This window comes from Lynx rufus, unplaced genomic scaffold (genome assembly GCF_022079265.1).
Source record: "Lynx rufus isolate CCGP_SWC_20201006 ecotype Redwood Valley unplaced genomic scaffold, mLynRuf1.p SCAF_11, whole genome shotgun sequence".
NCBI classification, from domain to species: Eukaryota; Metazoa; Chordata; class Mammalia; order Carnivora; family Felidae; genus Lynx; species Lynx rufus.
This window is the reverse complement of record NW_025814825.1, coordinates 2,202,506-2,324,401: the sequence shown is the minus strand read 5'-3', so window position 1 is coordinate 2,324,401 and position 121,896 is coordinate 2,202,506. Positions and strand designations below refer to the sequence as shown.

At 35.9% G+C, this 121,896-nt stretch overlaps 1 protein-coding gene across 1 annotated transcript; it reads right to left on the bottom strand.

Annotated features, from left to right (window-relative positions):
• Positions 1-384: 384 nt before the first annotated feature.
• PHYHIPL (phytanoyl-CoA 2-hydroxylase interacting protein like) lies at positions 385-88,113 on the bottom strand. The gene is made up of 5 exons (XM_047071729.1): positions 88,008-88,113; positions 22,265-22,461; positions 20,196-20,370; positions 16,491-16,608; positions 385-919 (listed from the first exon to the last, which is right to left on the bottom strand). The coding sequence occupies exons 1-5, from the start codon at positions 88,111-88,113 to the stop codon at positions 385-387; spliced, it is 1,131 nt and encodes a 376-aa protein (XP_046927685.1).
• Positions 88,114-121,896: the final 33,783 nt, after the last annotated feature.

The following is a 121,896-nucleotide window of genomic DNA, read 5'->3' as shown; positions in this document are numbered from 1 at the left end:
CGGTTTGGAGTTATCCCAATATTTGTTCAGTAGATTAAAATGAATGCATATTTAAACACCATTTATAAGCTGTTATTTTGTATTTTGCTAAAGCATTTATATAATTGTCTTGTTATGTTTGGCATAAAGGAAAAATAAAAACATTGCAGCATCTAGGCAATAAAGTGTCAGAGGAGAACTTTCATCACTGAAAGTAATGGGAAGGGCAGGGAATAGGAAACACTAGAACGGCTCTGAATGAAATTTGAAAAATGGCACTTTGCTTTTGGTGATAGCGGCATGTGCATGCTTCAGTGGAAAACATCTGGTGATGAGAATGGACAACAGAGGATCAATGCTCCTAAGGGAAGAAAAGGGACTGAGTAAGAATAAGAAAAGTGGGCATTAACGTCCAACACTGATATTACAGGTTTTGCAGCTGGGATCTTTCTTTGCATTTGCAGTAGACAAACTCATGAGCTGATGACCAGTGATTTCTGCTACAGTGCCCAGAGAAAGATCCACAGGATCAGTGTAAATGACTTCTAAAATGACATCCTGGGCATGGTGGTAAACCAGCACCCCATCTTCTTCTGTGCAGGTCAAAAATTTATTATCCTTGGAATTTAGCTGAGGAAGGCGCTGCTTACAAAATTCATCTCCTGGTGATCCCACAGGGGCAATAACAAGAATCACATAATGATAAGCAGTGTACATACAGTAGAAGTCCCCAAAGTATAAGTTAGTATTGGGGTTAAAAAGTTTTTCTGCTGCAATCTCAAACCTGTATCTTCCGTAAGGTGAATCCTGGGGTGGTTTCCCAGTATTGAATTCAGTGCTGCAGCTGAAGAAGATGCCTTCTAATTTTCCACTGATAGGAGAGCCATGGCTACCACTGTTATCCTTGACAGATGGCTGCATAGCATTCCCATGATGTTCTCTGCAAGAGAAAAGAAATGATCATTTCTTGGTATAATAGTAGTAAAGCTATTGATTTATATGCAGATCTTATTGGTGGTTGGCCTAAAAGTCTGATCATCCTACTATCAGAGCAAGGAGAATCCATCTTTTGACCTACTTAACTTTCATGTACTTTAATGCTAGGATGTTCTTCTACAATCCTTGGAGGTCTTTATGTAATAAATTTCCTGGCCAGAAAAACTGAACTGGAATTAGAAATCTTACAACTGAAATCACATCCATTATACACCTACTGGGTTTTAGAAGTGGCTTTTTGAAGAGAAAACGAGACTAACAGTATTGGTTAGTTAAATATACTGAATGTTTCTTTAAAGTATGCCAGAAATTTAGTCCTGAGTACTGTCCATGTATATTGGTACAAAAGCGTTTTATTTTGTTTTTCAGGTTTTTTTTTCCCCCAGGGTACTGTTTGCTAATTAGTCCTCTCTCTTGTGTTTTTCTTACAACAGAGCTGGTTATTCCTCCTTTACCATTCCCCCAGTTCTATTCTCCATCCTTCTTGCCTTCCACTGTGAGCTGGGACTCTATCATCCAGTTCATCCTTGTTCCTTGGTCCCTTCCATTTCAGTTCTGCCAGTGGGGGCACCAGCATATCTGGGAGAGGAGGGAGTAAAACCTTGAGTGTGTCATCTTCTACTTTCTCCATTCTTCAGAACCTTGTGGTTCTGGCGTGGCTGGATTCACCTGTACCACATGTCTCTATTTCTCCTATCAGATGTACTCTATCCCCCTTCTCAAGAATAGTAAAACTTTTCAATTCTTGATAGTTCTTGTTTGCTTTAGCATTCCTTATTGTTGCCTTCACCCTGCCTATACCTTTGTGAATGGTGCTTTTGTCAAATTTTCTCCAGAACTCCTACTAAATGTCCCTTCTCTTTCTTGTTGGGCCCTTAACCAGCAAGACTTGGGATGAAAATTACAACCTACTATGCAGGCATGAGAAGGTTCCCAGTCAGCATTCTTCTTCCTTTTTTTTTTGTTCTTTTTGCTTTCTATTTTTTTTTAAATGTAATTTGTTGTCCAGTTGGCTAACATACAGTGTATACAGTGTGCTCTTGGTTTTGGGGGCAGATTCCTATGATTCATCGCTTACATACAACACCCAGTGCTCATCCCAACAAGTGCCCTCCTCAATGCCCATCGCCCATTTTCCCCTCTCCTCCATCCCCCTCCCCATGAACCCTTAGTTTGTTCTCTGTATTTAAGAGCCTCTTATGGTTTGCCTCCCTCCCTCTCTGTAACTATTTTTCCCCTTCCCTTCCCCCATGGTCTTTTGTTAAGTTTCTCAAGTTCCACATATGAGTGAAAACATGATATCTGTCTTTCTCTGACTGACTTATTTCACTTTGAATAATAGCGTCCAATTCCATCCATGTTGCTGCAAATGGCAAGATTTCATTCTTTCTCATTGCCAAGTAGTATTCCATTGTATATATAAACCACATCTTCTTTATCCATTCATCAGTTGATGGACATTTAGGTTCTGTCCATAATTTGGCTATTGTTGAAAGCACTGCTATAAACATTGGGGTTACATGTGTCCCTATGAATCATCACTCCTGTATCCTTTGGATAAATTCCTAGTAGTGCTATTGCTGAGTTGTAGGGTAGCCTTTGGGTCAGTGAGGTGTGCTCAAGATCTCCCCTGACTATAGTACAGCAATGAGCCTCAAAGGCTGCTACCAAGGAAGCTTATTAAAATGCGATTCAAAGTAAGACCAAAAAACTGTCTGTCACATATTAGAATACACTAGAAAAATAAATGATGTATGATATTCCAATTGGACCCCATATTTTTATTCTTACTGTTCTTCCTTGCCTCCTGATGTTCCAAAAATTCCTTCTATTATCGTTTTCTTCCTTTTTCAAAAACTTAAAAAAACTACAATGGTCCAAAATCTTTGGAGGGCAACAAGAAGTTCTAAGGAAAGTTTATAGCAATACAGGCCTATCTCAAGAATCAAGAAAAAAATCTGACACAATCTTACTTTACAACCAAAATGAGCTAGAAAAAGGAGTACAAACAAAACTCAAACCCAACAAATAGGATTAGAGTAGAAATAAATGATATAGAAACTAAAAAAACAGGAGGACCTGGGGAAGATGGTGGCGTAGGAGGACTCTGGGCTCACCGAGTCCTGCTGATCACTTAGATCCCACCTATACCTGCCTAAATAACCCAGAAAACCGCCAGAAGACTAGCAGAACAGAGTCTCTGGAGCCAAGCGCAGACGAGAGGCCCACGGAAGAGGGTAGGAAGGGCAGAGAGGCGGTGCGCGCTACATGGACTGGCGAATGGAGCCGGGGCGGAGGGGCAGCCCGCAGGCCAAGCAGAGACCCCGTGTCTGGCTTGCAAAAGCAGAGGGGCCAGAGGGAGTGTGTTCAGACAGCAAGCAGGACTTAACATCTGGAAGGTTATTAAGTTAACAGCTGTGCTCGGAGAGCAGGAAGGCTGGAGGACAACAGGAGGGAGAGTTGCTAAGCCCCGGGATGACAGAGCTCAGTTTGGCGGGGAACAAAGGCGCTGGCCAGCTCCATGCCCCTTGCCCATCCCCAGCCAAAATCCCAAAGGGAACCAGTTCCTGCCAGGGAACTTGCTTGCACCACGAAAACACCCAACACTGTGCTTCTGCAGAGCCACACCTCCTGCAGCAGGTCTGACTCCCTCCCACTGCCTCAGGGCCCCTCCTGAAGCGGATCACCTAAGAAGTGAGCTGAGCCTGCCCCTCCTGCCCCCGGGCACCTTGCCTATCCACCTCACCTAATATGCCACAAGCCTGGCAGTGTGCAGGTAGCCCAGACAGGCCACGCCACCACATAGTGAATGGAGAGGGGAAGAGAAGGTACACACCAGTCTGACTGTGGCCCCAGAAGTGGGCTGGGGGCAGACATCAGGCCTGACTGTGGCCCCACCCACCAAGGCCAGTTATTCAAGACAGAACAGGGGAAGTGCCCTGCAGTTCCACACCACTCCAGGGACTATCCAAAATGACCAAACAGAAGAATTCCCCTCAAAAGAATTTCCAGGAAATAACAACAGCTAATGAACTGATCAAAAAGGATTTAAACAATATAAACAGAAAGTGAGTTTAGAATAATAGTCATAAAATTAATTGCTGGGCTTGAAAATAGTATAGAGGACAGCAGAGAATCTATTCCTACAGAGATCAAGGGACTAAGGAATAGTCAGGAGGAGCTAAAAAATGCTATAAACAAGCTGCAAAATAAAATGGAAACGACCATGGCTCGGATTGAAGAGGCAGAGGAGAGAATAGGTGAACTAGAAGATAAAATTATGGAAAAACAGGAAGCTGAGAAAAAGAGATAAAAAAAATCCAGGAGTATGAAGAGAAAATTAGAGAACTAAGTGATGCACTAAAGAGAAATAACATACGCATAATTGGTATTCCAGAGGAGGAAGAGAGAGGGAAAGGTGCTGAAGGTGTATTTGAAGAAATCATAGCTGAGAACTTCCCTGATCTGGGGAAGGAAAAAGGCATTGAAATCCAAGAGGCACAGAGAACTCCCTTCAGACATAACTTGAATCCATCCTATGCATGACATATCATAGTGAAACTGGCAAAATACAAGGATAAAGAGAAAATTCTGAAAGCAGCAAGGGATAAACGTGCTCTAACATATAAAGGGAGACCTATAAGACTCATGATCCATCTCTCTACTGAAACTTGGCAGGCCAGAAAGGAATGGCAGGAGATCTTCAATGTGATGAACAGGAAAAATATGCAGCTGAGAATCCTTTATTCAGCAAGTCTGTCATTTAGACTAGAAGGAGAGATAAAGGTCTTCCCAAACAAACAAAAACTGAAGGAATTCGTCACCACTAAACCAGCCCTACAAGAGATCCTAAGGGGAATCCTGTGAGACAAAGTACCAGAGACATCGCTACAAACATAAAACAGACATCACAATGACTCTAAACTCGTATCTTTCTATAATAACACTGAATGTAAATGGACTAAATGCACCAACCAGAAGACATAGGGTATCAGAATGGATAAAAAAACAAGACCCATCTATTTGCTGTCTACAAGAGACTCATTTTAGACCTGAGGACACCTTCAGATTGAGAGTGAGGGGATGGAGAACTATTTATCATGCCACTGGAAGTCAAAAGAAAGCTGGAGTAGCCATACTTATATCAGACAAACTAGACTTTAAATTAAAGGCTGTAACAAGAGATGAAGAAGGGCATTATATAATAATTACAGGGTCTATCCATCTAACAATTATAAATGTCTATGTGCTGAATATGGGAGCCCCCAAATATATAAAACAATTACTCATAAACATAAGCAACCTTATTGATAAGAATGTGGTAATTGCAGGGGACTTTAACACTCCACTTACAGAAATGGATAGATCATCTAGACACACGGTCAATAAAGAAACAAGGGCCCTGAAGGATACATTGGATCACATGGATATGACAGATATATTTAGAACTCTGCATCCCAAAGCAACACAATATACTTTCTTCTGGAGTGCACATGGAACATTCTCCAAGATAGATCACATACTGGGTCACAAAACAGCCCTTCATAAGTATACAAGAATTGAAATCATACCATGCACACTTTCAGACCACAATGCTATGAAGCTTGAAATCAACTACAGGAAAGAGTCTGGAAACCCTCCAAAAGCATGGAGGTTAAAGAACACCCTACTAAAGAATGAGTGGGTCAACCAGGCAATTAGAGAAAAAATTAACAAATATATGGAAACAAACGAAAATGAAAATACAACAATCCAAACGCTTTGGGATGTAGCAAAGGCAGTCCTGAGAGGAAAATACATTGCAATCCAGGCCTATCTCAAGAAACAAGAAAAATCCCAAATACAAAATCTAACAGCACACCTAAAGGAAATAGAAGCAGAACAGCAAAGACAGCTTAAACCCAGCAAAAGAAGAGAAATAATAAAGATCAGAGCAGAAATAAACAATATAGAATCTAAAAATCTGTAGAGCAGATCAACGAAACCAAGAGTTGGTTTTTTGAAAAAATAAACAAAATTGATAAACCTCTAAGCCAGGCTTCTCAAAAAGATAAGGGAGATGACCCAAATAGATAAAATCATGAATGAAAATGGAATTATTACAACCAATCCCTCAGAGATACAAGCAATTATCAGGGAATACTATGAAAAATTATATGCCAACAAACTGGACAACCTGGAAGAAATGGACAAATTCCTAAGCACCCACACACTTCCAAAATCAGGAGGAAGTAGAAAGCTTGAACAGACCCATAACCAATGAAGAAATTGAACCAGTTATCAAAAATCTCCCAACAAATAAGAGTCCAGGACCAGATGGCTTCCCAGGGGAGTTCTACCAGACGTTTAAAGCAGAAATAATACCTATCCTTCTCAAGCTATTCCAAGAAATAGAAAGGGAAGGAAAACTTCCAGACTCATTCTATGAAGCCAGTATGACTTTGATTCCTTAACCAGACAGAGACCCAGTAAAAAAAGAGAACTACAGGCCAATATCCCCGATGAATATGGATGTAAAAATTCTCAATAAGATACTAGCAAATCGAATTCAACAGCATATAAAAAGAATTATTCACCATGATCAAATGGGTTTCCTTCCTGGGATGCAGGGCTGGTTCAACATTCGCAAATCAATCAACGTGATACATCACATTAATAAAAGAAAAGATAAGAACCATATGATCCTGTCAATCGATGCAGAGAAAGGATTTGACAAAATTCAGCACCTTTCTGAATAAAAACCCTCGAGAAAGTCCGGATAGAAGGAACATACTTAAACATCATAAAAGCCGTTTATGAAAAGCCCATAGCTAATAAATATCATCCTCAATGGGGAAAAACTGAGAGCTTTCCCCCTGAGATCAGGAACATGACAGGGATGCCCACTCTCACTGCTGTTGTTTAACATAGTGTTGGAAGTGTTAGCATCAGCAATCAGAAAACAAAAGGAAATCAAAGGCATCAAAATTGGCAAAGATAAAGTCAAGCTTTCACTTTTTGCAGATGACATGATATTATACATGGAAAATCCAATAGACTCCACCAAAAGTCTGCTAGAACTGATACATGAATTCAGCAAAGTTGCAGGATACAAAACCAATGTACAGAAATCAGTTGCATTCTTATACACTAACAATGAAGCAACAGAAAGACAAATAAAGAAACTGATCCCATTCACAATTGCACCAAGAAGCATAAAATACCTAGGAATAAATCTAACCAAAGATGTAAAAGATCTGTATGCTGAAAACTATAGAAAGCTCATGAAGGGAATTGAAGAAGATATAAAGAAATGGAAAAACATTCTGGGCTCATGGATTGGAAGAATAAATATTGTCAAAATGTCAATACTACCCAAAGCTATCTACACATCCAATGCAATCCCAATCAAAATTGCACCAGCATTCTTCTCAAAACTAGAGCAAGCAATCCTAAAATTCATTTGGAACCACAAAAGGCCCCAAATAGCCAAGGTAATTTTGAAGAAGACCAAAGCAGGAGGCATCACAATCCCAGACTTTAGCCTCTACTACAAAGCTGTCATCATCAAGACAGCATGGTATTGGCACAAAAACAGACACATAGACCAATGGAATAGAATAGAAACCCCAGAACTAGACCCACAAACATATGGCCAACTCATCTTTGACAAAGCAGGAAAGAACATCCAATAGAAAAAAGACAGTCTCTTTAACAAATGGTGCTGGGAGAACTGGACAGCAACATGCAGAAGGTTGAAACTAGATCACTTTCTCACACCATTCACAAAAATAAACTCAAAATGGATAAAGGACCTGAATGTGAGACAGGAAACCATCAAAACACTAGAGGAGAAAGCAGGAAAAGACCTCTCTGACCTCAGTCGTAGCAATTTCTTACTTGACACATCCCCAAAGGCAAGGAATTAAAAGCAAAAATGAACTACTGAGACCTTATGAAGATAAAAAGCTTCTGCACAGCAAAGGAAACAACCAACAAAACTAAAAGGCAACAACGGAATGGGAAAAGATATTTGTAAATGACATATCGGACAAAGGGCTAGTATCCAAAATCTATAAAGAGCTCACCAAACTCCACACCTGAAAAACAAATAACCCAGTGAAGAAATGGGCAGAAAACATGAATAGACACTTGTCTAAAGAAGACATCCGGATGGCCAACAGGCACATGAAAAGATGTTCAACGTCGCTCCTCATCAGGGAATTACAAATCAAAACCACACTCAGATATCACCTCACGCCAGTCAGAGTGGCCAAAACGAACAAATCAGGAGACTATAGATGCTGGCGAGGATGTGGAGAAACGGGAATCCTCTTGCACTGTTGGTGGGAATGCAAGCTGGTGCAGCCACTCTGGAAAACAGTGTGGAGGTTCCTCAAAAAATTAAAAATAGACCTACCCTATGACCCAGCAACAGCACTGCTAGGAGTTTACCCAAGGCACACAGGAGTGCTGATGCATAGGAGCACTTGTACCCTAATGTTTATAGCAGCACTCTCAACAATAGCCAAATTATGGAAAGAGCCTAAATGTCCATCAACTGATGAATGGATAAAGAAACTGTGGTGTATATACACAATGGAGTACTATGTGGCAATGAGAAAGAATGAAATATGGCCCTTTGTAGCAACGTGGATGGAACTGGAGAGTGAAATAAGTGAAATAAGCCATACAGAGAAAGACAGATACCACATGTTTTCACTGTTATGTGGATCCTGAGACACTTAACAGAAACCCATGGGTGATGGGAAGGGGAAAAAAAAAAGAGGTTAGAGTGGGAGAGAGCCAAAGCATAAAAAACTCTTAAAAAGTGAGAACAAACTGAGGGCTGATGGGGGGTTGGAGGGTGCGGAGGGTGTGTGATGGGTATTGAGGAGGACACCTTTTGAGATGAACACTGGGTGTTGTATGGAAACCAATTTGACAATAAATTTCATATATTGAAAAAAAAGAAACTAAAAAAACACGATAGAACATATCAATGAAACCAGAAGGTGGTTCTTTGAGAAGATTAACAAAATTGATAAACCTCTAGCAATACTCATTAAAAAAAGAGAGGATCCAAATACACAAAATTATTTATGAAAGAGGAGAAATAACAACCAACACCACAGAAATACAAACAACTGTAAAAGATCTTATATGCCAACAAACTGGACAACTTACAAGAAATGGATAAATTCCTAGAAACATATAACCTACAAAAGCTAATGCAAGAAGAAATAGAAAATTTGAACAGACCTATTACCAACAATGAAGTCAAAATGATAATCAAAAAAACTTTCAAAAAACAAAAGTCCAGGACTAGACAACTTCAGAGACAAGTTCTACCAAACATTTAAAGAAGAGTTAATACCCATTCTTCTCAAACTACTCCAAAAAATACAAGAGGAAGGAAAACTTACAAATTCATTCTACAAGGCTAGTATCACCCTGATAGCAAAATCAGATAAAGACATCACAAAAAAAGAAAACTACAGGGAAACATCTCTATGGAATATAGAAACAAAAATCCTCAACAAAATATCAGCAAATCAAATCCAACAATAGATTTAAAAAATTCATGCCACAGTCAGGTTGGATTTATTCCCAGGATACAAGGGTTTAATATTCATATAAAAATCAACATGATGTGTCACATCAATAAGAGAAAAGATAAGAACCATCTGATCATTTCAATAGATGCAGAAAAAGCATTTGACAATAACAACATCCTTTCATGATAAAAACCCTCAACAAAGTGGGTTTAGAGAGAACACACTGCCACATAATAAATGAAAAGCCCACATTTATATAAAAAAACCCACAGAGAATATCAAACCCATGTTTTCCCCCTAAGGTCCGGAATAAGACAAGGATGTCCACTCTCACCACTTTTATTCAACATAGAACTGGAAGTCAGTCTTAGTTACAGCAATCAAACAACATAATATCCAAATTGGTAAGGAAGAAGTAAAACTCTCACTATATGCAGATTACATGATACTATATATGGAAACCCTAAATGAGGCACCTGGATGGATCAGTCGGTTAAGTGTCCAACTCCTGGTTTTCGGCTCAGGTCATGATCTCACGGTTCATGGGTTTGAGCCCCACATCAGGCTCTGCATTGTCAGTGTCTGCACTGGCAGTGCACTGACAGTGTAGAGCCTACTTGGGATTTTCTCTCTCTCGCCCTCTCTCTCTGCTCTTCCTGTGTGCTCTCTCTCTCTCTCAAAAAATAAATAAACAAAAAAAATCCTATTAACTCCACCAAAAACCTACTAGAACTGATACATGAATTCAGTAAAGTCACAGGATACAAAATCAATGTACAGAAATCCATTGCATTTCTACACACTAATAATGAAACAGAAGAAGGAGAAATTAAGCAAAACAATCCCATATACAATTTCACCAAAAGCAATAAAATATCTAGGAATAAACTTAGCCAAAGATGTGAAAGACTTGTACTTTAAAAACTATAAAACAATGATGAAAAAAAATTCAAGATGACACAAAGAAATGGAAAGACATTCCATGCTTATGGGTTAGAAGAACAATTGTTAAAATGTCTATACTACCTAAAGCAATCTACAAATTTAATGCAATCCCTATCAAAATACCAACAGCACTTTTTGTAAAACTAGAACAAACAATTCTAAAATTTGTATAGAACTACAAAAGACCTCAAATAGCCAAAGGAGTCTTGGAAAACAAAGCTGGAGCTATCATAATTCCAGATTTAAAGTTGTATTAGAAAGTAGTAATAATGAAAACATTTTGGGACTGGAACAAAAACAGATGCATAGACCAATGGAACAGAATAGAAACCCCAGAAGTAAACCCACAAGTACATAGATTAATCTTATCTTTGACAAAAGAGGGAACACTATCCAATGGGAAAAAGTCTCTACAACAAATGGTGCTGGGAAACCACATGCAAAACAATAAAACTGGACCACTTTATTACACTATACACAAACATAAACTCAAAATAAAGACCTAGCTGTGAGACCACAAATCATGAAAATTCTAAAAGAGAGCACAGGCAGTAATTTCTCTGACATTGGCCATAGAAACATTTTTCTAGATATGTCTCCTGAGGCAGAGGAAATAAAAGCAAAAATAAACTATTGGGACTACATAAAAATAAAAAGCTTCTGAACAGTGAAGGAAACAATCAACAAAATGAAAAGACAACCTATGGAATGGGAGAAGATATTTGCAAGTGACATATGCAATAAAGGGTTAGTATCCAAATATATAAAGAACTTATACAACTCAACACCAAAAAACCCAAACAATCCAGTTAAAAATAGGCAAAAGAACAGACATTTCTCTAAAGAAGGCATCCAGTTGGCCAACAGACACATGAAAACACGTTCAACATCACTCATCATCAGGAAAATGCAAATCAAAACTACAATAAGATATTACTTCACACCTGTCAGAATGGCTAAAATCAATAACATAAGAAACAAATGTTGGCAAGGATATGGAGAAAAAGGAACCCTCTTACACTATTGGTGGGAATGCAAATTAGTATAGCCAATGTAGAAAACAGTATGGAGATTCCTCAAAAAGTTAAAAATAGAACTACCTTATGATTCCAGAATTTCACTACTGGGTATTTACCCAAATACAAAATCCTAATTCAAAGGGATACAAGCACCCCTATGTTTACTGCAGCATTATTTATAATCGCCAAGTATGGAAGCAGCTTCAAGTGTCTGTTGACTGATGAATGGATCAAAAAGATGTGGTATATATGGTGTATGCAATGAAATATTACTTAGCAAAAAAAGGATGAAATCTTTCTATGTGCAACATGAGTAAAACTAGAAAGTATAAATATAAAGTTAAATGATATAAGTCAATCAGAGAAAGACAAATAACATATGATTTCATACAGGTGATAGTTAAGAAACAAAACAAACGAGCAAAGTACAAAAGAGAGAGACAAACCAAGAAACAGACTTATAACTATAGAGAACAACTGATGGTTACCAGAGGCCAGGTCAGTGGGAGGATGGGAGATATAGGGGATGGGATTAAAGAGTATACTTATCATGATGAATAAAAAAATAAAATAAAAATAAAATAAAATAAAATAAATATATAAATTAATAAAATAAAACAAAAAACAAAATAAAATACTAAACTTCTTTTAGTCATTCTTTTAAGGGTAGATATGCTGGTGAAAAATTCCCCTTAATTTTCCTTCATCTGAGAATGTCTTGATTCCCCTTTATTCTTGAATGGTATTTTCACTAAATATAGGGTTCTGGGTTGACAGTCCTCTTTCAGAACTTAGAAATATTGTGTCACTTCTTTCTGGTCTACATGGTTTCCAATGATGATGTTATTCAAATTGTTTTCCCTCTATAGATGAGGTATCTTTTTTGTCTCTATCAACTTAGAGGATTTGTTTTATCTTCAATTTTCAAGAGTTTATAAAGTGTCTTGGAACAGATTTATTTTGGTTTATCCTATTTGGGATTTACTTAGCTTTTTTAATCTTTAGGTTTCTGTCCTTTGCCAAATTTGGAAACATATCAACTATTTTTTTCTCTGCATATTTTCTTGGCTCCACCCTCTTCCTTCTTTCTTTTCGACACTAATGACATCAGTATTAGATATTAGATACTATAGTCCTACATGTCTGTGAAGCTATGCTCTTTTTTTTTTTCAATTAATTTTCTCTTAATTCAGTTTGGATAATTTCTATTGTTCTATTTTCAAGCTTATAGATTCTTTCCTTTGTCCTCTTCATTTTGTTATGAAGTCTATCCACTAAGTTTTTACTTACAGGTTTTTTTTTCAGTTCTACAATATCCATTTAGTTCTTTATATCTTCTAGTTCTTTGTTGTTTCTATTTGTTTTAAGTACATTTGTCATTCCTTATTGAAAATTTTTTATGTTGGCTTTTTGAAAATCCTTGTCAGATAATGCTAAAATCTGTGTTATCTTGTCATTGATGTCTGTTGATCAGCTTTTCTCATTCAAGTTAAGATTTTCCTGATTCTTGGGACCATCAGTGGATTTCAATTTTATCTTGGACTTTTGGAGGATTAGGTTATAACGCTGGGTCTTATTTAAATCTAGTTATTTCAGCAGGCCTCTTTTGGCTATGTATCAGAAGAAGAAGTGGACGAGTGTCACTTCATTGCTGTTAGGAGAGAAACGTCTAGGATTCCCAGTCAACCTCAATGATACACGGAAGGAGATGACTACTGGGCAGACTAAGAGTAGAGGCTTTCACGAGGCTTCTGCTAATACAATCTACCTGGGAGAGGGAGAAGTTGTCTCAGTACTGCTCTGTACATGGCCTTCACTGATATGCAGAGGCAAACCTTATTCCTGGGCTGCAGTGAAAAGTCCTGGTTTCTGGTAGGACTGGGGTGATACCACCCCAGTAGGGAAGGTGAGAGGTACCACATTGCCACTGGTGGGGGGGGGTATAAGTCCCAGTTTCCCATTCAACTTTCTCTGACATCACTCCAGTAGGGGATGGAAGAGGAGGGAGGGTGCTTCCTTACAGGTGGGAGAAGGTGGAAGTATCCCTACTTGGCTTTGGCTGGTGAGAATGGAAAAAAAGTTATCCCCCATGGTGTTTGACTGAAGTAGGGCAATTACTGTCTAAAAGCTTTGTGTATTCAAGTCTATTTCTTTCCTAGTCATTTGGGTTAATAAAGGAGACTTTCTGAATTTTGTTTGATAGTTTTTGTTTTTATTTTTTTTTGTTTTGTTTTTTGGTTTATGCCCATCAGCATTTTGGGGTTTCTGGCTTCTTTAGCACTCGGTCTGGAATATAAGAGCTAAAAAGAAAACCAAGGGAACTCATCACTGTGTTGTCCCTTGAATCCCTCGGTCCCTAACTGGTTTATTTTCTCTCTACTTTTCAGTCTTCTTCCACCTTTCAGATTCTTATGTTTCTTTTACATACAAAGTCCAGAGTTTTTAGTCATACTTAGCAGGAAAAATAGGGAGAAGGGTGTCCACTCCATCTTGTCCTGGCTCAAAATTCTTACCCTTGTTACATTCTCACTAACAGAAACTGAATATCAATATGATATGTGTCCAACATGAATCTATAAACTCAATTAATGAAAAAATAGCATCAGAAATATAGAATTAAGAACTTGGACTAGGAGAAATGTATTAGTGACAGGCATCAACTTTGGGCATATACAACCTAGCACCTAAAAGCACCAGGAATCCCGACATCTATCTACATATGAGGCTACCTAATGAACTTGAAAGAGTAAGAGAGAAAGTGATATTTTGATCTGGGGTAAGGGAAAGCAAGATTCACTTAGGAATTTACTTCTAGAGAAAGAGATCAAAATGAGCTCAATCCATATGAGTCAGAATTTACTTAATGCTTTTTCATCATTTATAATGACTTGGAAATCATTTAGTCAGATAAGTAAATGGTTCATTTCTATTCAAGCACTGTGATTAACAAGATGACATTTTAAATGGTTTGTGATAAAAGAAGTGGGTCCTGATTAGAGTTCATTACCTAAAAAGAAAATCAAGGTTCATTGAAGCTAATGTCTACTATTTTTTCAATAAAGTGTTTTAAGAAAGCAATGTTGAACAACTGTACCCAATGCCTTGGGAAGTATATTTATTTATATATACTGCATCAGGATATAATTTACATGGATTTTAAAACTGTCATGGAAACTCCAAAAAGGGAAAATTCCTTGTTAGTAAATAAATCTTTTGTACCAGTAGGTTGGAATCAATTATACAATATATACAATGACTTTTTCCAGGTTGTCTTTATCATTTTTTTTTCCTTTTTGGAAGAATTTTTGCAAACAGGTGGTGTAAATTTTAGTATCTAAGGACCTGAAAACAGGCTAGTTTTCACCCAAAGGGCAGAGAAAATCAAGGAAATACTGACCTCCAGTGGCCACCTACAATAGACATTGGCAATATTCTAAGAATTTAAACAGTACCAAAGATATTATATTGATGTATTTCTTATTAGGGAAAATAGCAATAGTAGATCATTTTTGTTTTCTGATTTTATGCTTAAAGAAAACCTTTCTTGTTGAATACATATGGTCATTCCCATTCACAATTGACAGGTACAATAATTTGTGTTAGATTTGTGTTTGTACTCTCTAAATTAGGTAAATGGCATCCACCATGAATTATATACACTCAAGGGTAAATAATTTACCAGCTAAAAGAATTATGAACTAAACTCTGTGTTTATAAGGTATTCAAGTATTAGGCAGGAATGGTTTTCAGCATCAAAAAAACCATGATACTCCAAAGTATTTCATTTGATGAAATCAGATGCCTAAATTTACCTCTCTCTCTGATTCCCTTTGAATTTTTCCACAGCTTGGAGCAGATATAAATCTAAAATCATGATTTTGATTTAAGAAAACTATAAAAGTATGAAGCTAATAAATAACAACAAAACTTCCTAACTTTTTTCATATATAATCCCTAACAACTTAAAGTTTAAAGTGAGACCAAGGCTTTTAAAATGATACATTATAGGGGCGCCTGGGTGGCGCAGTCGGTTAAGCGTCCGACTTCAGCCAGGTCACGATCTCGCGGTCTGTGAGTTCGAGCCCCGCGTTAGGCTCTGGGCTGATGGCTCAGAGCCTGGAGCCTGTTTCCGATTCTGTGTCTCCTTCTCTCTCTGCCCCTCCCCCGTTCATGCTCTGTCTCTCTCTGTCCCAAAAATAAATAAACGTTAAAAAAAAAAATTTAAAATGATACATTATAGAGATTATTATGTAAAAGGTTTAGAACCTACATAGCATTTATCATTTTAAAAGTCTTAGTCTTATTTTAAAACCTACATCTCTCTATTTAGTGTCCTGAAAATTTCTTCTACAAATACAAAAGGATTGTTAAGTATTAAAACTCCCTCTAGTATGGATTTCTTTTGAATTTCCAGAAACCGCTTCCCAAGGTAAATATAGGCTATCTTCAAAATACTACTTGAACACCAGACTTCAAAAGTAAACACAGCAAACTGTCCTCATGAATAATTAATTCAAGATAATGGCTGAGAGATCTCCACTTAGAAGCCTGAAAATCCCACGAGATTCACCATATTTAATGAATGTTACCTTTCAGCCCTTCATTTCCAATATCCTAAAGCTATCTACAAGAAGAGAATATTTAGGTGAGTTGATATATATTTAGAGGAGTTTGTACATGAAAGGTCAACAGTCTAAGCCCTTGAGCTTTAAGACCTTCTACTTAAATTGACAAGAATTGATATTACAAATGATTACAGAAATGAATGTAAGTACAGTGAAAAAAAATCCCACAATCTGAATTTTTCTACTCAATTATTCTGGAAAATAAAAGAGTATAATTAATCATTTTGAAAGGAAACTAAAATTAGCATTTCACAGAACTAGACTCAAGGGAAACCTGAGCCTAGAACTTGGAATGGCACTTAGTCAAGAAAATCACTATATATGTATATATGTGTGTGTGTATATATATATATATATATATATATATATATATATATTTCTATTCTTACCGAATATAGTCAAAATATTCTTTGTGTTGGTTACGATAAAAAACAGAAAATTTAAGCATCCGTCCTGCAATCACTTCAGCCTTCTCCAACAGCTGTGTTAGATGAACTTTTGAATAGTCTGAAAATAACAACAAAAAATTCTCTTACTAAAAATATATTACCAAAGGTGTCAACTACATGTTTAATAAATTGGAGATTATTAAAATCAACTTTAGGAAATTTATCTTAAATAGGAAATTGCACTGAAAAAAAACATTCATTGTCTTTTTGTGGGACATTTTTCTTTCTACAAAAATTTATTTGCTTTATTTTGTTTTCTGGATACCCATGCATTTGTTTCACTCTCTGAAATTAAAGATCCTGAAGCAAAAATATTAAGTAAGGAATGCAGACTCTGCACAACCCAAGTAATGTCAATTGGCACCATACTAGGTACTAAATTTTCTTTAATCAACTGAAAAGTCAAATATAAGAAGTTTCTCACCTGCAATAAGTAGCAAATAAATTTAAAGGAGTAGCAATAATAATGCTCATTTAATTTACTCTTTAAATCTATGAGGTTAGCAAGGTAGATTATATATGACCATTTATTGACTGCAGAAATTGAGGCTTATCACAGTTTGATTCACCAAATGTTCATATATCTAGTAATTTAGACTAGTCTTCTGGCTTCTAGTTGGTGGTTTGCAGGTACACAGGACTCTTGAAAATCTAAAGCTTCTCTCCAAGTAATTTGATCTTTTCATCAACTTTTTGTTTTGAAAACTGGGGACTGTTATCAAACTCCTCTACCAGAATCTAAGCAAAAATTTTGTCTATAACGATTATAAGACTTTCCAAATAAAAGCAACCTAGTTGAACTGTTCATGGCAGCACAGTTTGTTTACTGACTGTTTTACTGGCTGACAAACATTTTAGATTAGAACATATGATGTAGAAGGCACCATGCAAATTAAATGATCAGGTTACAAGATCAAAAGGAATATTCTTCCTCTCAAAGAACTCCGTCTGAATTTACACATAAATATATAAACAAGTGTGACTTATTATGAGGTAAGCACAAGGTTTTATCTCTGACATAGACTAGACTAGAAGTAGATTAGTTGGTAGCATTCTATTTTGTTTTACTTCAATATTTTGCACTGTGCTTAGCACACAGTATGCACTCAATAAATGCTGAATAGATTAGCTATCCAGATTAAAAGACAATTTATACAAAAAGCTTCCTCAAAATTTACAGAGTCAAGGTTATTGATAAAGCTTAGGTAAAAGTCTCTGAATTATTTTGATAAAACTGAAACAATGAGCTTTAAACAGCTTAAGTTCCCTTTAAATTTTACTCATAGAAATTAAAAATACAAAATAATTTGTAGAAAACTATTGTGGCACATTTAAAAGCTGGCATTTTATTATTCACCCATAACCTCCTTAGAAGAGTTATGAGATGTAGTTAAGTAAAAGAGCAACAGGGAGACCACTCTAAATGAAAGCAAGAAGACATAGGTTTTCCTTAATACACATAGAAATAAAACATGTACTCATAATGTTAAGTAGATTATAAAAGGGTGAATTATGATAGAGTGAATGTGTATGCATCTATAGACAGATAGGTATTTCTGAACTGGAAATGCCAAAAGTCTTCCTTAAGCTAAAGAAGAAACATTTCACACTTTTCCCTAATATCAAATGGGGATTTTACCAGGTAAATTATAGCTCTTTTTATTGGACAAATACTATAATTTTGTTTAATGCAGTCCTATGGAAAATAACATGTATTAAAACAATGTCAAAAAAGACTGTGTCTCTTACTTATGGGTCTCACTTAGATTAAATTTCCCTGGTAGGAGACAATGAAAGTAAGGGGAAAGAAATGCAGTAAAAAGAGTAAACATGAGGTAGACTCCAAAGAGAAATTTTAATTCAGGAATAAAACTGAGAGGATATATTAATTCCAATATAACACATCAAATATATATAAAAGTTATGTCAATGAGAATTCTTTACTATTAATGTTACTCACTATTAATACAATATAAAAATCAACTGTTCCATTACTGATAACTTAACTATAATTAATAGCATATTTCATCTATTCCAGAATGTATTTCTTAAGTTTTTGAGAGCCATTTGTATTAAGTTTTATTTGTTTATTTATTTTTATATTTTGAGAACGAGTGCACATGCATGCATGCAGGCAGGGAAGGGCAGTGGGAAAGAGGGAGAGAATCTTAAGCAGGCTGAATATCATGGCCATAAGATCACGACCTAAGCTGAAATCAAGAGTTGGATGCTTAACCAATTGAACCAGCCAGGTGCCTCTGAAAATGTATTTTCTTCACATTTAGCTTCTTTGACATGAGTCTTACAATAGCTGTGATATGAAAACACTGTCTCATAGTTTAATTGATAGTATTTTTCCTTAGTGATATATAAAATGGTGGATCTTATAATTAGTATCTTTGATAAGAAATACGGTACCAGAGAGATATTATTTTCCTTGCTCTCAAAGACTGAAATCCTTAGCAATCAAGGATGTTATAATCCTTAGCAACTTCCTAATAAAAAGGTTGAAGATAAAATCAAAATCACACAGAATTAAAATTTTATCCATTTAACATACCCATAGGAAACATTTTACACTGAGTTTAAGAAAAACACAAGATAGAGTATGTACTGAGTATGTATGCATGTACTGTAGCTAAGTATGTACTGAGTGAGGCTACAGGGGGAAAATAATGCATGTGTGAGGCTACGGTGGGGGGAAGCTGATTTATCTGAAGGATGCCTCAGCTGTGGAAAATTTCTAAGCAACCTACAATAGTTGAGGCAAATTTTTAAGACTTCTTTCTTCAAGCTCCTTTATGTTGATAAAACATTTAGCCTCTCTCTACAAATTTTCAGAGGAAACAATCACCTGTACAAAGAGGAAACAAAGCCCCATTCTAAGAAACAAGGAGAGGATGACAGATGTATTCAGGTAGAGATATTTTTGTACCACTTCAACACCTATTTAAGTGTGCACTAAATATTTGTTTCTTAAATGAATGAATAAACAGGTAAATGAATGAGATGAATGGTAACATTTCCATCTAATGGAATATTAAATTATAGTTCAAGATCAAAGGGGATGGGCTCTCCACATCAGATATCTGAAGGCCAAATGGCTATGAGGTACTTTCTAATGAAGCAGACACACACACACACACACACACACACACACAGGACACTAGTTTAGATACAAATTTTCAGCATTCAAGTGAAAAATCGAGTAACATTTCTGCTAGGTACAGTCATTAAGATCTGCATCCATTTCCCTAAGTTACAGAAAGATGTTCCTGGCTTCCTTGTTTCAGTATCTGTGAAAATAAAATTAAAAAAAAAATAACTCTCTCTCAAAACAAAGCTTAAAATATGCTGAGTATATTTTCAAACTACACCAGTTTTATTTGCAAAGTTTTTATTTTGAAAAATCAAACTATGCAGAAAAGAACTGATTTAATGCCATCTCAGATCATTCCAACCAATACAGCATAGTTTGTTCTGTTACACAGTGCTACTGGCAATGCAAACATAATCAATGCAGTTCATATCACCTTATAATTAAAAATATTTTAAATATGTAATTAGCTTTTTAGGAACTATTAAATATTTTTCTGTATATTTATTAAATATTAAATACTTTTCTGTATTTTTCTGTTCTCTTACCTGCTGTGCAGAATTCTATAATTTCACTCCATTCAGACACAACATAATCACCATCAACCTGTTTTGAGGCAGTCTGCACTGCGACTGTATACTCAGTTCTTGGGCTCAAAAACCAGTGTCCACGGACAGTCATTGGCAAGGGAACAGCTTTTGCCACCAATTTTGTTGGAACATCCTAAGACAAAAAGACAGAAAAATAGGAAAGGGGAATGAAGGAAGGTAGGAAAGAAGGGAGGGAAGAAATCAGTTAATTTAGCAGTATAACTTGAATCAATTATAAACAATTTGGAGGAATTTATTAAATTCCTGGCTGATGACAGAATTTTCATTTTTAAAGATATTTAACAATTATATTCAAATCTCTTATTCTCCAGATGTAAAAAATAAGGCCCAACTTGATCAAGAGACATACCCAAGGTCATACAGCTAATTAATGACATAAATGTACTTAGGTTCCTGTTTTCTTGAGTCTTGTTCTTCTCTGTATACTCCTTATATGTGCACCTTAAAACACAATATTCTAATACTAAATGATAAAACAAAACAAAAACCTCTAAAATTCCAAACATGACAGAAATAAAATTCAATGATTTTGTATTTTAAAATATATTTGTTTAATTTATACTACCAATCAGTTTTACCAGAGTAGCCCATTACTAAATATTTTATATGTGAAGGGAGAGCACATTTTAAAAACAGCTATTTTAAGATAAATTAATCCATTTTATATACAAAAGAGGTGATATCTGTTTCAGCTATATTCAAGTATGGAGCTTATGTGTCATAGAAATGTTTAGATATTTCCAAACAATGATTAATAAGGTAATTAAACTTGCTAGTTGAATATTCACTACATTTCCAAAGACATGTTTTTCTAAGTATGGAATAAAGAAAAGTGGGTCAAATCTTGACCTAATCATCATTTCACATTAAGTATTTCAAAGATACTTCAAGGAAATATTTCAAAACTACTTCAAGAAGGCAAATGTCAGCAAAGAGAGTATCCATAACCATAAAGCATAATCAAACTCGGAACATGGTTAGAACAATGACTTATCGATCTTGTTCTCTCACACTTATCTGTACATATAATTCTCATTTATCATCAGTGTATATAACTGCATTTGGTAAAAGGCATAATTTCCAGACAAGATAAGACAGCTCTTCCAAAAGATTTGCTGAGTTAAAACTTAGTATCAATATTTTAAAAAAAAGACCAGTTTTCATCAGTAAAAATACTGAAACATAAGAATACTTAAACCAGATAAATAGTTTTCTCCCTATACTACCTCTGATGTCTATGTAGGGAGACATGTATCAGAATAGATATGTGGTAAGTAGACTGTTATAAGAATAAATATCAGAAAGGTGTTACATGTCTAAGACATTTAATGGTTGATTTGTATTTTCAAACCATAAAATAGAATAAATAAAGCAATTTTCAGCCCTAAAGTATTTTACAAATACCCTAAAGTTTATAAGCTACATAAAATTCCTCTTTTGGAAGTTATTATAGGGAAAAATGTGTGCTTCAATGAAGACTATGCATTGCTTATAGTGTACTCTTCTGGCTATCTTCTTCTGATTCTGTGGAAGCTATTTTATAACACTGTAATTTGTAGATATTCTTGTCTAAATACATGCAAACGAATTTTGTCCAATTCTCTCTTCTGGCCCTTACTCCGTCATGACCCCAAACTAGTTTTGCCTCTACTTATACATTTATTTCAGTATTCTGATCCATAACTGTGTACATTCTTTGGATTATCCTTTGAAACACCTCAGCAGTTAATTAGTAAGTTAAATCTTTAACACGTTCATTTTTATGTCTATATGAGAGTCATGATTTTACCTTTTCTGGGAAAAACTGTATTTTAATAGTATACTTGACATTTCATTTTCCTAAAAAAATCTCTTAGAATAGAATTTTAAACTGACATGTAATTTTTATTCTTCCAATGTCAAACACATCATATAAGTAATTAATAGAACTTATTCCTTTTAAAATGTCCTCATATTTATAAAGTTTTTAAGATGCAAATGAATATAAGTGTGTGTTAAGATTTTACCTTGTGTTTAAATTTATTGGAGTTCTTGTTCTCTTTCTTATTGAGGTCAATGAAATAGTGTGTAATACGGTCCTTTGACTTTGAATCCATTTCCCATGAAATCTTGAATGAGTCACATGTAATGTTGCTTATTTTGATGTTATGTGGTACTGGAAGTTCTTCCATTTCTGCTATGCCACTGTCTTGTGATTTGTTCCCTGCAAGAAAACAAGGCACAGGTAGTTTCCAACTAATGTATTTTTCCAGAAAAAGCCATCAGTTGTGTATACAGTTCTGAACTCAATTATCTAACTACCAAATCCGAGATTTCATTTTCTTCATGAAATAATTTGAGTGCTAATGATAGCTAATGTCATTTACAAAATCATTTTACCAATGAAAAAAGCAGAACTGAATTAGAACTGGATGTGGAACCTCTACATTTTCAATTTACTTTTCCAATTTCTGTTTTCATAGAATGTAAACAAAACATTGATAATCCATCTGTCTAATCTATGAAAGATGAGTCTTACATTGTAGATTCCATCTGAAAAGCCCCAAGAGATCATTTTTCCTACATGACCAATTAATTCTGCTCTAAAGTAATGTCAGGTGTTTTAAACTAGATGATGCCAAAAATGTTGCTAATGAAAGAATCCAGTCAAATAAAAAAATATTCTTTAAAAAATATATGAGGTGTCAGTGATAGTCTATAAACATTTTTCTTCCTTTTTCCTTTAGTTTTGGAAATTTATGTATAGAAACAGGATGTGATGTCATGGTTATACTACATATACAGATAATATTGAAGACCATTCTCTTACAAGTTATTATGTCAAGGATATTCTAGGAATCTTTTTACCAGTTGTGCCTTGATAAATTTAATTTTGAGTATTAAGACAATAAATAAGGCTAAAAGAGAAAAAAACAACTGCCAAGTTGATTGATATCATTAAAATCTTGAAGAACTTGATCTAACATGTGGTTACTTTAAAGACAGCTTCCTGCATTTCCAGTAAGAGGAACTGACAAACTAAAAAAGAAACTTTAGCTAACAGTATAAAGTAAAATATGACGGAGGATAGGTCAAAAAGAGAAAAACTATGAATTTGCCAAGTTTGTTTCATAGTGAAAGACATACTGGATCAAATTTTACTCCACTTCTTCCTATGTTCCTTTCCCCCAAGCCAACATAAAATTCAATGCCCCAGAGGAGAAAAAATAAGTGTAATTGTTATCCACATGATAAAAAGTGGTAGATCACAAATCAGCTACATAATTTGTTCTTTAATGGAATAAAATAGCATCTCTTGATGAACAAAAATTAAAAAGAACAAAAATGAATGTGGAAAAAAAGTGGAAGGCAGTAACTTCCACTTGCAGATTAGATTGTATTCTCCTGCCCTCATATTCCCATCTCAATTGTGAATATACAACTGTTGACACTTCCCAGTTTTATTAAATCTTTCACCCATGTTGTCTCATATCAAGCTGTGTTGTGATCAGGGGAACCTGATGGCAACTGAAAACTAATCCCAAAATAACTTAAATTCTTGGGGCACCTCGTGGCTCAGCTGGTTGAGCATCCAACTCTTGATTTCGGTTTAGGTCATGATCCCAGGATTGTGGGATCAAACCTTGTGTTGGGCTCCACACTGAGCATGGAGTCAGCTTAAGATTCTCTCTCTCCTTCTCTCTCTGTCCCTCTCCTCTGCTTGCACGTTCTCTCTCTAATAAAAAAAATAATAACTTACATTCTTTATTGTCATTTCTTGAACAATACTTTTAAAAATCCTTCTTTCTGGGGCACCTGAGTAGCTTATTTGGTTAAGCATCTAACTCTTGGGTTCTGCTCAGAATATAATCTCGCGGTTCATGGGATCAAGCCCTGCATTGGGCTCCAGAGTGACAGCATGGAGCCTGCCTGGGATTCTCTCTCTCCCTCTCTCTCTGCCCCTCCCCCACTTATGTGTATGCACTCTCTCTCAAAATAAAGAAATAAGCTTTATACACACACACACACACACACACACACACACACACACATATCCCTCTTTCTTCTATGTACCTTCCCCTCACACCCCAGTTTCCCCAGATTCCCTCTCTATAAAACTGCCACAGAAATTACTCTCTCACCCTTTTCTTTCCTTCCCATCTGGACTAACAGAATCCCCAAATTGCTTGGGACTTAAATGAAGCCTTTTAGAAGTCAAGGGAAGGAAAGAAACTAAGTAGAATCCTTTTAATGGACTTGGGAAAAGGAAGGCAATAAATACTCAAACATTAGTAATTTTTGTTCTATTTAGAAAAGCTCAAAGTTTTTACCTATTATTCTGATTGCAAATTATCTTTAAAATATAAGTAACACTACTGAAAAACTTTCTGGACGCTAATGGTAGAAGTTTCTGTAGAACTCATTTACATTATGATTCTGTATAATTTCATAACAACTGAGTGGAAAAAGTGTTATTTAAGATCATACAGAGGAAAAGAAAGCTATTTTACATTTGATCCAATTTAATGAAAATGCAATTTCAACATATAAACACTAAGATACAAAATTTTTCCATTTAAAATTCCACTATTGTTGCAGAATTTCAACAAGTGAAGACAGTAGTGAAAAGTTGAGGACATAGCATTCTAAATGGAGGTAGTGGAAAAAGCATTAAGAAACAATTCGTCTTCATTTTAGTTAAGTCAGCACATGGTATATGAAAAAAATAGTGAGAATGCTAAAAAAGGAGACTAGAGATGTGTCAAGAAAGTTGAGAAATTATCTAAGAGAAAAAAAAACTTATGATTCATTTAGATGGAGTTCAATATGTTTAATACTGAAGACATTTAGTATAATTTATTGCCAGACTCTCATAATTAGTTCAAATGTGCCCTTCAAACATACCAAGAAGGCAATTTTTAAATATCCATGAGTGTCCAGCATAATTCTACATTTTTAAGAAGATGGCTGAGAAGTACACACAGGCTCTGTATTAAATGGACCTTGAAAAGATCTAGACTCACTAAAACATTTTAAGTGTACAAAAGAATAATAAGCCTACTTCACATCTACCTGTAATAGCACATACTTCAATCTATGAATAAACTGCGCTGTTACAGCATTATGAACTTCTATATATCAATAAAATACTGTCAATATATTCTATATATTATCCAATCTATAAGAAATGGAAATCCTTGAAATTTGCTTTTTTCCTCCTTTCCTCTCAAGAATTAGAAAAGCTGTTCTAAACAAACATTATTCATTACAATTCTTATTCCTTAATTTTAGGGCCATGTTACAAAACAAAAATCATGAAACATAATCTATTTGTCTCATTTATAACATATGTGTATGCATTCATCTGTGTGAAAATACAATACACACATACAGTGATATATTTTTTCTTTTAATAGCCTTATACAGAGATTTAAATTACTTTAGCTATCAAAATCCTTCATTAACCATGTTAGAATCTGAGATGTTTTCTTTGTATTTATCTTTTTGAAAGATACAGTAGAGAAAAAAGTTATTTGGTAATCAGGATTGCCTTATGAAGTGTATGACTCAATTTGATAAAGTAGCTTTATCTTGAATAAAGATGAAAAGTATACCTGCTTAATAACCTAGATGTACTCTTGTAACAACTGGAATAGACCATCTTTCTCTTTATTGAGGGCCTCTATATTTTTAGCATATTTCTTGTACCATTGCCCCTTTGCCCCACCAGTTTTGCTATGAAAATAACGAGTGACTTTTCTTCTTCATAATAGAGTGGTACAATAGAAGCTAATCTAAAATCTTAGTTACAGTAGTTAAAAGGGAATCAATGACTCAGCTTGAATAAAGTAAGAAAATGTTTTTGTTTTTTTTTTTTTAAGTAATAAAGTAGTTGGTTGCCTGGGTGGCTCAGTTGGTTGAGCTGAGGTCTCAGGTTATGATCTTGCAGTCCATGAGTTCAAGCCCTGTGTCAGGCTCTGTGCTGACAGCTCTAAGCCTGGAGCCTATTTCAGATTCTGTGTGTCTCCCTCTCTCTCTGCCTCTCTCCCTGCTTGTGCTCTGTCTCTGTCTCTGTCTCAAAAATAAACAAATGTTAAAATTTTTTTTAAGTAATAAAGTAGTTAGTTTTAATAATAAGCCCTGAGCTATCTTTCTAAGAAAGAAATTGCAGGTATTAGCTTACTTCCCTTAAAAATAGCAACCATGAGGCAATTTTCTCGTATCTTTTTTCTTTCCTAAAATTTAGTGATAAAAAAATCTTTTACTACAGTACATATCAGCATATTTATTTTATACTTAAAGTTTTATGTTTATATATTTAAATTAATATATATTTTAATAACTTTCATTACAAACTCAGAGATATAGTCTGTTATATACTTTTCCTCTTCATAAAAACAACTTTAAAATTCTGCAATACTTTTAAAGTCATGAAAGAAAAACTAATTAAGACAGTAATAAATAGTAACCACAACAAAACATTAAACTGTTATATGCTTTACTTAATATTTAGGAAAAAACACAAAGAAGAAAATAAAAATCACTTGCAATCTCTGTACTATTAACATATTGTGCTTAATGTTTTGTAACCTGTTTTTCATCTAATAGATTGTGAACATTTTCACATGACTACACATAATTCTAAACTTGGTGTATTTTATTCTACTAATCAGTCATTTTGATACTAGACATGTAGATTGTTTCCAGTGTTTTCCTGCAATAACACTTCAGTCAACTCTATTCTATATGTATTTTTGTATATATCTATGATTATTTATCTCTGGATAAATCCCTAGATACGCAAATATTGAATCACATTTGTTTTCATCAATGTATATTCCCAACTACTCTATGTGTCCTTTTTTACACCCTTATCAATTCCATTTATTGCTATTTAAAACATCCATGTGTTTCTATGGGCAAAAGTTAAACTTTATTTTAACTTAAAAAAGTAAAAAAATGGGGCGCCTGGGTGGCTCAGTTGGTTAAGCGGCTGACTTCGGCTCAGGTCATGATCTCACAGTCCGTGAGTTCGAGACCCGCGTCGGGCTCTGTGCTGACAGCTCAGAGCCTGGAGCCTGTTTCAGATTCTGTGTCTCCCTCTCTCTGACCCTCCCCCGTTCATGCTCTGTCTCTCTCTGTCTCAAAAATAAATAAATGTTAAAAAACAAATTAAAAAAAAAAGTAAAAAAAAAAAGAGCCTTGACCTAAATCTCACACCATATACAAAAATTAGCTCAAAATTGATTTAAAAAATAATGTAAAGCATAAAAACCATAAAACTCTTAGGAAAAAAAAGAAAGTCTTTGGGATCTAGCTTAAGTGAAGAGATCTTGGACTTCAGCCAAAGCACAATCCATAAAAGGAAAAATATTCAGATCGTCTCATTCTTACTTTTTGGTCTACTTGAAGTATCTTTCTACCATTGTGTTTCAGCTTATTTCCCTTTCAGTGTCTAAAACATTTTGCTTTCTATATCTTGATGCTACAGCATATATGTGTATTACATTGTATAAAAATATAAATATACTTATTTTAAATATCAAAACTTACACATACACTTGCAGACTGTATATGGCACTATTTGCAGTCAAGAGAAATGTAAACAAACAAAGATGCAGTATTAAATCATAACTCCATAAAATTAACTGTAGTACATACTGAACTACTGTAATTTCATAGCCACCTCCTATTGCTATTGTGGTGAGCTCAAGTGTTGCAAGTATATGCTTAAAACACGGTATGATGCTAATCATCTCCACATGAGCAGTTTGTCCCTCCACTAAACTGCATATTGCAATAAAAAGTGATCTCTTGCAGTTCTCATGTAGTTTTTGTGTTTACTGCAGTACTGTAAACCTTGAATAACACTATGAGACCCATATGAAGTGCCATTAGTGATGTTGGCAGTGCTCCCAAGAAGCAGACACATTTCATGACATACAAGAAAAAGTTGAATTGCTTGATATGTACTGAAGATTGTGATCTTCAGCTGTGGTTGCCCACCATTCTAAGATAAACTAATCCCATGTAAGAAAGAACCACTGTAAAAAAAAAAAAGAAAAAGAAAAAAAGAAAAACAAAATGAAAATCGTGAGGGTTTCACTGCAGCTGTGCTAGCAGGCATGAAAACCTTATACTTTTTGTGAAATATATTTTTATCTCATTGAAAATGAAGCTTTTATGTGGGTGCAGGATGGCTATAAGAAAGGCATATCTATAGAATCTAATATGGTTCCATAAAAAGCTATATGACAACTTAAAGCAAAAGGAAGATGACAGATCTAAAGCTAGAGCACTTAATGCCAGCCAAGGATGGTTTGATAATTTTAGAAAGAAGTTTAGCTTAAAAAATGTCAAGGTTAACAGGAGAGGCAGCTTCTGCTAACCATGTGGCAGTAGATGAGTTCCCAGATACCATTACAAAAATCATTGAGGTAAAAAGATATATGCCTGAACAAGTATTTAATGCAGATGAAAGTGCCCTATTCTGCAGGGGTGGGGGGAGAAATGCCACATAGGACATTATTAGCAAGTGAGAGAAGTGAGCAGGAGGAAATTGGTTAACAAATGCAGTTGGGCTTACGATCAGGACTGCCTGATCTATAAAGCTGCTAACTGCCAAGCCTTGAAAGGAAAAGATAAATACCAGCTGTCAGTCTTTTGGTTGCACAAGATGGCCTAAACAATGAGAGCCCTTTCTTTGGATTGGTTCTATTGATGCCTTGTCCCTAAATTCAGGAAGTACCATGCCAGTAAGGGACTACTTTTCAAAGTTCTTTTGATATTGGACAATGCTGCTGGCCACCCTGAACCCTATGAATTCAATACCAAAGGCATCAAAGTAGTCTACTCACATCCAAACACAATGCCTCTAATTTAGCCTCTAGATAAGGGTGTCATGAGGACATTTAAAAGGCTAATTACACACAGTACTGTATGGAAAAGATTATCAACACTATGGAAGAGAGCACTGATAGAAAGAAAATCATGCAAGTCTGGAAGGATTACACATTTGAAATTACTATCATTGTTAGTAGAAAAAGCTGTGAAAGCCATCAAACCCCAAACAATAAATATCTGCTGCAGAAAACTGTGTTTCACCAATCATGAAATCATGAAAGAGATTTTGGATATGGCAAAAAAGTTGGGGGATGAAGACACAGATCTTGGAGAAATTCAAGAGCTAATAAACACCATACCAGAGGAAATTACAGAAGACAACTTGATAGAGATGAGAACTTACGGACCAGTGCCAGCAATGAGAAAAAGATGTAGAAAAATCAGTACCAGAAAACAAACTGAAATCAGACAATCTGACAGAAGGGCTCTGAGTATTCAGGACTTCTTTTCCTTCTTTTATGACAATGGACCTTTCTATGATATGGGCACTGAAACGAAAGCAATTGGTGAAAGAAGGATTGGCAACATATAGAAACATTTTTAGAAACATGGAAAAGCAAAAAGTCAGATAGAAATTACAATGTATCTCCATGAAATTACACCAGATGTGCCTCCCTCTCCTGCTTCCCTTTCTACCTCCTAAACCTCTGCCACTCCTAAGACAGCAAGACCAATCCCTTCTCTTCCTCCTCTTCCTCAGCCTACTCAGCATGAAGACAAAAACGAAGACCTTTATGGTGATTCCCTTCTACTTAATGAATAGTGAATAATCATCCCACTGGACAGTTGATAAATTCATCTGTTGTGTTTGTTTATAAGCGTTCTTATGCTAAAATCTAATAACTTTATTGCAAGAATTGTATGAGATGTTCTGTATCATCTTCATCACTGCCTAAGTATTCATCATGTAGAGGATTGTGTGCAAGACTTGTCTGGAAGTGGATAGCCTATCCTTACATGGGCATAAGGTGAGTGATATTTAATATGAAATTAGTAATGTGTTGTCTTTCTTACTGTTTTATATCTTTGCTTTTAAAGAATTACATTACCATACAACATGCCCCTGTCTCTTATGATAGGAGATAATGAGCATTAGCCTATAGTCATAGATAAGTTTTTTTAATGTAACAGTGTTCCCAATAATGTATTATGAATATAACTATAATACTGTATGTTTATAACAATTCATTTATCATTGTATAGGCTAAGCTGCCATGAGGCAATTGTATTGATCATACTAGGCAAACATAAAAGTAATCATATTACTGCTTGTTCATTACCAATGCATGAATTGTTATACCTGTAAATAAATATGAATTTCTTTTTCACATTGTCCTTTCATGTTTGATGTCTAGTGTTAGTAATACGTATAACATCTACAGTGTTTTGTATCATATAAGACAATATTGATGTAGGTACTGACAGACAATTCATCTTATAAACAGACAACATAAACATACAGTACAATAATTTAAATGTATTTTCCCTAACTTATGAATTTCTTAACATTTTCTGCTAGCATATTTTATTGTAAGAATATATTATTTAATACATATAAAATAGAAAATATGTGTTAATCAACTGTTTATGTTATTGGTAACGCTTCCGGTCGATAGTAGGTATTTATTTGTTAATTTTTGGGGGACTCAGAAGTTACAATGTGGATTTTTGACTGCACAGGAGGCCTATGCCCCTAACCCCTGCATTGGTCAAGAGTCAACTGTATATAATAGTTATATCTTCATTGGTGATTATATCCTTTTTCAATTAAAAATGGCTACCTTGAGAGAGTATTGAAGATGGCGGCGTAGGAGGACGCTGGGCTCACCGCGTCCTGCTGATCACTTAGATTCCACCTACACCTGCCTAACTAACCCAGAAAACCACCAGAAGACTAGCAGAACAGAGTCTTCAGAGACAAGTGCAGACGAGAGGCCCACAGAAGAGGGTAGGAAGGGCAGCAAGGCGGTGCACCCTACACAGACTGGTGGGAGGGAGCCCGGGGCGGAGGGGCGGCCTGCCGACCAAGAAGAGACCCTGAGTCTGGCTTGCAAAAGCAGAGGGACCAGACGGACTGTGTTCGGACAGCCAGCAAGCGGGACTTAACATCTGGAAGTATGTTAACAGCTCTGCTCAGAGAGCGGGAAAGCTGGAGGACAACGGGAGGGAGAGTTGCTGAGCCCTGGGATGACAGAGCTCAGTTTGGCGGGGAACAAAGGCGCTCGCCAGCACCATCTCCCTCGCCCATTCCCCAGCCAAAATCCCAAAGGGAACCAGTTCCTGCCAGGGAACTTGCTTGCACCACGCAAACACCCAACACTGTGCTTCTGCAGAGCCACACCTCCGGTGGCGGGTATGACTCCCTCCCACTGCCTCAGGGCCCCTCCCGAAGTGGATCACCTGAGGAGAAGCGAGCTGAGCCTGCCCCTCAGGCCTCCGTGCACCTTGCCCATCCACCCCAGCTAATACGCCAGATCCCCAGCACCACAAGCCTGGCAGTGTGCAAGTACCCCAGACGGGCCAGGCCACCCCACAATGAATCCCACCCCTAGGAGAGGGAAAGAGAAGGCACACACCAGTCTGACTGTGGCCCCAGCGAGGGCTGGGATCAGACATCAGGTCTGACTGTGGCCCCACCCACCAACGGGAGTTATTCAAGACAGAACAGGGGAAGTGCCCTGCAGTTCCACACCACTCCAGGGACTATCCAAAATGACCAAAGGGAAGAATACCCCTCAAAAGAATCACCAGGAAATAACAACAGCTAACGAACTGATCAAAAAGGATTTAAACAATATAAACAGAAAGTGAGTTTAGAATAATAGTCATAGGGGCGCCTGGGTGGTGCAGTCGGTTGAGCGTCCGACTTCAGCCAGGTCACGATCTCACGGTCTGTGAGTTCCAGCCCCGCGTCGGGCTCTGGGCTGATGGCTCGGAGCCTGGAGCCTGTTTCCGATTCTGTGTCTCCCTCTCTCTCTGCCCCTCCCCCGTTCATGCTCTGTCTCTCTCTGTCCCAAAAATAAATAAATGTTGAAAAAAAAATTTAGAATAATAGTCATAAAATTAATCGCTGGGCTTGAAAACAGTATAGAGGACAGCAGAGAATCTCTTGCTACAGAGATCAAGGGACTAAGGAATAGTCAGGAGGAGCTAAAAAATGCGATAAACGAGTTGCAAAATAAAATGGAAACGACCACGGCTCGGATTGAACAGGCAGAGGAGAGAATAGGTGAACTAGAAGATAAAATTATGGAAAAAGAGGAAGCTGAGAAAAAGAGATAAAACATCCAGGAGTATGAGGGGAAAATTAGAGAACTAAGTGATGCACTAAAGAGAAATAATCTACGCATAATTGGTATTCCAGAGGAGGAAGTAGAGAGAGAGAAAGGTGCTGAAGGTGTACTTGAAGAAATCATAGCTGAGAACTTCCCTGATCTGGGGAAGGAAAAAGGCATTGAAATCCAAGAGGCACAGAGAACTCCCTTCAGACGTAACTTGAATCGATCTTCTGCACGACATATCATAGTGAAACTGGCAAAATACAAGGATAAAGAGAAAATTCTGAAAGCAGCAAGGGGTAAACGTGCTCTAACATATAAAGGGAGACCTATAAGACTCGTGACTGATCTCTCTTCTGAAACTTGGCAGGCCAGAAGGAATGGCAGGAGATCTTCAATGTGATAAACAGGAAAAATATGCAGCCGAGAATCCTTTATCCAGCAAGTCTGTCATTTAGACTAGAAGGAGAGATAAAGGTCTTCCCAAACAAACAAAAACTGAAGGAATTCATCACCACTAAACCAGCCCTACAAGAGATCCTAAGGGGAATCCTGTGAGACAAAGTACCAGAGACATCGCTACAAACATAAAACATACAGACATCACAATGACTCTAAACCCATATCTTTCTATAATAACACTGAATGTAAATGGACTAAATGCACCACCAAAAGACATAGGGTATCAGAATGGTTAAAAAAACAAGACCCATCTATTTGCTGTCTACAAGAGACTCATTTTAGACCTGAGGACACCTTCAGATTGAGAGTGAGGGGATGGAGAACTATTTATCATGCCACTGGAAGTCAAAAGAAAGCTGGAGTAGCCATACTTATATCAGACAAACTAGACTTTAAATTAAAGGCTGTAACAAGAGATGAAGAAGGGCATTATATAATAATTACAGGGTCTATCCATCAGGAAGAGCTAACAATTATAAATGTCTATGTGCCGAATATGGGAGCCCCCAAATATATAAAACAATTACACACAAACATAAGCAACCTTATTGATAAGAATGTGGTAATTGCAGGGGACTTTAACACCCCACTTACAGAAATGGATAGATCATCTAGACACACGGTCAATAAAGAAACAAGGGCCCTGAATGATACATTGGATCACATGGATATGACAGATATATTTAGAACTCTGCATCCCAAAGCAACACAATATACTTTCTTCTGGAGTGCACATAGAACATTCTCCAAGATAGATCACATACTGGGTCACAAAACAGCCCTTCATAAGTATACAAGAATTGAAATCATACCATGCACACTTTCAGACCACAATGCTATGAAGCTTGAAATCAACAACAGGAAAAAGTCTGGAAAACCTCCAAAGCATGGAGGTTAAAGAACTCCTTACTAAAGAATGAGTGGGTCAACCAGGCAATTAGAGAAGAAATTAACAAATATATGGAAACAAACGAAAATGAAAATATAACAATCCAAATGCTCTGGGATGCAGGAAAGGCAGTCCTGAGAGGAAAATACATTGCAATCCAGGCCTATCTCAAGAAACAAGAAAAATCCCAAATACAAAATCTAACAGCACACCTAAAGGAAATAAGCAAAGACAGCTTAAACCCAGCAGAAGAAGAGAAATAATAAAGATCAGAGCAGAAATAAACAATATAGAATCTAAAAAAATCTGTAGAGCAGATCAACGAAACCCAGAGTTGGTTTTTTGAAAAAATAAACAAAATTGATAAGCCTCTAGCCAGGCTTCTCAAAAAGAAAAGGGAGATGACCCAAATAGATAAAATCATGAATGAATATGAAATTATTACAACCAATCCCTCAGAGATACAAGCAATTAACAGGGAATACTATGAAAAATTGTATGCCAACAAACTGGACAACCTGGAAGAAATGGACAAATTCCTAAGCACCCACACACTTCCAAACCTCAAACAGGAAGAAACAGAGAGCTTGAACAGACCCATAACCAGCGAAGAAATTGAATCAGTTATCAAAAATCTCGCAACAAATAAGAGTCTAGGACCAGATCACTTCCCAGGGGAGTTCTACCAGACGTTTAAAGCAGAAATAATACCTATCCTTCTCAAGCTATTCCAAGAAATAGAAAGGGAAGGAAAACTTCCCGACTCATTCTATGAAGCCAGTATTACTTTGATTCCTAAACCAGACAGAGACCCAGTAAAAAAAGAGAACTACAGGCAAATATCCCTGATGAATATGGATGCAAAAATTCTCAATAAGATACTAGTAAATCGAATTCAACAGCATATAAAAAGAATTATTCACCATGATCAAATGGGCTTCCCTCCTGGGATGCAGGGCTGGTTCAACATTTGCAAATCAATCAACATGATACATAACATTAATAAAAGAAAAGATAAGAACCATATGATCCTGTCAATTGATGCAGAAAAGGCATTTGACAAAATTCAGCAACCTTTCTTAATAAAAACCCTCGAGAAAGTCAGGATAGAAGGAACATACTTAAACATCATAAAAGCCATTTATGAAAAGCCCACAGCTAACATCGTCCTCAATTGGGAAAAACTGAGAACTTTCCCCCTGAGATCAGGAACACGACAGGGATGCCCACTCTCACTGCTGTTGTTTAACATAGTGTTGGAAGTGCTAGCATCAGCAATCAGACAACAAAAGGAAATCAAAGGCATCAAAATTGGCAAAGATGAAGTCAAGCTTTCACTTTTTGCAGATGACATGATATTATACATGGAAAATCCAATAGACTCCACCAAAAGTCTGCTAGAACTGATTCATGAATTCAGCAAAGTTGCAGGATACAAAACCAATGTACAGAAATCAGTTGCATTCTTATGCACTAACAATGAAGCAACAGAAAGACAAATAAAGAAACTGATCCCATTCACAATTGCACCAAGAAGCATAAAATACATAGGAATAAATCTAACCAAAGATGTAAAAGATCTGTATGCTGAAAACTATAGAAAGCTCATGAAGGGAATTGAAGAAGATATAAAGAAATGGAAAAACATTCTGGGCTCATGGATTGGAAGAATAAATATTGTCAAAATGTCCATACTACCCAAAGCTATCTACACATCCAATGCAATCCCAATCAAAATTGCACCAGCATTCTTCTCAAAACTAGGGCAAGCAATCCTAAAATTCATTTGGAACCACAAAAGGCCCCAAATAGCCAAGGTAATTTTGAAGAAGAAGACCAAAGCAGGAGGCATTACAATCCCAGACTTTAGCCTCTACTACAAAGCTGTAATCATCAAGACAGCATGGTATTGGCACAAAAACAGACACATAGACCAATGGAATAGAATAGAAACCCCAGAACTAGACCCACAAACGTATGGCCAACTCATCTTTGACAAAGCAGGAAAGAACACCCAATAGAAAAAAGACAGTCTCTTTAACAAATGGTGCTGGGAGAACTGGACAGCAACATGCAGAAGGTTGAAACTAGACCACTTTCTCACACCATTCACAAAAGTAAACTCAAAATGGATAAAGGACCTGAATGTGAGACAGGAAACCATCAAAACCCTAGAGGAGAAAGCAGGAAAAGCCCTCTCTGACCTCAGTCGTAGCAATTTCTTATTTGACACATCCCCAAAGGCAAGGAATTAAAAGCAAAAATGAACTACTGAGACCTTGTGAAGATAAAAAGCTTCTGCACAGCAAAGGAAACAACCAACAAAACTAAAAGGCAACGAACGGAATGGAAAAAGATATTTGCAAATGACATATCGGACAAAGGGCTAGTATCCAAAATCTATAAAGAGCTCACCAAACTCCACACCCGAAAAACAAATAACCCAGTGAAGAAATGGGCAGAAAACATGAATAGACACTTGTCTAAAGAAGACATCCGGATGGCCAACAGGCACATGAAAAGATGCTCAACGTCGCTCCTCATCAGGGAATTACAAATCAAAACCACACTCAGATATCACCTCATGCCAGTCAGAGTGTCCAAAATGAACAAATCAGGAGACTATAGATGCTGGAGAGGATGTGGAGAAACGGAACCCTCTTGCACTGTTGGTGGGAATGCAAGCTGGTGCAGCCACTCTGGAAAAGTGTGGAGGTTCCTCAAAAAATTAAAAATAGATCTAGCCTATGACCCAGCAATGGCACTGCTAGGAATTTACCCAAGGGATACAGGAGTACTGATGCATAGGAGCACTTGTACCCCAATGTTTATAGCAGCACTCTCAACAATAGACAAATGATGGAAAGAGCCTAAATGTCCATCAACTGATGAATGGATAAAGAAACTGTGGTTTATACACACAATGGAGTACTACGTGGCAATGAGAAAGAATGAAATATGGCCCTTTGTAGCAACGTGGATGGAACTGGAGAGTGTGATGCTAAGTGAAATAAGCCATACAGAGAAAGACAGATACCATATGCTTTCACTGTTATGTGGATCCTGAGACACTTAACAGAAACCATGGGGGAGGGGAAGGAAAAAAAAAAAGAAAAAAAAGAGGTTAGAGTGGGAGCGAGAGCCAAAGCATAAGAGACTCTTAGAAACTGAGAACAAACTGAAGGTTGATGGGGGGTGGGAGGGAGGGGAGGGTGGGTGATGGGTATTGAGGAGGGCACCTTTTGGGATGAGCCCTGGGTGTTGTATGGAAACCAATTTGACAATAAATTTCATATATTGAAAAAAAATAAAAAATCAAAAAAAATAAAAATGACTACCTTAATAAATGTAATATATACTTTGAAATAATTTGTAACCTGCTTTATTTCAATTTCCCTGTATGTGGAATATCTTTTTTTTCCTGCACTTTAAAATTATTTGTATATTTATGTATACAATTTATATATTTTAAATATATATGTATTACAAATTTATATATTTTATATATATTACATATTATATATATATTCATATATTGATTTTATTTTTTTTAAGGTTTATTTTTGAGAGGAAGAATGCAAGCGGGGGACAGGCAGAGAGAGAGAGGAGACACAGAATCTGAGGCAGGCTGCAGGCTCTGAGCTGTCAGCACAGAGCCTGACGCAGGGCTCAAAGTCTGGACTGCGAGATCATAACCTGAGCCCAAGTCAGACGCTTAACCAGCTGAGCCACCCAGCTGCCCCATTAATTGATTTATTTAAAGTAGGCTCTATGCCCCCCCCCCAAAAAAAATTAAGTAGGCTCTATGCCCAACATGGGGCTTGAACTCACAACCCCAGTATCAAGAGTCACATGTTCTACTGACTGAGCCAGCCAGGCGCCCCTTATTTTTTGCTTTAAATCATTTTCAATAATTTTGTTTCAGGTATTCTTCAGTATTTTCACTCAATTTGAGAAATTTTGCCTTTTATTAGAAATATTTAACTTATACTTATGTTTCTCCTTGCCTATGAGATCTTATTTTATGTTTTATATATTTTATTCTTCCTTGATTCTATCTTTCACTATATGGACTCTATTTTCCTTGGAATCTCTTTTCTCTAGTAATTTGGAAGTTCCAAAGCCCATTTTTTATTCTACTAGAAGTTTTGTTTCTTCACTATCAAGGGTGAAACAAGTATCTGTTAAAACCTTCCATATGTTAAATGAAGAAACAGAGGTATTTTTACTTTTGAATTTTTGATGGTGTACTCTAGATTTCAGAGCCAACATGTTTAAAATTTTTGCAGGAATGAAATATTTCCTTCAAAATAATGATATGTGCATTCTATGTCATAATCTATTTACAATAATTCTTTGGGTTTTATTATTTCAAATGGTTTCTCTATTCAGTGTCAATCCTTTAAACATGACCTCTCTAATCTTGAGTTATTTAGCTTGACTTTTTTTAGTTGGTTGAAACAGATTTTCTGTGATCCATTTCCAAATCAGGAAAGGATTTTATGAATATTTGTTTTTCTGAAAATGTTTTTGGTATTATCTTTTCATATGAATAACTGAATTAAATATAGAATTTTTGCCTAAAAACTTTGCAGCTGTTGCTCTACTATCCTGTTCTCTGGCATTAAAAGTTGCTGAGAAGTTTGGGGTTGGTCTGATTTTTCTTCACTTTATCTAACTTGTTTTATTCCTGTGTTTTATGGGATTATTAAAATTATAATTCAATGTGGAGTTGGATCCAGACCAAAATCCTATCTTTCAGATCCAATAATAGGCAATTACAAGGCTTTGCTTGGCAGACCTCATGGGGGATGCTGCTCTCCATATATTACACTTGGTGCATATAGTCAGTGCATTAGTTTTTGGGAAGGAGCTACCGTCAAGGACTCAGGTTTCCTCCCCCCCTCCCCCGACAGTTATGATCATATATACATCTGCATTCCTAGTTCAGGTGCCTCCTCCTTTATTAAATACTTCCCCAAGACCTCCTTAATGGGGGGCAATGGGTGAGGCACTTTTCTCCACTCTAACTTGGTTCTTTTCCAGTCCTAGCCCTTTGCCCTGTCCTCACCCCCCTTTATGCAATAGCAGGAATCTTTCACTTGGAGCTCCTCAGCAGTGTGACATTTCCACCATCACCCCACTCACCCCCAATCTGCGTTGCATCTACCTGACTCTTGTATGGTGCTATTCAGTAGGGAATAATAGAACACTGCAGATTCACCTTCTTTTTGCTTCTCGCTTGTACCGTCTCAGTAAATAAAGGCTTGGTTATTACTTTCGGTTTGGTGCTTTGTCCTAATCACCTAGGCATCTGACTGCATGACAATTCTTCTGTTCCATTTCTTCTGAATCTTCCTTGGAAATTGTTAGTACTGGAATATCAGATCTGTTTTTTTCCTCCATATATATTATCTTCTATTTTCATCTGTCGTTCCCTATACATTCTGAACAAAAGATTCAAAGTGTTTCCTCCATATCTTTTTTTTTTTCCAGTATGGCTTCCATTCTTTGAATTTGAAAACTGATACAGCATTTTAAATTTCCTTATATTTTTTCCTATTCAGAATTAGGTCTCTTTATATATTAGTTTATTATCTTATCTAATCTTCATTTTTGTTTCATTAAATCCAATCTTGAATTTTATTGAAAACATAACTCAAAATCTATAAAATTTACAATCTTTTACCACAGAAAATCTGTCTCAGAAATGTTATTCTGCCTCTTATTGCTAAGTTTTTCTCTATTTGTAGAATCTTTGTATAGATAGGTCTCATTTTAGTTTTTCTGTGTATTCATCCTTGAACAAGAAGACATCTGTAGGTCTGGTAAAGGATAGATCTCCTTAATTCCTATAAGAGGGTGCTATCAGAATATTCCTCTTGGATCTTAATCTGAAGGGGCAGTTATATAAGTTAATTTTATGATTAAGGGATTCTGAAGTCTGTGAAGAGAAAACAAAAATATAACAACAACAAAATAGAGACATGGATGATTCCAGCACAGAAACTTCATCTCAGTTTATATTCCTGGTTTGGTTAATCTACTGATCTGGGGCAAGCTTGCCACCTCCAGCATTCTGTCTGGTCTGACTTCCTCCTCCAGTTACAACATATAGCCAAGTTTGGACATTTTTATTAAACAGCTGATCCTCACATTAGAAAAGTCTTGCTACTTTAGATGGTACTAGTGGGTAACTTTATTTTCGGTGGCCCCAAGTGCATGGACTATTTCATTACATTATGTTCTCTCGTCCCAGTTTAATTTCCTACTGGGTGTCTATTAAGTGTGGGAAAATATATCAGTGGTTAAGAGTAACTAAATTAACAATCTGGGTATTTTCAAAGCTGTTTTATATAAAGCCTAACAGATGCTCACAGCCCTTAATATCCTAAAACTTAACTGAATAGGTTAATGGTAATTCATATTGAAATTGTATATTTTCACATGGTATTGTTTCTCTGACTCTAATTCATTAATTCCCAAAGTCTGGAATTAAATTGAATGAATTTCTAATAAAAATGAATGTTAATCTATACTTGTACTGATTTTGACCCCTCAGGGCCTACCCAGGGGATATTTGGCAATGTCTGGAGATATTTTATTTTTGATCAAAACAATTTGAGAAGGGTTCTACCAACATCTAGTGAGTCTACATTATGAAGTTTTATTTGTGGATAAAATATCTAATCAGTTCAATCTGTTAAGCACTACATTGCTTAATGTCAGTGCATCTATACTTTGGAAAATACACTAAACAGTTACTTGAACTGATGTTTTTAATATTACTGAACTCAGTTACTACTTATTATTTTTTCTATACATTATTTAGTGGTATCCCATCCACCTGAATATGTATTTTACAGACTTAAGATCATTACAATTTTGGATGCCCAACTTTCAAAATTAAAGGTAGGAAGAAAGGGAGGATAAATATTCCTTAGGTACTGAAATAGACAGGAAGTACTATGTGGGACTGGAGCATGTTGAAAGGTAAGAATTACAGTACCCTAAACAAGAAGTAGAAATAGGCCTGCATATTGAGGCAGCATTCAAAAGAGGACAAAGAGGAAGAGCCAAGAGTAAATTGGAGGACTGATCCAGAAGGGAAATATGAAACAGAATAAAGTTAACACAGAAAAGTAATGTTGGAAACCATGAGCAGATCTCAGAGGTAAGTCAAAGTCAATCCAAAATTTAAAGTTTCATTATCAAAAAGGTAAACTGTGTTTGTATATCTCTGAATATTCATCACAAATGACAATCCTCTATTATGTTAATACTCAAATTGATTTCCTGTCTTGATAGTTATATCATAGCTACACATAATCTGTTAATTACAAATTGGATAACATTGTATATACTAGTAAGATGGACAAGTGTTTGAATTCTATCTATGCCACAAGGAATTGTTTGATCTTGAGTAAATCTTATAACCTAAACATCCATTTCCTCATACAGTCAGTGACTATTTAATAAATAAGGACATATAAAACATTTAATATAATATCTATCATGTTGTAGACAATAAATGTTAGCTATTTAACATTATATTCATAGAAAAAATAATACTAATTCAGTCTACACTTGGTCTAATTAATGTATGACTTTTCTAATTCAATCCTGAATGCCTGGGTCTCCAAATATCTTGGAATAATTTTTTTTCTTTTAAAATCCTTCAAGTATGCTAACAATCATTAGTGTCCAGATATGTGCAAGAATTTTTAAGTTTTTATTTTAATTCCAGTTGGTAAACAGTGTTATACCAGTTACAGGTATAAAATGCACTCATTCAAAATTTCATATATCACCCAGTACTGATCACAAGTGCGCTCCTTAATCTCCATCACCTATTTCAACCATCTCCCCTTGTACCTCCCATCTGGTAAATATCAGTTTGTTCTCAGAGTCTGTTTCTTGGTTTGCTGCTCTTTTTTTCCCTTTACTCATTTTGTTTCTTAAATTCCACATATGAGTGAAGTCATTTGGTATTTGTCTTTCTCTCACTGACTTACTCCACTTATAATTATACTCTCCAACTTCATCCATGTCTTTACAAATGGCAAGATTTCACTTTTTTATGGCTTAATAATATTCCTCTGTGTGTGTGTGTGTGTGTGTGTGTGTGTGTGTGTGTGTGTATCACATCTTCCTTATCCATTTATTAATCAATGGACACTGGGGCTGCCTCCAAGTCTTGGCTATTGCAAATAAGGATGCTATACACATAGGGGTGCATATATATTTTGAATTAGTGTTTCTGCATTCTCCCAGTAAGTACCTAGTAGTGCAATTGCTGAATCATAGAGATATATTTTTAACTTTTTGAGGAAACTCCCTACTGTTTCCTACAGTGGCTGCACTAGTTTGCATTGCCACCAACAGTGCAAAAAGTGCCCCTTTTTCTCTGCGTCCTTGCCAACACTTATTTCCTGTGTTGTTTATTTTAGTAATTCTGACAGATGTGAGGTGATATCCCATTGTAGTTTTGATTTGCATTTGCCTGATGATGAGTGATGTTGAGCATGTTTTCATGTGTCTGTTGGCCAAATTGATGGAGGTCTTCTTTGGAGAAATGTCTGTTCATGTCTTCTACCCATTTTTAATTGGATTATTTATTTTTTACATATTGAGTTGTGTAAGTTCTTTATATATTTTGATACTAACCCTTCATCAGATAATGTCATTTGCAAATATCTTCTCCCATTCTGAAGGTTGCTGTTTAGTATTTCTGATTGTTTCCTTCACTGTGCAGAAACTTTTAATTTTGATATAATCCCAATACTTTATTTTGCTTTTGTTTGCCTGGCCTTAGAAAACATATCTAGCAAGATATGGCTAATGTCAAAGAGGTTACTGCCTGTGTTCTCTTCTAGGATTCTTACGGTTTTAGGAAATCTTACTTTAATACACTTTGAATTTATTTTTATGTATGGTTTAATAAAGTCCAGGATGTTGCTGTCCATATTTCCCAAAACCATTTCTTGAAGAGATTGTCCTTTTCCCATTGAATATTCTTTCCTGCTTTGCTGAAGAATAATTGATCATATAGTTGTGGGTTTATTTCTGGGTTTTCTATTCTGTTCTATAGATCCATGTGTCTATTTTTGTGTATCATACTGTTTTGATTACTACAGCTTGGTAATATAACTTGAAGTCTGGAATTGTGATGCCTCCAGCTTTCCTTTTTCAACATTGTTTTGGCTATCTGAGGTCTTATAGTTCCATACAAATCTTAAGATTGTTTGTTCTAGTTCTGTTAAAAATGTTGATATTTTTATAGGGATTGCATTAAATATGTAGATTGTTTTGGGTAGTATAGACATTTTAACAATATTTGTTTTTCCAATCCATGAGTATAGAATGTCCAATTATTTGTGTCATCTTGATTTTCTTTCATCAGTGTTTCCCAGTTTTCAGAGTACAGGTCTTTCATTTCTTTGGTTAGGTTCATTCCTAGGTATCTAATTATTTTTAGTGCAATTATAAATGGGATTGTTTTCTTAATTTCTCTTTCTGCTACTTCATTATTGGTACATAGAAATGCAACAAATTTCTGTACACTAATTTTGTACTGTGACTTTACTAAATTCTTTTATCAGACCTAACAGGTTTTTGGTGGAGTCTTTCAGGTTTTCTAGATATAGTATCATGTCATCTCCAAATAGTGAAAGTTTGACTTCTTTCTTTCTGATTTGGATGCCTTTTCTTTTTGTTGTCTCATTGCTGTGGCTAGGACTTCCAACTATGTTGAATAAAAGTGGTGAGAGTGGACATCCTTGTCACGTTCCTGACCTTAGGGGGAAGCTCTCAGATTTTCCCCATTAAGAATAATGTTAACTGTGGGTTTTTCATATATGGCCTTTAGTATATTGAGGTATGTTCCCTCTGAACCTAAACTTTCTTGGGGGCTTTTATCATGAATGGATGTTGTATTTTGTCAAATGCTTTTTCTCCATCTATTGAAATGATCTCTTATTTCTCTGATTGATGTGATGTGATATCACCTTGATTGATTTGTGAATATTGACCCACCCTTGCAATCCAGGAATAAATTCTACTTGATTGTGGTGAATGATATTTGTAATGTATTATTGGATTTGGTTTGCTAGTATTTTCTGAGGATTTTTGCATCTATGTATGTCAATGATATTAGCCTATAGTATTCTTTTTTAGTGGTGTCTTTACCTGGTTTTGGTATCAGGGTAATGCTGGCCTCATAGAATGAATTGGGAAGTTTTCCTTCCCTTTATATTTTTTGGAACAGAGAATAGGCATTAATTCTTCTTTTAATGTTTAGTAGAATTTGCCTGTGAAGCTATCTGGTCCTGGACTTTTCTTGGTTTGGAGTTTTTTAGATTACAGATTCCATTTGTTTGCTGGTTATTGTTCTGTTAAAATTTTCTATTTCTTCTGTTTTAGTTTTGTTAGTTGATATGTTTCCGGGTATTTATCCATGTTTTCTAGGTTGTCTAATTTGTTATCCCATAGTTTTTCATAATATTCTATTATAATTATTTGCCTTTCTATGGCATTGGTTGTTATTTCTCCTCTCTCATTTGTGATTTTATTTGAGTTATTTCTTTTTTAAAAAAATTTTTTAACGTTTATTTATTTTTGAGCCAGAGAGAGACAGAGCATGAATGGGGGAGGCTCAGAGAGAGGGAGACACAGAATCTGAAACAGGCTCCAGGCTCTGAGCTGTCAGCACAGAGCCCGACGCGGGCTCAAACTCACGGACTGTGAGATCATGACCCGAGCCGAAGTCGGCCGCTTAACCGACTGAGCCACCCAGGCGCCCCGATTCCTTCTCTTTTTTTTATTGATAGGTCTGCCTAGAGGTTTATTAATTTTATTGATTTTCTAAAGAACTAGTTCTTGGTTTCACTGATCTGTTTCATTGTTGTTTTGCTTTGTTTTTCCCTTTTTTTTAGTTTCTATATCATTTATTTCTGCTCTAATATTTATTATTTCCTTCCATCTGCTGGCTTTAGATTTTGTTTGTTTTCTTTTTCTAACTCCATTAGGTGTAAGGTTAGGTTGTTTATTTAAGATTCTCCTTGCTTCTTGAGGTGAGCCTGTAATGCTATAAGCTTTCTTCTTAGAACCACTCTTTCTGTATCCCAAAGGTTTTGGACCATTGTGTTTTCATTTTCATTTGTTTCCACATACTTTTTAATTTCTTCTTTAATTTCCACATTGACCCATTCATTGTTCAGTAGAATGTTATTTAACCTCCATATAATTGTGGTTTTTCCAAATTTTTCTTGAGGTTGACTTCTAGTTTCATAGTGTTGTGGTCAAAAAAGATGGATGGTATGACTTTGATCTTCAATTTGTTGAGGCTTGTTTTGTGGCCTAAGATGTGATCTATTCTAAAGACTGTTCCATGTGCACTTGAAAAGAAGGTGTATTCTGCTGTTTTAGGATGGAGTGTTCTGAATATATATGTTAAATTCATCTGATCCAAGTGTCATTCAAACCTATTATTACCTTGTTTATATTCTGTTCAGATAATCTCTCCATTGATGTAAGTGGAGTAGTAAAGTTCCCTACTATAATTATATTATTGATTAGTTCCTTTAAGTTTGTTATTAACTGTTTTATGTATTTAAGTGTCCCAATGTTGACTGCATAAATATTATAACTGCTATATCTTCTTGTTGGATTGTCTCTTTTATGATTATGTAGTATCCTTCTTTGTCTCATTATAATCTTTACTATCTACTTTGTTCAATGTAAACATTCCTGCTCTGGCTTTCTTTTGACTTCCATCTGCATGATAGATGTTTCTGCATCTCCACATTTTCAATCTGCTGGTGTCATTAGGTCTGAAATGAGTCTTTTGTAGGCAGCATATAGAAGCATCTCTTTTTTATCCATTCTGTTAGCCTTTGTCTTTTGATTGGAGCATTTCATCCATTTACATTCAAAGTAAATACTGATAGATAAGTATTATCACTTTGTTTTGTAGTTGTTTCTGAAGATTTTCTCTGATCCTTGCTTGTATTTCTCTCTTTCATGTTTTGTTCATTTTCTTTATTTATATCTTTGGATGTCTTTCTCTTCATACTTCGTATACTTATTAGTGGGTTTTGATATATGGTTACCATTAGGTTTACATACAACCTCTTCTGCATATAGCAGTGTTTATTAAGTTGATGGTGGTTTAAGTTTGAACCCATTCTTTTCTCCTCTTCTTCCCATGTTTTAGGGATATGTTATTTATTTTATATCGTTTAATTTTGTGAGTCCCTTGACTGATATTTTACCAGAATATTCATTGTTACTTCTTTTTTGTTTCCTACCTTTATACTCTCACTTTTGGTCTTTTCTCTCCACTCAGAGTCCACTTTAATATTTCTTGCAGGGCTGATTTAGTGCTCATGAACTCCTTTAGTGTTTGTTTGCCTGGGAAACTCCTTATCTCTCCTTCTGTTCTGAATGACAGTCTGGCTGGATAGAGTATTTTTGGATACAGATTTTTCCCATTCAGCACTTTGAATATATCATGCCAGTCCCTTACAGTTTGGAAAGTTTCTGTTGAAAACTCTCCTGCTAGCCTTATGTGTTTTCCCTTTTAAGTTATGGTCTTCTTTGGTCTTGCTGCCTTATTTTTTTTTTTCTTTATCACTGTATTTTGCCAATTTAATTACAATGTCTTGGTTGTACATCTGCTTTTGTTGATTTTGATTGTTGTTCTCTGTGCCTCCTGGATCTGGATATGTTACCTTCCCCAGATTAGATTAGTTTTTAGCTATTATCTCTTCAAATAAATTATCTGCCCTCTTTTCTTTCTCTTCTTCTGGACTCCCATAATACAAATGTTATAATGTTTGATGGAGTCACTGAGTCGTAAGTCTGTTCTTGTTTTGCATAATTCTTTTTGCTCTCTTTTTGTTCAGCTTGATTGGTTTCCAGTACTCTATATTCTAGGTCACTAATTAGTTCCCCTGATGCTTCCATTCTGCTGTTCATTCCATCAGGCATGTTTCTCATTTCATTTATTGAGTCCTTTATCTCTGCTCTTATCCCTTATCTTTGTGTTAGGGTCTCACTCTTGTCTACCATTCTTAAGTCCAGTGAATATCTTTATGATCATTACTTTAAGTGCTCTATCAGGCATGTTACTCATATCTGTTTTGCTTAGATCTCTGGCAATGGCTTTGTCCTGTTCTTCCATTTGGGATAAATTTCTGTCTTCTCATTTTTCTAAGTCTCTGTGCCTCTTTCTGTGTGTTAGGAAAGTTAGCTACATCTCCCGTTCTTCAGGGTAATGGCTTATGAAGAAGAGGTCCTGGAGCACCCTCTGGTGTGGTGTCTCCTGTTCCCCAGGGCCTGGCACTTACAAGAGTGTCTCCAATGTGTGTTGTTTGTGCTCTGCTGTTTTGTCCTGGCTGCTTTATCCTTTAGGCAAGTTGTCCGCAGAGGCTCTCTTTGTCTGTTGTGGGCACTGTTTGGTCCCTGGTTTGAATGAGGTGCATTTTAACTAGGTGTGCCCTGTTCTGTTTGTGAAATGAGACCTGCCATCACTGCCACCAGAGCTGAGGCACCACATACTCTCTTGTCAGCAGATGCAGTGTGAGCGGGGGTTTGGGCTGGTCTTCTGGAGGAGAGGGCCTGCCATGCTGTGACTGAGGTAAGTCTGACTGAGAACGGTGGTTCCTCTGGATTGTGGAGGGTCAAAGTTTGGTGTAAGCAAGTTAGATAGTGAGTGTGGGCACTGCACTGTTTACTGAAGGTGGCCCTGTGCTTATGCTGAGGGATAAGAGAGGGATAAAGCACTGGTCAGTTCCTTTATACCCAGTGGGGTGTCTCCATGAATGTTGCCTCTCTGGGATATACTCCAAGTTAAGCAAATATCCTCCCCAATGTGTGCTCCCGATGCTCTTTATATCACTGTTTCCGTGCTGTGTGTCTGCAGGTTGTTTGCCTGAACTCTCTCCTAGAGCAGCCCCAGTGTCCTCTGGGCTGTATCTCAACCAAGCACACTGAGTTTTAAAACTCCAGGCTTTAACCCTGCTGGTTGCAATAACTGACAAAATTCAGTCCCTCTTGCTTCCCAAGCCTATTCCAACTGTGTTCCTTTTCCATATGTGTTCCCCTGTATGCTCCCCTGTCTCTTACCCTTCTCCATGACTATAGCTCCCTCCCCACTGCAGTGGCCACCATCCATTTCTCTCCCAAACTTCATCTCCACACTTTCTAATTTCTTTGATGTAGTCTCTTCTCTGCCTGTAGTTTTAGAGTTTGTTCTGCCTGTCTTCAGGTCAATATCTGGGGTATTTAGGATGATCTGATATTATCTAGTTGTATTCATGAGACAAGGTGAGCCTAGGGTTCTCCTACTTCGCCACCATCTTCCAATGTCTATGCATATAGTAAATCCATATATTCTGAAAGAGGATATAATTTCCAATTTTGATGTGACATTTCAGTATACATAATCTGCATTACCTCATGCTTCTGTCTTGAATATACTCTCACCTTTTTCTCTCAAGCCAAATCACTTTGCAGACCCTATCTTATTTATTGTCTTTAAGGTGTTATCTAACCTTTTAGGTTGCCAGTCTGCTTGGTGTATTATTTCTCTCCACAGGCCTGCAGTTGTATTCTTGCATAATATATCACTTTTTTTTTTTTTTACTTCTTGTCTGTGCACCTAATCCTTAAGCTTCTCTGAGTTGTTTCTCTTACATTTATGCAGAAAGCACATCATGACTATCTGCACATTTTCATAGTTATTTCACATCCAAATCATTAATAAAAATGTTTAAAAGAATACTGTCCCAATAACCACAGTACCCAAATGGCATTTCAACCCAATTTTGAATCTTAAAGTTTCTATTCTGTGATTACTATTCCTGGGTTTGCTTTAAATCCATGTAACAGTACTTCCTCATTAAAGGAATTCCAATTAATTTTTCAAGAAAGTTTTATGAGGTACTATTTTATTCTTCAGCAACAATGAAACTACATTTATTTAATCAACAGCAGGGCTACTGAAACCTCCTGATACCAATGATTTTTCACAACGTCTCACTACTCTAGAGGTTAGGAGTTACAAATAGAGGACATAAAAGTTCAACTGTCACAATATTAAAACAGTTTCACAGAGAACACTGGTACTTGATTACTAATGAAAACTTTTCCTCTCTGTAAAGGCAAAATCCATGTGGTTAAAAGCAGAGACATAATCATTCTGGAACCTCAGACTCTGAAGTCCAAGACACGAATACTCAAAAGAATCTAAATGCATTTAGTTTACAATGCTCATGGATTTTAGGATTTTGAGTTTTTGTGTGAAACCAAAACTCTCCCATTTATCTCTGTGGTGCTGACCCTTCACAAATAACCCTGGATTCTCCAGCTAACAGACAAAACACAAAATTCTGGCTTCTCTGACATAAAAAAAAAAAAAAGAAAACAAGACTAATGCTTACATTTTTTATAATCTTATCTCTCTCAACCATATCCACTGTTAAATTCCAAGTTAAATTGTCTAATCAATTTTAAAGTGGATGTAATTTATTCAGTATCTACTGTGTAATTACTCGAAATATACATACATGGGGAGCACCTAGGTGGTTCAGTCAGTTGAGCATCTGACTCTTGATTTCAGCTCAGGTCACAATCTCATGGTTCACGGGATCAAGCCCTGTCAGGGTCTATGTTGACATCAAGGTGCCTGCTTAGGATTCTCTCTCTCTGCCCCTCCCCAACTTGTGTTCTCTCTCTCTCTCTCAAAATAAACGAATAAATTTAAAAATCACACACACACACACACACACACACACACACACGTGCGCGCACGCGCACGTGCACACACACACAGGTTAAAAAGAGTAAATAGCAATTTTTTTTCTTTTCGTCATTTCTCTTTATAAAAGCAAATGGCAATGCCAGTTATAAAATTAGTTCATTTTGTTAAACATACTTTAAAGATGAAGTAAATTTGTTTTTCACTTGCCTTGATACTCAAATATTAAAACTATTCGGAGAATAAAACTGAAAAAGCCTTTGGCAAATGATAATAATAAATCTGAAGGAAAAAAAGGAACAATTTGGTATGACTGAAAAAAACACAGGTGACAACTGTAGACAGACATCAAGAGTCTAACAGAGGTTTTCTCACTAACTGAGCAAGTCAAGGTTAAAAAAAGAGTTTTTGTTAACTACAACATAGGCTATTTAAATACAGCATTAGATCAAAGTCTTTTAGTAATAAAACATTTACTGAACACTTACACCTGCCAGGCCGTGTTCTGTTTTACATATATTATTAATCCTCATAAAATTTATGAATTATGGGACGCCTGGGTGGCTCAGTTGGTTAAGCATCTGACTTTGGCTCAGGTTGTGATCTCGTGGTTGGTGAGTTCGAGCCCCGTGTCAGGCTCTGCGCTGACAGCTCAGAGTCTGGAACCTGCTTCAGATTCTGTGTCTCCCTCTCTCTCTGCCCCGCTCATGCACACTGTCTTTCTCTCTCTTTCAAAAATAAATATTTAAAAATTTATGAAATAAATATTACTATCATTCCATTTTAACAGATGAGGAAACTCAAGTACAAATAAGTTATATAAATTTCCCAAGGTCAAATAATTGGTGTGAAAGCTAAAATTTCAACCCAGAAAGCCTGGCATTAAAATTTAGATTCTTAACCACTGTACTACAGTTGCCTTATCATAGCTGCTCTAAAACTGTTTGTAATGTTTTGGGAAAATCAGTTGATCTTCACTGTTTCCTCATTTGTAAAATAAAAGAACTGATCTGTATCAGATTATCTTTAAAGTCATCCCAACTCCACACCTAGTCATCACACTTTTTCTCCAGAGCAATTTTCTTATGCTTCTTACATTTATTAGTTAACAGCATTTCCCATCATCTCATAATCAAATTAAATATATTCTTATGCCCAGGAACTCAATTATTTTCTGAAAATATTTCCTTGCAATAGAACAATTCATTGGAACACCATTGTAGTGGAGTAGGAATAGAAAAGCTAAATATCTGGTTGAAGTTCTCTTATTGACATGTTGTACAACATTAGCTATGTCTTCTACTGAACCCAAGTTCCTCTTCTTTAAATGGAGAGCACTTGATAAAGTGTTCCATTATTTTTAGTGATATTCTGTTACTGTGCTTGACTTAAAAATCTTAAATGATAAAAAGCACACAATGATCAAATTTAATTTACTTAAGAATTATTTATTTGTATCTTTTTGCCATTTTATATTAGTAAATCCTCAACAAGGACACTTAATGGCAGAAAATAGTGGAAGTGAGCACAAGGCAGATCTGCTTGTTGGTTATTGGCAACTCAGCACAAAATGGTATGAAAAGAGTCTGGAGGTACGTGGGTGGCTCAGTAAGTTAAGTGACCAACTCTTGATTTTGGCTCAGGTCATGATCTCACAGTTCAAGAGATTGAGCCCCATGTTGGGCTCTGTGCTGACAGTGCACAGAGCCTGCTTGGAATTCTCAGTCTCCCTCTCTCTCTGCCCCTCCCCCACTTGAAGCCTCAGTCTCTCTCTCTCAAAATAAACTTTATAATACATACATACATAGAAAGAGAACCTATATTAAACTTAGGGTCTGAACTGCTTTTGCTGCTCCTTTTATCTACTACTACAGAACAAATACAAGTTGTTTGCATAATCCTATTCTCTACTGTTTCAATTTACCTGGCATTACCTGGCCCTTTGTTATTTTTATATGGCTTCAGTAAGACCTGTGTTTTGTGTTTAACACCTTGTAGTCAACTAGAAACTCTGAGGAAGAAAGTCCACATTTTAAGTGGACTTGCTATATGAGTCTAAACTTTTTTAGGGAAAAAGATATCTGTCCATTATGGATGTCAGCTCAGTTCCTCCTTCTTCCCTTTTCTTTAATAATGCCCTTGTTTACCCAGTGTATTTGATAATCTTGAAATATGATCAATCTATAAATGAATTAATTTAATTAACAGATAAGGTATTTTCGTGTAGTTAAATAATGAGTATCAATTACCAAGTCTAAAGTTTCCTTCAAAATAGTGGTCACTACCTATATAAAAATGAAAATAAATTAATAACTTTACATATAAATGGATCTAATTAGCATAATGTTGTGACTTACAAAAGCAATTATGGATAGAACAGTATGGAATATAAAATAAATTAGCTTCATAGAACTCTATATATAGAAACTAGCTAGTGAGCCACATTTTAATTTATTCCCAGTTGGTTAACTAAAGGCACTTTTATTGTAGGAAACTTATTGATAAATACTTCTTGTTTCACATATCACCTTTCAGAACATAAATATCAAACTATATAAAAAATACCTACATATACATTAAACTTTGACACTGTAACAATCTATTCCTGATGACTGTAGTGTCTACAGGTAGCTTCTCTCAGAACTGTTACAGCACTTTCTGTCAGTACTGCATAGCCCACAGATTCTTCACTTTTTGTCATTTTTTAAAATAGCATTTTCTTATTTCTTTATGAATACACACAGGGAACAGACAGAACATGACTAAGGGACAGAACATGACTAAGAGAAAGCCCTTTTTCTTCTCACTATAAGTGATATTTTTATCTTTCATCATCTTTTTGCTGATAATTTCCTATTTATTCATTTAACATAATATCTTGTCAAATTGGTTTCCATACAACACCCAGTGCTCATCCCCACAAGTGCCTTCCTCCATGCCCATCACCTACTTTCCCCTCTCCTCAACCCCCCTTCAGCCCTCAGTCTCTTCTCAGTCCTTAAGAGTCTCTTATGGCTTGTTTCCCTACCTCTCTGTAACTTTTTTTTCCCACTTCCCCTCACCCATGGTCTTCTGATAATGTTCTCAAGACCAACATATGAGTGAAAATATATGGTATCTGTCTTTCTCTGCTTGACTTATTTCACTTAGCATAATACCCTCCACTTCCGTCCACATTGCTGCAAATGGTCAGATTTCATTCTTTCTCATTGCCAAGTAGTATTCCATTGTATATATAAACCACATCTTCTTTATCCATTCGTCAGTTGATGGACATTTAGGTTCTTTCCATAATTTGGCTATTGTTGAAAGTGCTGCTATAAACATTGAAGTACAAGTGACCCTATGCATCAGTGACCCTGTACAAGTGACCCTGTATGCCTTGGGTAGATTCCTAGCAGTGCTATTGCTGGGTCATAAAGTACTTCTATTTTTAATTTTTTGAGGAATATCCACACTGTTTTCCAGAGCTGCTGCACCAGTTTGCATTCCCACCAGCAGTGCAAAAGGGTTGCCATTTCTCCGACATCCTTGCCAGCATCTATAGTTTCCTGATTTGTTCATTTTAGCCACTCTGACCGGCATAAGGTGCCATCTCAGTGTGGTTTTGATTTGTATTTCCCTGATGATGAGTGACATTGAGCATCTTTTCATGTGCCTGTTGGCCATCTGGATGTCTTCTTTGGAAAAGTGTCTATTCATGTCTTCTGCCATTTCTTCACTGAATTATTTGTTTTTCGGTTGTGGAGTGTGGTGAGTTCTTTACAAATTTTGGATACTAGCCCTTTATCTGATGTGTCATTTGCAAATACCTTTTTTCATTCTGTCAGTTGCCTTTTAGTTTTGTTGACTGTTTCCTTTGCAGTGCAGGGGCTTTTTATCATGATGAGGTCCCAGTAGTTCATTTTTGCTTTTAATTCCATTGCCTTTGGAGATGTGTCAAGTAAGAAATTGCTGCAGCTGAGGTCAAAAAGGTTTTTTCCTGCTTTCTCCTCTAGGGTTTTGATGCAGTTTCCTGTCTCATATTCAGGTCATTTATCCATTTTGAGTTTATTTTTGTGAATGGTGTAGAAAGTGGTTTAGTTTCATTCTTCTGCATGTTGCTGTCCAGTTCTCCAGGCACCATTTGTTAAAGAGACTGTCTTTTTTCCGTTGGACACTGTTTCCTGCTTTGTCAAAGATTAGTTGGCCATACATCTATGGATCCAATTCTGGAATCTCTATTCTATCCATTAGTCTATGTGTCTGTTTTTGTGCCAATACCATACTGTCTTGATGATTACAGCTTTGTAGTAGAGGCTAATGTCTGGGATTGTGATGCCTCCCGCTTTGCTTTTCTTCTTCAATATTACATAGGCTATTCAGAGTCTTTTGTGCTTCCATACAAATTTTAGGATTGCTTGTTCTAGCTTTGAGAAGAAAGCTGGTGTAATTTTGATTGGAATTGCATTGAATGTGTAGATTGCTTTGGGTACTATTGACATTTTAACAGTATTTATTCTTCCAATCCATGAGCATGGAATGATTTTCCATTTATTTGTATCTTCAATTTCCTTCATAAGCTTTCTATAGTTTTCAGCATACAGATCTTTTACATCTTTAGTTAGGTTTATTCCTAGGTATTTTATGGTTCTAGGTGCAATTGTGAATGTGATCAGTTTCTTTTTTTCTCTTTCTGTTGCTTCATTATTGGTTTATAAAAATGCAACCGATTTCTGTACATTAATTTTGTACCCTGCGACTTTGCTGAATTCATGCATCATTTCTAGCAGACATTTGGTGGAGTCTGTCGGGTTTTCCATGTAGAGTATCATGTCATCTGCAAAAAGTGAAAGTTTGACCTCATCTTTGCCAATTTTGATGCCTTTGATTTCCTTTTGTTGTCTGAGTGCTGAGCTTAGGACTTCCAACACTATGTTAAACAACAGTGGTGAGAGTGGACATCCCTGTCATGTTCCTGATCTCAGGGGGAAAGCTCTCAGTTTTTCTCCATTGAGGATGATATTAGCTGTGGGCTTCTCATAAATGGCTGCTACGATGTTTAAGTATGTTCCTTCCATCCCGACTTTCTTGAGGGTTTTCACCAAGAAAGGATGTTGTATTTTGTCAAATGCTTTCTCTACATCTATTGACTGGACCATATGGTTCATTCTTCCAGAATGAGTCTGGAAGTTTTCCTTCCTTTTCTATTTTTTGGAACAGTTTGAGAAGAATAGGTATTAACTCTTCTTTAAGTGTCTGGAAGAATTACCCAGGGAAGCCATTTGGTCCAGGACTCTTATTTGTTGGGAAATTTTTGATAACTGATTCAATTTCTTCACTAGTTACGGGGCTGTTCAAAGTTTCTATTTCTTCCTGTTTGAGTTTTGGTAGTGTGTGTTTAGGAATTTGTCTGTCTTCCAGGTTGTCCAGTTTGTTGGCAAACAGTTTTTCATAGTATTCCCTGATAATTGCTTGTATTTCTGAGGGATTGGTTTCAATAAATCCCTTTTCATTCATGATTTTATCTATTTGGATCCTCTCTCTTTTCTTTTTGAGAAGCTGGGCTAAAGGTTTAACAATTTTGTTTATTTTTTCAAAACACCAACTCTTGGGCTTCATTGATCTGTTCTACTTTTTGTTTTGGATTCTATATTGTTTATTTTTGCTCTGATCTTTATTATTTCTATTCTGCTGCTGGGTTTGGGATGTCTTTGCTTCTAGTTCCTTTAGGTGTGCTGTTAGATTTTGTATTTGGGATTTTTCTTGTTTCTTGAAATAGGCCTCGATTGCAATGCATTTTCCTCTTATGACTGCCTTTGCTGCATACCAAAAGTTTTGGATTGTTGTGGTTTCCTTTTCATTTGTTTCCATATATCTTTTAATTTCTCCTCTAACTGCCTGGTTGACCCATTCATACTTTAGTAGGATGTTCTTTAACCTCCATGCTTTTGGAGGCTTTCCAGACTTTTTGCTGTGGTTAATTTCAAGTTTCATAGCATTGTGACCTGAAAGTGTGCATGGTATGATCTCAATTAATTTATATTTATTGAGGGCTGTTTTGTGACCCAGTATGTGATCTATCTTGGAGAATGTTCCATGTGCATTTGAGAAGACAGTATATTCTGCTGCTTTGGGATGAAAAACTCTGAATATATCTGTCAAGTCCATCTGGTCCAATGTATCATTCAGGGCCACTGTTTCCTTATTGATTTGATGTGTGGATGATCTCTCCATTTCTGTAAGTGGAGTATTAAAGCCCCCTGGAGTTACCACATTCTTACTGATAAGATTGCTTATGTTTGTGATTGCTTTATATATTTGGGTGCTACCGAATTTGGTGCATAGATATTTATAATTGTTACTTCTTCCTGATGGATACACCCTGTAATTATTATATAATGCCCTTCTTCATCTCTTGTTACAACCTTTAATTTAAAGTCTAGTTTGTCTGATATAAGTATGGTGGCTACTCCAGCTTTCTTTTGACTTCCAGTAGCATGATATGATAGTTCTCCATCCCCTCACTTTCAATCTGAACGTGTCCTCAGGTCTGAAATGAGTCTCTTGTAGACAGCAAATAGATGGGTCTTGTTTTTTATCCGTTCTGATACCCTATGTCTTTTGATTGGAGCATTTAGTCCATTTACATTGTGTTATTATTGAAAGTTATGGGTTTAGAGTCATTGTGATATCTGTAGGTTTCATGCTTGTAGTGATGTCTCTTGTACTTTGTGGTCCTTGCAACATTTTAGTCACACGGTCCCCTTTAGGATCTCTTGTAGGGCTGGTTTATTGGTGATGAATTCCTTCAGTATTTGTTTGTTTGGGGAAACCTGCTATCTCTCCTTCTATTCTGAATAACAAGCCTGCTGGATAAAGGATTCTTGGCTGCATATTTTCCTGTTCATCACATTGAAGAGTACCTGTCATTTCTTTCTGGCCTGCCAAGTTTCAGTAGATAGGTCTGCTACTACCCTTATGCTTCTACCTTTTTATGTTAAGGCCTGTTTATCCCTAGCTGCTTTCAGAATTATCTCTTAATGCTTGTATTTTGCTAGTTTCACTGTGATATGTTATGCAGAAGATTGATTCAAGTTATGTCTGAAGGGAGTTCTCTGTGCCTCTTGGATTTCAATGTCTGTTTCCTTCCCTAGATTGGGAAAGTTCTCAGCTATGATTTGCTCAAGTACACCTTCAGCCCCTCTCTTCTTCTTCTTCTGGAATTCCTATGATATGGATATTGTTCCATTTGATTGCATCACTTAGTTCTCTAATTCTCCCCTCTCAATCCTGGATTTTTTTAATCTTTTTCTCAGCTTCCTCTTTTTCCATAATTTTATCTTCTAAATCACCTATCCTCCCCTCTGCCTCTTTAATCTGTGCTGTGGCCATCTCCATTTTCTACCTCATTTATAGCATTTTTTAATTCATCATGACTATTTTTTAGTTCCTTGATCTCTGCAGTAATAGATTCTCTGCTGTCTTCTATGCCTTTTTCAAGCCCAGTGATTAATCTTACGACTATTATTCCAAACTCTTGTTCAGTTATACTGCTTATATCTGTTTTGATCAATTCTTTAGCTGTCATTTCTTCCTGGAATTTCTTTTGAGGGGAATTCTTCCGTTTCATCATTTTGGGTAGTTTTCTGTCCCTTATAAGTTTTGAAATCTTGTTATGTGCTCTGCACCTGCGAGCACTGCTATATTAAAGGTGGACAGGGGTCATACACTGTCCAGGGCCTGGCCCTTCAGGAGGTGTTTTTTGGAGTGTTACTTCCTCTCTGTTGTGACTTTGGTTATTTTATTTCTCTGCTCGTAGTGATGTTTTGGACCCTCCATGAGGTGTGCTTTGATTTGTTCCTTGAAGTGGTCCTATAGCACATCAAGAATGTCCCGGTGTCTCCCTCTTAGATTCAGTCTCTTTTCCTCCCAGACTCTTGGCATTCAGTCCTTTAGCTTCAGCACTTCTTTGAGAGATGTGGGAAGTACAGATCCCCCTACTTCTCCGCCATGTTGGCCTGCCTCCCAGAGCAACACTCAAAGTATCTCAGTTTACACGCGAAACCCTGGGCAGCAAGGCACGCACTGGGATGGCCTCCCCAACTGCCTCACTGGTTGCACAGTGTTGATGGGGGAGGGGAGAAGAGGAAAAAATGGTTGTTTCCCACCAAAGGCCCAGATCCCAAAGCAGTGCTCCACATAGAGGCTCTGTCAGCTTTGGTGAAGAAGACCTTATCTGATCACTCCCTCCAGCTTGTACAAGATGAAGCAGTGCAAGGTAGGAGTTCTTCACTGACCGTTGCCACCAACTCTCACCCTAATGGCAGTGGCCTAATTTCCAAATTTCTGTCTCAAGGTCTGAAGTATATGTAACACCACACTTTGATGTCTCACAGGCATCTCAAATTTAAAATATGTGAAATGAAATTCTTGATTGTCTTTCCCATACTTATGCATTTAGTAAATGGTATCAATATCCACCCAGATGATCTATCTAGAAGTTTTAAACATTAACAACCAATACAAGTTAACAGATCTTTTTTCAATTCTTCAAAAATCCAATCTCCTTTCTCTGTGAAGGCTTCTTCCCCTGTTTCATAATGCTTTACCTCCAGTTATTTGAAAGATACTTCTCCTCATCCTACAGGTCTCAGGTTAAATATTATCCCTAAAGAAGGCTTCTGTGACTATTCTACCTACAGTAAGTTTGTCTCACTACTACTGGTATTTTCCATAAGGTCTTTATTTATTTTCTGTGCAGCATTTCCATAATTTCTATTTGTGTGATTATATCTTTAATCTGTTTTTCCCACTAGACCAAAAGATCTATGAATACAGGGGTCATGTCCATTTTGTCACCATTAGTTCCACAATGTCCAAAAAAACTAAATATTTATTCAATACATATGAATGGTTAAGTCAAGAAACAAGTCTATTCCTCAAATTCACAAATAGGACATTATTTTTATGTTTCTGAAATACCACTTGATGAATTAGCAAAGCAAAATTTAATTATTAATCATCTGATTTCTAAAGCTTCATGATAAATTATATTTTTTTTTGTACTACTCAGATAGTAAGCTATTAGAAGGCAATGTAGAGTCAATAAAGTTTACAACTACACTTTAAAATGAACATAGGACCGTACCATGTTTTGCTATGATGCACCTCTCAAGTAATGTGTTCTTTTCAGGACAGACAATAACAATGAGCAAGAATTTATCTCTTCAAATAATTTTTAATGATTTTATCATTCTGAAAACACAGAATATCCAATTTTCAAAAAAGGAAAAAAGTTATGTATACTGTAAAAAGTTATGTATACTGTAAAAAGTATACTACCTGTTACCCAAACACTTAATTTCCCTCCCCCAAAATAGTCATTATTATCAGTCTTTTTGTGTATCCTTCCAGGATATCCCATGCACACGGCCTTGTTATCTGCCCTTTCCAGATTTGAAATCAAATATTTTTTCAAGGATCCCTGGTTATTTTTCATGGAAAATAGTTTTTCAAGAACACAATTTGGGCACCAAGGATGATCATTCCTATTGGATTGATCTTTGTTTCTAGGCCTTTTCATCTGACAGAGCTAGGAAATATTTGTTTTATTTTAAAAGACAGAAATCATCACATGTTCTTGTGATACTTTTAATTCACATTCAGTACTATAGGGTTTTAATTTAACCTCTTTTATCTTATATTCATATTTCCTTTCTCCTATGCCTGGTTCTCAAAGGGATCCAAAGATGATAAAATTAGAATACTACATATTTACTCATGTTTTTTTTTAATCCCACAGTCCACACGTAACAGTCTCAGAATAACAATACTAATATTATTGCCAACAATATAATTTCTATAAATGGTTTTAAGGTTTCTTTTTTTTTCAGTTCTTTTTTTCTATACATCACTGGAGGAGTAAGGCCTAATTGCTGTGCTTTCAAGTCACTTAGAATACTTCCTCTCTGAGCCAAAGCATAAGAGACTGTTAAAAACTGAGAACAAACTGAGGGTTGATGGGGGGTGGGAGGGAGGGGCGGGTGGGCGATGGGTATTGAGGAGGGCACCTTTTGGGATGAGCACTGGGTGTTGTATGGAAACCAATTTGTCAATAAACTTCATATAAAAAAAAAAAAGAATACTTCCTCTCTGATTGTGCCACCAATTAAATACACTTTGAGGTTCAATTTGATTCTAATTCTCTTTTTTTTTTTTTACAGTAGTAAAATTTATCAGTCTTTCTTGTCATGATTTCTTGGTTTTGTGTCATCCCCTGAGGACCTTCTTCATTCCAAGAGTATTTTATATTTTTAAATATTCATTCATGTTTTCTTCTTGTACTTTTGTGGTTTCATATAAACATTGAAACTTTGATCTTTATGGAATTTATAGTAGAGAGCAGGAATCCATTTTAATTCCAGTGGCTACCTGGTTTTCTCAACACCATTTATTGAATGATCTTTTTTTTGTCTGTTTGTTTTTCCTCAGAGAGTATAAATACCACCATTTATTAAGAGTCTGGACTCATAACAGTGGTTTTCACTGGCAGAAGAGTCCATGACAATGGCTGAGAGCATCTGCTGGCACTGGCACTAGTGCTAGTACCTAAAGTAGGACTATTCCTATGGCAGAATCTTAGCCATGTGGATCCTTGTTTTCTGCCCAACCTAGATCCTCTAGCTTTAACACTGATTTAATCACTTCAATTTTTTTCAATTTTGTTTTATTTTGTTTTTAATCAAAGTACCATTGACTATTTGCAGTCAAGAATCATAACTTATACAACATGATTTTTCTCCAGTGAGCATTCCCCAAATTGCAGCCTTTGTCTCTCTGCTCTACATTTTGTAGCTAATTTTTTTAATGTTTACTTATTTGAGAGTGGGGGAGGGTCAGAGAGAGAGAGAGAGAGAGAGAGAGAGAGAGAGGAAGAGAGAGAATCCCAAGCAGGCTCCGCACTCTTAGCACAGAGTTCAGTGTGGGGCTTGATATCACAAATCCTGGGATCATGACCTGAGCTGAAATCAAGAGTCAAATGCTTAACTGATTGAACCACCCAGGTGCCCCACCTGTCAATGACTGTAATTATCAGAATTTCACTACCGTCTCTAGTAACTGAATCCTAATATACCATGAGCTCATATCACCTCATTATTTTTACATTTTTCATTTCAGAGAGTAAACATACCTACAGTTGGTTATCTTAACATTTTAAAACTATATTTCTCATTATTTTTCTAGAAATATCCCAAAGCTTTAAAGGATAGCATGGGGTGCTAACAGAAAAGCAAGCAGAATGGTTAGAAAAAGACAGGAGAAATGGCAGGAAATAAGGATGGATTAGGAGACAAAGGTCAAATCGCAGTTTGATTTTTTTATATTAGAGAGTTAATATTTAACAGTGTAGAAACTAAACAACCACTGAATAATTTCAAGCTTGAATGACACGATCAGATTTTTGTGTTAGAAGAATCACTTTGGCAGCACTGAAAAAAGTATGCGGGATGACATGAGATTATTTTTTTTGTTTTTAAACAAAGTTTTTCATTCAAATAGATTTAGGGCCTTACTATATATTCTGAATAGTTTTATACAAATTATTAACCCAATGCTATACTTTGGAGCCATATACAAAGGTATAGCTGACAATGAATTTGTAAAATTTATGAGTGTGATTTTACAGAACTCATAATATGAATATAAGATTGTTTACCAACTGTTACCTTAAAGATGACATAGACAATATGGTTTCTAATACAATACAATCATTAACTGAATTATAACTTATCATTTATTTACTATCTATCATGTACAATTTGACAAGCAGATAAAATATGCATTTAGAAAATCACTGCACCATTTGGAATATATACAGGTTACCTATCATATAATCTAAAGTTAAACTGAGCATATAAGAGCTCATAAACTACAGGGCTCATAGCTACTTAGGGGCTACACTTCAATCAGTTTGGTTTTACTTGTATGAAAACAATAATATAAACCCCTTTTTTGAAAAAAGGAAATATAAAAATCAGAAATACGAGTTTCACCTTATAAAAGGAATAAGATTTTATTAGAGACAAACTGTAAACAAAATCAGTTGACCTAAAAAGTATTTTGGTTTATTTGAATGCTAAAAGATCTATTTGTGATATTCATAAAGAAAGGTATGTTTAGCCATGCCCTAATCTTTTTAATGTTTATTTATTTATTTTTGAAAGAGAGACTGAGAGAGAGAGCAGAGGGGCAGAGAGAGAGGGAGAGAGAGAATCCCAACCAGGCTCTATGCTCTCAATGCAGAGCCCATCACAGGGCTTGATCTCATGAACTGTGACATCATGACCTGAGCCAAAATCAAGAGTCAAGAGTCAGAAACTTGACCAACTGAGTCACGCAGGTGTCCCTGCCCTATTCTTTAAGTAAGAGATCTCTGTTGTGTTAGCCTATGGTTCACTGAGAAAAAAGCCTCTCTTGCTGTGCTGTTTCACTAAAGAAGTCCATCTTTACCACTGTGAAATGTTAATATGTTAATAAATCATGCCATCCTCTGCATGATTTTGAGGAGTCATAAAATATGGCTAGTATAGGAGATAAATTGCACTTATGGTTAATCACTTAAAATGTAATAAATTGTCACAAACAGGTGCTTTTATCCTTTTCTGTCTCTTTAGATTTAGTTCTTCAAAAACTACTGAAAAACTAAATACAACAAAAAACAAACCCAGAGCAGGTTTTAGTTACTTAGTAGGTCTTGTAATTTTTTTGTCCCCTTTATGTAGAATACAAATTTATATAAGTATAAATGTACTTTTGAATGTTTTTAAACCTAAACACAACATGGAGTTGTATTTCACCAGGACTGGCTGGTCCCCTGCATTCCCAGAACTAGCCAATCTTTACACAGAATTTTCAAATAACTGCTGTGAAAACAGAAACTCCATTAGGTTAAGGACAGGCTATACTACTGATACTCAGTATGCAGAGACACAGAGATTAAACAGGCCATAGAAGTAGAAATGCCAATTAGGGACATTCTAAATACCAGGGAGAGATAATCCAGACAAACTATCAAAGAAATTTGTCAGTCTATAAACAGCTGAAATCCCATTCCATGAAAGGCAAAGTATGACACAGAGTAAAGAGGAAGTTAATTTAATAGTAGGCAACAGGAAGACGTACAGGTGATCAGGCTGGGCAGAGGCCTACGAGGCCTAATAGAAAGTTGTAGAATTCCACCTTTAAGAAATCATGAAAAGCAAAATCCTAGTATTCAAAATAGCAACTTAGGCTAGAAGGAACTAGGATACTATGCAAGAAAACAAGTCATCTATTAATTAATTTATAGATGAAAACACAGGGATTCAACTATTAGAAACAGATATAAGGGGCCTGATTAAAGAGATCAAAGCAAAAACTTAGTTACTAAAATCAATGTACTAAGACAAAGTAATGCCAAGAATATGTTGATGCTAAGGTCATAAAATCCTGACCCTGAGTTCCTTATAGTAGCTGTTCTTAAATACAGAACTGTTACCAGTGACTGGAGAAGGGCTAAACATAAATGTGGTATTAAGGAACTTAAGTAATGAAATATAAAAGAATCATCAGTCTAAGGCTTACACTTAATACTAATTCAAGCCCTATTCTTGTTGTCACTCCAGAATTCAAGCTTTAAGTATGACTGCTCCCTCTGCCTGAAAAAAATTAGTTGACGTAAAATTATGGACACAGGTTATCATAAAACTCTGCAAATCTCTACCATATGGGAAACTGAGATGTTGTACCATTTTTTTTTTTGCAGGCGATATGGCAATAAATGCATGACAAGAACATTCAGAAATATGCTCTCTGTGGTGAGCTGACAAAGTAGGCGACTATAAGGACTTTACAAAATAAAATGAAAAATACTAATAATGTGAACAATTGAGAAATTTCATGGTTGGTGAGAGGAGAGTAATATTATAATTAGAAAAAAATCAGGGAAAATTCTTCTGTAGAAAATAGATGGATCAACTACTTCCCTTTTGGTCCCATGGCCAATACTCCATAATCTCATATTCATGAAGATATCAACCTAGAATGTCACAAGTCCACAACAGAGCTGCTCTATCAGGATGATGTGAACCAAATGTCCACAAAGAACTGGGACTTTTTCTTGTATTCTAACTTTAAGTATATTGACTTTAATGTTCTTTTTATAACCTTATAAGATTCCTTTCTACTGACCCTGAGTTTCTGGCCCTAAAAAATATCTGTTGAATAAATAATAAATGTATTAATGAAGAATATAAAAGCATGAAAACATAAATATGTAACTAAAGCATACTGGAGATGGTACTCCCTACCAAGGTTGGTGGCATTTAATCATGTTAAGAAAAAAAGTCTTGGATTAAAAGACAATTAAAAAGTTATGCAGAAAATACACACTCAAAGAGAAAAAAAAATCTACCTAAAGTGAGAATCTGAGGGGCGCCTGGGTGGCGCAGTCGGTTAAGCGTCCGACTTCAGCCAGGTCACGATCTCACGGTCTGTGAGCTCGAGCCCCGCGTCAGGCTCTGGGCTGATGGCTTGGAGCCTGGAGCCTGTTTCCGATTCTGTGTCTCCCTCTCTCTCTGCCCCTCCCCCGTTCATGCTCTGTCTCTCTCTGTCCCAAAAATAAATAAACGTTAAAAAAAAAAAAAAAAAAGTGAGAATCTGAGTCCTCCTAGCTGACACAGGAATGGAACCAAATTAAATTTGCACTAATGCAAGGAGTTTGAAATTAATAACGCTCCTCCTTCTTCTCTCTCTTTTTTAAATAAATGAATTCTCATTTGACTGACAGAAAAATTCAAAGCATCCATAAAAAAAGGGATCTGGTAAAAACCATCACACCTAAATACACAATATAATAAAATATGACTTTTAACATTGTAACCACTTAGATTTAGAATGGTTATGAATTTCCCATGTATCCTAAAAGTAACATGCAATTTAAATGGCAGCATAGTCATCAATTTTCATAATATTTTAATGTTAATTTAAGGTCCAGTCTCCTAGCAAGCTAGAATATTTTAAATTTTGTATTTCTATATCCTGAGAGCATATTTTATGACTTGTTTTACTTCCTGATAGCTCTTATTATAGTTTTTCAGAAACTGGGTTTATGGCATAAACCCTTTATACATTCTATAAACCCTGTATGTTCCATAGCCAAATGAAGACTTTTCATGGGATTTGACCTTGATATAGATTTCTATAACAACAATGAAACCATTAGGCCTCTTTTGTTCTCTTTCTAGTCAATAGAAAGGAATTGGTACATGTAGCTAACTAAGTAATTGACCATCATCTATGATCTATATAGTAATCTCTACATTCTATAAAAGTTGAAATATATGTATTGCAGTTTATGTTAACGTGATCTTGACTTTGTAAATTACCTGTACTTATTATACATATCTGAATTATACATATTACTGATTTTATGTTGTCGGATGATATATCCGTTAAGAACACTGGCATTACACAAAGCTGGTACAATTCCTGACTCTGATTTATTAGCTATATAGCATTAGAGAGGTTATTCAACTTCTGTGATCCTTGATCTTCTCATCTGAAAAATGGAAAGTTTGAAATAGAGAACTATTAAGGCATTCTGCCTCCTTAATTCTGCTTCCTAACTCTAAAATTCTGCTTCCTTAATTCTGGTGATAAAATGTAACACTACTTAAGCAGGAACAACAACAAAATGGTATATAAGTAAGGTAGTTTTGGGAACAAGGAAACACACACACACCTCTAAATTACCTAAGGCATTAATCAAAAATACCAAAGTGGTATAAAAGTAAGGTAGTATTCAGAACAAGGAAACACACAACACACACGTGTGCGCACGCATGGATGGACACACACACACACACAAACTGAACTACCCAAGTCATTAAGCAAAAGTTATTTTAATTTAATTATGTGAACAACAGTTGCTTAAATTCTCATTAACCACTCATGTGAAGATGATATTATTTGCATTCCTTAAATCCTTCTGTGGCTAACCATGTGATAAGGTTAACATGGGATTACTTTTTAAATCGGCCCTTCAAGATCTGGCATATTTTTCTCTCTGACCTAATCTCTACTAACTCCCATTCTTACTCTCAGTGGCCACTACTAACCCTACCAAGCCTACTAAGCCTCTGTTGATTCCTCATACTTGGACTATTACTGCCTATCTCATCTCTTTTTCCCTCCCTACCACTATCTCCAGAGATTTTTGCCTTTTTGTTTTGCTTTCCTGATTTCTACTCATCCTTCAAATTATTGCACTTTATTCCCCTGACTCTCCTCATCGCCCCTCAAGTCAGGAGATATTCGTACATATTTCTGTTAGATGAATAAAAAATAAATGACAAACCTTTAATATTCAAATAAGGTTTCAAATATATTTATAACTTTAAAAATATCAAGGCCCAGATTTCTTTTCAATATTTTCAATTTATAACTTTGATAAATCATTAATACATTTTTCAATTTAGTTTCACATTTCATTATTGAAAGGCTGAAACTAGAATGAGGAAAGGTTTGTGACATTCTGATTCCTTAAAATCATCATATTATAGCCAAATAGGGCCAGGCACCTTTCAAAATGAGAAAGCAGATATATAGATCCTATTCTTCAAATGCAACTCTATTTGACTTTGGATAAAAGTAATATATATAAAATATATATAAAATATAAAAAATATAAATAAAAATATAAATAAAAAATATAAAAATGTGCCAGAGGAGCACAAAAGAATTCTGGAAATAGGATAAAAAATTAAAGGAAGGGGTAACTGTGCTTTAAGCACAATGTAATTTTTTTAATGTTTATTTATTTCTGAAGGAGAGAGAGCACGAGCGGGGGAGGGGCAGAGAGAGAAGGAGGCAGAATCTGAAGCAGGCTGCAGGCTCTGAGCTGTCAGCACAGAGCCGGATGTGAGGCTTGAACTTGTGAACCATGAGATCATGACTTGAGCCAAAGTCAGACGCTTAACCGACTGAGCCACTCAGGAGCCCCAAGAATAATTTAAAGGAAAGCAGAACCTTCAATTCTTGGAGGATTCAGTATATATATACTCTTACAGAAGGAGTATTAGCAAAAGGCAAATCAACCTGATAGCATAGCCATAATTGAAAAAGACATGGGAAAAATGAAAGAGAAGAATGAAGGTAAGGAAATGATGGCCCTGGCAACATGGTACAACAACTTGCACATGGTAAAGCAGTTCACTTCATACTTAGTGAGATTTTGAAAGGAAAACATATGGACTGTAGAAGAAAAAAGTACAGTTGACTAGTCAGCCAGGTAAGCCTGGTGAACAATAGGGTGACAGATGTCAAAACCAAATGACTCAAAAAGAGAAAAGGTTACAATAAGCTTCATGAAAGTCTGCAAATATACTGCACTTGAATTAGAGTTCCTCAGCAGAGTAAACAGATACTGAAAACCTATTGTCAAAAAGATTATTTTTGGATCAAGAATAAGATATCACTGCAAGAAAGAGGTTAGTGATGTAGATTCTCAAACTATTCTGTTATAAAGTTATGAGATAAAATCAGATTAGACCAATGAAGAGAAAGGGCTCATGGGATACTTTCTTAAGATTTTATATATGGAATGCCTCTAAAGGTCAATGTCTGGGAGTTATGATGATAATGATAATATCTTTTGGAAAACAGGAGGATTATTATTGGGAGACGTGGAGAGCAAGATGTTTCTAAATTTGAAGCATTGTTTTAATTCTGTGACAAGCACCTAACCTGAGATTTCAAACACATGAGATTTTTTTTTACCAGGAGAATTCATCTAAATTGCTTCACACAGAATCATGTTTAGAAAATACATTTAAAGTTCCAGTTCAAGATGGCAACATAGAATTATCCAAAGCTTGCTTCCTCCTATAGACACGCCAAATCTGCAGTTAAATACGGAACAAATTGCTCTGGGAAAAAAAAAACTGAGCAACTTCTATGCATTAGGCAAAGGAGAGAAGGCCACATTAAAGCAAGTAGGAGAGGCTGGAAAGCAATCTCACCATAAACCCCATTCCCCAGAGCTGCGACCCACAATTAAGAGAAAACTCAAAACTTAGAGCTTTGAAAACCAATGGGGCTCACATCCACGATATCCACAAGGTTATAACAATTTGAGAAATGACTCTTATAGGGCTCACACACCCCGACTCACCCACCCAGGGGCTCAGCACAAAGGTAGCCAATAGGCAGGCACCCAGACTTTAGGTGAATGAGGCTTACCTGCTAATCTTAAAGTGTTGGCCTGAGGCAAAAATCTAATTCAGCACACATCAAGGGTCCTCCTGGCACACAGTCACCATCTTCACACTCTCCCTCTGCCTTATTCTAACCAGTGGGTGCCATCTTTTTTCTTTTTTCAGTGGTAGGCTTTTTTTTTTTTGGCTTTTTTCCCCCTCTTTTCTTATAGGTACCATCTTTATGCTCTCCCTTATGTCTCACTCCAGCCAGCAGCTACCATCTTCATGTACTAGCTGGTGAACACCATCTTTTTTCTTTTCCTTTTTCCTGGAAGGTGTGATCTATACTCTCCCTGTGTCTCATTCCAGTTGGTGTGTGCCATCTTTGTACTCTCCCTCTGCTGTGCTCCAGAGTGTCAGTATCTCTTACGGGGGAACCATTACATGCACCTGTTTTTGCAGCTGCTGCCCTGATACCACTTGATTGCTTGGCTCTGGAGGCCAAAAGTGGGGAAACAGTCCCATGGGACTGTTAACAAATAGAGAGATAGTTCTTGGCAGACTACAACCCCCATAGCACCACACAGATAGCAAACTAAAACACATCCCCAGTCTTTCTGTGAAAGAAGCCTACTTGCTTATCCAGGAGCTTTGGCCTGAGAGGCAGGTTTCTTCTGATTTGGCATACAACTAGGAGCCTGTGGAGCTGTTTTCAAGGAATAGAGGCTGATAGATATATTTGTGCCTTCCTGCTGCCTTGCTCCAGCTCACCAGTATCTCCCTCCAAGTAAGCTTAATATACCCTGTCTGGAATGCCAATGTTTATGGCTGCCACCAGGGGAAACCTATACATTGCCTGGCTCTGGTGGCCTTCAAGTCCCACAGGACTGTAACCAAAAGACAAAGAGTTTATAAGTGGCTATCACCCACAGCAAGAGTCAACAGAGACAGCAGCTCAGTCTTTCAGTGACAGTGGCCTATTAGCTTATCATCATAAATATGCCTGAGGGGTGGATTTCTAATTAAACACACATCTAAGAGCTGACAGTAATCCTTCCAGTGACCTCAGAGGGCAGGAGTTATCTCTGCAGTCTCCCCTGGCTGCACTCCAACAGACTGCCACTATCTCCCAGAGGCAAACTTTTCTCCCAGAGACAAACTTCTACATACATTTGGTACCATGGTTTCTAAATCTGGGACCTGGTTTGTGCAGTTGCCACCAGAGGATGCCCCTTACTTGCCTGCGTTTACCTGAAGCTTGTGTTCTTGAGTTCCATAGGATTGTAACAATCAGATACAGTTCTTGTCAGGCTACCACCCTCAGGGCACTGCAAAGACAGCAGCCTAAACACCCCAGCCTTTCTATTAAAGAGACCAATTAGCTTGTCCTAGAGCTTTGGTGTGAGGGGCAAGGCTTCAAAAACTAGGCTTCAAAAACTAGACTGCAATAGTAGACAAACAAAGGCATTACATAAAGAGGTCAGTCCAACAAGGGTATATAACATTTGTATTTAAAAATGCACCTAACACAGAGGTCTATATACATGTCAAATATCAACAGACAGCAATACAATTATAGTAGGGGAATTTAATACCCCACTTACATCAATAGATAGATAATCAAGACAGAAAATCAATAAGGAAAACATAGGGCTGAAAAGACATATTAGACCAGGTGGGCTTAACAGATGTAAACAAAACATTCCATCCCAAAACAACAGAATACGCATTCTTCTGAAGTACACATTCTCCAGTATAGATCATATGTTAGGCCACAAAAAAAAAAGTCTTAATAAATTTAAGAGGACTGAAATCATATCAAGTATCTTTTCTGGCCACAAGGATATGAAACTAGAAATCAATTACCAAAAAAAAAAAAAAAAAAGAAAACAGAGAATTTACAAATATATGGAAATTAAACAACATGCTACTGAACTTCCAATGAAACAAGGAAGAAATAAAAATAAAAAAATACTTTGAGACAAATGAAAATAGAAATACAACATAGCCAAAACTTATGGGATACAGCAAAAGCAGTTCTAAGAGAGAAGTTCATAGTGATAACGTCTATATCAAACACAAGAACAATTTCAGATAAATAACCTAACTTTACATTTGAAGAAACTAAAAAAAAAGAAATGAAGACCAAAGTTAGTAGCAGGAAGTATAGACTAAAGCAGGAATAAATAAAATACACGCTAAAAGACAATAGAAAGGATCAATGAAACTTGTTCATTGATAAGAAAAACAAAACTGGTAAACCTTTAACTAGACTCACCAAGAGAAAAAAAGAGGACACAAATAAGTAAAATCAGAACTTAACAAGGAGATGTTATAACTGATACTATAGGAAAATAAAGGATCCTAAGGGACTATTATGAAAAATTACATGCCAACAAATTGGACATTCTAGAAAAAATGGATAAATTCCTAGCAATATGTAACTTACCAAGACTGTATCATGAGAAATAGAAAATCTGAACAGGGTGATTATTAGTAAAGAGATTGAATCAGTAATCAAAAACTGCCCAAAAAACAACAGTCCAGGACCAGAAGCTTCACTGGTAAATTCTACAAAACAGTCAAAGAAGATTAATACCAATCCTTCTTAAACTCTTCCCAAAAAATGGGAGAGAAGACTTCTAAGTTCATTTCACAAGGTCTGTATTACCCTAATACTAGAACCAAGCAACTATCCCACAAGCAAAGAAAATTACAGACCAATATCCCTAAGGAACATAGATACAAAATCCTGAAGAGAATGTTACCACACCAAATTCAACAATACATTAAAATAATCATATGCTGTGATTAAGTGGGATTTATTCCAAGAACACAAAGATGGTTCAACACCTACAAATTAATACGGTATACCATATTTACCAAACAAATGATAAAAATCATACGATCATCTCAAATATGCATAAAAAGTGTTTCACAAAATTTGACATTCATTCATGACAAAATGAACAACTAAGTTGGAACACAGGGAATTTTTCTCAACATAATAAAGGCCATCTATGACAAACCCAAAGCTAACATCATACTTAATAGGGAAAAGATTAAAGCTTTTCCTCTAAGATTGGGAACAAAAGAAGATGCCTACTCTCACCATACTTACTCAAAATAATATTGGACGGCCTATCAAGAGCAATTAGTCAAGAAAAATAAATAAAAGTCACCTAAATTGGAAAGGAAGAAGTGAAACTATCACTATTTTCAGATGGAGTGACATAGATAATGCTAGACTCTATTAAAAAAAAGTTAGAACTAAATTCAGTAAACTGCAGGATGCAAAATCAGTATAGATTGCATTTCTATACACTAATAACAAGATAGCAGAAAGAGGAAATAAGAAAACAATTAAGATACAATTGTATCAAAGAAGAATAAAATACCTAAAATGAACTTAATTAAGGTGAAATATCTTATGCTGAATTTTATAAAACATTGATGAAAGAAACTGAAGACACAAATAAATGGAAAGATTTTCTATGTTCATAGATTGAAAGGCTTAATTAAAATTGTTAAAATGTTCATATTCCCCACAGTAATCTGTAGGTTCAATGCAATCCTTATCAAAATTCCAATGGCATTTTTACAGAAATAGCAAAAATGATCCTTAAATTCGTATGGAACCAAAAAGATCCCAAATAACCAAAGTAATCTTGATAAAGAACATAGCTAGAGACACCACACTCCTGATTTCAAACTACATTTCAAAGCTATAATCATCAAAACAGTATGGTATTGGCACTAATACTGACACAAAGATCAATAGAACAGAATAGAGAGGTCAGAAATAAAACTGCACATATATGTTCAATTAATTTGTGAAAAAGGTTTCAAGAACATACAACAGGAAAAGGACAGTTTCACTATCCTATGTCACACAAAAAGTAACTCAAAATGGATTAAATACTTGAATGGAAGATCTGAAACCATAAAACTCTAAATAAAACATAGTCAGTAAGCTTCCTGATACTGGTCTTGGCGATGATCTTTCGGATTTGACGCTAAAAGCAAAAGTAACAAAAGCAAAAATAAACAAATGGGACTACATCAAACTAAAAAGCTTCTGTACAGCAAAGAAAATCATCATCAACAATATGAAAAAACAAAACCTACTGAATGAAAGGAAAGGTTTGCAAATCATATATCTGATAAGGGGTTAATATTCAAAATATATAAAGAACCCACACAACTTACTAGAAAAAAAATAATCTGATTAAAACTGAGCAGAGGGGCACCTGGATGGCACTGTTGGTGGCAATGTAAATTGGTGCAATCACTATGGAAAACAATATGGAGGTTCCCCCAAAAATTAAAAATAGAAGTACATGATCCAGCAGTTTCACCTCTGGTAGTTTATCTGAAGAAACAAAAAGATTAATTCAAAAGGATATTGCACCTCCATGTTCATTTCAGCATTATTTATGACAGCTAAGACATGGAAACAACCTAATAAATAAACAAAATGTGATATATATATATATATATGAATAATTACTCAGACATAAAAAAATAATGAAATCTTGCCATTGGTGAGAACATGGATGGACCTTAAGGGCATTACACTAGTGAAACAAGTCAGACAGAGAAAGACAAACGACGTATGTATAATCAAAAAAAAAAAAAAAATGAGCTGGTGGTTTCCTGAGGCAGTGGGGTGGAATGGAGTGTGGTGGAAAAATGGGTGAAGGGGGTCAAAAAGTATACATTTCCAGTTATAAAATGAGTAAGTCATGGAATAGAATGTTCATCATGGTGACCATACTTAATACTACTATACTGCATATTTGAAAGTAGCATGAGTGTGGATCTTGAAGTTTCTCATCAGGAGAAAAACATGTATAACTATGTATGGTGATGAATGTTAACTGGACTTACTATGGCCATCATTTTGCAATATATACAAATATCAAATCATTACCTTGAATAACTGAAACTAATATAGTGTTATGCCAATTACATCTTAATAAAAAATATGTTTCAGAAATGTTTTTGATGCTAAAGAAAGAGTATATAGGGACGACTGGGTGGCTCAGTCAGTTAAGTGTCTGATTTCAACTCAGGTCATGTTCTCACGGTCCACAGTTTGAGCCCCACGTTCGGCTCTGTGCTGACAGCTCAGAGCCTGGAGCCTGCTTTGAATTCTGTGTCTCCCTCATTCTCTGCCCCGCCGCCATTCATGCTCTATCTCTCTCTGTCACTCAAAAATGAATAAACATTAAATAAAGAGTATATAATTACGTGATATAATAATATCCACCCCTGAATGTTGGGTGGATTCATTTATTACAGATATGGCTTGTTGTACAAAGCAAGATGTGTAAAAATAGAATAAAAATTTGTTGTTAAAAGTTTTTTGATCTTGTGCCCCTATATACAAAAATGTTGAGAATGTATATAATTGCAGTCAACTCTTTAGAAATTATATATACATACAACCTTACTGATATGTTATGAGCATTATATACTGGAAAAATAAAAACATAAAATATATAATTTAAAATAATTTATTTTTACTTATTAGTAAAAGATATATATGAATATGTGATTTTATTTTGATAATCTTGGCTTAATATTTTGTGATATAGCAGTTCAAACAACCAGCTCTGAATTTGATCTAGATATCTTGTTTTAAGGGTGTCACATAGGAAAAGATATCACAATAGAATACGTATATCAGAATGGAAAAAGTACACCGTGTCTTACGAAACACTAATATTTTTCATTTCTTTTAATTATTATTTTTTAATATGAAATTTATTGTCAAATTGGTTTCTATACAATACCCAGTGCTCATCCCAACTCATTTTTTTAAGTTAATTTATTTATTTTGAGAAAGAAAGAGAGAGAGAGCAGGAGTGGGACAGGGGCAGAGAGAGAGGGGGAGAGAATTCCAAGCAGGCCCAATGCCAACATAGCACAGAGCCCAAGGCAGAGTTTGAACCCACAGTGAGACCATGACCTGAGCCAAAATTAAAAATTAAGAGTCAGACAGTTAACTGACGGAGTCACCCAGGCACCCAATACTAATATTTTTCATTTCTCAATTCCATATACCAATTATATAAAGGTATCTCCAGCACATTCAGTATACATGACAGTTTGATATACCTGAAATTAATCTCTGTCTATATATATATATATATATATATATATATATATAAGATTAAGCATTTTTTTCTTATTTTAGCTGAGATGAAAATAAATATTAATAGAAGTTCTATTACTCTGGGGTTCATACACAATATACCCATGGTATTTACATAAAACTTTTGAAAGTTCTTACATTATAAAAGTAAAGTGCATAATTTCCCCCCCAAAAAGTAGTACAGTACAACAGAAAAATGAAAATCAGCCATGTGCAGACCCTCAGTGATAATACAAGACAATAAAAATTTTAAAAGCAATTAAAATGAATTCTGGCACCAAAATAAATTATACCTTATACTGTTAGTATAATAACATTACCTAGTGCAAACATTTTACAAAACTACATTTTAATCTGACAAAAACAATTCTGGGTAAAATTTTTTTTTCCTTTCTCTTTTCTTACACTATCACACCTAGCTTTCTTAAGAGTCACGTTTTACTTAAAAACAGTGCTTTTGGGGCGCCTGGGTGGCTCAGTCGGTTGAGCGTCCGACTTCGGCTCAAGTCATGATCTCGCAGTCTGTGAGTGTGAGTTCGAGCCCCGCGTCGGGCTCTGTGCTGACAGCTCAGAGCCTGGAGCCTGTTTCAGATTCTGTGTCTCCCTCTCTCTCTGCCCCTCCCCTGCTCATGCTCTGTCTCTCTGTCAAAAATAAATAAACATTAAAAAAAATTAAAAAAAATTAAAATTAAAAAAATTAAAAACAGTGCTTTTAACATTTCATAAGAGATTTGTGTGCTCAAAGAAATACAGAAATGTTGACAGAAAGCTGGACAAGCTTTGCAAACTCCTAGGTAAATGATACAAGTACAGCATTCTGAGTGCTTTTGAAATTTGTCAGCACAATTACAATTTAGCTACCTTTGAAATTACCTACAAATAGATGAAGCTAAAAATATCTGAATTTCCAGTGTCTAATATATACTTTCATAGATAAAATTTTCATATATAATTTAAGAAACCATGATTCAAGACAATTTCGTTTATATTACATTTCAGTGCCATTTTGCCTTTCTGTCAAATTCTTCTGAAGGAAACAGTTATAAGAAACTAGAGAAACGACAGAGAAACCCTATTGTAGAGAAAATAATTATTCTTTGATTAATGTGTTTTGTGAGTTTAGATTTCATGTCAGGCTTAAAGGATAGCATTTCTGTGTTTTAAAGTGCAATGAAAATAAGTAAATAAAACACACACACATACATTATTTGTGCTAAATAGCATCATGCATGTATCCAGGGAAATATATTTAAGATTTTCATTAAAATATTAATACATTATAATGAAACCAAGAGGATTTTGTATGTTAGATAGCTAAAGTTGTAAAGTATTAATAATACAGGCAAAAAGCTGGAAAAAATATTCTAATTATTAGAAGTACAGTGAAGAAAAAGTTCATTGTTGACCATACGAAGCTTTTGAAATATTTGTGAAGCTCTCAGAAATATTCATACAGATGAAGATACACTTTTAAAATACATGGTGCAGAATAAAAATTCTGGTAGAGGTGGTTAGATTGTTTTTGGAATATTTATCACTATTTTGACCTTGAATTTTATCACTGTAAACTGTGTAACTGGAATTTAAATGAGGAAAGCTTTTAGCAAAACAAGTAGCATAAACAGCAAATCCCAGAACCACCATTCTTTAGTGATTATGTTTTCTTTTTTTTTAAATCACTAAAAAAACAACCAAAAAAGGTATATCAAGCTTCATGGAAATTAATATTGGATACAGTGAATTGTAACAGAAAAGAACAATATATAAATATTCTCAACCCTCAGCCTATCACAGTTTGAAAAAGTTATACAAAAATTATATTTATTAAAATGTCAGGCTTATCTAAGTTTAAACACAAAGAATCAGCCAAAAAAAATTAAGTGTAAGAAAGACCATGTTCTATTTAGGCTAGCCATTCAATAAAAACCCCTAGAGAACATTAAAATTAGTGGATTCAAAGTCAAAAGAAAATCTTAGAAATATACATTCAGTATGAAAGCCTTAGAAATACCTTTGGTGAAAATTTTAGTTTATCTTTGGGCTCCAGTGTCATTATTTTTCTGCTAATTTGAATTCCCAACAGTTAATTTATTTTATGCACTAAAGCCTATGTTGCCAAAGAGGGAAAAATTAATCCAGTATATTTCCACAGTAAACACAGAAAATCATATACTTATTCCCCTTCCAGTCAAAATAAGGGGAAATCTATCAAGTACAGAGTTTAGGCCAATTGTGTTTCTTCCATGTCAACCGCCTGAAATAACCACACCCAAGCCAAATTTAATTATATCAAAAGTAATTAATTTTCAAGTGCTCCTTTTAGACCCCACATAAAAGACACCAGCATTCAAATTTACTTATTCTACTGAGCAGTTGAACAATTTGACATGGATCCAAAGATTGACTACAGGGTGAAGTAAAGAAAACCTAATAAAGGACAAATAGGAGGAACAGAAAACCATCTTGAAAAGGACTACCAAACTTTCATCTTTATCCTCAAAATCCCTGCCTATGAGACACAGATGGACATTTCTAACAGCCTTCTGGTCATCTCCATCTAGGTATTACACAGGCAACCTAAGTTGTCCAGAAAAAGCTTTATTTAATAGCTTGTTATTAAGGCTACTACTTCACATTTCTTCCAACTAACAAACTACTTTATTTACTGGTATCAAAATACGTCAAATCTCCCAATTAGCAAATTTAGTCATCACCAACAGCTCCTTTTTTATATCTCTCACTTCCAGTTTAATCACAGCCAACAGATTTTTACTTAGGCTTATTAAATCTTGCATTTTTGACATTGTAACAAATATGTTAAATTAGTAAACTGTTATCAAAAAACTGGAATAAAACATTGGTACATGTCTGAAAATGCAGAGATAAATCCTTCCAATTTAACTGAATGAGAATATGAATGTGGCAGATCTTTCCACTTACTTTTGTAGAAGTTTCTCAAACAGATAAATTTAAGAATGCTAAAACAACACACAATGAGGAAGAAAATTTTAATGTCTAAGTCAGGTTTTTAACACATCATAAACTAAATTGTCAGAAATACTGAGACACCTCTATTAAGGAGTAGAGATAAAATTTTTTAAATCTCAGGAATGGTAGCTCCCGTAAAAGCTATTGCCAACTTTATTAAGTAGTAATTGTTTATTAATAAGAACTGGATATTAAGATATTTCAAAATAGTTTTAAGTAATCGCATATAGACCATGGTTTAAATTGAAGGAGTTTCTTTCTGAGATAATTATAATGCTATGAATAAAAAATTTCAAAATTTATCTTTCATACCAAACTTAGGTGACTATCTTGATAAAGATATGTTTCAAAAGAAACAAGAAATACTCTGAGGAGAATGCTGGTGCTATTTTGATTGTGATTGCTTTGAATGTGTATATTACACACACACACACACACACACACACACACACACACAATGGAATACAACTTGGCAATGAGAAAAATGAAATCTTGCCATTTAAAACAACATGGATGGAGCTGAAGGGTATTATGCTAAGTAAAGTAAGTCAGTCAAAGAAAGACAGATATCATATGTTCTCACTCATATATGGAATTTGAGAAACTTAACAGAAGACCGTGGGGGAAGGGAAGGAAAAAAATTTAGTTACAAACTCAGAGGGAGTCAAACCATAAGACTTTAAAAATTTTTTTTAATGTTTATTTATTTATATTGAGAGAGAGAGAGAGAGAGAGAGAGAGACACAGAGAGCATAAGTGGGGGAGGGGCAGAGAGTGAGGAGAGAGAATCCTAGGCAGGCTCCACGACATCAGCACAGAGCCCGAGGTGGGGCTTGAAGTCACGAAACTGTGAGATCATGACCTAAGCCAATATTAAAAGTCAGATGCTTAACTGACTGAGCCACCAAGGCGCCCCAAACCATAAGAGACACTTAAATAAGAAAACAAACTGACGAATGGGGGGGGGCATAGGTGATGGGGCATATAAGAGGGTACTTGTTGGGATGAGCACTGGGTGTTGTATGTTAAGTGATGAATCATGGGAATCTACTCCCAAAGCCAAGAGCACACTGTATACTCCATATGTTAGCTAACTTGACAATAAATTATATCTAAAAAAACAAAATAAAACAAAAATGAATTTTAAAAATAAAAAAGAAACAATACTTTATTAATTTAAAAACACTTTAATAAAAATTAAAAATAGAAACACCACACAATCTAGAAATTCCACTATTAGCTATTTACCCAAGGAAATCAAAAGCACTAACAAAGATATACATATGCACACCTATGTTTATTTTACCATTATTTACAATAGCCAAGATATGGAAGCCTATACAATGGAGTATGACTCAGCCATAAAAAAGAATGAGATCTTGCCATTTGCTACAACATGGATATAATTAATGCTCAGTGAAATAAATCAAAGAAAGGCAAATACAATATGACTTCACTTATATGCGGAATTAAAAAATAAATGAATAAACAAAAAACAGAAACAAAATACAGAGAACTGATAGTTGCCATAGGAGAGGAGGGTATAGGGATGTGTAAAATGGGTAAAGGGAAGTGGGAGGTACAGGCTTCTAGTTATGGAATGAATAAGTCATGGGGATGAAACCTACAGCAAAGAGCATAGATATAGTCAGTGGTATTGTAATAGCGTTGAATAGTGACAGATGGTAGCTACGCTTGTGGTGAGCATAGCATAAAGTACACAGTTTTGGAATCACTATGTTGTATACCTGAAACTAATGTAACATTGTATATCAACTATACTTCAATAAATATAGGAAAAAAAACGTTTGATAAACATCTTTCAAATATAATGAGCAAACTAATTTGATTATTGAGGCCTTTAATAAGCTGAAGAAACTCAATTTGATAATAGTCACAATGTTACCGAGCTTATAAATGCAGATGAATTGTCAGTAATGAAACTGATCCTTACAGTTAAGATTAATCATGCAAGTAAAATAAATTTAACTCTTCTGAAATTTTAAGAGATCAGCACAAAGGTATAAGCTTTTTAAAAAAAATGTTACCAAAAATATTTCAGAATATTATAAGATACATTATTTTCTCACTGAACAATGAAAAAATGAACTGACGAACAGATTCGATCACCTCCCTCCAAAAGGACTATTTACTTTTTGATTCAACTCTGAAAAAAAACAACTTACTAATTCTATTTAGTCTGGATCAATTTATTTGAAGAGTATCCTGAGAAAGCAAAATGAGTTTATAAACATTAGCATTTGTCACTACTTATTTCTATGAGGTAGAATTTCCTACGCATAATACAATAAAAATAAAATACATAAGTGGATATTGAGGCCGATATAAAATAGCAACTTCCATGTATAATTGCTAATTTTCATTTCTTACTATATCCACTTATTGACTTTATTGGGAAAATGCTGTTAAGTTTGAAATTACAGGATAAATATATACTAATTAAAAGCTACTTTTACTTGTTGGAGTTCTGCAAAATGTTAAAAAAAAGGTTCTCTAAAAATTACAAGCTTTGAAATTTATTAACAAGATTTCAGACAAGATAAATTCAAACTCCTAACCATGGCATAATCTAGGTAGCCTTAACTAGTTTTCAGCTTATTTTCTCATAACAAACACTTCTTTTTTCCATCAATACCAAATGTTATATATTGCTAGAACATACATGATTTTACACCTTTATATATGCTCTTATCTCTATCAGAAATGCCCTTATTCCACTTCTCCTGGAAAATTTTTATTTTTATTTTAATATCCAGAAAAAATTTTTTGCTTCCTCTGTGAAGCCATCTGAGACACTCAAGACAGAATTACCTACTTTCTCCTCTACACTCTATTATAGTATCATCATGTTATTATATTTATCTATTTAAATTTATTGTCTCCCTAAATGCCAGTGAATCCTTTAAATGCAGGATCCAAGTTATATTCATTTTTGGATCCTTTTTTTTTCTGTTCTTAACACAGATCCTAAAGTTGGAGTACATGTACAAATACACAGTAAAAATTACATGTAAATAAAAGAACAAAAGGAAGCAAACTGGTTAAGTTTAGTGCCTAAAAATTAATCCAACAAGAATAGAATGGCACTGTCCTCAAGCTATTATACTCAAAGTACGGCCTGTAAACTACTTACCAGGCTCTGATGAGATAAAAAAAAAATTAGGATTAAACATTTGGAAACTTTAATAGGAATTTGACAGAGATTTTCATATCTGTTGAATCTTTTTTTTTTGGACTTTTTAAATTTTACTTTTCTAATAATTACTTTTATTATATTTTTATAAAGTATCATTCAGTGATAGATTGAATATTGAAAATAAAAACCAAAATACAGATTTAGAAGCACTACATTAGACTATGAAAGACAGAAAGAGGAGTAACACCTTGACATTTTTCAATGAGAATTTGGTTTACAAGGAAGAATATGATGTACACACAACTGTTGTAGTAGTACACATCATAACTATCCATACTTCTCAAAGTCCACATCATTATCTTTGACACTCTAAAACCTATCTATTGATAGAATTGTTAAGTGTACCTGGAAATATTAATGCATAACTAGTATTTCTTTCTAAAGTTATTTATACGAGGACTAGATTTTAACTTAAAATTAGGGCTTGCTTCTTTCACTGCCTATCAGACCCAATGGCATAGATCACTACCCATTTTGATTGACTCCATACAGAGCTAGCCAGCTTTCTACTGCTCTCTGCCTGACCCCAGTAACATATAAAATCAAAATGATTTTACAATTTTTTTCAGATTCTTCTTTCAATATTTTCATTCCTACCAAGAAAGATTAATTTATTTTCTCAATACTCTACATTAGGAGTTGGCAAACGTTTCCTCTAAAGGACCAGATAATAAGTATTTTAAGGCTTGTAAGCTATATGGTCTACTGTCACAGCTACCTCGCCTTTCTAGCAAGAAAGCAGCCACAGACAATATCTAAACAAATGGGCATAGCTATGTTCCAATAAAATTTTACTTACAAAACCTGGCAGCAGGTGTTCAATTTGGACCAAGAACTGTAACTTGCTGATGCCTCTTCTATATCATAGGTATAACTTTAAAATCAATCATTAAGAACCTATCATATAATATTAAAAAATTGTCATTCTTGTTGCATTTATTATCAGCTTTTAAAATTTTAAATACTGACAGATTCACCATCATTCAAGCTAAAAAAGAAAAGACACTGTTTTTCAAGAAAATCACATTAAAGATATTGAAAAAAATGTTTGTACTTTATCTTTAATGGCACATGTCTAGGGAAGCTACAAGCCTTTTATACTATTATCAGATAGCAAAACTCTCACAGGCTACAGAAAACAAAAGAATTTATTTATAATATTTGCCACAACCACTAAATAAACAGCATATAAGCAAAATTCCTCACAAAGAAGCCCTTTAAAAAAATTTTTTTTTCAACGTTTATTTATTTTTGGGACAGAGAGAGACAGAGCATGAACAGGGGAGGGGCAGAGAGAGAGGGAGACACAGAATCGGAAACAGGCTCCAGGCTCTGAGCCATCAGCCCAGAGCCTGACGCGGGGCTCGAACTCACGGACCGCGAGATCGTGACCTGGCTGAAGTCGGATGCTTAACCGACTGTGCCACCCAGGCGCCCCAAAAAAGCCCTTTTAAAATGAACCACAATCTTGGTGCGAATAGTTGTAAACACACAAAACTATGATTCAGAGTATGATGCTTTTTGTTCAACTCACATAGATGTGGAGGAACTTCAAAAATGCAGAGCTCTTGACTACATTTTTAACAAACCTGGAATGTAGATTTATTTCATCTTTAGGTTTCAAAGTTGACCTTCTCCAACATGTAATCACTCCTTTCCTTTAAGGGGTGAGACACAAAGCTGATTAGAGGTCACTCTAAAACTGAAGTCAAATCCTAATCTTGCCTTTTCCACATAAATTCTAGTCTCCCCTGGTGGAATATATAGTTCTATGAACAATTCTCTTTCTCCTTCTAGAACTGTTTTCCTCAGAACATAAGAGGAATTACTAAATGTTTAAGTTTCCAAGGAAATCGCTTACTGTTAGATTCTAAATGTCTTAACATAAATGTTCTTTTCCCTTTTATGTTCAATATCTCTGAAAAGTCTTCTATGACTTCAAAACTACCTTTAGACAGATGACTCAAAAATCTCTATTTCACAATCCTCTATAAAGTATCAAGTGGCTAATTTTTATCTAGTAATAGGTATCAAAATACTATCATTGGATTATGGGTGGCCCTTTGAAGAGTGAGAATCAAGCAAAATAAGAGACTAAAAAGAATGTAGGTGGGTTCTCTTGTGGGCATCCATGTTGAAACATGCAGTATATAATAATGCTCTGAGAATATGATTTCTGTGACGAAAGTGCCCCTGAAAAAGGGATTAGGATATATTTGGATGTCCACGGAGGTCTAAAATTTGAGGTCTAAAAAACTGTCATCATGATGTCTAAATATTATTTCCTTTCTCCTTTGTTCCCTGTCAATGATTCTTCTGATTTCCCAGACTTAAAATCCTTAAATTACTCCTTATCACTTTTCATTTTGCTTGAAAATTCAATCACAAAGCTTATAATTATTTTTGCATTTCTTTTACACCCTTCCCATTCACTATCCTTCCATAAGGATGCTGCCTATTTTTCCTGTTGAGAATTCTTCAATATTTCTATACATTTCTATTAGAAATCTTCCACAAATACTGATTGTACTTCTCAAATGTATGTATATAAAATACAGCTTGCTTAATAATTAACAATACAGTTTATCTACTGTGTAATAATAAAATTATGTTTAAAAGTGTTAATGAGGCAAATGCTTTCAACTAGTAAAAACAGAATTTAACAGTAAATAGATTCTTATAGAAAAATTTAACAGAAATGGAAAACAAACCCAAAAAAGAGGCAAATGCTGTAAGGAAAAACTAAAATTATGCATTTACTAAGGGCAGAGAAGAAAAACCAGAAACCTGAAGGATTATCCTTACTGTAGTAATTGATGCAACTGCTGTTTTTCTGAAGCCCCGGATAATATTTACAAATAATCAATAAACTCTACTTACATAAATTAAGGAAAAAATCAAGATTGGGCCTAAATGAGGGGGAAACAGCAGTGAAAAACTAAGTGACTTAGAAGTTGTCTAGGTAGCGTTCTATAGAGTGAAATTCTGACTGCCTTACCTAGGCAACAAAGCAAGTTGCCAGTATTACTACTTATAACATATCAGTTATTCTACCACTGGAGGGAGTCTGGTCACATATCCTTTGATGTGACTTTTTTTACTCTCATAACTTCCTTGTTTTCTCTGGGAATGAATTAGAACCCCTACCAAGAATATGAATTGGTTTAACAATCTGATGACTTTCAAGCTTTCTGTTTTAGCTTTTATTTTATTTTTGTTATGTTCCATGTTCACTAATTAAAAATTTACAGCATCTCTATAGTCATATCTGGGTCAAAGAAATGAATCCAGAGATCTCATGTGCTGGTACATATGCATACTTAGAAAAATAATCATAAAGAAAAAAAATGTTAAATCAAGAACAGAGAAGGGCTCTGATACAAATACCTACTCAAAACAGATATCAAGGTCACAAAGCACGTGAAATGCAGCAAACAGCAGGTCTGAAGTAGAAGCTAAAAGAGCTTTTAGGATTAAGGCTGACAAGGCTATTACTGATAGGATAGAAAAATATAAGCAAATGAGAGTACTGTAACTGTGGTTTTAAAATTAACTATCCTTTTAAAATTCAGAGTTAGCAGTTTCCACTGTCTACTCCTAAAGTTGAAGGGGCATAAGAAGGATTTACTAAGTAAATAAAACACTAATGAAATGAAAAACAACAAAGATCTAAACACTGGACCTAAATAAATAAATAGATAGATAGATAGATAACAGTAGTTCAACTCAAGAAGTTATGTGAAGAATAGTCCATTTATAATAATAATTATTCTCTATTTTGTGTCAAGAATTTTGTGAAATGATATGAAATATTTCATTTAATTATTTTAACAATCCTACAGGATTGACATTACTATACTCATTTTACATGAGAGAGCTTAAAGCTAAAAACAAGTAATTTGCCTAAGGTAATATATCTGTCAAGAGCCAATACTCTGTCAGAGGTCCATCTGATTCTAAAATGGTATTGCCACTATGGTATATGAAGGTCAATGAGACTGAACAATGACTACCTTATGTTCTTGTATTATTAAAGGTAACAGTTATAAGTACTCTTCCTAGATGTCTGCTTCAGAAAATGTCATTACAGATTATCTAATACAGCACTGTATTAACTATTAAGCATTTCTGTGTTATTTTGTTTCCAAAGTTAAAATTTGTTTAATTCACATGTCAATTGCATAAATAAGTCATAGCTTATTTTTAATTTAAATATATATAAGTAAAAATTAAAAGGAATTTACCTTTTTAAATATGTAAAAAAGAGAAAACCTTTTTTTTCCTTTCCTTCACAAAACTATTGTCAGACACAAAGACATAGAAATCTGTCAGGTTCTCTCTGTGCAATTTCCTTAAAATGTACTCCTTTGCTAAGTAGCATCATAAACTCCATAAATCATATCTAGGCAGTCAGAAAATAATCATGGAAATAACACTTGTTAAACCTAGGAAAGCTTGAGGGTGGATTTAAGTGCTATACAACAAATTAATTTTGTGTTTTCTTCCTTACTATTATAACAAGAGTGCAGGAAGCTTGAATGCATAAAACAACATATATATAATAAATCTTTCCCTTTCAGCAAGAAAAGAAAGTTTATATATATATATATATATATATATATATATATATATATATGTGTGTGTGTGTGTGTATGCACACATATATATGCATAATTTTTAAAAAATGAAGAGAAGTAGAAGTAATGTAGAATTCTATGCATGAAGCTGGGGGCTGTTCTGTCTTATCACAAGTCAATTAAGGCCTCAAGTATCCATGTGAAGAAACAAACTGGAAATGGGTTCCCATATTATCGATGCTTCCCGTTGAGTAAATTTTTTTTCCCTTCAATTTCTTTGGAAAATCCACAATTAATGTATATCAACTGGAGGATACTTCAGCACAGCAGAGATGGAGGAACAGAAACACTCTCCTACTTACAACAGAGATTCTAGAAAGTACTAGATCTACAGCACATCTTCAGAGGTTTCCTAATAGAAGTCTATTCAGAATCCTCATTTTGAACTACAGGTAACATCTAGACAGGGACCATGTACTAGCACACATGCCTAGGATAAAAGTACACATGAAATAACGTGTGTGTAGAAGAACCTCCCTATTGCTTAATTTAAAAACCCAATTATATGACTGCTTGGATTCTATTCCATATTCTTCCAACTGTTAGATAGTTGGAGAAACTATGGAAAAAAAGAAAACATTGTAAATTATTGCAAATTATGTAAACAGATTAATTTATAAGAAATAGCAAGTGAAAGAAAAAACATACAAGAGCCAAGGAAACAGAAGAAAGACATACAGTTCACCAGCAGTTATAACTCTTAGTTGGCCAAATATGCAAAACACTATAAAATTTTAAAATCTATAAGTGGAGAGAGTAAAAGGAAATATATATTTAACAAAACTATATTTTCTCCTATTCTATTTCATTCCACTTCCAAGAAATTAATGTTATGCTCATTTTTTCCCATCTGTGAATAGAATAGAAAAAAGTAAAGAGCAAATAAGACAAATGTATATCTGTGATTGTAAAATTATGAAAATTTATCACTTATTATATACTTAAGCATGTAACAGATCTTCTGCCACATCCTAATCTTTCTGTTATATATTTACAAAAGTAAAATAATGACACCTGAGAGGAAGTGAAAGGAAGTAAAGGGAGTAAATAGTACCTAGCTGAAATTTTCTCAATATAAAATTTGACAAATAAGGTCTGCTTGACAAACTTAATGCAACGTTTTTTAATTTTTCTGCCATAAAAAACTATATATTTTGGAACTGACATGTAGTGTCACAAAATAAAGTTAGGCATTTAGTAACATCTCTACATAAGCTATTCCCAGTTTTTTACACATCTTTTAATAGAAGAGTTAGCTCTTTGTATTTGTTGATATAAGATATTTAATAAAAATGAAACCCTATTCATTTAATCTATGTTGAATTATTAGAAGCCTGTAAATAAGTAATTTTCATAGATACTGCTTAGTGCTAGCACTCCCCAATTAAATGTTACATAATTTGTTCATTTTGCAGGATTCATAAATATGAACTGAAACAACTAAAAAACTATTACCAAAATAAAATGGAAGAGACCACAGTAAATGTAGCACTAGTTTCTGTACTCTACATTACTAACTTTGTAAACTTCATAAAAAAGAAAAACAACTTTATTTTCTCCATTATCTTTGAAACATGTGGCAAATCCAATTTTAAGTATTAAGATCACTGTGTTCTTGAGGGACAATTATGAATTGCTTATTTCCAATAACTACAGTAATAAGCTTTTGATAAATCATTGAAATAAATGAAAACGAAATCTATTTTGGTTTTCTATCAAACCAATCTAGGAAAAACATTTACAATGGTTAACACCAGAAAAAGTCACTTCACAAAAGCATAAACTAAAACCAATACAATTTCTTATGTGGTATATTAAAAATAATCTCTATAGTCTAATAATGCAAGTTTATATGTGGAATGCCAAAATGATTACTTCTGTTTAGATGCCATAAATATGTGCAACTATTACTACGGTGAACTAAGAATAAAGAAATTATGAACAGCTTTTGCAAGAGTATTTATCCATACTACACCTTTTTCAGAAATTATTTCAAAGTGGCTTTGGCTTCAAAGGGCAATTATTGTGTCCCAAATTTATTAATAAAAAGAAATTCCGTGTTCAGTTGACCTAAACTAGACTGTATACCAATGCCAAACCAAGTTATCATTTAAATGACTTTGAAACAAGACCTCTGCTCTCTATTTGGATTACATACTGATAAATTTTATGACTTTGTGGTCACCACATATCTCTACATAATCTTGACCAAAAAAAAATATTTTTAAATCATCGTCTGCATACATTGTTAACGGATTCCATTTATAGCCAAAAAGTGTTTAGGGTCATCTTGACAACATGTAAATTGTTTTTCCTTTGTCAGGTGTCCAATTTTACAATTATTTGGTCAATGACTAATCAGATGAGTTTTTTTTACAAATGAAGTTTTGTTCCACAGACGGACTCTTCAACTACTCCAAATAACACAGAAGCTACCCATATTGAACACAGTACTAGCTTATCTCTTTAACGCTTAAACCTGTGTTCAATCACTTCCTTCGGAGACTGCCAACTTTAACAATAGAATAAGCTACATAATATCAAGACACAATGGTGAATACTCGCCACAGATTCTGTACCACAGCAGATATGCCACTTCACAGATTTTTGAGTTTCTGAATCACAGCCCCAAACCACGAAGCTTGTGGCTGTCCTTGGTGCTGAAACGCACTTTTTCCCCGCGCCCCTTCACTGAAAAAAACCGTCATTCCAATCCCTATTTGAGAGCATAAAAAGACTCCTGAATTTGGGAGGTGGGGGTCTGAAGATGAGAGGTTTAAAAGGGAAATGATAAGTTTCTGGGCCGAAAATGCTAACTAGCATGTGCAGGTGGAGAGGGGAAGGAAGGGGTGCTAGAAACATCCAGAGGGCATTTTCCCTACGGTTCCGGTAGACCCTGGAAACCCGGACTGCGGCACGATCGGAAACGCCTCGTCCGGGGCAGGAACGGCGGGCGGGAACGGCGCCCTCGCCCGGGCAGCTCCTCGGCGCTGGGCCAGGCGGGCGAAGACGGCGAGGGGCGCCGCGGCTGGAGACTACGGTGACTTTCCGCGCCAACGCAAGAGCCCTGGGGTCCTTTTGTTTCTACTGTCTGAGGAGAGGGCGGATGAGCGGAGGGGTGCCCCACCTGTATTTATTTGTACAGGGGAACAACAAAAGACCGTGAAGCCCTGGCTAGCAGGGTCAGCAGAGCCGGGGCGGCCGCGGCGCCTAGGCGCGGGCTCGGCCCCTTTCCTCACAGCCCCCGTCGCTCTTACCGTCCCGGTCGCACAGCTGAATGGCCTCCAGGCTGAGGTTTTTGATCACCTCCTCACAGGGGCTGGTGGGGCTGTTGAGGGTATGATCCAGGCGCGGCACCTCCATTTTCCCAACTCCCTTCTCAAGCCCGCCTGCTTCGTATCCAGGCTCTCTCGACGGACCGGGTGGGAGAGAAGGGCGGGAAAGGGAAGGGGAGTGTCGGAAAGAGGGGAGGAGGCCTGGGACGCGGCTCCGGAGGGGCGAGGCTGAGCTTCCGGGCTAGAGAGCCGCGGCCGAGGCGACGGCCGTGGCAGGAGCTCCGGAGAGTGCGCGGCTCGAAGAGACTGAGAGGGACCTGGCGCGAGGGCGAGAGGAGCGCGCTCCCGGCGGGGAGGAGACGCGTCGCGCGGGGAACGTGAAGGCGCGGCGCGCGCACGCGCGTGAGAGGACGCGCCCACCTGCTGGCGCGCGGCGCTCCTCCTTCCTGCGCCCCCCCCCTTCCCCCGCCCTTCCACGCGCACGCGCCCCCTGCTGCCCTCGCTCCTCAGCCCCGGCAATCCCCTGAGCTAGGTGAACTCGCGGGAACTGCGGGTTGGTGGGGGTGCGTCACGCTGGACTCGCCCTCTCTCCTGGTGAGGTTGATTTAGCTTCTTTTCCCTCGTCAGTGTCAGTCGTATCCAGGTTGGCACTGGGGCGTCTGGCACTGGGGAGGTGAGAGGGAGCAGATTGGTTGTTTTGAAGGACTGGAAAAATATGCGTCCAGACCTTTTGTATACGGGTTCGCGGAGCCAGAAGGCTGCCTTCTCTGTTCAATGTCCTGGGCTACTCCCCACCCAGCCCCCACCTGCTCAGCCGAGCATTCCTCAGGAACAGCTGCTTCCGTGTGAGAGATGTGTGGATTAACTGAGGACTGCCAGGGTTTAGGGACAGAATTTTGGTCATCTTGAAGGAGGGGCAAACAGGAATTCAAAACTGCCAGAAAGGTGAGGGAATGAGATGTCAGCCAGCGGGCTGGAAAGGCAGCACGTGTGCTTCAGGACTGACAGCCACTAATCTTTCAGCCTTCGCAGTCTAGCTTGCTCCATTCATTCATTAATTCGTTCAGCAACTAGGTATTAAATGTTTACTCTGTGCTGGGCATTGTTCTGGACGCTAGTGAAGGGGGTAAAAAACAGTACCTGTCCTGATGGATATGGAAGCACAATGGGAAATGTGCTTCCTCAAGTTACCCTAAATTTGTCTGCCCATTCTTTTTAAAGGCATTTAGGATTCTGCAGTGCACTTCGTGGAGGTGAAAAAGTTTTTAAAATAAAATGGGTATAGGTCACAGCCTATTGACCTCTGTTGCCATTTGCTTCTTTGGAACAGCTTTTAGTTGTGTTGCTATCTTAGGATCAAAACAGTGCTTGCCCCTCTCTCTTCTTTTTTTTAGTGTGTATGCTTGTTGGAAATTAAAGTTCCTTTTTATTGATTTTCCAATTTCAAACATAAATGTTATCCAATAAAGTAACAATTTACATACAGATTGCTATATGCTACCCTTTCTAGTCACATCCTTCTAGCCATAACATGACTAAATCTAGTTAATTGAAACCTCATAAAACAGAAGGACCAGCTTAAGGTAAAATAAGCCTGTGAGAAAACTTGGCACAACTGCAAGTTGATACAAATCTGTGGAAGATAATTGGGTATCTTAAAGTGAAATGTCCTCATTATCAACTTAGGTATTAATGAAGATGGATCTCCTTCTTGCAGTTTGAGAAATGTCAAGATAGGGGTGTCCCTAAGGAGAGGATAAATTATTACTTGTCAAGAAATGTGGCAAGATGGCACTTATTGGTGAATATCCTGTGTTCTAAAACCTGCGTCTGGAGGAGTAGAAATTGATATTGTCAGCTAAGCCACAGTGGGTTCATCTTTCAGAGTAGTATCACATTTACAAATTTCAAAAGAAACTGTGTGAGCTAGATTACCAATTTATTGATTTACAGGTGAGAAATCTAATTCATATCTATAATTAAAATTATAATCCATACAAATATTTATTAAACACTAGCTGTGCCCATGGACAATATGCTAGATGTTGGAATTTTTGAGTTCAAATCAATTAGGAAAGATAGACTTTGAAAAAGGAAGATTATAATGAGTGTTATGAAAAAAGGAATCATGGGAACTTGTGAAGGACACACAGGTGTCCTAACCTAGTCTGATTATTCAAGAAAGCCTCTAAAAGGATTTTATTTAAAGGGAATAGGAGTCTCTTATGGGGGGTGGTAGGGAGGGGAAAGTGGGTGATGGGCATTGAGGAGGGCACCTGTTGGGATGAGCATACAACTGGGTGTTGTATGGAAACCAATTTGACAATAAATTTCATATTTAATAAATAAATAAATAAATAAAAATAAAGAGAACAGGAAATTACTGAAAGGCTTTATATGGGAAATTAGCATGATCAGATTTGTGAGCCAGAATATTTATGTGGGAAAGGAGGTAATGTTTTGAGAAATATTAATTTGACTTTCCGGGTATAAGATCTATTCAATCCAAGGCATCTTTCTGCTAAGGCCTTAGATTATTACATAAGAAATACAAAAGAGTTACTATTTTACTTTTGAAATTCAGCATAGGATTTTTTTCAGCAAGTTGTGAGGCTTCAAATCAAGGCATTGTCAAAAGATAAAATATAGATTTGCTTATGTTTTAACATATCAAGGCTAAGACTAGTGTTCAAAATGATAAGAGTTTATCCCATAGTGAAGACAAGATATCCCGGTTCACAACTTAGGCCAGAGATTGGTATAAAGAAGATGGTGGCTTGAGACAGGTAAAGGAAAGAAAAGTATATTCTCTTTGGCTCAGAGAATTATGGAAAAGAGGTTGAAGTGCTTGAGGTTGGCAACCAACAACATTTTTACTTACTCTCACATTGAGGATGTGAGATGAAGGTTTGTAGCTTTAGTGTGGGGGGCCGGGCCCCGGTGCCAGGCTGAGACCGGGTCGAGCAATGTTCCCCGTTGACTCAAGCCAACCCAGTGGTTCCCCCTCCCATTCCCCCACTTTCAAGGGCATACGAAAGCCTTGTCAAGGCTGAGAAAGTTAATTCCTGAAGCCTGTGGTCTGCAGGTGTTGGCAGTAATGCTACCTCCCTTTTTCTACCCCGAGTCAGATAGAAACAAACATGGGAACTGTGTTTTGCTAGCAATCTATCAACAAGGTCTTGTGACCCGTTCACAAGGTTCACAAGGTATACAGAACTAAATGTTTTGGCTGGCAGTGATCATGTGAAACCTGTTTATTCTTAGAATGACCTGATCCATTAGAGTCTTATATTGTAAAAGATTGTGTACAGCATCAATAAAGCCATCACTTGGGCCATCAGCCCAGGGGAACCTTCTGTTCCCAAACTTTCTCTTCTCTTCTCTTTTCCTCAGGACCCTGACCTCGGTGATTGTCGCGCCGGTCGCGACACTTTAGGTATAGGTATAGCCTACAGATAGGTATGGGAACACTCAAGGACAGAGAAATGTCTGCCCTACTTCTTAGGTCTTTGGGATGATATCACCTGGCCAGACTGAGGGTGACTGCATTCAGGTAACCTTGAACAAGGCATCATTGTTAGATGGAGGACAGGGATTTACTTTCTGGAACTGCTGAAAGTTTCTGTATATTTAGAAGGTAGTTGAGTGAAAGCTAGCCAACCTGCTGTGAAGCCTGATTTTAAAATGCTAGCAAAAGCTGCATAGTGGACCTTCTAGACCAGGGAGGTCTAAAGCACCAAAAAGATGAGACTTGTCAGTCTCAGAGATGGCAAACAAGCCCTGAACAAACTGAAAAAACACAGATCATAAATTTCTCTAGCCACCAACTTCAAGAGAAAGACCAGAAGCAATTAGGCATATAAGAAATGTCACCACAGAGACCAGAGAGGCAAAATATATTCAAATTCCAATAAGCCTTTGTCCCAGTGCTTCAAGGTAATGGAAACTCTCCTGTCTTGATATTCCCAAATACCATCTAAAATAAGATGTAGAAGAAAAGGTAAAAATCTTAAAGACTGAGGATTTTACCTAAAAATCTGGACTATACCTAAAGGAACTGATTAAAATACTGACTGGATCTAAGATCCAGGATTAGACTAAAAACATTATTTACCTTCCCTTTATATCAGTGAACAATATTTCATGAAAATAACCAAATAAGTTTTAGAAAAAATAAAAATTCTACCTTTTCTTTTCATATATAAGTTGCAGTGTGAGTAATTGCAATCCTTGTACACTTACATTATTTAATTGTTAGCTTGAGGTGGCCACTATTATAGCCAAAATCCTACCATTCAAGGTCCAGCTCAAATGGTGCATTACCTATAAATATTATTCCCTATGTCAAAAATTTCTTTATATTATCTAAAAACATAATCGCACTATGATTTTTACGTTATTAGTGTACATTAAGGATGAGACTTAAATTTGAAAAGGACCTAAATGTATCTTAATGCAATACTGTATCCAGTGTTGAAACCACTGAAAAGTTGTTTATCTTTTAATAAATCCTCATGAAGTAATCTTACTCATTATCAACCCAAATATGCTTCCTATAAGGACAATACAGTGGCCTTCATTTTCTCCTCTGTTAGTCATACACAATAATGACAATCCTCTTCCTTCTGCTGCCCATGTATATTCAATTCTCTGGCTAAATATTCCTAGTTCTTTCAAACATTTCTGATATTACATTACTTTGAGTCCCTTTACCACTTTTGACACTCTCTTCCAGATAGCTCTAGTGTTTTCTAAGTGTCCATTGGTGAACACACCTGTGGTGTAGAAAGATATTAAGAATATAAAGGGAAACAAGCCATCTTTGCTCTATATGCCACACATCTTATAACACAGCCCAGGATAACGTTAGCTTTTCTGACAGTGATATCAATCTTCTCACACATCTTGAGCTTGCTATCATGTAAAACCTATACTTCTTCCCTGAACATTATTTCCCCTGTGCTGTAAATTTTAAGCACATATTATAGTATTTTCATAGAGAAGATAGTACAATTTGTTGAATTATTTGATTGAACTTTAGTACTTTGTGTTTAATTATATTGCTACAACTGCCTAGAATGTTATCAAACCTAAAGAAAAAGTAGATTACAAACTCCTTTCAATAAGCTTGTAAGTGCAGAGGTCATTCTTATTATATAACCTACACCCTTAGGCACAATCCAGATTTTTATGGCTAAGCAGAAGGCAATGACTGAGAACCAAAACCATGGGTAGAAGCAAACTCAAAATGCGTAGTAAATGAAGGAGTGTTTTTATTTATTTTTTCTCTCCTCTCAATCATTACCAGGACTTATCCTAAAGCCCTTATAATGGTGGGACAAAATAAAACTCGTGAAAGCCACTCAAATGATCTAAATTCTTTATCCTGACTCAAGTTGACTTGTGTCTAAACGTGTGAAAATCAAATGACGTAATATATATGCAAGTGTTGCATAAACTGTAAGGCATCTCGCAGTTAGTGAGGATGTTCTAAGAACACCATTAAGAAAGTACATCTGGTCAATTTTACAGTACAAATTGCTGGAAATATTTTAATAGCTATTTGAAAACATCAAGAACTTCCATATTTAGAATAGCTTTATGGTTTAGTGTGTTGGGGCCCTTTTAAATTACATCATATTATGTTTGCTTTTGGTTTTAATTCATGGTAGATTTTTGCCAAGCCCATAAGCAAATACTCAATATTGAATCTCTCCCCAGTATTTGATTTCTACACTTCTACTTCTGTATCACCAAACACTGGACAGAGATGGTGGAGAACTATGATGACTTGACAATTTAACTGTCACAGACTCTTTGACTCTGAAACCCCCAGTTCTGCTCTCACTTTCAAAAATGATCTCACTTTCAAAAAATGACCTCTCTGTCTCTCTTTCTTTCCTGGAAAAACAATAAAAGCATGAATGAAATTTCTCATTGGTTCTTATCTTTAGCTCAGTAGGTCCCGGTAAAATTTGTTACTTTTCCTTCTTTTATCTGTATTCTTCACTCAGTGCCTGTGTAATGCAGAATAAAGTTGTTAGTTTCCTATTTTTACCCCCTCCAGCTGCTTCAGTCTTTTTCTTTCCTCCCTTTTTTATCTTTAAACATTACCAAATCTTCTTGATTTTAAAAATTATCTTACTTGAACCAGTTACTTATCCAACTTCTTAATATTCTGTGGTATATAAGAAGCCCAATATAAATTGCAGTGCTATAAAACTTATTCATTGCCTCCATTTCCTTTTATTTTTTTTATTTATTTTTTTTAACATTTATTTATTTTTGAGACAGAGAGAGACAGAGCATGAACAGGAGAGGGTCAGAGAGAGAGGGAGACACAGAATCCGAAACAGGCTCCAGGCTCTGAGCGGTCAGCACAGAGCCCGACGCGGGGCTTGAGCTCACAGACTGCGTGATCATGACCTGAGCTGAAGTCGGACGCTCAACCGACTGAGCCACCCAGGCGCCCCTCCATTTCCTTTTAATCTTCACACAATTTATCATGTCTCCAACACTATGATTCTTACTCTTCAAATGTCATCTTTGGATTTGATGAGATTTTCCACATCACCAATATACAGGCCTTTTATCATCTGCATCCTCTTTGATATTTTAGTAGTTTATTTCTGCTGAACTTCTGTGGCACTGAACTCTACTGGATCTCTTCCTACATGTGTGCTTAATGTTTATCAACTCTAGCTTCTAAGTTGCCCCCTTGAGTGTAGGTGTTCTTTAAAGTTCAACCTCTGACATTATGTTCTTCCCTGTTTAAAGCGATTTCCTCTGAGAATACATGCATTTTCATGAATTTTAATGTCTTTTTCATGTTTAAATTCTCACCTTCATCTTCAAATCCCTATTTCAAGTTCCCAACTATAAACAAAAGTCATTATTCTATTTCCAACTAATGGACATTTTTATTTACATTCACATAACCGTATCTAAGTAATCAATTCATCCCCAAACTGTTTTCCTTTTTAATTTTTCCCCCATTATTGTGAATGGAACAGTATCTTCTTAGTCACCCAATATCACCCAACTTTCTGATTTTCTCCTTTCCACTTTAAATCAAAATGGACTTAAAACAATGAAAATTTTGCAATATTTCCTGGACATGTTTTTTCCCCTGAATTATAGGTACTACTATAACATTTAGATTCTCATCATTTTGACCAGATTATTGAAATTAACCATGTACATAGTTTTCCTACCTCCTTTATTTAATCTATGCTGCTACTAACATCAACCCACTAAAAGATTTTGTTCATTAGAACTTGTTCAATGAATTATAATGGCTACCTGTTTTTGTTCTATATTAATGGTGAGCTACTGAAGCTTTTTAGGCAGGTGTATGACAATTGGAAAGCACTATTATGTGACTAATCTTCCCATTTTTATAGGATGAATGGAATGGAGGAAGATAGGTGTTTAAGAAATTATGATAGTGCAAGCAAGAAATTATAATAGACTAGAACAATAGAACTGGGAGTGAGAAAGAAACAATGGATTTGATAGAATGATGTTAACACTATTTTGTTTCTGAGACTATTTAAAATCACAAAAATAACTAATATTTTGAAATTTTAAAAGATTGACTTGTTCACTTAAAATACTGTTGGTTATATACTAAAAATATTAGTATATATGCAGCACGGCATCACATGGCATTATGAAGCATGAAAAATTTATTGTACACAACTTTTCCATGTTTAAAACAAAATAGTTATCTTCCAATGATATACAAGTCGATTAACCTTAAGGACTAAAGCAAAGTCTAGTGTTTATACTTGTGGGTAAACACAGATCAACTAAAAATGGCTCTCTGGATAGCATGTTTTGGAATATCTTCTGCTGTCACTAGTCAAAATTTAAAAGGAGTTGGTGTTAGGGAAAAGAAATATTGGGAGGGATGGAGAGGAAAGAATTTCTCTACAGGTTGAACCACTTTTTAAATGAATTAATTAATTACTTAATTTTAATTTTTATTTTTATTTTGGAGAGAGAGCATGCACAAGCAGGGGAGAGGGGCAGAGGGAGAAGGAGGGAGAATCTTAGGTAAACTCCATGCTCAGTTCATAGCCCTACATGGGTTTTGATCCCATAGCTCTGGGATCATGACCTGAGCCAAAATCAAGAGTGGAACGCTTAATCAACTGAATGACCCAAGGGCCACTGAACCACTCTTATTGACAGCCTTTCTTCCCTTCTCTGGTCCTTCCACTTCTATTAAGTATGCATTGGAGTAGAGTATTTTCAGAATGTGTTCAAGTACATAGTCATTACTAACTCCATGTCAGGGAATCTTGAAAGTAAATTATATATGGTGAGCAGTCGTAAGTATATAACCACAGTCATTTTTCCGTAAGATCCAGGTTGTTCTCACCTTCATAGATGTATCTTTCTAGTTTTTAGTTTTTCACAAGGCTCAAAACAAATTCACTTACATCTTTATATTATTGGCAAACAAAATCTCTAGTCTACTGCCCTGGAACACAGCTCAAATTGTTCTCTTGAAACCCTGATCTAGTTAGTGTCCCCTTAAATCTATCCACAGAAATTTCCTAATAAATAATTTTTCCAGGATTTTTATCTCAGCAGATTTAGAGCTGTGACTTTTATAATGATTAACACAGTTTGATTTCCCAAAGTTCTTTCTAAGCTAAAAGAAAGACCTATAGGATCTCTGAAAGCCCTCTAATTTTTCTAACATCTAACTTTCTCTCAAGTTTACTGTAACATCAGTGTTGTTATATAGCTCACATGTGCAATACACTCATTAGCATGATAAGAAGCTTTAATTTAACAACCACATCTTACCTTGAGATGTTCTCTGTAATACTTGTGTAAACAAAACTACCACATTGCATTCAATTGAAGTTTAGCTTTCCTGACTCCAGCTAAAGTAAGCCTGCCCCAAGATCCATAATGAGAAAAACTTCAGAGTATGTAGAGGCTTATTAGAGAGATTACTCGGTCAATAACACCCACTGAATGATGATTCAATGCTATGTATATACGTATGTATGTATGTATGAATGTATGTATGAAATCAGTTTACATTATTGAGTGGCCATTAGGTTTTGTGTGATAATACAAAGAAAGACACTGTCCATGCCAACATTTCTCCCTAACCCAAGTTATTGCTGTTATCCTAGAATGCAGATAAACGGAGTTGTTTCTGGTTAACTAATTTTAGCAAGAGGAGTAGGCATCATAAAAACTAGCACGGTAGCTATTCATAGGAAGGGCTTCAACTAGAAAGTGGCAAGAGTGAGGATCATGCAGACAGATAACTATAGGTTTACCTCAGAGATATTTCAGGTTTGGTTCCAGACCACTGCAATAAAGAATATTCCAATCAGGCAAAAATTCCAATTTTTTTGCTTTCCTACTACATGTGAAAGTTATGTTTCCACTATACTGTAGTATATGAAGTGTGCAATATCATTGTGTCTAAAAAAATGTATATGCATCACTTAAAAAGTGCTTATTGCTTAAAAATCCTAACCATCATCTGAGCTTTCAATGAGTCATAATCTTTTTCTTGGTGGAGAGTCTTGCCTCAATGTTGATGGCTGCTGACTAATTAAGATGGTGGTTGTTTAAGGTTGGGATGGCTGTGACAGTTTCCTAAAATAAGACACAGTGAAGTTTGCCATATTGTTTGATTCTTCCTTTCACAAACTATTTTTCTATAGCATGCATTATTGTTCGGTAGTATTTTACCAACAGTAGAACTTCTTTTTTTTAATTTTTAATGTTTATTTATTTATTTATTTTTATTTTTGAGAGAGAGACAGAAACAAGTGTGAGCCAGGGAGGGACAGAGAGAGAGGGAGGCACAGAATCTGAAGCAGGCTCCAGGCTCTGAGCTGTCAGCATAAAGCCCAATGCGGGGCTCAAACTCACAAGCGGTGATATCATGACCTGAGCCAGTGTCGGACACTTAACTGACTGAGCTTCTCAGGCACCCCCCAACATTAGAACTTCTTTCAAAGTTGGAGTCAATCCTCTCAGACCCTGCTGCTGCTTTATCAACTAAATATATGCAATATTCTAAATCTTTTGTTGTCATTTCAACAACTTTCATAGCATCTTTACCAGTTGATTCCATCTCAAGAAACCATTTTCTTTGCTCATTCATAAAACCAACACTTTATCTGTCCCAGAATTTGAGTCTGGAGTCTCTTTCCAGCAAGAGAGCGGATACAAAATTGAATATGAGAGAGCTAATGTCCAGGAAGAGACAAGAGCCCCAAACAGAGGTTTTGTCTCTGTTTTTATTGAGCTCTCAAGGTTTTACATACATAGTGAATGTGCAGAAGGAAACAATAAGATATTGACCATTAATTTGTGTGTGTAATAAGCAAAGGGTTTGGGGAACGAGTGCATTAGAAGTTGAGATTAAAGCGCAATGATATATTGGCACCAGACACCGACACCAGATGAACAGTGTTTCTCTTTGGGTGATACAGCCAAGTAGCTCTTATCTCCAAAGTTTAAGATTGCTGGAAGATGCTGCCTCAAGGCTAATAAGGCACCTTTTTAACTAGCTAGCCTTGGGCACTTTTGCCCCATAGCAGCTTTCCACCTCTAACTGTTCTCAGAGGCTTTAGTCCTGTGGAGGCGGCTTTCCTCCCTAAGCCTTGTTTTACTTAATGACTTGGGCACTTTTGCCCTGTGGCAGCTTTTCACTGGAAGCCTCGTTAACCCATTAGTGCAAGCATACAGAATTCTTAAATTTATTTCCCACACTTATCCATTAAAGTTTTGTCATGATATTGAAGCAATTCAGGGTCCCCTTCTAGTTCTGGTTCTCTTGCTATTTCCACCACATCTATAGATATTTCCTCCACCTTGGAGGTGCCTTGGACACCTCAAAGTCATCCATGAGAGGTGGAATCAATTTCTTTCAACTCCTGTTAATATTGATATTTTGACCTCTTTCCATGAATCACAAGTGTTCTTAATGAACACTTCAAGAATGGTAAATCCTTTCCACAAGGTTTTCCATGGACATTGTCCGGAGCCATCTGAGGAATCACTATGTATGGTAGTCATAGCCTTACAAAATGGATTTCTTAAGTAGTAAGACTTGAAAGTCAACTTTACTCCCTGATCCAGGGGCTTCAGATTGGATGTTATATTAGCAATCATGAAAAAAACCTTAATCTCATTTTCCATCTCCATTAAAGCTCTTGGATGACCAGGTACATTGCCAATGAACAGTAATATTTTTTTAAAGGAATCTTCTTTCCTGGCGGTAGGTCTCAACAGTGGGCTTAAAATATTCAGTAAACCATACTATATTTTTTTTAATGTTTATTCATTTTTGAAAGAGAGAGAGCACAAGCCGGGGGGGGGGGGGCAGAGGGGGAGGGCGCAGAATCTGAAGCAGGCTCCAGGCTCTGATCTGTCAGCACAGAGCCTGACATGGGGTTCAAACTCACGAACCATGAGATCATGACCTGAGCCTAAGTTGGACACTCAACCAACTGAGCCACCCAGGCGCCCCAGTAAACTGTACTATAAACAGATATGTTGTCATCCAGGCTTTGTTGTACCATTTCTAGAGCACTAGCAGAGGAAATTTAACATAATTCTTAAGGGCCCTAGGATTTTCAGAATGGCAAATGAAGATTGGCATCATCTTCAAGTCACCAGCTGTGTTAGCCCCTAAAAAGAAAGCCTGTCCTTTGAAACCAGGCATTGACTTGCATATCTATGAAAGTCCTAGATGACTTCTTCTTCCAATAGAAAGTAGTTTTATCTTTCAATCTTTGTTACATTTAAAATCTGTTGTTTAGTGTAGCCACCTTCATTAATTATCTTAGCTATATCTTCTAGATAACTTGCTACAACTTCTATATCAGCACTTGCTTTTTCACCGTAAACTTTTATGTTATGGAGACAGCTTAATTTCTTTTTTTTATATATTTTTTTTATTTTTTTTTCAACGTTTATTTATTTTTGGGACAGAGAGAGACAGAGCATGAACGGGGGAGGGGCAGAGAGAGAGGGAGACACAGAATCGGAAACAGGCTCCAGGCTCTGAGCCATCAGCCCAGAGCCTGACGCGGGGCTCGAACTCAGGGACCGTGAGATCGTGACCTGGCTGAAGTCGGATGCTTAACCGACTGCGCCACCCAGGCGCCCCTAAGACAGCTTAATTTCTTACACCTCATGAACCAACTTCTGCTTGCTTCAGACTTTTCTTCTGCAGCTTCCTCACATCTCTCAGTCTTCATAGAATTGAAGAGAGTTAGGGCTTTGTTCTTGATTAGGCTTTGATTTAAAGGAATGTTGTAGCTGGTTTGATCTTTTATGCAGATCACTGAAACTTTCTCCATATAAACAATAAGGCTGTTTCACTTTCTTATTCATGTATTCACTGGAGTAGCATTTTTAATTTCCTTTAAGAACTTTGTCTTTGCATTCACACCTTGGCTATCTCTGGTACAAAAGGCCTAGCTTTTTGCCTATCTCAACTTTTCACATGCCTTACTTACTAAGCTTAATCATTTCTAGCTTTTGATTTAAAATGAGAGACATACAACACTTCCTTTCACTTGAACACTTACAGGTCATTGTAGTGTTATTAAATGACCCAATTTTAATATTTATGAGTCTGAGAGAATAGGTAGTCTTTTTTTAAAAAAATTTTTTAAAGTGTATTTATTTTTTTTTTCAACGTTTATTTATTTTTGGGACAGAGAGAGACAGAGCATGAATGGGGGAGGGGCAGAGAGAGAGGGAGACACAGAATCGGAAACAGGCTCCAGGCTCCGAGCCATCAGCCCAGAGCCTGATGCGGGGCTCGAACTCACGGACCGCGAGATCGTGACCTGGCTGAAGTCGGACGCTTAACCGACTGCGCCACCCAGGCGCCCCTAAAGTGTATTTATTTTTAACAGAGAGAGAACATGAGCGGGGGAGGGGCAGAGAGAGAGGGAGACACAGAATCTGAAGCTGGCTTCAGGCTCTGAGCTGTCAGCACAGAGCCTGACGCGGGGCTCGAACTCACAGACTGTGAGATCATGACCTGAGCCGAAGTCAGACGCTCCACTGACTGAGCCACCCAGACGCCTGGAGAATAGGTAGTCTTAAGGAGAGGGAGAGATACGGGGGGAATGGCCAGTCAGTGGAGCAGTCATAACACACAACATTTATTCACTAAATTTGCCTTCTTATATAAGCATGGTTTGTGGCACCCCGAAATAAATACAAGAGTAATATCAAAGATCACTGATCTTGGTCACCATAAAAATATAATAATAATGAAAAAGTTTGAAATACTCTGAGAATTACCAAAATGGGACAGAGACATGAAGTGAGCAAAAATGCTGTGGGAATTATGATGTTGATAAACATGCTTGAAGCAGGGTTGCCACAAACCTTCAATTTATCAAAACTATAATATCAGCAAAGCACTTTAAAATGAGCTGGCCTGTGTCACTTTCTGTTCTTTTTAATAAAAGTGTCATCATTAGGACACATAAATGAGACTCTTCGTTGTTCCAATATGTGTTCATGTTGATTATATAATATTCATAAAGGTATTAAATACTTCAAAAACTGGAAGATTTATTTTTACTACTGCTTTTCTCATGTTTGAAACTTCTCCACAGCACTTAAGCCAAGTTTTTTGTGAATATCTAGCAACTACAAATCTATTTCCTCTTGAGGTAGCCTGTTCTATCCACAGAGAGCTCCAGAGTCAGCATTATGTGGAATCAAAACTTTTCTCCCACTGTTATCTTGGACACACAGAGAACAGTTAATTCTTCTTCACGTGACAGCCATATATAAATGATTTTAAACATTCTATCTCTTCTATTCATCTATTCTCCAGTCTACCTTTTCCCAAATACCACAGCTTGCCTCAAAGGATAAGACCTTGTTTTCCTCTAAATACAGCTCTAAAATTATATATTTCCCTCTTGAAATTTAATACTCAGAACTAATTTGGGTGGCCTGATAACAATAGAGCAACTCATCTGAACTGTTTAATTACAAATAAGCACTTTTACATAAATTGTCAGCTCATTCACATTAAAAATTATCTTTGATTATTTAACACTGTATGGCTATTTCTATCCGAAAAGTCCTTCACAGTAACTTTCATTTATTATTCCTCATGACAACCTTCTTGAAGTTTTATATTTCTAAGCTGAAAGAAATGCCTACAGGTCTCATTTTTACAAATCACAGATGATATTAAAGCTAATTATGCAAAACATCAAAAATGGAATAACTACTGGAATGTAGCTACATTTTATGTAGTCTCTTGATTACTCTATGGTCCTTCAGACCTTTAAGTCATGTTATGTCGTGAAGCTTGATAATAAGATTTTCTATTTATGATAAGTGTCATATAACCACAAAGTATCTGTGGATTCACACATTTTATGGGACAGATCATGGGCTAATCTTCCATGATGTGGGAGGTGTTGACAGTCCATGAGATGCAATAAAGAAGCCTTATTTCAGATATTCACAGAGCAAACCTGACAGCCTTATAAGGATTTAGTTGATGATGCTATAATGATAAGGGAGATTATTTCTTTGATCTCTCATGTGACACTTCTTTTATTATAGCACGTCCTACATTGCATTTATTTTTCTCCACAAAAATTTTGCTCAGCTTAAAATAGTTGTTTGACTGTTTAGGACATCATAATACTGAGGAATACAGGATGCTTAATCAAACATAGCCAAAGGCAGACTATGTCTATGGAAATACTACACATACAGTAAGTCTACAGAAAATTTCCTAATAATCCAAGGAATCAGACTGATACAAATACAAAATCAAATTTGAAACTATCATCTGGCAAAATTCAACTTTTTTTTATTTTATTTTTCAACGTTTATTTGTTTTTGAGCCAGAGAAAGACAGAGCATGAACAGGGGAGGGGCAGAGAGAGAGGGAGACACAGAATCTGAAACAGGCTGCAGGCTCTGAGCGGTCATCACAGAGCCCGACGCGGGGCTCGAACTCACGGGCCGTGAGATCATGACCTGAGCCGAAGCCGGATGCTTAACCAACCAAGCCACCCAGGCGCCCCAAAATTCAACTTTTAAGACATGTATTAGGTACAATTAGTTTCATTCTTGCCACGCACTACAATCTGTTGCACTGGTTTCTATTCCATACAATTTCACTGTCTTCATCTATGAGTTTTTTAGATATTTTTAGACATTTTTTTCCTTTTAAAAATATCATAGGGGCGCCTGGGTGGCGCAGTCGGTTAAGCGTCCGACTTCAGCCAGGTCACGATCTCACGGTCCGTGGGTTCGAGCCCCGCGTCGGGCTCTGGGCTGATGGCCCAGGGCCTGGAGCCTGTTTCTGATTCTGTGTCTCCCTCTCTCTCTGCCCCTCCCCCGTTCATGCTCTGTCTCGCTCTGTCCCAAAAATAAATAAAAAACGTTGAAAAAAAAATTTAAAAAAAAATATCATAATAGCCAAATGTCCTTATCAGATGGGAGAGGATGAAAAGAAGACAAAAAAAAAAAACCAGATATGATACTCAGTATAATCATTATAGACTTGCATTATTCAGCTCCCCTATTTCTCTCTCTTAAGCATGTCTTTATACGTGACCCCAAACAACTGCCTAAGAAATACATCAGTATTCATTTAAACTAATTTGTCTGGTGTCACATCAACAAATCAAATATCTAATTTGTCTTATACTTTTTCCCCAAGTTTTTACTATTTATTTTGAGAAAGAGAGAGTGTGCACATGAGCAGGGGAGAAAGGGGGAGAGAGAGAGAATCCCAACCAGGCTCTGCACTCAGTGGGGCTGAGAATGCTCAAACCCACAAACACAAGATCATGACCTGAGCCAAAATCAAGAGTCAGATGGTTAACCAACTGAGCCACACAAGTGCCCTGTTTTGTACTTTTAAAATACTTTTTTTAAATACTTATTGAAACCATGGTAGAGTTTCTTAAAACTAGCTCATAATGACTTTGTCTCACGTCTTCACAAGAGGCTGTGAATCTACAGTAGTAGATGGTACAAATGACACTTACTGGTCTCACGTTCTTACAGATGAGCAGCAAAATACTTAGAGGTCAACACCTGTGATGGATTTTTTTTTGTTCTGCCACCTCAGTTGCAAACTTAATTTGGATATATTAAGTTTCAATTTCAAGGTTCTTGTCTTTTCTGTATCACTTCTAAGGCCTCAGTGGCTTTATCCAGATAATGGCCTATAAATGATTTGAAAGGGTAAACTTGTAGAATTGTTTATACAGCTGGTTATAAGATAATTTAAATTTCAGTTTTGTCCTTTTCCTTTTGACAAGATGTATCTGCTCTCTGTTCCTCAACTACCCGGGCTACAAAGAAGACAGCTAATGCTAAGTCAGTTAAAAATGTTTTATTTTGAAAGGTAATAGCCTATAGATACTGAGCAGAAAAAGGAGGTTTGCCACATTATTGGCTTAAAGACTAGAATCAGCAGATGTAAACTCCATTAATTTTGATTAATGTAATTTAACAAGATTTTTAGTACTTTTGATCTGTGTATCATTAAGTACTAGGAATAGAGAAGTGTAAGACTTTATTCAGAGATTAAATTTACCCAAGAGAAGATAATAGTCCACTGCCATTTAGGAGAACAATTATTCATACAAATTATTCATTAAACAATTATTCATACAAATAATTTGCTTTTCATAACATGGTATATGCTATAAACATTTTTTGGTTATAGGGGAAGAGATTAATAGTTTTCTAGCATGTCAGCATATCGACTAAATAAATATATAACACATAGCATTGTGCTTTCATCCTAATTAACTCTGCTTTCATTTTCCATGTTGCTGGTTTGTTTTCTAGTAGTATCAATTGACCTATAGTTGGCATTCTGTGTAGCAAGCATGTACTCTAGAGTATTGATTTACAAGAGAAGAATATGTGGAGAAGGAGGGGAGAAAAAGAAAAACCTTAAAATGTTTCTCAAGATATTTATAAGTATTGATGTTTCAAGGCTTTACATGAAAAAAAAGTAGAGCTTAGAATAAGGTAAAACGTAGTAAATGCTGTAGAAGAGGAAGAAATAATGTGCTGTGCAAGCATAAAGAAGGGAGAAATTAATTTCAGCTAGGGGAAATCTATGTGAATAAAACACTTGTCCTGAGTGCTGTTAAGTACAATAAACTAAAGTGCCATCAGTTTGCTTCTCTAGGCTCTACATTATACTCAAAGTACTGCTGAGTCAACCCTTTTAACCTGTACAGGGATCCACGAAAGCATTCATCTTATCCCTAAAAACATTTTTTTTTTCTTTTTCTGTACTTGTATCAGAAAAAAAAACCCTGTTTGATTAAACCGTCCAGTGTCAACACACCTGCTATACATTCTTTCAGACTGGGTTCTTTTAATGAGCAGGAGGATGAGTGCTACATATGCAGAGGCCATTTAAAAATGATGAATAATAAAACCAGTTATATAGACAATCTTAATTTCATTTAAAGTAGTAAAAGTACTTGTGTATACTAAAAATAGCTCCATATTATTATAAAGGCTAATATTTAAAGTCTTCTTTATTATTTTGTCTTGTCTCTGAGGATCATTCAGGTTGTTCTGGCAGTGCTGTTCTTTGAATCTGAGCTTCTGAATATTGATTCAGCTTTTGAGCAATTACCTATCATACCATAAGTTTCATTTATTTTAACTTGAAATATGGTTGGCACACAGTGTTACACCAATTCAAGTGTACAACATAGTGACTAGATAAGTCTATATGTTATGCTATGCTCATCACAAGGGGTAGCTACCATCTGTCACCAAACAACACTATTACAATACCACTGACTTTATTCCCTATGCTGTGCCTTTCATCTCTGTGATTTTTTTCATTTCATAACTAGAAGCTTGTACCCTCCACTCCCCTTCACTCATTTTGCCCATCCCCCACCCCACTTCTCTGAGGGGTGAACAACCCCTCTGTGAACAACCATCACATTGTTCTCTGTATTTATGGGGTTGTTTCTGCTTTTTGTTTGTTTGTTTTTATTTTTTGAGTTCCACATATAAGTGAAACATGGTATTTGTATTACTATGTCTGACTTATTTCACTTAGTAAAATGCCCTTTAGATCCATCCATATTGTCATTAATGGCAAGATGCCATTCTTTTTTATAGTTGACTAATATTCCATGGTATATATGTATATTTCACATCTTATTTATTCATCTATTGATGGATACCTGGGTTGCTTCCACATCTTGGCTATTATAAATAATGCTTCAATATACATAGGGTGCATATATCTTTTTGAATGAGTTGTCTTATTTTCTTTGGTCAACAGACACACGAAAAGATGCTTAATGTCATTAATCATCAGGGAAATACAAGTCAAAACCACAGTGAGATATTACTTCACACCTATCAGAATGATTCAAATAAAAAACACAAGAAATAACAAGTGTTGATGAGGATGTGGAGGAAAAAGAACTCTCATGTACTGTTGGTGGAATGTAAATTGGTTCGTCTACTGTGGAAAACAGCATGGAGGTTTCTCAAAGAAATTAAAAATAGAATTACCATATGATCCAGTGATTCCACTACTGTGTATTTTACCCACAGAAAATGAAAACTCTATTCTTAACACAGGAACATATTTTGAGGAATCTCCATACTGTTTTCCAGTTTCTATTTCCAGTGATGCACTAATTTACATTCCCACCATCAGTGCACAACGGTTCCTTTTTCTCCATTTCCTCACCAATACTTATTTCTTTTCAATTTTAGCCATTCTGTCAGGTGTAAGGGAATTCCTCATTGTGGTTTTGATTTTCATTTTTCTCAAAATTTGTGACACTGAATGTCTTTTCATGTGTCTGCCATCTGCATGTCTTCTTTGGAAAAATGTCTATTTAGGTTCTCTGCCCATTTTTAATTTGATTATGTGGGGTTTTTTTGGGTGTTGAGTTGTAGAATGTCTTCATATTTCATTTATTAACCCATTATCAGATATATCATTTGCAAATATGTTCTCCCATTCAAAAGGCTGCCTTTTAATTTTGTTGATGGTTTCCTAATCTGTGTAAAACTTTCTATTTCGGTGTATTCCCAATGGTTTACTTTTTATTTTCTTTTCCTTGCCTGAGGAGGCATATCTACAAAAATGTTGCTAAGGCCAGTGTCAGAGAAATTACTGCCTATGTTTTCTTCTAGGAGTTTTATGGTTTCAGGTCTCATATTTATTTCTTTACACCATTTTGAGTTTATTTTTGTGTATCATATAAGAAAAGTCCAGGTTTATTCTTTTGCATGTAGCTGTTGTGTTTTCCCAGCACCATTTATTAAATATTCAGTCTTTTCAGGGTACTTGGGTGAGTCAGTCAGTTACAGATCCAACTGTTGATTTTGGCTCAGGTCATGGTCTCACAGTCAGTTTGAGCCCCACATCAAACTGTCAGCACAGAATCTGCTTGGGATTCTCTCTCTTTCTCTCTCTCCCTCTCCCTCTCTCTCTCTCTGTCTCTCTCTGTCTCTGCCCCTCCCTCTCTCGCTCACTCTCTCTCTCTGTCTCTGCCCCTCCTTCTCTCGCTCACTCTCTCTCTCTTTCTCTCAAAATAAATAAATAAATATTTCCACACACATTTTAGTATTATTTATCCTAGTTCTATGGGAAATGTTGGTATTTTGATAGGGATTGTATTGAGTCTGTAGATTGCTTTGGATAGTATGGATATTTTAGCAATATTGGTTTTCCCAATCTGTGAGCATGGAGTATACCTCTATTTGTTTCCATCATATTCAACTTCTTTCATCAATGTTTTTTTTTGTGAAATGATTTAAATTTTGTTAAAAGTTTGCTTCTGTTTGTATTTTTTAAATTTTTTTTCAATATATGAAGTTTATTGTCAAATTCATTTCCATACAACACCCAGTGCTCATCCCAAAAGGTGCCCTCCTCAATACCCATCACCCACCCTCCCCTCCCTCCCACCCCCATCAACCCTCAGTTTGTTCTCAGTTTTTAAGAGTCTTTTATGCTTTGGCTCTCTTCCACTCTAACCTCTTTTTTTTTTCCTTCCCCTCCCCCATGGGTTTCTGTTAAGTTTCTCAGCATCAATGTTTTATAGTACAGTTCTTATACCTCCTTGGTTAAGTTTATTCCTGGTATTTTATTCTTTTGGGTGCAGTTATAAATGGAATTATTTTCCTAATTTCTCTTTCTGCTACTCTGTTATTAGTGTATGAAAATGCAACTGATTTCTGTGTATTAATTATCCTACACCTTTACTGAATTCATTTATTTTAATAGTTTTTTGGTGGAGTCTTTAGGGTTTTCTATGTATAGTATCATGTCATCTGCAAATAGTGACAGTTTAGCTTTTTCTTTACTAAATTTGATGGCTTTTATTTATTTTTCTTGTCTGATTTCTGTGGCTAGGACCTCCAGTATTATGTTGAATAAAACTGGTACGATTAGAAATCCTTGTTTTATTTTCAATCCTAAAGAAAAAGCTTCTAGTTTTCAGCATTGAGTATAATGTTTGCTGTGGGTTTTTCATATATGTCCTTTATAATGTTGAAGTATGTTCCCTGTAAGCCCACTTTGTTGAAAGTTTTTAATCATGAGTGGATATTGAATTTTGTCAGATGCTTTTCCTGCATCTATTGAGATGATGCTATGATTTTTGTGCTTTGTTCTGTTGATGTGATATATCACTTTGATGTACAAGTATGTGCATCCCCAGAATAAACCCCTCTTTATCATAGTGAATGATCTCTTTACTGTAATATTGTATTTGATTTGCTAATATTTTATTGAGGATTTTTGCATCTATTTTTGTTAGGGATATTGGCCTATAGTTTTTTTGTAGTATCTTTGATTTTGGTATCACTGTAATGTAGCCTCATGAAATGTATTTGGAAGCTTTCCTTTTTTTTTTTTTTTTTGGATTAGTTTGAGGAGAATAGGTATTAACTCCTCTTTAAGTGTTTGGTAGACCTGGACTTTTGTTTGTTGGAAGTTTTTTGATTACCAATTCAATTTCATTACTAGTGATTGGTTTGTTCATATTTTCTATTTCTTTCTGATTCAGTTTGGAAGATTGTGCATTTCTAGGAATTTATTTCATCTAGGTTGTCTAATTTGTCGGCATATAATTTTTTTGTAGTGGTCTCATGATTCTTTGATTGTCTGTGTTATTGGTTGTTACTTTTATGTCCGATTTTATTTATTTGGGTTCTCTCCTTCTTATTTTTGTTTTTATTTTTGATGAGTCTGGCAAAAGGTTTATCAGTTTTGTAGATCTTTTCAAAGAACCAGATATTTATTACATTGACCTTTTCTATTTTTTTTTAAGCTTGTACTTTATTTATCTCTGCTCTGATCTTTGTTACTTCCTTTCTTCTGCTGACCTTGGACTTTCTTCTTCTTTTTCTAGTTCTTAGGTGTAAGGCTAGATTGTTTACTTTAGTTTTTCTTATTTCTTGAGATAGACCTGTATTGCTTTAAATTTCTCTCTTAGAATTGCTTTCACTGTGTCCCAAGGATTGTGGACAATTGTGTTTTTATTTTTGTTTGTCTCCGTGTACTTTTTATTTCCTTTTTCATTTATTCATTGCCCCTTTGGTTGTTTAGTAGTATGTTGTTTAGCCTCCACATTTGTGTCATAAGTTTTCATTTTTAAATGAAAATTGAAGCTATGTAAGATTGTTTCTTAACAATATATTCCGTGACTGTTATATTAAAAGTGTCTGAGACTTTTTAATCTTCTATAATATAAATATTGGTCATATTTATCTTAATTAAATATAAATATAAGAATAAATTTATATTCTATAACAAGATATTAAAATATGTCACATAAGAATATCTATTTATATTAAAACTATAGCAATTTCCATGTTTATAACCTCAATAATTTTATCCTCTACCCATGTCTTCAAATCACTGCCTAGAGAAATAAATTGGACCTGTTTTACAGATGCTGCATAATATTGGCACCGCACATGATTTCCTAAAGAGATTTATAAATAGCATCATTAGTTGTATACAGATTTTGCTCTATCTACAAGCACTGTATGATAAAATCATTTTATAGAATATAACTTTTCAATTGCCAATTTTTAGCTCAGTGGATTTTTAATTAAGATGTATATGTTTTTGTACATGTGAGATTTCTAGTTATCTATTCTATATAACTAAGCTCCATGCTTACAAAATATAGTCTTTGTATCTCTGCTTAACACATTATAAAATTGTATAGTCATCTTTTATAGTAAGTTATATTCCACTACTAGGACCATTCACTCTACTCTTTTCTCATATGTCTTCTGGGCCTTTTTCAGATATATGCCATCAGGAGATAACAATTGACACTTTCTCTTTGATCTCAGTGTGAAGTTATAGTTATTAAAAGATAAAAATATTTCTTTTTTTAAAATTTTTCTTAATGTTTATTTATTTTTGACAGACAATGAGAGACAGAGCATGAGCGGGGGAGGGACAGAGAGAGAGGGAGACACAGAATCCGAAGCAGGCTCCAGGCTCTGAGCTGTCAGCACAGAGCCTGATGCAGGGCTCGAACTCACAGACCGCGAGATCATGACCTGAGCTGAAGTCGGACACTCAACCGACTGAGCCACCCAGGCGCCCCTAAAAGATAAAAATATTTCTAATACATCTAAGTTTTTTCCTAATAAAAATAAATCTAAAGTAATGACAATTATTAAGCATATTTTAGGCCTATTCTATATCCCATAATTTCAGGGATATAGAATTATGTGATAAAGACATCACATGTTTTCTTTCATAAGGTCTTTATTATACACACTTCTGTATAGATTAATATACATGGCTTTCAAAGCTGAAATAGGAGGTGCTTTTCTTTACCCTGAATCTGAGCCGCTCATGCCCTCTTAAACTGTCCTGATGTAACACACAACTTCTTGAGAAATAAGGCAATGTCTTAAATAATGACAACTCATATGATTAAAATTTTTGAGTTAAATTATTAGTTTTTAAAAACTGACATGAATGGAAATGGTTTGGGTATCATATTATAATGGCACACAACATTTTTTTGAGAATTTATAGGCACTGTTCTAAGTACTACACATGTAGTAATTCTTTTTTGTTTTTAGTGTATGTTTATTTTAGAGAGAGAGAGAGAGAGAGAGAGAGAGCAGAGCATGAGCGGGGAAGGGGCAGAGGGAGAGGAAGACACAGAATCCAAAGCAGACTCCAGGCTCTGAACTGTCAGCACAGAGCCCAATGCAGGGCTCAAACTCAAGAACCATGAGATCATGCCCTGAGCTGAAGTCAGACGCTTAACTGACTGAGCCACCCAGGTGTTCCTGTATTAATTAGTTTAATACTTATAATGACCCTATGAGGTCAATACTATTTTTATCCACATTTTACAGATGAAGAAAAGAACATAAAGAAGTTAAATACTTGCTCAAAGTCACAGAGCTTGAATTTGAAATGAAACAGTTTGGATTTAGGTATAGTTTTTACCTTTCCATTCGACATAAAAGGAAAGAGAGAGAACATATATGCATGTACTCAAATTCAGAGTTTTAATTTTTTTCATTTTTTTCTTAATGTTTACTTATTTTTGAGAGACAGAGAGAGACAGATCATGAGCAGGGCAGGGGCGGAGAGAGAGGGAGATGCAGAATCTGAAGCAGGTTCCAGGTTCTGAGCTGTCAGCACAGAGCCCGGCATGGGGCTTGAACCTATGAACCATGAGATCATGACCTGAGCAGAAGTCAGACGCTCAACCGACTGAGCCACCCAGGTGCTCCCCGTATTTTCATTTTTTAATAAGAAATAAATATTGGGTACAGTTTCACAATTTATTAATTAGAATTTTCACAGAGAAAGAAGAATCACTTCACATTTTCCTAACCTACTGAGGAAAGAAAAACATCAATACATAATCATTTTTAACTCCTTCAAGTATTGTATAGTATCTTAAATCATAGCCTGTTGGCAACTGTTTATTTTCTGTTTGATGGTGACAGTGGTGGGAACTAGAGACTTGAGGACTGGCTAAAACGTTATAAATATTTGCATTTTCTGCATTCCCAGCTTCATTGGTTTCAGTTTGTGAAACATTTTTACTTATCTGTGTGATAGAATGAATTTTTATTTTATTTTTTGTGAAAGAGATATACCTATGCTCAAATCATTTGAGTGATAGGAGGAACTCCATGTCTGATTCTAGGTCAGCCTAAATTATAGCTTCAATTTTCTACAAAGATTCATAGATTCTATAACCTGATGCTGCCCCTGGGATTACCTATAGTAGATTTGCTGAATACATAGAATGAATGAGAATTAAAATACCCTTAAAATTATCAAATGGGAATCTTTAGACTCAGAAGTAATTTCCTTGATGATGTTTACTTAATTACTATTCTTACTGTGCCTGCTCAAGAAATGATGAGTGATCTATCTTTAGAACCATTAATTTTAGGCTATTTGCATACATAGAAGGTAACTAAGGAAAGAAAACAAAACAGCAACCTGATCATAATGCCTATATTATTTCCTTGATGTAAAATAGAAATGAAACTTGATCACATAATCACTTGAAGTGATACATACATAGGAGAAGCATTAGACTGAAAGTTTTGAGATACATATAATGGTATGCTGATAAACTGACTCTACAAAACCCTAATTTGTAGTGTTTGATTAGGTTTTGTGGTATACTCTCACTATGGGCTTATTTCAAGCTATTGGTTTAAAAATCAGCTCACAAAATTCCTGACAATTTAGTAATCAGCTCTTACAACTAAATGTATAATTTTATGACTTATTTAGTCCCAATGACAACGACTATAGTAGTTTAATTGTATTATGGTCCCAATGCTTCGCCACTCATGAATCCACACCGTTTACCCTGTAATCTTGCAGTCCTCCCACTAATATTCAGGACCCAGTCAAGTGACTTGCTTTGAGCAATAGCATATTAGCAGATGTGACACAAGAGGAAGCTTGAAAAAGAAACTCATATTTCCACTCTTTTTCTTGAACTTCTGTCATAGCCATTGGAGCATAGAAGACAGACTAGAAGAGCTAAATTGCTTCTGTCATTGCAATTAATACTATCCTGAACCAGTTGACAGCCAACCAATTCCAAGACATGTCAGTTAGCTTAGCCAGGATCAGAAGACTTACCACTGAGTACAGATGCATAAGCAAGTCCAGCCCAAGTAAGTGGAGCCATTTGGACATTTGAGATACATACATTTTTAAAATGTATTCATTGAGATTTTGTGGTCATTTGTTATATGGGATTATTTTGTCAATAGACAACTGATACAATAATTATTTGCTATTATTTGGCAAGCTTTAATTAGGATAAGGGACATTTATACAAGAGACAGTTTGTGAAAGAGATCAGTGAAACTTAAGTTGGAATCTGAGATCTACTACATATAGGGAGATGGCCCTCATAAATTTATTCAACCTCTCTCTGCCTAAGTCTCCTCAATTTTAAATTGTGGATAACTAGCCTTACAGGGTTATTATAAAAATTAAGTGTGTGTGTGTGTGTGTGTGTGTGTGTGTGTGTGAGTGTGTGTGTGCATGAATGATTAAAAGCATGGATCTAGAATCTGACTGCCTGGGGTTGGTTCTTAGATTCACCATTTTGATATTTGAAAGCCCTTAGAATTTTATAGTTTTTACTTATAACACACACTATAACAGCTATCTATACTAGGATTTAATACATGAAATAAAGCACCTGGAACACAATAAGTATTCATTATGTGGAAAATATCATGTACCATAACTATTTGTTTACTAAGGAAAAATGAGTTTGATATTCTGGTAAAAGCAGTTGTAATAATTAGTTATTTTTTAAATTTTAGCAGAAATTATCTGGGAGGGGAGTAAAGTGGTCACACAAGATAAAGGCAATGTTTGTATGAGTTCCTTTGATTTATAGAAAACAGTTCCATCATATCATTACTCTAATAGCTTTGAAGGAGAAAATTTCAAATTGGGATCCATAAGCATAAATTTAGTGGATCTGTTTAGATTGCTGGAAGAGATAGGATGTGTTTGCTTTCTTATATAGCATATTCATGCAAGCTAGCTTTCCTGTAAGAAAGAAATAGGAAAACAAGGAATGCCTGTCAACACTGGCTTATGTATCAGCCTTCTTAAATAATATGAAAAAAATAATCATAATGCAAGTCAGAAAGAAAAGAAATTCAAGGAGATAAAAGGAAATCAAAACTAATGGCAAGAGATTAATATTGTGTAGAACCTGCCACAGAGTAAAAAAATCAGAAATTCAGTGTAGTTAATTGTGAATTTGTATATTCTTAAGATTACTTGACATTCCTTGCTTCACAGACCAAGAAGAGGAGGGCCATGTTTGGAATCATGTTACCACTCCTTGAAGGAAGAAAAAAATAGGGTAGTTTGTAACTCCTTAATGAGAAGGAGTGTGGTAGACATTCAGAGTGTGGCTGAAATTGAATCGTATTTGGAATGTGTGCTCCCTTTCTGGAGTAAGCATCTAAGATGCATCAGCAAGCCTGCCAAAATGCATAAAACCTACCAACTGTTCTCTGTAGGTACAGATTTACATGGGAGGATTGAGGGAGCCAGAAGAAACCTAGAACATAGTTTTGGTGACTTGCAAGTTGGGAGAGAGAAATTGGAAGACTAAGGAGAACACAGATGAATATAGATTTCAAGTAGAAGGTTGTAACCATGACACAAAAAGCAGAATGCAAAAGTTAAAATTGCTTATGCAGGGGCGCCTGGGTGGCGCAGTCGGTTGGGCGTCCGACTTCAGCCAGGTCACGATCTCGCGGTCCGTGAGTTCGAGCCCCGCGTCGGGCTCTGGGCTGATGGCTCGGAGCCTGGAGCCTGCTTCCGATTCTGTGTCTCCCTCTCTCTCTGCCCCTCCCCCATTCATGCTCTGTCTCTCTCTGTCCCAAAAATAAAAATAAACGTTGAAAAAAAAATTTATAAAATTGCTTATGCAGATGCTATTGGAACATAGTTTTATTTTATTTATGATGCTTTGTTATGCTACAATGATGGATTCCCAATAAAGCATGGAATAGTATGCAGTGAAAGGCTAGCAACACATAAATGAAAAAGATTTAATCTGATTAAAAAAGATCAAATTTGAGGAAGAAAATATATGAAGAATAAAACTAAAAAATAAGATATTTTGGAAACATAAGAAAAACAATGATATTGTATGTCTACTAATTCTTTTTTTAATGTTTATTAATTTATTTTAAGAGAAAGAGACAGAGAGAGAGAAAGAAAAAGAGACAGTACCAAGCAGGCTTTGCTCTGTCAGTGCAGAGCCTGAAATGGGGCTTCATCCCACAAGCTGTGAGATTATGGCCTGAGTCGAAATCAAGAGTCAGATGCTTAACCAACTGAACCACCTAGGTGCCCATATATTTATTTTTTTAATTAGTTTATTTATTTTAAGATAGAGATTGGGTGGGAGAGGGAGACAGAGAATCTGAAGCATGCTGTGTGCTGACAGCAGAGAGCCCAATGCAGAGCTCAAATTCACAAATCATGAGATCATGCATGACCTGAGCCAAAGTCAGATGCCCAACCCACTGAGCTATGCAGGTGCCCCTGTATGTCTAATTCTTGAGAGAAAGAAGCAGAAATGAGAATCAGGAACAATATTAGTTTAACCTGTAACACACTTCCTGACATAATAGGTGCTCATAGTTATTTAAAGACTATCTAGGGGCGCCTGGGTGGCGCAGTCGGTTAAGCATCCGACTTCAGCCAGGTCACGATCTCACGGTCCGTGAGTTCGAGCCCCGCGTCAGGCTCTGGGCTGATGGCTCGGAGCCTGGAGCCTGTTTCCGATTCTGTGTCTCCCTCTCTCTCTGCCCCTCCCCCGTTCATGCTCTGTCTCTCTCTGTCCCAAAAATAAATAAACGTTGAAAAAAAAATAAAAAATAAAAAAAAATAAAGACTATCTAGATCTAGATAGATAATAGATAGATGGCTACAGAAGACTTTAGAAATAATGTCTCTTTTTAAAAGGCCTATAGAGAAGTAAACCTAAAATTTAAACTAAGGAGCAGAAAACAGTCTCATAAATACCAAGATTTGGTGACGTAGGGTTTATGACTGGAAAATCAAAATTGTTGGGAGGGCAATCTATCATGGGCCATGAGGTTTCCTGTACTTTCTGGTTTGATATGCCAAGAATGTGAGACCCTGATGCATTTTCCCCAGGCCATTCCTCAGTTTTGCATTTTAGCGGGTAACCTTGAGAGACGAGGTGGTCTTTCCCCAAAGAGCAGGTTTACTTTTGCCTACTACAAAAGTAGTAAATTCCTTAAGCTTAGCGTTCCTCTCCTCAAGTGCAGACCACTGCTTATGATGGTATCCACTTAGTCTCACTTGCATTTTCTTTGTGGGACTTAGAAGGGCATGGGAAGCCAAAGCAAACCTACAAGAAGCCTGCCACTGCTTTGTGATGAGTAATGAAGTCCTGTTTCTCTGACCCAGGAATCTTGTATCTTCTGCCAGCATCCATGAAACAGTAGCTTCCATGAAAAAGATTACCTTATTAGTCCATAAACAAGGTAAAATCTGAGACCTTTTATTCTTTTTGACAGTAATATAGCTGGGGTCTTGTCCATAAGAATAGTTCTAATAGAAGAATGAAACTGCAAAATCAAAAAGAAGTTACTGAAGATATATGCCTAGGTAACTTTGCTCAATGTATGTCCTCAAAGCTGTCAATGAACTAAATGGAGTGAAGTTCGTTCAAGTATTATTGGTGTCCATTTGCTAAGATTCTACTGAAACTCTGTATTTGATAATTTGCATTTTTCAATGGAGTCTTGCTAAATTATATCTAGTTCTCCCTTTGACGTGTGGATAAAAGTGAATTTTAACATCTAAGAGTGCCTGGGTGGCTCAGTCAGTTAAGCATCTGACTTCAGCTCAGGTCATGAGCTCATGGTTCATGGGTTTGAGCCCCACATTGGGCTCTGTGATGACAGCTCAGAGCCTGGAGTCTGGTTCAGATTTTGTGTCTCCTCTTCTTTCTCCCTGCCCCTCCCCTGCTTGTGTGCGCTCTCTCTCTCTCTCTCTCTGAAATAATAAATTAATAAACTTTTTTAAAAAGTGAATTTTAACATCTAATTCTTGATTTTACAGTCAAGAATTAGTCAAACTCCTTTTAAAAATTACAATGCCTTGGCCACTCATTTATAATAAAATTTAAATCACATTGGTTAAATAAATTATACTACTAATAAACTATACAGTGATGCTCACAATATTTTTATTTTTATTTTTTTTATATGAAGTTTATTGACAAATTGGTTTCCATACAACACCCAGTGCTCATCCCAAAAGGTGCCCTCCTCAATACCCATCACCCACCCGCCCCTCCCTCCCACCCCCATCAACCCTCAGTTTGTTCTCAGTTTTTAAAAAAAGATAGACTATAAAATTACATATACCATTAACTTCTAAATTTCAAATAACTGTCTATTTATGGATATAATATATCTTGGGATGATACATAGCAAAATGTTCATAGTGGTTGGATTAAACATAGGTTTTTGTATTTTTCAAAATTCTACAAAAAACATATTATTTTAAAATTGTGAAAGTGCTCTAAAATATTAAATAATTGTAATTCATAATTGTACTTCACCTCTACTTATTGTGCAGGATATATGGCATATAAAACAAAAAGTAATTTGGGGCACCTGGGTGGCTCAGTAGGTTAAATGTCTGGCTCTTGATCTTGGCTCAGGTCCCTTTCTCACCATTCGTGAGTTCAAGCCTGTGCTGACCGTGTGGAGCCTGCTTGGGATTCTCTCACTCCCTCTCTCTACCCCTCCCCTACTCCTTTTCTCTCCTCCCCAAAAAATAGATAAGCCTAAAAATTAAAAAGAAATTTTTAGATTTATATTTCTTTACTTATTTTATCTTCACATTTATTATTTTATTTATTGAGTTTGTCTTTTTTGTTGCATGTATTTTGTAAATAACTGCAAATTTCATTTGGAAAATGCCAGATATAGGTAAATGATTAAAAATTTCACTTTTGTTGGGGCGCCTGGGTGGCGCAGTCGGTTAAGCGTCCGACTTCAGCCAGGTCACGATCTCGCGGTCCGTGAGTTCGAGCCCCGCGTCGGGCTCTGGGCTGATGGCTCAGAGCCTGGAGCCTGTTTCCGATTCTGTGTCTCCCTCTCTCTCTACCCCTCCCCCGTTCATGCTCTGTCTCTCTCTGTCCCAAAAATAAATAAACGCTGAAAAAAAAAAAAAAAATTTAAAAAAAAATTTCACTTTTGTTTTTTGCAAATCTATACATTTTAAAATGAAAGCTCAGAAAAAGCATAGATAGATTTTAAAAAACCCAGAAATTTGTCATTATGAGAAAATAAGTATAGGAGTAAGCACTGTTAATGGTTGAATTGTGCTCCCCCCAATTCATATGTTTAAGTCCTAACCCCTAGTACTTCAGAATGTGACCTAGTCTTTACAGATAAAATCAAGTTCATTAGAATGCACCCTCATCTGACATGACTGACATCCTTTAAATGTTTTCTCTACCACTTACTAGCTGTGTCAGCTGTGAAAGTCATGATACCTCACCAAATCTCATTTTTTTCTTACCTATATATAAAGGGTAATATGCGTCTTTCTTAAGTTTGATTGTAAATTATGAGCAACTGCACACAAATACACTCATGCACACACACATATGTCCACATGCACACACAATATAAAAAAGGCTTAGCAAAAACAGGTGCTCAATAAATGGTAGTTGTTATTGCTGCTATAAGAAAATAAATGAATGAAAGGATTATATTATTTAGGGGAAAAAAGAAATAGAAAAAAATACTAAAAGGACATACTGCCTATCCTTAACAATACTCAGTCACTAAATGAGCACTTACTCTGTGCCAGGTATTGTTCCCAGAACTAACATGTATCAACTTATTTAATCCTGACAACACTACTTTGAAGTAGATATTATTCTGATTCTCATTTTACAAATGATAGAACAGTCACAAAGCAGATATTTGCTCAAGTCCACAGATGATAAATACAAGAACCAGGATTCAAAGCCAGGCTGTCTAACTCTAGTATTCAAGTTTTTCAGTACTATGGTCACATTTTGTCTCTTTTAGAATCAGTGGTGTGTTATCAGCTAGTTAACTGTGACAGTGAATCTATATTCCTTTTCTAGCGATTATAAATTTTTAAACACTGAGTTGTTTCAGTTAAAGCAATTCTGGAAAATAGTTTTCTGCTACGTGTTGTATGTTCTTGCCAGAAGAACATTCTTAATAAATATTTTTTCTTCTTAGTGACTGATTAGAATATAGAACTTGCTTTTGGACTCCAGAATAAGACATCTTGGATATATGTCCTTATAATTAGTTACTTAATATCAGGCTCAAGAAACTTAGCTGACTTTGATTTTTTGACATTATGGCCTATAAAGTTATCTAAACATTTTTTTTTGATGGCAGTACAGTGCTATCAGCTCAGAAGAGCTGTTTATTAAATTTTCAGGAATTTTGCAACCTGGTTATTATTAAAAATTAAGTTATATAAACATACAAATAAATTATAAACAAAGGTTATAAATACTCAAAACAACTACTTTACTACATTTTACTATTATTTACGTTGTTGAGGTTATTGACATCAATTTTATCTGTGTGGAAGAAACACCATAAAATAGTGTGCTGTTGCAGATCTATTTAAACTCTGTATTCAGTGATGTCAGGTTGGTAGTTTGAAGTTGGTAATGGTGGGAGCATTTATTCCACGCAAATCAGTAAATGGTGCTACAAATCAGGGATCCCCTGCTCCCTCCCAGCTGGTTGTTAAATCTTTATCAGCACACCACTGCAAAGCTAACAGACTATGTAGTTCTTGCTCTCCGTGAATCCTACACCCTGATACTATCACTTGAACTGCCATTTTTGGGATTTCAGAAATACATTTAGAACATGATTTGCCAGTAGTTGGTGTTTTTAGAGATTTGCTTAATGAGGGCTTCTGTGCTATCTCAGAGATTTAGATAGATCATTAAATTGCTCATTTTATTTTCTTTCAAATCCAGAGAGATAATGTTTCCTCTTATTTGGAGAAACTAATCACCAACTTCCATTTTTGACTTTCCTAAACTTTTGCTATTCCTACTCTTTGAAATTTTACTTTTCAATTATCTCTTTATATTCATAAAAATCATTTTTAATCACTAAGCCTATTTCTTCTCACCTCAATTATATTCTGACCTATCCCTACCCCAACCTATATGCAAGAGGGCACACTGGTAAGGGGACAGCAGTAGTTAAATGTCTCTCTGGAAACAAGAGTGAAGCTTAAACTTAGCAAGAGGGCAAGTATAAGAAGGAGATAAAAGGAAAAGACAGTTTTGGCTAATGGCTAAGGGTACAAGCTGTACAGTCAAACTGTTAGGATCCAAATTCCAGATCTGCCAATTACAATTATGAGACTTTGAGCAAGTTACCTAACCTCTCTGGGTGTTAATTTCCACCTCTATAAAATGAGGATAATAACTGGATCCATTTCATGTAGTTGTGCAAAAATGAATGTAATGAATATAATAAGTGTGCAGAACATTACCTGGTAAATGATAGGCATTCTGTGAGTATTTGTGGCTATTTCTTCTTTATGTCCATAGATAAGGGTTTTCTCTCCCAAAACAGCAGAGAGGTATGTCTGTCATTTTTTACATTCTTTTAGTCAAGACATTATTTAGTTAATAATATATAAGGTAGCTCATATATTAATCCATAGAAAAACTGAAGTTTGGGGTGTGTCCCAAACTACTATTACTCAATTTTTAATTATGCACACATACATGAGCTGTTATAGTTGGAAAATGGGCAAACATAATGGAACTGGAAAATTTATTCAATTTATCTGAATGTGCTGCATACAAATCAATTGTGCAGTGACCTACTTGGATCATTAAGGGAGCCAGCTAAATGAAGTCTTGTGCAAGCAGGTGGCTGTTTGGCCATATGCAGACAAAGCCCTTGGGATGACCTACTTGGGATCAAAATGTAAAAGGGCACAGTTGACTTGTCCTAAAGTGTATAGTGCTAATATTTTAAAATATGATTAAAGACCTGTGAATTTTTATTTAATAGTTGTTGTATAATTAAATATAAAGGATCCCAATAGAGTTGTCCCTATTTTTTAAATATTTCTCTATTATCTAGTGACTCAGATGTAATTATGGGTAAGAATAAATTGATTTGAGTTTTTGATGTAACCAAAGTTTAAAAACACACAAAAAAACTGTATAAAGCCAAGGACAACTTAGTGGTATTTTATGAAATACTAATGACAATGGAAATATATTGTTTACTTTTGTTCTAGTCTATCAGGAAACCCTTTGGCTGCAACTATAATCTGTTTTTATGCTCTTCTTATTTACGTGTTTTCCTTAGCAGGAAAATTATGGACATTTGCTCACCAAATTTTACCAAACACAAATTTCATATATTATTATCCCAATCACCTATCACTGACCAAAACTTAAGAATAGTAGGCCAATTCATTATAATTATTGCTTTTTAATGATAATGCAAGTGTTATTATTCTGACACCAACTCTCAACATTTTGTGCTAAAGAGCAAAAATACCTTGGATAATGAAAACAGACAAGAAAAATGACAATCAGTTACTTGGGGCTGAATTTATAAGTACAGCCAATATGACTCATGCAGATGACCTAGGGAAGGATTATTTGTATTATTTATATGAAGTCTCCTCTTCCACCAGGCATTTAGCAGACTTAATCAGAATTAAAGAAATTATTTAATTTGTTTCACCTGTTGGGTTTTCTATTTCTTT

What these genes read in the sequence shown, in the direction of transcription:
- PHYHIPL (XM_047071729.1), bottom strand. Translation starts at nt 88,113, where the DNA reads ATGGAGGTGCCGCGCCTGGATCATACCCTCAACAGCCCCACCAGCCCC. An exon ending in CCAATAAATTTAAACACAAG is followed by an intron (nt 20,371 to 22,264) that starts GTAAAATCTTAA and finishes TTTTTGTCTTAG; the next exon opens with GATGTTCCAACAAAATTGGT. An exon ending in TATAGAATTCTGCACAGCAG is followed by an intron (nt 16,609 to 20,195) that starts GTAAGAGAACAG and finishes TGTTATTTTCAG; the next exon opens with ACTATTCAAAAGTTCATCTA.